Consider the following 144,179-nt stretch of genomic DNA (forward strand, 5'->3'; position numbering starts at 1 on the left):
TTTCCAAACTTTCAAGCGCTCCTTAAAGACCCATCTGTTTAAAGAGGCTTATTCGATGTACCTTAATTAATCATTGCTGTATCAAAAATGACAAAGTGTTTATATAATCCTAATGTCTCAATTGTACCCTAACCTTTTAGTTTGTAAACTCTAATCTCTAGGTCCTTCTAACCCCATTGTACTCTGTAATCCTTGTCTGTTATCCACCATTTATTCCCTGTTTGCTATAACTGCAGTAAAGCACTGCGTATCATGACAGCGCTATATAAATAAATGATGATGATGATATTCGATAATCGAAGTACTGTTCGCATATTCGATAATCAAAGTACTGTCTCTTTAAAAAAACTTTGCCTTCAATAGTTTGCCAAATTAAACCTGCCGAAGTGCTATGTGGACCTTCTAGACCATTTTTCCAAGTCTTTACACATCGATTGATCGCTGAAATCGTTCGAATCGTGTATATATATATATATATATATATATATATATATATATATATATATATATATATATATACATATATACACACAGACACAGTGATGCTTGAAATTTTGTGAGCCCTTTAAAATAAAGCCAGGCTGCATACATCTGGAAATGTTATGTTATTTGGCAGAAGAAGCAGTATTGGAGACTCCACTTACAGGTATATGATATATAGTGAATAAAGTACCCTCTCTTGTAAAATATAAGGATATTATAAGTTACCGAGGAGTTTAATGACCATTTTTATACAGGTCATGGAACTCCGAGGTGACTTCTAATTTCCTCATATTTTGCAACAGGGGGTACTTTATTTATTATAATACACAAATTTCAGTCATGTGACAGAAATGAAGTCAGAACTCACCGTTTATAACTGATGACATCAGAACTCACCGTTTATAATTTACAAGATATTCAGGGCTTTTGTGTATTATAATATAAATAATAATATAAATGATTGAAGTTCAGGGTAGCATATACCCATGTTTTACTAAGCAGTTTTATGGAAATAAAAGCTATTACAAGGATTTTGAGCGTTATTCACTTTTTAAAACACACTGGGATGATTCTGAACACAACTGTATAATAAAGCCTGACATGAGTTCATAAAACACACAAAGAACAAGCCAAAATCCTTCTGTGGACAGGTGAGACAAAACAATAGCTTTCTGGACAGCATCTCTCTTTGTTAATAGGGGGAAAAAAGAAGTCTCCAAAGAGAAAAAAAACCAACATTCTTACAGTCGAACATGACAGAGGTTCACTGATGGTGCTTGAGTCTGTGACAAGGCATCACGAAATCATATTGCCAAGGCATTAGGTGTCTAATACTGAACCCGCTGTGAGAAAGCTCAGACTCCTTCACAGATTATGGGTCTCCCGGTTGGACAATGACCCAAAGAACACTTCTGAAAGCACCAAAGCTAAAGACAAAATACCAGATTTAATCCTATCAAACACTTGTGGAAGCATCTGAAAATCACAGGTTTCCTTTTCAGATCCTGAAGCAAAAGAACTGTGGTCCATCATTAGAGAGATGTAGAAAGCTCATTCATGGCTATAGGAAACACTTTATTTCCATAATTCTTTCCAGAGGATGTTAAATAGGTAGGGTGTCGGGATAGGTTACACTCTGAATGGAAAAAACAATGTTTTATAACTTTAATAGTGACACAAGGAATTGTGGAAAGCTGGTTTTTTCAACTTCAAACTTATTTTGAAGTAGCAATTCTGTGAGTTTATTTGGTGATGAGTTTTTAGGTTTTTAGGTACAGGACCTGTTATCCAGAAACCATTTATCTACAAAGCTTCAAATTACAGAAAGCCCGTTTCCCATAGACTCCATTTTACCCAAATAATCCAGATTTTTAAAAATTATTTCCTTTTTCTCTGTAATAATAAAACAGTAGCTTGTACTTGATCCAAAATAAGATATAATTAATTCTAATTGGAAGCAAAACCAGCCTATTGGGTTTATTTAATGTTTACATGATTTTCTAGTAGATTTAAGGTATGAGGATCCAAATTATGGAAAGATCCGTTATCCAGAAAACCCCAGGTCCCGAGAAATCTAGATAACAGGTCCCATACCTGTACTGCAATATCATGTACAGTCCAGCATTTTGGATACATTTCAGAATAGCTTGCAAAACCTCACAGACACAAGGTTACTGAATCAAAAAGAGGCAACTGCTAATGAAAGTCATTAACAAAGGTAAGAGATATTTACATGTGTTTACTCACAGACTTGTTAAAACTCTTAATGTCTTTATATACATTTGTCAAATCGATAGCAGGATGAAGCAACAAATAGTATATATATCACGGTCTGTTATATGCAAGAAAAGTCTCTGAACAGCAAATATGGCGTATGTTTTATTCTATTTACAATACATTTGTTATAAATATAATACATTGTTATTGAAAAGCATATTTTTCATTATATTGAGGTGATCAACTCAATCATTAGAGTTAAATAATAATTAGGTCAATAGCTCAGTTCCGACAAGTTCTGAAATAGGAGGATTGAGATGAATCTCTCTGTTGGGCTTGAGAATCACTTAGAGAGTTTGCCGAATTGCAGACCCGGAGCTAAACGCGTCTCTAGAACAAACCTGTCAGGGGAGAGTAGAAATGACAAAACTAACGGCAAATTGAAACATAGCAGAAGTTAAAGAACAAATAAGAGCTGTTGTACTTCTAATTCTCTCTCTGTACATGTGTAAGGAATGCATCCACCGCTAAACCTTGGCAGGGTTAAAAGTAATACTCTGTATAAATAAATGACATGGGCAGCTGATTTGTCAGTTCCAAATATCTTGCATATAGAAACTGACAATATTTAATTTACTATAGATTCCTACGGAATCTCCTGCATGTTGGATATTAAAGGAGGCGTGACTTTCATCCCTTTATTCCAAGACAAGCCAGTATATCGAACATTAATCTGATTCATTCCTTCCCATTGTGGATGGAGAGAAAGGCAGTCAGACGTTGTTGATAACAATAAGCGCCGGCATTGAACTCTGCTGATTCGCTTCAAACATGGTGGCTTGGTTGGCCAGCTTTGCAAACACCCGAGGAGTTCCAAGGTTGTAAATTCCCGTGTGCAAAAAACAAGCCTTGAGGTGCAAAGTAAAGACTTGGTGGCTCTTCAGCTGCAGTTTATATTCGCTTTGCCCTAGCCAGGTAAAGGAACCGTGGGTTTCTAGTGCTTCAGGGCTGAAAAGAAATCAAACGTATATCATTTCTGATTGTGAGACTGCTCTACTAACAACAGTTATGAGTAAATGGGATGATTAAACCCACCGCATGAGATTATGTAACACTATTCCTTTACAAAGGAGCCATATTCACAGTTATAGCATTGAAATAAAAACATGTAGGGTTATTTCTCTAAGTCCCTGCAACAGTGAATATTTGGGCTTTGAAAGTAGCTCCCCATTTTCTTTTCTGCCCATTCACGCACATGCTGGGCTGCTGTCAGTTACCAAATCACAATTTACAGTATAAACACAATATAAAAGTCACAATACAAAGATAATTGTTACTTTGTTCAGATTCACAAAAATATGGCAGTTCAAAAACCAGTGTATTGTGCATCAGAGTGAAATACTCAGCCCTGTAGCATCAGTTTCTCTAACAGATGAATCTAATTTTAGACTTGATTTTCTGACGATCCCTGAGCTCAAATCTCACAGTGTCACCTTTGAAGGCCTGGATCATTACTATTCAAGGGATGCTGAACCTCACTGCTGGTACAGTTTAGTATCCTGTGCAAAAAAAACTGTATTCATAGCTATATTCATTTTTAGCTTTAGTTCTCCTATACCCGCTGTTCACCCTTAAAGGGCTAAAATGTCCTTTTTAACTTAAAGGAGAAACAAACCCTTAATGAAAAAACCCCTACCCTACATAGACCCCCTTCCTACCCCCCATCCTAGCTGCTACCCCAGGCAAATGCCCCATACTCTTTACTTACCCCTCCATGCAGATTCAGTCCAGCGGAATTCTTTGGAATGAGACCGGCGGAGCGGGGCATGCACAGTTGTAGCAATTTTCTGTTTCACGACAACTGCGCATGCACCGAAACTCATGAAAATTTCCGAAGCGCCAGTCTCATTCCGAAGATTGCTGAAGATGGCTGCCGTGAACTCCGCTGGAGGGGGTAGCAGCTAGGCTGGGGGGGAAGGTCCATATAAAGTAGGGTTTTTTTTTTTAAATTAAGGGTTTGTTTCTCCTTTAATAATGAGCCCCATGGAGGTCAACACACAGGGATGAGACATTTAACAAATTCATGAATAAAACCCTTGCTCAATTATGATTGGAGAATAGAAAAATGAAAGACATTAGGGCTCCTTTACAAATAGGTTTCTAGGTTGCCAGCTGTAAAATGTAATTTTTTTTTAAAAAAATCACTGTTTTTTTTCTACAATTCAACACCCATCACAGCACCTAGCTTTGCTACACTTAAAGGGGTTGTTCACTTTCCAAACAGCTTTTTCAGTTGACTTGTTTTTATTTTTCCTAAATTGAAGTTTAAAGTTTAATGTTCTTGTCTCTGGGGTTTCGGTCTGGCAGCTCAGTGATCCAAGTGCAGATTCTGAACTGTTATAATTTAATAAATTTAGTTGCTATATTAATTGATACATTTCTCAGCAGTATCTGTGGAATATTAGCAACTATTGTATCAATTCTAACAACTGCCTGTAATGAAACTCAAGGATTTTGCTCAGCAGGGACAGATAACTAATGTATCAATTTAGTACAGTTACAGCGTAGGCGACCCCCCTCCCAGATTGAAAAATTAGACACACAATCACAAATAGAAAGTCATTACACAAAGTCTTTATTTCTGATGAACTATCTGAAACTAGGGATGCACCGAATCCTTGGTGAAAGATTTGGCCAAACACCGAAACCGGTGTCAGGGGGCCTATCGGCTCCAAATGGGGAGTAGTCAGGACCAAGGAGGAAGCTATAGGGTTAAAGTCCAAAATCAAAGTACAAAAAGGGTTCAGGCAAAATCGTATCCAAGTCCAGGCAACAGTTCAAAAGGCAGGCAGATAAACAGCAAAGTAGATAATCAGGCAGGGTCAAAGTCCAGAGATCAGTTCAACAGGAATTATAGCACACCCAGGAATGTTCAAAACAAATGCTATACTCGGGCATTGAACCCATGACCCGGAAGGATTTTAACTTTGAATTTCGAGCCAAGCGCGTGACATCACTGGCTTCAACTGGCGCTGCCATCTTGGCTGAAGGAAGAGACCACCGGGCAGTCCTGACAACCGGATCTTAATTTGCATATGCAAATTAGGGTCAGGAAAGGAAAGAGTGGAGAAATATCTTCTTTTGTGCACGTTAAAGGGGTTGTTCACCTTTAAACTGACTTTTAGTATGATGCAGCGAGTGATATTCTGAGACATTTTGCAATTGGTTTTCATTTTTTATTATTTGTGTTTTTTGAGTTTTAGCTTTTTATTCAGCAGCTCTCCAGTTTCTGCATTCTGGTTGCTAGGGTCCAAATTAAACTAGCAACCATGCACTGATTTGAATGATACACTAGAATATGAATACTAAAGGCCTGAACAGAAAGATAAATAATAAAAAGTTGCAATAACAATACATTTGTTGCCTTACAGAGCATTTGTTTTTTAGATGGGGTCAGTGACCCCCGATTTGAAAGCTGAAAAGAGTCCGAGGAAGAAAGTGAATAATGTATAAACTATAAAAAATAAATAATGAAGACCAATGAAAAAGTTGCTTAGAATTGTTCATTCTGTATCATTCTAAAAGTTAACCTAAAAGTGACCACCCCTTTAAGCTTTGAGATGGATGCACAGCTAGAAGTGGAAATGTGTTTTGTGTCAATGGTTGTAACTTTGCATCTATGAGTGTGCACAACTTACATATAAGAGCCCCTAGAATAATCTGATTGTGATATGAGGTTTCCAACCACATAAGGATCTGAAGCACCCCCAGAAATATTATTCAAACATGTAAGTTCAGTGTCGGACTGGGATGGCAGAGACCCACTTTCCTCACTATTATACCTCCTCTCCTCACTCAACCTCTTTATTCTTCTAGTCTCTTTTCTCTACATACTATTCTCTATTCTTTCATTATTAATCCTCTTTGTTCCCATGTAGAAATAGAGGATGACCATTAAATAGGCGAAATGTTTAGCAGCACAAGGGCCCACTGATACCTGGGCCCACTGATACCTGGGCCCACTGATAACTGGGCCCATGGGAGTTTTCCTGGTATCCCAGTGGGCCAGTCTGACACTGAGTAAGTTGTCTGCTTACTCCATCATACTACTTTCTGCAAAAGCAACACGGTATTTGGAACACATGGTGTTTCTGCCCAAGAGAAAAGCTGTAAAATAAGTACAAATATGTCCTTCTCGAAACACACACACACAAACATTGCTAGAGAGGAGAGATGTTTTTATGTATTTTCCATCCTTAACATTACACTCTTATTTTATAGATGATGTCTTTATACACAAATATACGTCAGAAGTGTGACTACATACAATAAAATGTCAGAATTACACACTTACCTTCTGGCCTTATGCCTGAGGTCAACAATAACATCCACTTCAGCTTGAGAACTGTTGGAAAGCACAAGTGTCACTGGAACTAAACAAAGACTGAAAGAAAGAAATGTCAAATCAGTTTCCATACATACAAGTATCAATGTAAATGGCTAATAGGATGTATATTTCATATTTTCCTCTCCCAGGCATGCCACTGTAGCAACGTCATACCACTTTCATTGATTTACTGTTTTTTGCCGAGTCAGAAAGGCCACAGAAAGGAACTAGAAGACTAAAAACTCAAAACCACCAAAAAACGAAGACCAAATGAAAAGTTGCTTAGAGCAGGCCCATCTATAACACAAAACATATATTTATAATGTATAAAATGTTTAAGAAGTTTATTTGTTCTATACAGCTTTGGCATGTTTCCTTTCCTGAACAGTATCATCTGTGGGAACGTAAAAGGTTAGAGGGCTTATGAAATGTTCTGAATGGATAAGGTAGGGCTGTTACTGAACTAATGTGGACTACGCAGCTTTGCCTGTATGCAATGCAATGCATTGGTTCTACTGAAAATAAACATTGTGGTTCCTAACACTAAGGGGCCGATTCACTAACTTCGAGTGAAGGATCCGAAGGTAAAAACTTCAAATTTCGAAGTTTTTTTTGGGCTACTTCGACCATCAAATGGGCTATTTCGACCTTCGACTACGAATCGAAGGATTCGTAGTAAAAATTGTTCGACTATTCGACCATTCGATAGTCGAAGTACTGTCTCTTTAAATATAAACTTCGACCCCCTAGTTCGCCATCTAAAAGCTACCGAAGTCAATGTAAGCCTATGGGGAAGGTTCCCATAGGCTTGCCTAACTTTTTTTGATCGAAGGATACTCCTTCGATCGTTGGATGAAAATCCATCGAATCGTTCGATTCAAAGGATTTTATCGTTCGATCAAAGGAATTATCCTTCGATCATTCGATCGAACTATCTGCGCTAAATCCTTCGACTTCGATATTCGAAGTCGAAGGATTTTAATTCCTAGTCGAATATCGAGGGTTAATTAACCCTCGATATTCGACCCTTAATGAATCGGTCCCCTAAGGGTAGAACTCCAAGGTGCGGCTCGGGCTGACACTTCGCCATGCGACAAAACGCATGCGATGTGTCGGATGTCTTGAAGATACAGGAAGTGAAAGAAAAAATCGCAGGTAAGAACTACATTTATCCAACTGTCGGATGAAAATGCTGCGTTTTCATCCGACAGTCGGATAAATGTAGTTTTTACCTCTCAGATTACCTCTGTTGCAAATGGATAGATTTTAGGGTAGAACTCCATGGTGCAGATCGAGCCGACATGTCGCCATGCAACGTGTCGGATGTCCTGAAGATAAAGGAAGTGAAGGAGAAATCGCAGGTAAGAACTACATTTATCCGACTGTCGGATGAAACCGCAGCACAGAGTGGAGTTCTACCCTAAAATCTATCCATTTGCAGCAGAGGTAATCTGAGAAATAAATAATAAACTACTGGCCCATCATATTGTCCCATTTCCTTCAACTTTATAATGACAGTGACCATATGCCATCAGTCTGCTGCAAAGTTTTTCTAAAATAAGTTGCTCGGCTTCAGGTTTTTAAATGGACCGCCACATGTGCTGGTCCTCTTGTGGAAAAGAAGCAGGCAGTACTTGTAAGTAGGTGGGAAGTGCTATGGCACTGGCATATTATGGCTAGCGGATAAACTGGGGCATGTATTAATTGTGACCAATTGCATCAGTACTAAGGATATCATTACAGGCTCTACATTTTAGGCATTGTACCCAATGACACATAAATATCACGTGACTTATTTTGCTCTCTTCTTTCAATTTACTTGAATTTACTTCACTTGAACTTTAATTTACTTGAACTTACCTTCCACAGAATGATCACATTTAGATCAAATTCACTGCACTTCTGTATCAGCCTTACAGCCTTGTCCACTGCTGACTTTCCAGACCCTTGTGCATTTGTTAATTAGAGTCCAATTTACCTGCCTGTATGTGTTTAGTGTGTGAGAGAATTTACCAAGTCCTTGCAGATTTGAACCTAGAGCTGTAAGGCCATTGTGCTAAGCACTGCACTACTGCACTGCCCCAGTGTCAACTAGGTAAGTAATCTTCTGCTTTATGGAGAGAAGTGAGTAACAGTAAAACTTACCTTTTCTGATGGAATGGATGACTGAAAGATTCTGGGTAGTGAAGACTTGTTTTTATTAGGTTAGAAAACTGTTCTGGTGATGGTGTAACAAGTGCAGCGTTATTTTCAGACCGAGTGAATTTCAAGAGAACCATTTCTGGCTGTTCCTAGGTAGACATGCATACATAGTCAGTGTTTAGTCTGAAAACTGAATTTAGTCAGATAAAGAATTTAGAAAAATAAAGACCTTCAATTATGGACACATATCCCTAGACAACCATCATGTGCCAAACGAGTTCAGAGCTTTGCACATTTTTCTCAAGTTAATAGAGGAGACGCGCGTAAGGTACATTCCAGCTGGTAGTCACATCATTTCAAAAATAAATTTCTAAGACAGGCACGGGATCTCTTATCTGGAAATCCGATACCAAAAAAGCTCTGTAAGATAGCAATCTCCCACAGAATCCATTTTAAACAAATAATACATTTATTTTTAAAATTATTTCCTTTTTCTCTGTAGTAATAAAATAGTGCTTTGTACTTGATTACAACAAACTATCCTATTAGTATTATTTAAAGTTTAAATGTTTTTTTTTATCTTTAAGATGCAAATTACAAAAAAGTACCTAGAAAACCCTTGGACTTGTGCATTGGGATAATATGTCCCATACCTATACAGTGAGTGCATCCATGATTCAGTTACATTAAGTAGGAGAAATAACAGCCTGCCAGAAAGTAATTCCATCCTAAAGTGCAGGCTCAAGTCACATGACTGGGGCAGCTGGGAAACTGACAATATGTCTAGCCCCATGTCAGAATATAAAAAAATCTGTTTGCTCTTTTGAGAAATGGATTTCAGAGCAGAATTCTGCTGGAGCAGCACTATTAACTGATGTGTTTTGGAAAAAACATGTTTTTACATGACAGTATCCCTTTAAGGATCAAAACAATAACTGTGCAACAACACCATCTTAATCTCCTTAATAATCAGAGGTCAACTTTCACTTAACATAAAATTTCTTGTTAAAGTGCTTTGTGCAATTGTTACAATTGATTAAATCATTGCTTGCCAACAATTTAATTGGTGCCTATTAACCAATTTATTTCTAAAAAAACTATTAATTGTTAAGTATAAAGTGCCTTGAGAAAGCCAAACTAGCAAAGCGCGTTGGCAGATTTCTGCTCAGTACTTTGATTTTAAAGCTTAGATATTTTAGATATTTAATTGGGAATTGGTCAAGTGGGGTGGTGCGTATTAAATCCATCGCTCGATTCAATTCTCCCCTCGTCTTCTCCTGCACTGAAACTCTAAGGGGGCAGACGATTTGTGTTTTTTTTAGGTCTTAGCTAGTTTTCCTTACAGCTTAGGGCAAGCTAAATATCCAAGACCACAGTCCCGGTTGCCCTGTCTTCTACAGCTTTGTGGTGTCCCAGAGATTATAGGCAGCAGTTTATGGGACAACACCTCTTTACATTTCATTTTTCCTACTATCCCTCTATGAATTTGAGCTGATTGAGAAATACTTATTTAATGGTTACTAATAAATTCACTATTACTAATTATAATCGATTGGGAATTTTCATTTGATTCCTATTTATTGGCACAGCACTTTATATTAATTGATTATCAAGTCTTCTAATTAATTCCTAGCGAATTTTCACATATGCACTTTATACTTAACAATTAATTGTTTTTTTTAGAAATTAATTGATTAATAGGCACCAATTAAATTGTTGGCAAACAGTGATTTAATGAATTGTAAGAATTGCACAAAGCACTTTAACAAGAAATTTTATGTTAAGTGAAAGCTGACCTCTGATTGTTGCACAGTTATTGTGTTGATCCTTAAATTCCCGTGGTTGGTTGAATGTGGAATTAGCACTGTAGTAACATTTTAGAAACCTGTTATTGTAATTGATAGAAGTGGGGTTTCCCCTCTATTTTAATTATTTGTAGGGATGCACCGAATCCACTTTTTTGGATTCGGCCGAACCCCCGAATACTTTGCGAAAGATTCGGCCGAATACCGAACCGAATCCGAACCCTAATTTAAATATGCAAATTAGGGGTGGGAAGAGGAAACCATTTTTTACTTCCTTGTTTTGTGACCAAAGTCACGTGATTTCCCTCCCTGCCCCTAATTTACATATGCAAATTAGGATTCGGATTCGGTTCGGCCAGGCAGAAGGATTTGGCCGAATCTGAATCCTGCTTAAAAAGGCCGAATCCCGAACCGAATCCTGGATTCGGTGCATCCCTAATTATTTGGCTACACTGATTTTCTAATCAGACCTCAGCTACCATCAAGTGCTTAAAATGGAAGTTAATAATCAAGGGTATCATCCGTTTTTTCTAATACAATGCTCTGTGTAGCTGTCACTTACTGAACTTAGGGACAGACTCAAAATATACAGTACACATAGAATATAAATGTCACAATATAAGGCTGATTAGTAATTAATACAGATAATTACTACATGGCAGCACAGAAACCAGTGCAATTACCATCAGAACAACCAACCCTGTAGCATCAGCTTATATTACAGGCCAACCTCATTTTCTGCTTGATAATTTGCGGCGACCCCTAAGCTTAGCTTCTCAACAGCTGCTCAGAGTCCACTGAGCATGTGAGTGTCACAGACACTTTCCAAGATGGATCATTGCTGCTATTGAGAAGCTGAAACTTTACACAGGCGCAATAAGTTCAAGATATAAAAAATGGCATTTTTAGCCTTATTCATTTTTAGGGTTTCGTTTAAACAGTTGTCATATGTGCTATTTACCTGTTTCTGAGGGAAAGATAAAGCTTCTGCCCCAACAGTACTCAGAGACACGTGGTTCTGGCCCTCCAAGATAAGTTGTTTATTATCTTCAATGACATAAGCCTATAAAATGTATATGATGGTGAATGGCAGTCTACTAACAGTTGTTTAATCAATGTTGTATTGGTATGCCTTATCTAACGAGAAACAATAGATGCCTTTTTAATCTATTCCATCATTTACTCCATATATACAGTATATCAAATAAACGCACGTTTATACTTTATATGGGCAAGTGACCAAATGCCATCAGTCCACTCCAGAGTCTTACTAAAATAAGTTGCTCCAGACCGCCAAATGTGCTGGTCCTCTTATGGAAAAGGAGTAGGTACTTGTGAGTAGGTGGGAAGTGTTATGGCACTTGCCACCAGCATATTATGACTAGCTGACAAACTGGGGCATGTATTAATTGGAACAATGTAATTGCACCATTACTAAGGATATCATTACAGGCCCTGAATTTTATACATTTTACTCAATGACACAGGACAATTTTAACTTTGTACCATAACTATCACATGGCTTATTTTGCTCTCTTCTTTCAATTTACTTGAACTCACTTTCCACAGAATGATCAAATTTAGATCAACTTCACTGCACTTCTGTATCAGCCTTACAGCCTTGTCCACTGCTGACTTTCCAGACCCATTTGCGTTTGAAGCCTGATTTTTATCTAGAGGTCGACTTAAGCAGCTTTGGAAAAAGAAATCTGCACACGGAGTAGTTGAACTAACGATCTACAGGAGGTAAACAGAGAAATACAGATGTCTCATGAAACACTAAAAAAACAAATAAGAAAAAGCAATCAGCTGTACACAAATATTCACATGACTGTAGTCTAAAGCCGGCTGTCAGTCCACAGGACAATATATAAATGCATTATACATATATTTATTATAAGAACTGTTTTGGCAGGGTATTGGAAACTATTCAATATTAATATAAAATGTAATAATAATACTAAACTGCAGAAAAGGTATTTTTCACAAGTTTACAAAAAACATACAGAAATTGAAAGCAGCTCAATCTGAAATTGTAAATACAGGTTGCTACTAAATCAGAGCTTTGGCTATAACATTATATGTATCAACTCAATGTAGCAATAAAGCCCCTCTGGTAGAAGGGCTCACCCCATAAGTATTCTGACCTGGGTGTTGAAACCCCAGGTCCCACGCTTGTGAATTATCCAACTCGCAACGAAGGGAAAATGCACTCACCGAATAAACCGAGTGGCCTGGGTGCATCGCCCCGAACCCGTAGCAAGAGGTGTCTGTACAAATTGAAGAAATCTCAGCAAGCACTCTGGACGTCACTCATAGGATAAAAAGTAACTTTATTTCAGCTAATTAAAACATCAATCCTGATGCATTTCGTGTCGTAAGATACGATATCTTACGATACGAAACGCGCCAGGATAGATGTTACTTTTTATCCAATCCTGTCCGGAGTGCTTGCCGAGATTTCTTCAATTTGCACAAAAAAACATACACAAATACTCACACACTAAAAGGGCCAGAATTAAATAAAAAAAAGGAAGTTGGCTGTTTCCTAAGCTAGAAAAAACGGTTAGGGGCCCATTTACTTTGCTTGAGTGAAGGAATAGAATAAAAAAAACTTTGAATATCGAATGGTTTTTTTTGGCTACTTCGACCATCGACTATGACTTGGAATCGAACGATTCGAACTAAAAATTGTTCGAATATTCGATAGTCGAAGTACTGTCTCTTTTAAAAAAACTTCGACCCCCTACTAGGCTTTCTACGTTTTTTTTTGGTCGTAGAAAAATCGTTTGATCGATTAATTAAAATCCTTCGAATTCGAAGGATTTAATCGTTCGATCTAACGATTTTTCGTTCGATCGAACTTTTTGCAGTAAATCCTTCGACTTCGATATTCGAAGTCGAAGGATTTACATTCGGCAGACGAATATCGAGGGTTAATTAACCCTCGATATTCGACCATATGTAAATCTGCCCCTTAGTGTCTCATAAATTGCTAAATGCAAAAGAGAAACATAAATGTATTTTGAAGTAAAAAGATGCATCAAGAGGTTGTACTAAAGAAAAGGAATTGAGCAGGGTTTCTCCAACTGGTATTAGATCAACATAATATAAACCTATTCAGTCTTTCCAGAACCCATTTAGAACTGCGCAGTGATAATGTTGATAATATTCTATGCATGGCTTCACTTCTGTTCAGATTTAAAATTTTCCATTATCCATTACAAATATTGTCATACCTGTTCACCTCCAAAAACAATGTCACCAAATGTATATCTTTCTGTTGGTGCTGCAGAACCTGACATAAAAAAAGAAAAACAAATGAAAACAGCAATATGCCTAGCGATATTACAAGTATGGGATTTATATCTAGAAATCCATTATCAAGATAGCTCCAAAGCACGTGAATGCCATTCTAAATAGAATCTGACTGCAGATGCAGGTTCCTTTGATGAGAATCAGCAACTGTCTTAAAGGAGAAGGAAAGGCTAAAACTAAGTAAGCTTTATTAGAAAGGTTATATAAATACACCAGTAAACCCTCAAAATAATGCTGCTGTGAGTCCTCTGTCAAAAGAAACACATCATTTCTTCCCTTCTATTGTGTACTAATGGGCTTCTGTATTAGACTTCCTGTTTTCAGCTTAAACCTCCAGGGCAAGTGCTTGAGCATGCTCAGTTTGCTCCTCTCTCCCATCCCTTCTCCCACCTCCCTGCTGTAATCTGAGTCCAGAGCTATGAGTGAGCAGGGAAAGACTCAGGCAGGAAGTGATGTCACATCAAGCTAATATGGTAGCTGCTATCCTAAACAAACAGAGGGAACTTCTAGAGCTGTTGATAAAGCTTTCTACAGAATAATTATAGTGGTATAGCTTGCACTATTGTGGCAAATCTATTGGAGATAAACTCCTTCTCCTTTATTGACAACGGGCCCTACAAGCCAGTTCATGTGGAGTATATTGAATCAGTCACATTGGCATGTAGTCAAAATACTGTAAAATACTGTATTTGTTTGCCTTACCTAGAGAAGATTTGCATCTTACAGCTTTAAAACACATTTTGGTCCTCTCCCTGCTGGTTAATTTAGCATCTAGAAGGATACAAACAAAAAGAAAAGATTAAAATAATGCAACGCTCTCCATAGTTGCACTTTTAGAAATGCAGCAGCATTATATTGTTAGAGTGTGCAAGTAAGCAGAGGTGTCCACAGAAAATTTTTCGGGGAGGGGGCATGAGGGAACGCATTTTAGGACATCGTCAAGGGAAATCGTTATCCTACATGCGCTGTCCTAAGCCAGAGGAATGCGACATAGCAAGTTTTTTTACTCACCCATCCTCAAAGGCAAACGTCACGCCTCGCTCCTCCCTCCTCAGCCGTCAGCTCTTGCTCCTCACTCCTCCCTCCCCAGCCATCTGTCCTGGGTCCTCGCTTCTCCCTCAGCCATCAGCTCTTGCTCCTCACTCCTCAGGGTGCACATATTCAGCCCTGCACCATGATTATACTTACTTGTTTTTTTAACCTACTGTTTTTTTTCATGTGATGCCATTTCTTTTAGCCAATAGGCATTACTGAGGAGTAAGAGCTGATGGCTGAGGAGGGAGAAGTGAGGACCCAGGACGGATGGCTAAGATGGGGAGGAGTGAGGAGTAAGAGCTGATGGCTCAGGAGGGAGGAGTAAGAGCGGACGGCTGAGGAGGGAAGAGTGAGGACCCAGGACGGAAGTGTGACATCTGCCTTTGAGGATGGGTGAGTGAAAAAGCAGGCGACGTTGCATTCCTCTGGCATAGGAGATTGCATACAGGACAGCGATTTCGCCTGAGGATGTCCTAAAAAGCGATCCCAGGGTCTCCCCCCTCCCTCTCTCTGCTTCACACAATGAAGGCGTGTCCAGGGGGGGCAAGTGCCCTATGTGCGGGCGCCCATACAAGTAAGTGATAGTTATAATGACAGTACCAGCACAGCTCCAGCTCTTTACAACTGTACTGTGAAGTTCCAGCAGTTTGTTTAAAGAAAGTTTGTACTCACTGGTTGTCATTTCTTGCAACAGTAATTTACCTTGACCCTCTGTCCAATCTGGTCAGTAGCATATAAGATTTCCATGAAAATGGGCTCACTTGAAACTATTCCCAGAAATACTGTACATAAAAGGTGGTGTCTCCTTTGTCACAGCTAAATATTAATATTATGGTTGTGTGTGAATCCTCAACTGGCTTTTATAGGTAAAACCCAGTGAAGTGGAAGCTTATAGGTTTGTCATAAGAACTGTAACATTTGCAAAACAGTTCCTTCCTGGGAGAATGTTACATCTTATTGCCATGAGCTTCACTGGGAATACTAATGTTTCATTCTCTGTCCAGTTAATAAGCATAACTGTTCAAACCAAAGATGTATAATTATATATTAAAAAAAAACACTGCTCTCAATTTGCTCATCACTTGTGTTAGTTCACCATAAGAAAGCATGACCTGGACACATAGCTTCTTCTATCTGGTAGTTGCTGAATCACATTTAAGCACATTTAATCACATTTTACTGCACATGCACAGGTAATGGTCCATCATTGAAATCCCTTTCCCAGCACAGGTATGGGGCCCATTATCCAGAAAGCTCAGAATTATGGAAAGGTTATCTCCCATAGACTCTATTTTATCCAAATAATCCAAATTTTAAAAATGATTTCCCTATTCTCTGTAATAATAAAACAGTACCTGGTACATGATCCCAACTGAGATATAATGAATCCTTATTGGAAGCAAAACCAGCCAATTGGACTTTTTTAAATGTTTACATAATTTTCTAGTAGATTTAAGGTATGAAGATCCAAATTACAGAAAGATCTGTTATCCAGAAAATCCCAGGTCCCAAGCATTCTGGATAACAGATCCCATAACTGTATAGCCCAGTGTTTCTCGGTTGTCTCACAGATTGTGAATACTACTCTGCACCAACTATTTAATGCATTATCCAGAAAGCTCAGAATTACAGAAAGGTCGTCTCCCATAGACTCTATTTTATCCAAATTCGGCAGAATCCTTCAGCCTGGCTGAACCGATTTCTAATTTGCAAATTAGGGGCCGGGAAGGAAAAATCCCATAACATTTTGTCACAAAACAAGGAAGTAAAAAATGCTTTCCCCTTCCCACCCCCTAATTTGCATATGCAAATTAGGATTTGGGTTTCTTTCATGAAGGATTCGGGGGTTCGGCCGACTATAAAATAGTGGATTCGGTGCATTCCTACTCTTCTCTGTTATGGGATCGGCGACACACTCTGTGTAAGAGACGCAGGCTGCCGAATAAGGAATCTCAGGACTGAATCTGCACTGCACATGCTCTCTCTCTCTCTCTCTCTCCTGCTTCATTTGCATATATACATAATAACATAGCAGGTTAGGTTTAAAAAAAAGAAACATGTCCTTTAAGTTCAACCTTTTACATTTTTTTAACCTGCCTAACTGCCAGTTGATCCAGAGGAAGGCAAAAAACCCATCTGAAGCCCCTCCAATTTGCCAGAGGGGGAAAAAAAATTCCTTCCTGACTCCAAGATGGCAATTGGACCAGTCCCAGGATCAACTTGTACTAAGAGCTATCTTCCATAACCCTGTATTCCCTCACTTGCTAAAAAGTCATCCAACCCCCAGTCCTGAACTTCCTTATTTGGCAGCCAGCATCTCTTACACAGAGTGTGTCCCACGATCACTTAACAGAGAAGAGAACTGAGAGAGTTTTTGCAGAGATGATCCACAGCTTCTATGGTATGTATCTCTGAAAGGAAACATTTTAAGTAATAAAGATAAAGTACAAAAATGTTTTTTATGACATGGGCTGTTAAATTAGCTTTATTGTCCAAAACATGAACCTCCCCCTTAAAGATATTCCATTTGTTCTTATAAAGAATATATTAACCTAGCTTGTAGGTATACAGGCATTATACTTAAAAGATCATTTGATTCTACTATATTCTTGGACTTTAATGCCTTAACTGTCTTATTCTATGTGATATGTACTAATCAATAAGCATGGGGCACCTCCTACAGTAAGTTATTTAGGGTAGTGATGTTACATGAAAGGAATTATATCCTACACCAAGGACACCAAAAAAATAGAATACAGTATACAGCCAAAACTTAAGTCATTACGTATATTGAATTGGAAGCAATCAATTACTTGTTGATACTAACTCATATAAGTTGCTCAGCTGGTTTTCAGTAGAAGCTCATTTTAATACTAGGAGCACTGCACAGAAAATGACCCCAGTGACATGATGGTAAATTAGCCACTTACCCTTGTCTTCTGTTGGATCGATGGATTTCTGGAGCTTCCAGGTCTTGCTGCTACTCGATACTTGCACTACATGGAATTCTTTTACACACGCTTCACTCTAAAATTAAACAAGTCATTATTGAAATAAATGATTTTCGTTCAATTCTATTTGTATTAAATTTATTTTCTAAAATGTACGTTTTTGTAACGTAATTTATGATGTATTTTTTTAAATGTATTTGCCAGAAGTACCTCAGACCAGTCTGTGTCAACTAACAGTTGACCCACTTCTCTGTAGCAACAGTTTCAGGCCCTATTGAGGATGCTTCCTTACTTGAAATCGGCAAGAAACACATACGAATACCCTTCCACCCCAGACTAATGTTACTCACTCATGATGGTCACAGATAATTCTTCTCCAATTGCTGTGTTTGCCCGGTTTGAGGGATTGAGTAAAAGACAAGGGAACTATTTATATCTATGTTCCAGTCTACTGGCACCCCAAATCTAAGCTGAATGTCATTTTTGAGACACAGAGAGATAAAGTGTGACTAATCAAGACAAGTAAGTAATAGGAGTTTGCTGAGACCACAGATAAAAGATGTATTTAAAAAAATACTTTTATTTATTTATTTTTATTTTAGATAAAATGGTGTCTATGGCAGACAGCCATCCCATAATTCAGAGCTTTCTGGATTATGGTTTTCCAGATAATAGATCCCATACCTGTATATTGCTATATTTAACAAACAATTATTGCTTGTGTAACCATAACATAATAAATATCTGAATAAGAAGACTGAAACAGAGGGATAATTTAGTCAAGCTGTTTGGTGTCCGTGTCTTGAGATCTATTGATCACCAGCTAAAGGTCTACTACTTTTTTGGCACCCCTGTTTTTCATTCGGTTTTCATAAAGAACTGGTATACTTTACTTGATGGTTCCCATAACAAAAATAAAACAGGCACCAAAATTCTTATTGTAATCACAAAAATAGCAAAATTATGTGCTTAAAGGGGAACTCCTGCTTCCAAATCAAAATCTGATAAAGAGGCCCACATAAAATAGAAACCCCGAATATATCCATCCCAGTTATCTGTTTCTTCAAAAGGTTTGAATAAATGCAATTTTCTATGCTGCAATCCAGCAGTTTAAGTTCTTCTCTTTCTGCATCATATGAAATCCTGGCAGGGAAGGAGGGACTAAAACACTGATGTTACAAATTGTAACAACTTCTCCACATCTTACAGACAGCATGCAGGAACTACCGTACATAACCCACAATGCATTGCACTGTGATGTTCCATTCCTTATTGAAATCACGTGTGCAGAGAATTGTAGGGTTTGGAGGATGCAGGCTAAGGACAGATGGCTGTTGATACAAAGTAACAGTAGTCAGCCAGCTCAGCAAAGTAGTCAGACAGATCAATCAGCAGGAGGTTAGGCTTAGGGAACTGATCCAAACCATTAAAAATCATGAAAGGTCTGCATAGTTTTTAATTGATGTATATTGCAAAGTTGCTTAAAATTATATTTACTTTTCAAAAAGTAATGTTTGCGTGGAGTTCCCCTTTAAGTAATATGTCTTTATGATATCATGAACAAAGCTTTATTAATATGGTTTTTAAACAAAACTAAGTCTGTTATAACAATATCAATATACCACAGGGCATCCTCTAAATAAACAAAATCCTGCTTTAAACAGACTGAGGCTCAACCACTGCTACATAGTGTGCACCACGCATGAAACACGTGCCTTTCAGTTAGTAAATAGACGTATGATGTGAAAACCATACTGCATCAATACAGTTGATATTTATCAAATGCAGACAATGAAAAAATGATTAGCAAAAATGGATTTAAAGTTGGAAGTGAACATTGTAACACAGATTGAAAAATGACAGTTTGCCTGTAAGAAATACTTACTGTATTCATATTTTCCACATCCACAAATACTATCATATTGCCACCTTCATTCTCTTCATCCTCCAGGGCATTGCTTCTGAAAACGGATGCTCGAACATTCAGGGACTTACTGGTGCATATAACTGCAGTGTGCCGCAGAAGCCGATGCCTACAAAGACAAATACTCCAATCAAAACAATTTAAGATAAAAACAAAAGGTATATTAAGCAACAATTATGCGCGCCATGGCATTTCGTTCTACCATTTTAACCAAAATTATCCCTCACTTTAATAAGGAAAATAGTAAAAAAAAAAACCTCTTTCCACCACCTAACCAATTGTTGATCTCTACCCACTGACAGTGCTATATGTTTATATGTAGTTCATTGGTAATTAATTGATAGCATACAAAATTACTTGCAGAATTGAATTACTAAAGTGCTTGTGCTAAATTAATTAAGCGTTGTGCTTGAAAGTGCTATGTGCCAATTACATTTTAATTCACTAATTATGAATATGATGATCTAAACCTTGAATTATGCACCACTCAAATTAATTCATTTAAAGTGCAAGTGCTAATACTGATTGCAATCTCAGATTGCCAGTGACTTAAAGGAGAAGGAAAGGCTAAAATTAAGTAAGCTTTATCAGAAAGGTCTATATTAATACACCAGTTAACCCTCAAAGTAATGCTGCTCTGAGTCCTCTGTCAAAAGAAACACAACATTTCTTTCCTTCTATTGTGTACACATGGGCTTCTGTATCAGACTTCCTGTTTTCAGCATAAACCTCCAGGGCAGGGCTTGAGCATGCTCAGTTTGCTCCCCCCCTCCCTCCTCCCATCCCTGCTGTAATCTGAGCTCAGAGCTGTAAGTGAGCAGGGATAGACTCAGGCAGGAAGTGATGTCTCACCAAGCTAATATGGCAGCTTCTATCCTAAACAAACAGAGACAATGTGTAGAGCTGTTTACTCAGGTATTGTAAAGCATTCTGCAGAATAACTATAGCGTTCTAGCTTGCACTATTGTGGCTAATCTGTTGGCAATAAACTGTCTTGGAGCTTTCCTTCTCCTTTAAAAGTAATTAAAAATTGGTTTAAGTTAAAGTTTAAGTAGGTGCTAGAAAATGAATTAATTAAATTCGTTAAAAAATACCAAAATCTGCATTTAAGGAAAATAAGTAGGAAGATGAAAAAAGTATAGAGGTGGAGAAGTCCCAAGAAACTGCTGCCAAATCCCTCAGTGCCTTGTAGTAAAACGAGAATCTGAGAATTAAATGCGGTCAGGTAAGGTTAGGTTGTTCGATATCCACAGGTTTGTTTAAAATCAAGATTAGGAATCAATTCCGTTTTCCAAATGCTAAAAGTTCTTCCAACGAACGTTTCGCCTGGAGAATCAACTGATAGTTCTAAAATCAGACAATGCTAAAAACTTTAAATGATAAGGAAAAGAGTTTCATTTTTACACAATTTCTATTCCTACTCCCTTCTTAACTTGCCATGACTACGAGACAATGGATCAGAAACCTCCAGCCAACACTACAGTTCCCACAATTCCTTGCATACTTGTTATTATCCTTCTTTTCCTCAGGTTAAATCTTATTCAGTTGAGTTGTTTACCGATTGTTCACCATAAACAAAGACTTTTTTCTATTTCTTCTCATCATTTATTTTTTACCGGTTTACCAAAATTTAAGTTTAAAGGACATGTCAACCCAAAAAATGATTTGTAAATATAATTGCTATTGAAAGCAGCATTTGCTTAACTCCTGGTTGTTACTTTTAAACATCAGTCTCCTCCAATAAGACAGGTCTGTCTTGTGTTACATTATTTCAAAAGCCAGAGCCACCAGGGCAGAGAGTAGAAAGGGAAAGACAAACGCTGCTTTCATTATCAATATAAATACAAATAACTTAAAAACCATAGAAAATGTATAATGAATGTTTATTGCAAAATTGCTTACAACTATGTATTTTTTGGGTTGACGTCCTTTAAATTTTAATGTTCCTATCCCGGTAAATGTAAAGAGGAGGTAATGACGGAGCTCATCCAGGCAAGTAGCATCTCATGGCGGGTCACATCTCTCGTGAGATTTCGGCTACTTCTTCCCGAAGACTCCAAACAGATACTCAGATACGCAATGAGCGCTGACCGTCACATCCACACTGAAGACGCTAATATTAATAACAATTTGGCTTTATTGTGACACCCAATGTGAGAACAGTTTAACAGTGGGTGTGCAAACGTATGCGTTTCTTGCCCCTGTACTCGGCACTTCGGTATGAAACGCGTAAGTTCCTGTGTCTAGTGATTCAGTCTGACAGCTCAGTGATCCAAGAGCATCTGAGCGATTACAATTTGCTACATTTAGTTGATGCAATTAGTTGATACATTTCTCAGCAGTATCTGTGGAATATTAGCAACTATATTATCAATTCTAACAGCTGCCCTTATGAAACTCATGGTTTCAGCTCAGCAGGGACAAAGATAACAAATGTAACAGTTAAGTCGGTGACCCCCCTCAAAAAGAACTGCTTTAGAAGGTGAAAACTGAAACTTTACACTTCCATATTAGTGAGCGAATATGATTCGTTTTGCTTTGCCAAAAATTAGCAAAATGGCGACAATTTGGCGAAATGAATCAAGTCTAAGGACAACAATTATGTTTTTTTGACACGCGAGGCGGTGCAATAATTTTTTTCACCCATCAGTGTCTATGGGCGACATTTTATCTGCGGAACTTGCCTATTAATTTCGCTCATCACTAATTAATATCAGAAAAATGGTCAAAAAGTAATTGGAAAAAGTATTTCTGGTGAACATTCTGAAACCAACTGAACTGAAAAAAAGTGTTTGACTGGTGAACAGCCCCTTTAATCACAGAATGTGCAAACCACTGAGAACTGGAGTCATGGCTGGAGGACAGCGGATTCTTGATACAGTTGTGAAATAGTAAGAGTAGTCAGAGAGGAGGGAAGTTATATTGGAAATTACATCTTTAATCATGCAAAATAAACAATTTGTTTTCATTCTTTGTCTTACTGCACTACACCAGCTCTACTGTACGGAAACGTTTGCTCTGCCTCAGCTATAACAGATAACTGATGCCCAATATAGTAAGAACACCTAGTTAGTTTTTACTTTTTCCCCCCTTCCCCCCAGTATGATCACCAGCCATAGAAGAAAACAAGATCCATACCGCATTCTCGATTGCTTTTCTGTGCTTTCGTAATAAAACAAAAAGTTTATTTCATGAACTCCTTCCTGGTCAGGTCCCCGTAACCACAATGGAAGCTGGACAGATGCTCCAGGAGCAAGAACAGAGTCTGTGAGGGGAATATCAATAACATCTGACTGGTTTCCCCCACCCACTCCAAAATCTGATGGAGTAACAGAAGATGTAAGCACAGAACACCTAGAGGTAGAATCGGTGACAACAGTCTTATAAGCACTGCAGTTCATTGAGGCTGCTGGACTTAGAGGGGTCAGTGCTTCTGTATTGCTGCCAAAGGTAAAAAACTCTGGTCTTTTAGAAACGACTCTTAGTCCAGTGAGTGGACACTTGCTCACATTCACAAACTCAACATGCGCCTTCCTGATCTCTCCACAAAGCAGTCCAGTGGGGAAATTTATGAAGAACACCTATAATAAAGACAACACAAAGATAAATATGTGCACACTGATCAGGCAAACACTAGACAGATACAATAGGTTTTGCTACAGTTTTAGGCAGGCCCGGACTGACCATTTGTCTTTTCGGTCAAATGCCCGTGGGGCCGCTCTCTATTTTTTTTTAGTGGGCCGCTCGCTCCTGAGCTCTAATCTTAATTAGTAACTTACTTTCTACATCCGGCGGGCTCTAGGACCGCACCTCTATTCTCTCTCCTGCTGTGGCTGAACCCTCCCACTCCTCTCAGTTCCCGTGCTGCTGCTGCGTGTGTCCCTGCACGGTCAGCATGGACTGGAGTTTGCAGTGGAGTAACTAATGTGAGGGCTCCAGTCCTGAAGGGCCCTGCTGCCCACTTTGCCTCCCTGCTGCCACCGGTATCATTCTTTGTTCTTTTGTTTTATGTTAGGATAAAGTGTATTTTTTTTGTTTTATTCAGTTCACAGTTGGTTGGTTTAAGAGGAGAGATAGGAAAGGTAAAATTAGTATATATATATATATATATATATATATATATATATATATATATATATATATATATATATATATATATATATATATATATATATATCCAAACAGTCCGCACACTCTCAGTCTTTAAATTCCACTTAGGGTGCTGCACTTTGTTGTATGTACTGTTTTTTACTATATACAAATGGATTATTAAGAAGTGGACTGCACACATCTTTCTGGATGAATATATATATATATATTTTATTTTTTTTAAACGGAAAACTTTTTTTTCCAAAACACACAGTTACAGTTAATAGTGCTATGCCAGCAGACTTCTGCACTTAAATCCATTTATCAAAAGAGCAAACAGATTTTTTTTTATGTTTAATTTGAAATGTTACATAGGGCTAGACATATTGTCCCCAGTCATGTGACTCGTGCTCTGATAAACGTGGGTCTGCACCTGTAAGTGGACATAGGTGGGCTTTGCGCAGGTATTTTTGTGTTTTGTGAGGCGGGGTCATTTGAGACATTGCATTTAATTCGATTAATTAAAAATTACACTATAGTGTTAATGATGCTGTACTGTAGTATAGGGATATTAGAAGTCCAAGCGGTTCTGTGACCATATAAAGGCACAAGGCTGCAGAATTTTTAACATATTTTACATGAATTACACTTAAGTCAGAAAGGCAGCTCTTTATGTAAATATTGTTTTGCAGTTTTACCCCAATATATGAGTGGATGTCTACAAGACATCGTGTGTTTACATGTGGGCTGCTTTGATTTTTTTTGCCCGGGCTGCTTTTTACCCCCAGTCCAGCCCTGGTTTTAGGACTCCTTTTAAAGGAGAACTAAAGTTTAACTAAAGAAGTAGCTAGAAATGTTGTACATTATGTTTTGGGCTTCTGTACCAGCCCAAGGCAACCACAGGCCTTTAGCAGATGCTCTGTGCTCAGTGTCGGACTGGCCCACCAGGATATCAGGAAAGGAGTCAGTGAGCCCTTTTGCTTCTAACTATGTGGCCAATTTCATGGTCTTTCCTTAATTTTTCATGGGAAAAAATGCTTAATAATGGAAGAATAGACTAAGTAAATATAAAAGACTAGGAGAATAAAGAGGTCGAGTGAGGAGAGGAGGAATAATAGTTTGGAAAGTGGCCCCACGGTCTAATGTTTCTGGTGGGCCCCTGGCATTCCAGTCCGACACTGTCTGTGCTGCTGTTAGTTACTGAGCTTAGGGACCCACTCACAATATACAGTACACATAGAATATAAATATCACAATATAAGGCTTATTGGTAATTAATACGGATAATTACTACATGGCAGCAAATTAGGGGTGGGAAGGGGAAAACATTTTTACTTCCTTGTTTTGTGACAAAATTGTGACACGATTTCCCTCCCACCCCTAATTTGCGTATGCAAATTAGGATTCGGTTTGGTCAAGCAAAAAGATCCGGCCGAATCCTGCTGAAAAAGGCTGAATCCCAAACCGAATCCTGGATTTGGTGCATCCCTAGCTGTGAGGCAGTATTAACAAACTGCAAGTGTTATTTTATTAGCAGTGTGGGTATGGTAAATGTTTCAGGCCAAGCCCTTTTTCAAGTGTGACACTTCAGCAAGGGCTAGGTCCGAAACATATAGAGGCCCTTTTATCAAAGTCTGAATTTATCTCATTATTTTCTTAAAAGTACTCAGACCAAATCCGCACTTTTTCTCCCCTTATTTATCAATACATTTTCCTGAAAATTTTCTGTGCAGGAAAAAACATCATAAAAAAACTAAATAATCGTATGAATTTTTCGGATTTTCCACCTGAAAACTTTTTTTGTGATTTTTGTTTTCTGATTTTTGCCTAAAAACACCCAGTGCAAATCAAGATATCTTTGGGACTTCTCCCACGAACTTATATGCAACCTCTGCAGTTTTGAGATGCTGGATCTTTGGATTCAGAGTTTTTCCTTCCTTGGGTATAATAAAAAAAAAAATTTGTGTTTTTTTTTTTTCCACTAAAATTTTTCGGGTTTTTGGCATTCGGAGTTTAATCAATAACCCCCGTAGTGTTGATCTGTATTTTGAAATTGTTCGTTCACTCTGCGGTGGTGCCTAGACACCTGGGGGCAAATTCACTAAAGGACGAAGCGCCTAACGATATCGTTAATTCGCTAGCGTAGCGCATTTTCGTTAATTCACCGATTCACTTACGGACGCTGGCGTAAATTCGCTAGTGTTACTTCACACCCTTACACCTGGCGAATGGACGTAACTACGCAAATTCACTAAAGTGCGCATTTTTCTGAACGCTACCTTTTACGCCAGACTTCCTTCGCCACCTCAGACCAGGCGAAGTGCAATAGAGTAGATAGGGATTGCTTCCAAAAAAGTTAAAAAATTTTCGAAGTCCCAAAAAACGCTGGCGTTTTTTCTTTTTTTATGGGTGATAGGCTGAAAAAGATCGAAATTTTTTTTTGGGGCTATCCTCCTACATTTGCTAACTCATAGCACCTTAACTATACAGTGGGCACATGTGTAGGGCAAAATAAAAATTTTATTTGCTGTTTGAAGCTTTCCCAGGCTTGTGTAGTGATGCTTCATATACCTCCATTGTAACTTCAATCTGGTGCCGTATGCAAATTAAGCATCGCTAGCGTAACTTCGCTTTGCTTGGCGAATTAACGCTAGCGCAACGTCGCAACCTTACGCTTCCCCTGAGCGCAACTTCGGATTTTAGTGAATTTGCATAGCTCTGGCAAAAATACGCCTGGCGAAGTGCGGCGAAGAACTACAAATCTTAGTGAATTTGCCCCCTGGAATCTATAGCCTTAAAAAACCTTAATGAGCATGACTGAACCATAACTATTTTGGTCTTCCTTTTAGGCATAGTTTAAGGAACAGTAACGTCAAAAAATGTAAGCGTTTTAAAGTAATGAAAATATCATGTAGTGTTGCCCTGCACTGGTAAAACTGATCTGTTTGCTTCAGAAACACTACTATAATTCATATAAACAAGCTGCTATGGAGCTATGGCGGAAATTGAAAAAACGGCTATATGGCACAGGTTAACTAATGGATAACAGATAACACCATTAGAACGACATACCTTATCTGCTATCTGCTGTGTAATCTGAGCGTTTTCTCCTTTGTAAGGCTGCCCCCATTTCTACACAGCATCTTATTTATATAAACAATAGTGGTGTTTCTTAAGCAAACACAGCCGTTTTAACAGTGCAGGGCAACACTGCATTATATTTTCATTACTTTAAAACACTTTTATTTTTTGATGTTACTGTTCCTTTAAAGCACTGACCAAATAACCAGATGATGATAATGTAAAATTGGAAATAAAACAACCATTACCTCTAGTAAAGGCATTTGTGGTGCAATTATTGGATCCAACCGACGATCTGGTCCATACTGAATTGATGTCTTTTCCTCTTTTGTACCATTCAGTCGAGGACCTTGTATTTCTAATTCCTGACGCCCCCTCACTGACATTCCATTTGAAATAAACTTACCTGAAATTAAAAAGGATAGTGCTGCTCTCAGATCAGAAGTAAAAGATTATGGCTTAAGAGCATTAAGGAACCTCAAAATATGTGCAGATCCATATGATGATCACATTTCAAATAAAAAGAAACTGTGTTTATATTTTAGTGAAAATAAATCAACAATAAAAGGTTTTAATTCACAATAAATCACAATGAAAGAAACCAGGTACACTGTGGCACACCAGACGTGGAGATTTAGTGAATCAACATTTCTTTATTGGCCCCAAAAAGTAGATACATGTAAGGCAACGTTTCGGACCCCACTGGGCCCTTTCTCAAGCCTTGAGAAAGGGCCCAGTGGGGTCCGAAACGTTGCCTTACATGTATCTACTTTTTGGGGCCAATAAAGAAATGTTGATTCACTAAATCTCCACGTCTGGTGTGCCACAGTGTACCTGGTTTCTTACATATGTTCTGGATCACAGGCAGGTGATCCTTTCACTGTTTGAGCACCCTACCCAGCAAAAGGGTTATCTACAGGTCGAAGCTCTTCATACTTGTGTGGAATAAATCACAATGAGACAGGAAAAGTAATAATGAACAAACGCTGAACATAATATATACATTCTCATATCTGCAATAAAGAAAAATATTCAAATAAGAAAGACAATTTTTCATTTCTACATGGAGTTTTATTTTTAGCCACACTAAATCATTTTATCCGAAGGAATAAAACCAGGTAAAAGACAACTATTTATGACTATCATTTAATATCTATTTATATAATATATTATTTCAACAAAAGAAAAAAATTCAAGTTGACTGCTTTCTTCATATTTGCATTTATAAATAGGAGTAATATTTGACAGAGTATGTACCAGGGCCAAGGCATTCTTCATTGAAATTGTATTGTGCAATTTAGTCCTGACTATTAGATAGTACAGTTCCTTCACTGCCTATGAGGAAGACCTCAGTCAGAACAAATCAGCCTCCATGTATATTATGAAAGTAAATATGGTGGTAATACACTGTGTTAATACACTGCTCACAGGCTTATGCAAAACTTTGCCTTGAATTTACCTGCTGAAAGACTGTTTGTATTTGCTAATCCATCCACACCAGTGGAACTCTGAACTGTGCTAAGATTGTAGACAACACCGAGAATATGCAGCTCTCCAGTCTGGTTAGGAAACAGTTTTAGTCTTGCCTGTGGAATAAAAGGAGTATAATCAAACTAAATGGATTCTAGTTACAAATTTAAAAAGGAAACAAATATCAGTCAGTGCTTACTATTTTACATGACAATATTTACTACATCATATCATTTTAGATAAGAGTATCAGGTCATTGTGGTGCAGCCAGTACAGCTTAATAATAATAATAGTTAATGAATTTGGAACTGTAAATTAAGCTGATCATTAAAAAGGCGATCTCTTAGAGGGGTGGTGCGCAAACAAGTAGATTTGTCCCATTTAGTTGGGCTTTTCCACTTATGTAGCCAACAGACCAACAACTGGATTACATAGTGACCACATGCAGGTCTGTAGGGCGATGACAGCAGCCAATGTACAACACAGCCCTAAGAGATAACATAATAAAAGGCACTATCTTTGCTCAGGAGCAGTAACCCATAGCAAACAATCAGCAGGAGGCATTTAACTGTTTAGAAGCAAATATCTTGCTATGGACTATAGCTCCTTTAATTACTTAATTAGTACTTTTGATTACATATGGAGGATTGTGTATTATATTAAACCCCGAATTGAAGAGGGCCACAAGCAAAAAAAAAAAAAAAAAAGAAATTTCTAGAACTGGGGTGTTCGCCTTTGAGTTAACTTTTAGTATGAGAGTGTGAGACCATTTGCAATTGGTTTTCATTCTTTATTATTTGTGGTATTTTATTTATTTAGCTTTTTTTATTCAGCAACTTTCCAGTTTGCAATTTTGGCAATCTGCTTGCTAGGGTTCAAACCTAGCAACTATGCACTGCTTTGAATAAGAGACTGGTATATGAATAGGAGAGGGGCTGAAGAGAAAGACGAGTAATAAAAAGTAGCAATAACAATACAATTGTAGCCTTACAGAGCATTTGTTTTTTTTAGATGGGGCCAGTGACCCCCATTTGAAAGCTGGAAAGAGTCAGCAGCAGAAGGCAAATAATAAATAATAAAGACCAATTGAAAAGTGGCTTAGGTGGTTAAATTAACTTAAAGGCGAACTACCCCTATAAAGCTTTGCAAAGTATAAATAAAATAATATGAAAAATTAATCGAATTTACAGGGAAGATTTAGGTTCCCGTCAAAACAACAATAAACAATGAAAGTGTTTAGCCTATTTTATATGTAATATATAGTCACATTTTTAAATTGAACTGCAGTCAAAGAATACATGGTCTTACTCTTACTGGATTTTTAGGTGTTGATCCCCTATGCATGTACAAGACTTTTGTCTGCTTTATAGTTTTTTTTTTTATTATTATTTTCCTTCTTCTTCTGTCTCTTTCCAGCTTTATAAATGAGGGTCAGGCCCTCTCATGTTAATATTCCAGTCTCTTATTCAAAAGCCAAATAACTTAAAAACCACAAAAAATTAAAAAATTTTAAAAGTTAATTGAAAGATTAAAAGAAAAACCTTTATTTCAAATAAAAAGGCAAACAATGTTAGAAGATATTTTTACAGAAAGAATCCAAAAGTCTCTACTTACAATTTTTGTTTCTTCACTGTTAATAAAAAATTCACTTATTTCTTCTGTTCCAATTACATCATTGCTACTTACACCCTAAAAAGAAAGATTGTGTTACTTTTATCTTAAAGGACTTGAAAACAACTGAATATGTTATATAATGCAAGATGAGTTTCCGGGTCCAATGACCCTAATGTAATTAGCAAAAAAACCCAATACACAGTATATATTTTCAGCACGCACCTGAAAATGTATTTCTGGCATTCTCTTACATCTTTAAACTACCATGTAACTACGATTTGTGCCACGTCTGTTCCAGTCAGCAATAGGCATTTGTTGGGAGTTTAATAAATTAAATAAATGTCATGGTAAATCATTAATTGTTCTAGGTATCTGTTGTGAAATCTGGACCAGTTTAATATAAGGTGCTCCGTATTGCGGAGAGACTGCTACATGGAGAACTGTCTAATCCGATGCAATAATAGGATTACAGAACTTTATATTCAACCATTCAAGATCTAAGGGAGCAAAACTGACTAATTAAGTCATATTTCAGTACCTAGAGGTTATGCTTTTCCTTTATGAAATCTATTTCTATAGAATCTGGTCTGCAGAATGTATACTGTACAAAAATATCACTCCTGTTATTGTTCAGTATAAAAATAAAAACTGGGTAAACAGGTAGGCTGTGTAGGCAAAATGTAATCTATAAAGGCTGGACTGACTGGATGTCAAATATAATAGCCAGAACAACACTTCTATTTATCCCGTTTTTATTTTTTAAACTAAACTGTTCCTTTAACTGTACAAGGATCATCTCTTGAGCCTAATATTGAAAGCACTAGAACAGGGATCCCCAACCTTTTTCACCTGTGAGCCACATTCAAATGTGAGAAGGTTTGGGGAGCAACATAAGCATGAAAATAGTTCCTGAGGATGAGAACGAAGGGCTGTGATTTGGTAGCCCCTATGTGGACTGGCATACAGAAAGCTCTATTTGGCAATACAACTGTTTTTATGCAACCAAAAGTTTCCTCCAAGTCTGGAATTCAAAAATAATCACCTACTTTAAAGCCACTGGGAGCAACATCCAAGGGGTTGGGGAGCAACATGTTGAGCTACTGGTTGGGGATCACTGCACTAGAACAATCATCAGACTTATCTCTATAATGTTCTATTCCTTTGAGGGCTATGAAATCCTTTAAGACCATTGGGATTTTTTTTTTGTTACCAGTGACATCGCTGAAAACTGATTGCGGTTGATCAAACAAGTGCCTATTAGCCTAAAGTGGAGATGGATCATGCTTTAATTTTTAGTGATCAAAAAAATGGAGTGGTTCTTTGTTTTTGACTATACAATTTCCTGAAAATGTACATGCTACTAGTATATAATTGCCTAAAATACTATGGAAGTATTTTGGAAAAGTTTCATTAAGTTCAAATTCTGTGAAAACACATGTAATCTATCTTTTCAGTGAATAATAGCTCCCAGGAAAATGACAATTCTCATACAATGTTTTCAAGAGCTCAGTTATAATGCAAATTGCTGATCCACACATATAAATGTAACCATCAATGAGAAGAAAGCAAAATGAAGTACAACCTTTGGGACCAAATCTCTTTCATTGCTTATTGCTTCTTTCACTTCTCCATTGTGCTTTTCACTAAAGTCTTTTGGTTGAAATTTCCACAGCAAAGACAAATCTGTCAACAAAAGTGGAACCTTCAATGGATTCTTGAAAGACACCTCTACCGTTATCGGCTCTGTTAAAACAAAAGTAAGTCAACTTTCCATTTAACTTTCCTCATGGAAATAGTAAAATATACTTGGGGCACAGTGCATGCAAAGAAAATTCCTTCTCAATATAGTTTCATTTAAACTGGTAGCTGTGGTATATCTTGCTTTTGATACAAGAAAAACCACACACCCTTTGGTCAGAAAACGTGTGCTTACACTAGTAGAGTCTTTAAAAAATGTGTCCTGTAGTGTTGTCTGCAAAACCAATCACCAATAAAAACATTTGTATCTTTAGATATCATAAAAGTTACCTTCAACTACTGAGAGAGGAAATTTTGAGTTATCTGAATTGCTGCTTAAACAATATTGTGTTGTTTGAAAATTCAATGGTAGGACTCCTCTGTTTGCTACAGCTGCAACTTGCTCCTCCAGCTCCCTCCATTGCTGAGATGATTCTGCATCATATTCTTGATCAAGACTCACATGTGTTGCTGCTTGCTTTTCCCCTGGAAATTAAGACATTAGAACATGTCGTTATTGACCCCAACTACAGAAATCTGGTAAACACAGCAAAACCTAAATATTACATACACTGATTTTAAGTTTTCCCATGTTTTACACATTTTTTGCTTGGTATTCACACAAATATATAATGCATACCATATTTATCTGTTTACATTTTGCCCAATTTAACATAATTATTTTCTGGTCCCCTGAAAAACATAAAATGGTGGTTCAACTGTATAGCCTTTTTTCAGTGTGAACTGGGAGTACTGGTGTAGAATTAATATTATCAAATATAATTTATTTCAGCTTTGTACAAAATAAGAGGATATGGCTTTCCTATTTTTCTGTTATATAGGTTTAGATACAGTATCCTCGCTAAAACCAGATCACATTCTTATTAATATTGATTATGAGATTATGTAAGGCTGCTTACTGAAGAAATAAAATCTTTTTTTCCAAATTGATATAAATATATTTATTTAATCGAAGCACATCAAAATCAAAAGTACTTCCAGTACCAACATGGACCATGAAAAAAATAAATACTGTGTGATGTGTTAAGACTAAACATTACATGGCAACTGTGTGTTTTTCCAGTTAAAGAAACTTAAAGGTGTTTAATAATACATCTACACATCTTCCACAAGTTTACATTCAAAATAACATGGAAGTCTTTCCCCTGAAACAGTTTTCAATTTATACAATATGATTTCAGTCAAAATTAAGTATTGCTTACCGTATATACTCGAGTATAAGCAGAGTTTTTCAGCCCCCAAAATATGCTGAAAAACTCTACCTCGGCTTATACTCGGGTCAAGCGCAAAAACGGTCGCCGGCGTCTAAGAATAGTCGCTGGCGTCCAAGAATAGTCACCGGCGTCCAAGAATAGTCTCCAAGAATAGTCGCCGGCATCCAAGAATGGTCGTCGGTGTCCAAAAACGAGACGCCGGCACCTCCAATGGGAGCAGAAACCCTAAATTTTTTGAATGAAACTTACCAGAAGCTGCTGCATTTCTCACCCTAGGCTTATACTCGAGTCAATAAGCTTTCCCAGTTTTTGGAGGTAAAATTAGGTACCTCGGCTTATACTCGGGATGGCTTATACTCAAGTATATACGGTAAATGTTGGTTAAAAATGTTATTTATTTATTATAAAAGTACTCAAGAACATCAAAACAAAGGAGAAAATAGAGTATCGTGTCACCAGTACAAAGTACACAACGGAAAGCATTCCAGTCATATTGGGTTCCAAACTATGTCAAAAATGTTTTCTTTTTGAGTACCTCTTGCTTCATAGGTCCGTTTAATGAAGGGAATCAGCTGGTTAAACATGGAATTTAAATATCACGAAAAGAAAATTATAATATAAGGGGGTGGGGCCAGATTGGCCATTTTCCTTTTATACGTGGAACACACAAATTACAGTATAATTAATATTCTTTTTAAATTCAACCTCTAAGTAGGTATTAAAAGCTACCATACTGTAGTAAATTTTAATTTTATGCAGACTGTACGCATATACAAATTGCTATCTATAAAAGAGCAGTGGCACCATACCCTGTGGGGCGCACTCCTTTACTTTCACATTATGAAAAGTGTTCCCTCCCAACATGTATTTCAGCTTTAGTTCTTACAGTCAACATTTTTTGTCATGTGAAAAACAATTCTCCTGCGTTGCCAACAACATTTTCAGATCACTAACCTTCAGCTGGCCGTCGGTCATGCCCAAAAAAGACTCGAGTGGATGAACTATTAATATATGGTAAAGGAAGCTGCGGTAAAGGGCTCTCTGGTGACTGTTGACATACATTCTAAATTGGAAAAGAAGCAAATAACAATAAATAATCCATGGCTGATTTACCTGGATTACAGTAAAATAAAGTAGCAATTACATGTAACAAAAAGGTCTGATACCTTGTAAACAAATAAATACTCTCGAAGAAATGCTCCTTGCTGTGATGCAGGCTGCTTGCTGTCATTTATTAGAATATGCCTAAAGGCAGAGACCGCATTATCAAGCTGACGAAGGGTGAATGATTGACGACCAATAGTAAAATTAATATGATCCTCTGCCAGGGACCATCCCTTCCCTTTGTATACCTGCATTGCCTGGCAGTAACAGCGCAACGCATGCTTTTTCTGAAATGCAAAATTGGATTTTCAAGGTTACAAAATTGTTACCCAAAGTTAAAACACAAATGCTATGACAAGAGTATATTAAAGTTCTCCCTCTTACACTTAGTAAATGATGTGCTTATTTTGAACAGAGAAATCACTTGGGTACACATTGCAAATGAATTCCATGGCCTTCATTCTAACGGTATGTAGCAAGCTTACTTACATCTGACCTTAAATACATCTCTACAGCACACTGAATAGCTAGCTCCACAGTCACATGATGTTTGTTTCAATATATTGGAAGTAGGTGAAGCAACGCACACCCTTAACCCATACTCTGCTGGACAATGTAGGAGGGTACGGCCACCTCCAATAATACAGTAGAAATAGGAAACATTGGCACTCAAGGCAAAAGAACTGCAGGGTTACCCCTTGATGTTTTTTAGTTGCAATGTTTCAGGGGAAGCCCCTTGCATGTTCGCACTAATAAACATGAAGGGGTAACCCTGCAGTTCTTTTGCCTTGAGTGCCAGTGTTTCCTATTTTGTTTCTATGTATACCATTAGAGTTCTGAAAACTAGACCAGAACTTTTTTAAGCCAGGAACTCAGGATTCAGCTGAATCCGGTTCCATGCATCCCTAAAGCAAGGTAATACATGTATGAGACTTGTTATCCAGAAGACTCAGGGCTTGGGGCTTTGTGGATATCAGATATTTCCGTAATTTGTATCTTCATATCTTAAGTCTACTAGAAAATCATGTAAATATTAAATACAATCAATAGTCTGGTTCTGTTGGCAATAAAGAATAATTACATATTAGTTTGGATCAAAAACAAGGTATTGTTTGGTTAATTTCATTAAACTCATGAAGTTAGACAAAAGTGTAACTTACCTGCCCTGCTTTACTAAACCGATGGCCAGCTAGAATCATGTGGAAAGCAAACTTCCTCACCATTGGGCTCTTCATATTAATAAAACAATGCGCTGCCTGTTCTAAAAGTAGCGCACTTCGTAGATCTGAATCCTAGATGACAGAAGATGAAAAAAGAATACTTTACCAAAGGAAAAAAAAAAAACACAGGAACACATTCATCATTGACAGAGCTCCACAATTCTGATGTATATTGATAAAATTAGTTAATTTGACTTTTAAAAAAAGTTTTTCTGGTAATGGATGGTTGGGGTAAAATGGGCTGGCAACAGCATTGGCACAATCACATTTTATAAACAGAGTTTATAATTACTCAGGATAACAAGTAAAATCACCTACCTCACTTGTCAGTCTTATCAAAAGGGCAGCAGCTTCTGAATATTTGCTTTGACTTTTTAAAATTTCAGCACTCAGCAGCACACACCTTTCTGCCAAAATAATATTTCTAGGATCGAGAACATACAGATTATACAGTGATAAATCATAACTAATAATATAATATCTTTTTAATTGAGAGTTCTATCTTCAAATCCAAATTTGACATAACATGTATATAATATCTAGCATATAATGTCCATAACTGGCCATTTTTCTTTTACAAAACTGTTCACACTGCTCAGTTAAGTTGCCAAAATGCTTTGAGGAATAGCAATATTTAAGACATTACACACATCTCTGAACCACAGGGCAAGCCCACTTTGGTTTCAACCTGAGCCCATTTGCTATAACAATTTCAGAGACACAAAGCTACATATAGCAGGTAACTCATGAACAGAAGCTATGGAACACACAGCAATAGAGGAGTAACTGAGCTTTTATCCATTTATTATTTACTTTACACAATACCTCTTACACAAGATTCTCTTTCCCAAGATTCTTGCCACAAATTTTGATTTTGAGAAGTTGTGAATGGGTAAATCATAATTGTGTAAAGTTTGAAAGATCATGGAAAACTTGCATTTTTCTATTAATTTCAAGCAAGTTGCCTAATCATAAAAGGTAGAACATTTCGTAAAATAACTTGACCATCACTTAGCTCCAATGGTGAATACACACTTCTTTGGAATCTCCACACACATGGTGTGGCTTTAAATGTTTGACCATGATTATTGCGAAACTGGCTACATAATTTCCCTGTCTATTACAGTGGAACCTCAATTTTACATCCCCTGATTTTAAGTTTTCCCTCATTTTACACTGTTTTGTGATCACACCTACATTTTATGTAAATACAGTTCCCTGATTTTACATTTTCCGGGATTTTCCACCATTTTTTTCTGGTCCCCTGAAAAACGTAAAATGGGGGTTCCACTGTACTTTTATTTTCATGCACTAGGATATCTTCTAGATACTCAATTTCTACCTAGTATATTTGGTATTTTCGTCATTTACAGGTCTGTCAAAATAATGTTATTTCAAGGCATTTATGATAAATCCATGAAATATAATTTCAAGGAATTATAACAAATATTATTTACAATTACATCCAGCTGCCATGTAATTACAGAGAGAACCTTTCTTTAAACATTTTTTGCAAAAATATCAGTCTATCCAGATACCACTTAATGTACATGAGAAAGATTAAGAGATATTTAAAAAAATATGATGTCTTTTACAGTCACGGATATGGCTTGCTTACTTACTTGCAAATATCTCTGTATGTCTGGATAGCAGTATCCATATAATGAGCAGGATATGGTCTGGGAGCACCAGGTTGAAGAAAAGCAGATACTGCTGCCATTTCCTTAAAAAAAAAAAAAAAAACATGGATTATATATTTAAAAGGACAAGTGGGAAGGTTCATCTGCTGGTATACTTTATATTACATGCACACTTGTAATTAAAAACTGAAGATACGGTAGAAATGTGGGTCAGGGTTTTAAGGCAGCAGGAGAAAACCGCATTCGCCAGGCTCATGTGGGGGGCCATTATGATTTTTTCCTGGGCTAGTCCAACCCGGAGTTCACATAAGTTAGACCTTCACCAAACTATAAGACTGGCCAACTCAGCAGTTTTTGGAAAATCTTCTGGTTGCCTCAAATTTAAAAGGAGATACAAACAAAATAGGGTTAGAAGTCGCACACCCAAATTAATAATAGCAAGGTGCAAATCTATCTGAGGCTGCCCATTAATGTCTCCAGATTGCCCGCTCTATTCAAAACTCCCAAATGAGTCAATCACATTAAGTCAGAACCGCATGAACTTAAAATCTCGCTCCAGTCCATTGCTGAAAGGTTCCTGGAGAGAAGATATACTTAGGATATTGTTGAACAGGCAATCATTAAGGTAAACGAGAATATGGAGAGGCAGAACACAAACCGTGATAAAAAGGTATTTGTCACAAAATATACAACTATCATTTTATTAAACATATTGAACACTGGAATCACATTCAGGCCTATGCTGTTATAGGAGAATGCCAGGGTAGTCCTATGTTTGTTACAAACAGGGAAGAAATTTAAAAGACATAATGGTCAAAGCAAATAACAGTCCGCACTATATAGTCCCACACTTTCTAAGTAATCCCCAGCTGGGTAACTACCAGGGCCGGAACTAGGGGTAGGCAGAAGAGGCAGCTGCCTAGGGCACAATAATAGGGGGCTGCTGGCCAGCTACCTCTAAAATTGTCTTCTGTCTGCCCCTATTCCGCACCTCTCGGTTACTTCCCTTCCTTCCCAATACCCTCCCCTCCATCGCTGTCCCTCCCTCCCCGTCACACGGGAGGGAGGGTGGAACTTGCCAGCCTGGTTGGCTAGGGTGTCTGGCCCTGGTAACTACTAAGGATCCAGGATTCGGTTCGGGATTTGCCCTTTTCAGCAGGATTCAGTCAAATCAAATGTAAATTAGGGAAGGTAAAGGAAATCGCTTGACTTTTCAAAACACTGACCCTAATTTGCACTGCAAGTCAAGCAGTTTTCAGCCAAATCTTTCATGAAGGATTCGGCCGAATCCAAAATAGTGGATTCGGTGCATCCTTAGTAACTATGGCCCACTTAAGGTATAAAACCTTCATGAATAGAAAATTTGTTCTACCTTTTTTAAACTTATCAAACTTGTATTTTTCCCCCTGATGAAGACCACTTTGTGGTTGAAACGTGTAGGGCTGATCACTGTACTATGAATTTTTTATTTCAATAAATTGTGTAGTTGAGCCTGCTGGCCAACCAGATGAATAGAAAGGGAACTGGCAATATGGAGCATAATAACTGACCACAATGTGTCAGCAAATTAATAAAGTATTTCAACTGTGCTGTTTTGAGGAATAGTCACATTAAACACAATGTAAACATTTTGTAAAGATTGGGAAATTAATAATTGTAACTTTGCAGAATTATGTCCTGTTGAAGTGCCAGGCAACAAAGCTCCTTAATTTTATATGAAAAATAATTTATTTTTGTGGCTTGAAGTCTAATAGAAGTACAAATAGATTAAATCGATATTATCGAAATAAAGGTGTACAGTGGAGCTGCTGATGCTAATTTGGCTGTATAAAATATATCGACATTAAAAATCATAAAGGTTTATACACCTATACCGCAATGGGAAAATAAAGTTCACAATAAACAAGCAGCCTTAAAACAGTGATTAATTCCTTACCAGTGCCCCTGCTGCATAAAGCATTGCCTGGTCACTTAAGAAGTCTTTCTTTGCTGTATGGTAGCAGCTGTATGCCAGATCATAATGCTGCACTAAGAAACACAAGTCTGCCATTTTCCTAATCTGGAGCTCAGGCGCCTCTGGTGGATATCTATATAAAAATATATAATCGGATAAATGAAAGTATGAAGCAAGTTTATGTTCAAAAGTAATTAACACATTATTGCAAGTGATGAAGCAAAGCATAACAAATGTAAGCAAGCCTTACATCTTTTTTCCACAGTCTTTTTAGCTGTACATTTACTGCTACATTTTTGGAAATATGCATGGGACATTGATGGCTTTTCTGGTGCTTATGATGGTTGGCCACTTTGTATTTGTTCTCATTTGTTAAATCAGTAATTTGGATTTATCTTTAATCCTTTTGGTCCTGTACATTAAGATTGGTAATCAAGATCCCTCAAGTCCATTCACCCTATAACTTACAGCTTGCAAGCATCAAAGTAGGTCTGTTTCAGTTATGGGTTGAGTGTGTGAATACAACACACAATTGGAGGCCTAGAAGTATTCCATGAATCAATAATCTTTACAGATGGGGCTACAAGTGTCTTCTTTAGTGAGCCTTTTTGTAATTATGTCCTCATATAACTAGGTAATCATTTATAAATATATTACCACGTCAGGAATTTTTAAAAAAACGCATCTTGCCAAAACAACATAATTTCACTGGTGCACCATGCTGCCATTATGCTGCTGCGTGTATATATTGTAGTGTTTAGGTTATATATTCTGGTGTTTGTTTTAATACACTGGTTATAGTATGTTGGAACTGCACAAGGCCACACACACTTTACCCTACAAAGGGAGGGTCTATCCTGTACAGATTGGATTTTAATGCAATAAGGCGAGTGTGGGATCCAAACGATAAAAAAAGAAAGCTCAAGGAAAAAGTAACCCACAGATTTGTTTTAGCCCTCAAATGCACAAACATTTCTTTACAGTCAATATGACAATAATAGTTTATACAGGTATGCTTGGGACATAAGGTTTTCTAGATAATGGATGTTTCGTAATTTATATCTTCATACCTTAAGTCTACTAGAAAACCATTTATACATCAAATAAACCTGGTTTTGCTTCAAATAAAGATCAATTGTATCTTAGTTTGGATCAAGTACAATGTGCGGTTTTATTATTACAGAGAAAAAGGAAATCATTTTTGAAAATTTGAATTATTTGGATAAAATGGAGTCTATGGGAGACGGCCTTTCCGTAATTCGGAGCTTTCTGGATAAGGGGTTTCCGGACGACAGATCCTATACCTGTATAGCTTGTGTAAATTTAGTTTAGTATTCTGCCTATAAATAAACAAGATTCCATTGTGAAAAGTGCAATGCATAAAAAGAGGATGTTCATTTATACTCTTTTAACATAAACATTTATTTCATAACTATTACTTCTGTATTCCAGTGCAGTCATGCACAGTTAGGATAGTGTGAGTTTCAGATGGGCATGCATAATAGCACTTAAACTTGCACCTCACTCTTTCTGGCTAAATGAGGTCAACCTCATAATTATAGTAAAGGAGAAATGAATTTGCTAGTGATCAGAGGAGCATTCCATGATCTGATAAGTTATAATGCAATGCTTTAAAAAAATATTTTTAAAAGCTTACAGCTGTCCAGAGGTATTCTTTAATTCATTAATACTTTTCTCTGGTACCTTGCTACCACTGAACCATTTTTTGGTTGCAGACAATAACGATCGGCTCAGTCCTTTTCTGGATATTAGCTAAAAAGAAGATACATACATTATTAAGCCACTCATAATTGTAGATCCCACTAATATGGGTAAAAAATGTGAAGACAAGAAATGCACTGTGATTATAATATGTATAGTTTAGTTTGTATACATTGTGTATGATTTAATTTGCAAGGCTGTACTACAGACTATATTGCAGAGCATCTATTCTAACTAATCTTTGCTCTATGAAAATTCATGACAATTCTGCTAAAAACACATCTTACTGCTTGGCAAGATATAGTTCATGCATATCCTACATAAAGTCATATGAAAATGTTTGGGAACCCCTCTCAGAATAATTTAAATATACATTTATAATTTGAAGCAGTATTCAGTTGTATGAAAATCAAACGTGAAAAACTGGCTGTGCAAAAATTTGGGTACCCGTGTAATTTTGCTAATTTGAATGCATGTAACTGCTCAATACTGATTACTGGCAACACCAAATTGGTTGGATTAGCTTGTTAAGCCTTCAACTTCATAGGCAGGTGTGTCCATAATGAGAATGGGTATTTAAAGTGGCCAATTGCAAGTTGTGCTTCTGTTTGACCCTCCTCTGAAGAGTAACAGTATGGGATCCTCAAAACAACTCTCAAAAGATCTGAAAACAATGACTGTTCAGTATCATGGTTTAGGGGAAGCCTACAAAAAGCTATCTCAGAGGTAAGGAATGAAATCAGGAAATGGAAGGCCACAGGAACAGTTGCTGTAAAACCCAGGTCTGGCAGGCCAAGAAAAATACAGGAGCGGCATATGCGGAGGATTGTGAGAATGGTTACAGACAATCCAAAGATCACCTCCAAAGACCTGCAAGAACATCTTGCTGCAGATGGTGAATCTGTACATCGTTCTACAATTCAGCACAATTTGCACAAAGAACATCTGTATGGCAGGGTGATAACAATATTTTTTATAGTATTTAACTGACCTGGTCGTTCAGTTGTCGAATTGTCTTCTCTACATGGGGCAAGAGCCCTCGAAATGTGAACTCTTGTATGAACTGCCTAATACGGTCATGGTCAGTAAGAGTCAAAGATGTACCATGAGGGGTACCAGCACCTGATTTCTTTGTATCATTCACTGATCCAAGAATTCTGCTGTTATCAAGTCCATCCAAACTTCCACTGCAGTCATTCATGTGATCAAGCTGAAGTCGGTGAACTTGAAAGTTATTCGATAAAACATCTGCCAAAAAGAGAGCATATTTTACTCTTGCAACATTTATACAATCTTCCCATACAAGTATCCTTTATTTATTGCAAACAAACCAGCTGGACAGGGCTCTATGATACTACAGTATGTAGAACCCTTTCAAATCATTTTAAATTTTCCAGGGAACTGTGTAAAATTGGAGTAAATTCCAGGGGGAAAAAACTGCGTGGGACTGGGAAAAAAAAGTAAAATCTGCAGATGTTAATTCACTGTATGGAATTTTAAATTATAATGAAGCTGTTTCACAGAGATGCAATGATATGGGGGTTTGGAATAAGTGGATAAATCTAATAGATATATTGAGAAAGTCTCTTCACTGAAAATAAATTAAGATGAAATAATCCAACTGGAAAATTAAATTGTGCAATTGCCAGTGAGTTGCTGTCGGTGCAATTTCCAATTTAGTGGTAAGGTAGAAAAATGCTCATAACTGCCTAACCAGTAAGTAACATAAGTAGAAACTAGTTGGACCCTTCTAGTTCACTTGGGTAAGGAGATGCTGCATTTCTGAGTGATAATTGCCTGAAGCACAGGCAGAATGCAGATGATGACCATTTAGGTCAATAGAAGGACAAATACAAGGGGCTTTCTCAAATAACTAAAGGTAACCATACAGAGTGTCTTGCTGTCTATGTGATTTACATCTTGATGGGCAAGTGGCTAAATGCTAATAAGTATGCCAACACTTGTGCAGATGCAGAAATAAGCTGTGGATATGAACTGTGGATATGAACCCTCAGTAAGGACAGCGCGTTGTTACCCAGTGCTAATCACTGCATAAAGCGAGAAGCCTTAGAGGTGAGCACTTTTTATATCATTAACATGATAAGAACCAATATTTGCTACATTCATGTATTTATAACGGTGCTTCTGAGCATGCCCATTATACTGCAACATGAAAAAATGCAAGTAGATGCTGAGATATTAGATTTTCGGTGATCTATAGCATGTTTACGCTAATGCTCCTTATAGGACAGCAAAATTCTGTGCAGTGAGCGCTAGATGACCTACAGGATGGTGTTATGGGATAAGAAGTCAGAATAGATGTAGAGGACAAAGAACCTTCACAGTAAAATGATTTTACTTAATTGATACATGAATAAGCAAAAGATAGATATAAAGCCAGAGAGATAGTGGTCCCTAATATGGTAGAAATATGATAAGGGCTGCAATTTCATGATTATAATTTGGGAGAGTTCAGAGTTAAATATCTAAGAGACGTTTTGCAGCATTCCAGTGTTGCAAGACCCAGATTTACTTTCATAAGCTAACCTTTCATAGAGTTCTCCAATCCATCCACAGAGATCACATGTTCTGCATTCTTATTTGGTGCACTGCTATATAAACCAGCTTCATTAGGATCCTGAGAAGAAAATAATACATGTTTTACTTTGCTCCAGGCAAAGAAAAGTTAAATTGTAATTATTCAAATTAAATGATGGTACAGTTCCCAAAAAACAAACAAACAGGTTACATAATTCAAGCTAGGCAAAAGTTTTGTTTGCATAGGCAAAGGCAATATCAACTGGAAAAACAGCATTACAGGTAATGACTAGTAATTAAACATTGTACATTTTGGGGGAATTTTATATGCCCCTTGGCAAAAGTGCACTGTACTACTGCAGGCCAGCCATGTTCTTACCACCTAACCTGCTGGGGGTGCCACTCCCTTACTTGCGCATCTGAATGACATGCAAATTAGGTGGTGAGAGCATGGACACACTGGTGCCCCCTCATGAATACAGCGCTGCTGACTATAGGCAACACTGAATTCATTGGGCAGCTGCAGGTCTCTGTGTTTCTGAGCACGGAGACCTGCAGCTGCATTTTTGTAGAAAGAACACGTGCAGTAGAGTGCAAAAAAATGGCCGGCCGTACCTATTTCTTGCTTTCTGCACACTGCTTTCCTGCTTGTATATGGCTCTATTTATCCAATCAGAAATAAACTATGAACTCCTTGGTGGCAGGTGGAGCAACAATCCACAGGATTTGGTTTGCACTTGTTATTGTCCACATAACACACCTGATTCTGAATACAATTCTTCTGGAGATACTGGCTCCATGGATCTGGAATCTGTTCATCTGTTGCTCTGTTGGACGTTCGAGAGTTTATCTTTAACAAATAGCATCCCTGAGATCCATATCTTTGTATCATTTCCTCATAAATTGAATCAGCCCTTTATAGATAAAATAAAAGGTGTCAATAAAATAAGCAGTGAAACGTATAAGGTTGTTGAATTATAAATGGGACTAAGATTCTTTTTCTTTGACCCATGCCCATCCGCCTTCCCCCGCAAAAGAATATAACGGAAAGACTATTTAATTTCAGAAAGAACGCTGTCAGTTGTATTGAGCAGAAGATTGAAGATCGCACTTTTGTCCTCCTATATTACAACACAGGTTGAGAAAATACCTAGTGAGCCACTGCCGAACTTATTGGACATTACCTATTACTCGGTTATAACTTATTCAGCTTGAACTGTGGTGTATTTATGATCAATGGAAATGTTTACAGTTACATAAACTAAATATACACAGCAACAGTTTTGCCTTCAAGATCTCCTCTATTGTGCTTGTTTGCTAGCAAGAGGTACACAAAAAATACTCAAATAAAAATGGTGTATAACAAAGGGTTATTTAAAAACAACCTTCCCATGTGCCAGTAGTTAAAATGGCTACTGGGCATGTAGTCGCATATAACTGTTCAAATTGATGTGAATTTGTTTTTTTTTATTTGAATATACTCACTGGGAGGTTATTTAAGAAAAAATATTGAATGTTTTATATTTAATCAAATGGTTCCAACCCGAGAATTCGAATTGTATTCGATTTGATTCGTACAAATCGATTTTTCTCCCGAAAAAAAACCTTGAATGCAGGAAGGCTATTACCATCTCCAAATGGCTCAATGGACCTCTGTCATTAACTTGTACATGAACTCGGCATGTTTTAGGCGGCGAATATTCAAATTAGGTCTGTTTCCATGGTCGAGGTGTGATAAATCTCACATTCTAATTTACATGCAAATAGGGGGATTTAAATTCAAATGTGTGAATTTTGACACTTGAAAAATCGAATTTACTATTCGACCATTGATAAATCTGCCCCATAGTCTGACTAAACCATGTTTATTACTGTCTTAGCAGGCATATATGTGAAGACAGAAATAATATCTGAAATTAAGGTGACAGCAAGTTAGCTGCACAAGTTTGTCTTACAGAAGAGAAATGGAATATATGTACAGGTTTTGGTTTTTCTTGTAATAGGTTGATTAGTTCAATGGCCATCATAAGGCTACACTGTATGACAATTTAATATTTAATAATTTCCATTTGTTTCAGTCCAGTGTACCAAGTTTTATAAAAATGTAAAAAAAAAAAAAAAAAATATTTGTACTTACTTTTGCTCATCCACAGTGCTGACATCATGCATCAGCACATAATATTTCAGTGTGTTGGGTGTAAACCATTTTGGATATGAATAGTCAGTGCTGTGCTGAATCCGGTGTTGCTCTTGTGACAACTTAAGGAACTGTTCCAAAGGCTCCGGTTCATGTGAGGAAACTATTAACATGCCTGAGAAAGCTTGTTCAGGTTAATAAGCCAAAGAGATGAAATGTTAACATTTATCTATGCATTCACAGTGTGTAACCCTTTCCAACAGTTTTTCAATTTCATACTTGAAGAGCATAGTATGTTAGCAAAAAGACACTGTATGACACTTTGTACATCTCACAACTACAATGTGAGGAACCCTGACTGATAAAACAATATTTAAAAGGATTAATTTATTTTTTTTTACACAATACACATAAGCCATGAATATCCTGTATATTACATCCTTATAATACACAAGAGCCATGAAAATCTTGTAAATTATATGACTATAAACAGTGAGTTCTGATGTCATCAGTTATAATCGGTGAGTTCTGATGTCATTTCTGTCACATGACTCACTGAAACTTGTGTATTATAATAAATAAATTACCCCCAGTTGCAAAATATGAGGATATTACAAGTTACCTTGGAGTTCCATGACCTGTATGGCCTTCAGCCTCGTTTTTTATATGGTTATATGGTTTTTATATGGTTGCCTCATAAGGAAACTTCGGCTGACTTCGGAAAATGAAGCGCCGCAAGTGCAATGCCGCAGGCGTTTTTTCATTATAGCAGGTGGAAGACAGGGGGAAGCAGTTCGGGGAGATTAGGCGCCCCAAAGAAGAGGCTATAAATCGCCGGGTGACTAAATTACCAGGTTTGACTTTACTCTAATCCCCTGCATTGTTCACACTTGTAATCCCCCTGCATTGTTCACACTTGTGACACCTCTATTGTTCACGCCCCTAAAGGCCTGTACTGTTCACACCTAAAACCCAGACTGAAACTACCCACACTGCTCCCTGTGTGTGCCATACTCTGCCTGTGTGTGCTCTGCCGATGGAACATAACCGCCTGGTATTTGTTCTGGGGTTTTGTTATCATTTGAAAATAATTGTTAGGGGCCCCTATGGTGATAAATCATGTGCTGGGGGAGCTGTGTTAACCACAGTGGACAGTGGCGGAACTACCGGGGGAGCAACGGGTGCAATTGTACCAGGGCCCACACCCCCTTGCGAGGCCGCCGGCAGTTCATGCTAGCGGGAAAAAAAAGTTTCCGGAGGGGGTGGACAGGCTTGGCTGCACGATCTGCACCCAGGCCCGCCACCCCATAGTTACGTTACTGGCAGGGGAGGAGGAGGCATATGGATTTAAGGTTATGTCTTAATATGACTTTACATTTTTCACATATGAGTGATAAGTGATAACCCTGCAGTCAGCACCAACTATTTGGTCTTTTTGGTGTGTTACCACAATTAATGTGGATATGGTCTTGTGGTAACATGGGTGTAGATTATAACGTTTGCTTAGATTTTCACCAGCAGGCCACACCATACTGAGCATGTGAAATGTTACTGGCACATAAAAGCCAGATGGGATTCTCCTGTGGATAACTTCGGAGGTATGGATCATTACTTTTATGGTGCCACTGAAGTTCTGGGCTGGTACTTTATAACATGCTAGATCAGAGCTACAAAAGAAAAGTCATCAATTTGCAGATGTTTGAGGTAAAACCTTTACAGTGTCAGTAAAAACAACGGGCTGCAACTATAATGTAATGTGTTCCCTACATTTTCCCAAATTAGATGATAAACTGAGAAAAATGGCTCAGTGGGACATAAATACCAACCACAGCTAGCCTTGAATCCATTAGTACAGGTATGGGATCCATTATCCAAAAATTTCCAAATTACAGAAAGGCCATCTCCCATAGATTCCATTTTAATCAAATAATTCAGGTTTTTTAAAAAGGATTTCCTTTTTCTCTGTAGTAATAAATCAGTACCTTGTACTCGATCCAAACTAAGATATATCCAAACCTTATTGGAAGCAGAACCAACTCATTGGGTTTTATTGATATTTACATGATTTTCTAGTAGACTTAAGGTATGAAGATTACAAATTACAAAAAGATCCATTATCCAGAAAACACCAGGTCCCGTGCATTCTGAATAACAGGTCCCATACTATAGATATATTTCAAGAACATCCATTTTACCTAATTTGACATATTTTACAGAGCTTAGCATATTATTGTACTTTGTGCAAAGAATACCATACCTCGCATAAGTTTTACTACCTTATCGGGATATCAATTGCCAGTTATTCTATTGAAAAAAAATCTGAAAACTAAAAATGCTTCGATACAAATGTCTTGAAGGTTGGACCCATAGCAATGCCCTAACACAAATTAAATAAAGGCTATTTATGAAATAACATGAGTTGAAGGAAAAATTTAATTTCCAGGTATCCATTATTGATATTACTGATCAAGCACACACTTTATTATATTGCATTATGAAGGATACAGGCCAAGTAGTGGTTTAAGAACTCATGGTCAGAAGCTGGCATGCACTGAAAGAAAGTTTCCCGGTAAGACTCAAACCAAGCTGTAGTTGCTGTAAGGCATGTAAAGAGAAATAAAATGATTAGAATTAGCACAATTAAACCAAAGATGCACACAAATCACAGTGCTACTCTGAATCACTGTTATATGGAGTATTAAAGTAGGCCGGCATCTATGAATTCCTTTAAAAAAATTTTAGAAAACCAGAAATAAAAATCTTACGATTACTAAAAGTAATGTTTTGTAAAGTTGTTAATGGGCAACTACACCTTTGTTTTTATTTTATGTTTTGTGTTCACCTTGTAGGTAAACGTAAACGGATTATTTTTCCTCTGATTTGATTCCAGCTATCTTATATAAAGGTGTTACTGACATTTCAGCCCTAGCTTGTGTCAGGTTTGCAGTTCTCAAGTCTCTTTACAACATCCTATATTTCTCCCAAGTGTTATTATTAAAGAAGCTTTAGTGTGACAGTGCACAAAGTCAGCTTAGAAAGATATTTTTATTGCATATATACAACAGAATTAACACTAATAATTCTGCAAAACATTTTTATGGAATAGTAGCCCTTTAAGTAATTCTGCAAGTTAAAGCCTGAATATAGACAAATATGGGAGAGAGGACTGTACTATATAAAGGGGCAGTTCGATTTTAAATCTAGTACAATGGACATATCCAAAAAAACATTTCATCTGGTTTTTGTTTTTCTAAATTATTATTTGGTCTGCAACAGAAAATGTTAACTTGTCAGGGTCTCTGACCCCTCCACTAAAAATAAATAAAGCATTGCCAGTAAGGTTTCAATTATATTTTTATGTTTATTGGTTATCTGTCTAGTCAGGTCTTTCTTATTTCCAAACTGCTGCATGGTTGTTAGGGTAGGGGCACAATGGGCGATTCGGGGAGATTTAGTCGACCTAGCGACTAATCGCCTCTTCTTTGCCGCAACCAATCTCCCTGAACGCTTTCCCTCTATCTTGCACCAGCTATAGTAAAAAGTCACCTACGGCATGGCACACGCGGCGCTTCGTATTCAGAAGTCGAATGAAGTTTCCTCGTGAGGCAACTTCAGAATACGAAGTGCCGCGTGTGCCATGCCGCAGGCGATTTTTCATTATAGCCGGCGCAAGACAGAGGGAGGGCGTCAGGGAGATTGATCGCCTCAAAGACGAGACGATTAGTCACCAGGCAATTAAATCTCCCTGAATCGCCCAGAGTGCCCCTTCTAAGCCTAACAACAGCACAATTTAAATATTTTCAAAAAAAAAATCTTATACGGGTACAAAATATTAAAAATGAAGACCAACTGCAAATGGCATTAGAATACTGCTGTCTACAATATGCTAAAAGTTCATTTTAAGGCAAAGCCATTTCAACATTAAAACTACAACACCTGCTATATAAACACTATACATGAGCAAACAGTGGAGACATTTTCATGCTACAAAGAATATTGTATGACGACGTTCAAAGTATTGTTTAAGTGAAAAAAAAAATATTATACATTTTTTAAAATTTCAGTTGTTTTTAAAAATGTAAGTGTCATGAGTTGATTAAACTGAATTGTATATGTTTAGTTGACTTAGAAACACTGCAATCTCTTTCGTATTCTACAAGCTCTCTTTGGTCTGACAGTGTTGCTAAGCATTTCTTTATGGGGGAAACGTCATAATGACTTTCTTTACCTGTTGCCTCCAGTGTTCATTATTATTAGTTAAGGTGCCAACATATTTTATAGCACTGTACAGTAAATGGGTGTACACATTGAACATACAAGATTACATACAAAAACAACCAATAACAGGTGGAGAGGTCCCTGTGTACAATCTACATAGAACAGAGGTTGAGGCACAAGGGGGGCAGATATATCAAAATGTGAGATTAAACCCACCACAGAAAAACACACCCGTGTTCTATTCATTCCTGTGACATTTTTAGAATCGTATTTATCACTGGAGCTCACCATTTGATAAATAGGCTTTCAAAAATCCCATAGAATGAATAGAAAGAGGGTGAGTTTCATTGTGGTGAGTTCTAAATTCACACTTTTATAAATCTGCAGCAAGGTGTGGAGACTGGCTACACAGCAGATACTTCTAGAACTAAAGCAAGGTTACAGTCACATTTCTATAAAGTGATAACAGTATTTTCAACTAAGAGTAGCCTGAAAACTTTCCAGCAAAATTTGAAAGTAACAAACTTAAGCGCTCTGGTCTAGTGCTTTAGAACTTTTAGCGGCTACACTGTCTTCTATACTTGATTTTCATATGGTGGGGACTTAATTAGTCTCTTTGTCAACTGTACTTATCCTCCCTTGCAACATGTTAGCTAGTACAGTGTTAGCATTTTTTTTTGTATACAGACATACATGATTCCACAGATTAAAAGGAAACTATGATATAGTCTGACCCGGACTCGTTGGAACCATTTTCCAACTGCCCTTAGGCTCACAGAGTCATTCAAACCCTTCCTCATCTAATGTAAAGTCCTGGATTCTAGAAGGTCAAGTAACCTCTGTTTTTCACAGAATCTATGGAAAGTGTGTGTGTGTGTGGGGGGGGGGGGGTTTGGAGACTTCCATAGTGGAAACAGTGCAAGGCCAGAGTGGACAGAACCTGAAGTTGAGATGAGGATGATTGTGCTGTATCTCAAGTTGCATGGGGCTGCAGTCTGTGGATAGAGGTATGATAAACCTATGAAATGCAGCAAACTAACCAAGTAATATTTTAGTTGAAAATGTGGCAAGGAGAAAATGCAATAAATACAGCAATTGTGAAAACAGATCATCTCCAGAATAGATAGTTCAAAATATAGCACTATTCATACCAATTCCAATTTACTGTTTAACAAAATAGCGGGAAGGAAGCTTTAGGGCAGTGACACACCAGGAGATTACTCGCTATTGATAAATCGCTGCTTCTCTGGGCAACTAATCTCCTGCACTCCCTAGTAAAAAGCTTTCCCATAGGCAATGTGTGAATCGCTGGTGGTAAAACCAATGTGTTTTTTCATTTTAGCCGGCACAGAGTAAGGGAAGGCGTTTGGGGAGATTGGTCGCCGCAAAAACGAGGCGATTAGTCGCCAGGCGACCAAATCTCTCCAAAACACCCAGTGTGGCCTGACCCTAAAACCATAAAACTGGGTAAATAGATATGCTGTGTAAAATAACACACTTCCTGCTTTCAGGTCTCTCACTTTCCACTGATTGGTTACCAGGTAGTAACCATTCATTTAAACACACAGCTTTGTTGCCCTGTGTGAACTGGCAAACTGGACTCCCCCTAAACTATAATATTATTATTGTTCTAAGTAACCAATCATTGACTTGAGGAGGGGCCACATGGGTCATAACAGTTTGCTTTTGAATCTGAGCTGAATGCTGAGGATCACTCACTGAACAGTTATGTTCCATGTGGCCCCCCCTTAAAGTCGCTGACTCAGAGTTAGAGAGCTGAAAAGCAGGGTTATATTATGTTATATTAGACATCCAGTCACTCCAGCCTTTATACATTACATTTTTGGCTATCTAATTATATTAGAAACATTTATTTACCCCGTTTTTATTTTTTACATTGAACTGTTCCCTTAAAAGTATGGTCCTGAGCTATATACAATTTTCCTTCTACATGAAGCAGCAAAGGCACTAGATTGTTTTACTGTCAATATTCTTATCGAATTAGTACATTACACATGTGATGTTCCGTTCTTAAAAATTTTACAGTGTGTATAGGTAGGTCCCACATTACCTGGAAACCTCTGAAATAATGAAATGCCATTTTCTTTTTAAATAGGGATGTTCAACTATAACTTATCATTTAGGATGTTACCCGATCCCTAAATAATGCCGCCTACTAATGTGAATGAATGTGCAGAGGCAGGTATGGTCGGGACTTTCATCACTGGCAGGTGAAAGCTATAGAGTCAGTTATAATGCTGAAACTTGTTGCTGAGGAGATAACAAAGGGCTACATAATGCACATGATAAACACCAAAATATAACAGAGATGTCAAATGTTTTTGTTTTTTTTTATAAAGGCTCTTTCTATACCTTTCATGATGTAAATTCGGGGTAGTATGTTAAACACTATACAACACAAAATAGTATTGAATAAACTTTTAAATAGACTCTTATAGGAAATAAGTAAATAACATGTTTAATAATAAATGAGTTCCAAGCTACTTCCAAGGCGTCTTTCTCAGAGGTGACCTCTACAGAGGGGAGAGAGTGAGAGATAAAGAATATATATTTGCCACCAAGAGATGTATTTCTTGTTTGAGGAATATTTAGGGCAGGGGCACACAGGCAGATAGGGGGAGATTTAGTCGCATAGCGACCAATCGCCTCTTCCTCGTGAGGCAACTTCGGGCGACTTTGGAAATCGAAGAGCCGCGAGTGCATTGGCGATGTCGTTTTCTCATTATAGCAGGCGGAAGTCAGGGGGAAAGCAGTTCGGGGATATTGTCCCCCCCACAGAAGAGGCAATTAGTCACCAGGCGACTAAATCTCCCCGAATCTGTACGTGTGCCCCTGCCCTTAGACTGTCACTTACTATTTTAACAGAGTTCAATAAAGTATTTAGATGAGTAGTGTAATTAAACTAGCTGGGTAAATCAAAACAGTAAATTAAAAAAAAAGTGAGGAAAAAAAAAGCAAGTAATATGATTTCAAGGAACAAAACTACAACAACCTAAAACTGCTTGGCATGTAAAATAACTATATAAGTGCATATACAGTAAGAGAGGAGAAGTTGCGAAGATGCACACAGCAACTCTGGGGTTACTTAGGGGGCTATTTATTGAAGATAGAATTTCGAAGTTATGTGAATTTAATAAAGTCTAATAAAGTCGAATGTATTTACAACTTGAATGGGAGGTTATTTAAGAAAAAACTCGGACAGCTAACATTTGAATAGGAATGACCTGAAAATCCAAATCGAATTTGAATTGAAAATAAAAAAACAAAAAATGTCAGGAAGGCTTTTAACATCTTGAAATGGTTCAACAGACCTCTGCCATTGACTTCTACATGAATTTGTCAGGTTTTAGGTGGCGAAGTATCAAACTAGAACGGTTTCCAGAGTCGAGTTGTGATAAATCTCACATTCAAATTAGAGTTGGTGGTTTAAAATTCAAATTTGTTGAGTTTTGACCCAAAAAAATTTTTAAAATCAAATTTACCAATTTACCATTTGAACCTTAGTAAATCTGCCCCTTAATGTTGATATAATATCAAGTGGGAAGAGCATCAAAGGGTCAGATTGGTTCCTATTTGCTCCTTTAAAGATAACCTGCATATAGACAAAATGCAGAAGATGAAGAAAGTTCTCTGTGCAGGAGTGAAATGTTGCAGATGTTAACTAAGGATCCACTGATTTATCCTTGACATGACCTAAATACACTTACCAACTCCATAGGAATGCAATAAAAAACATATATGGGTTAATTCTAAATTACTTTATACACAAACCAGGCCAAGCAAATAAACACACCCATGCACACACCAACAGATTTTTTGTAAACCCTAAATTAGGGGTGTCCAAAAGGAAGATAGGGATCCACCAGTAGACCTTTAGCTGAGGATCAGCAGATCAACAAACAAACTGCTTGTCTAAATCACCCTCCTATTTCATTCAGATAATTATTATGTTAAGGTTACATAAAAATAGCTTTTTCTTAAATATAGTAATATAAATTCATTATAATAGGATTGTCAGAATGCTAACAATCCTATTATGGATGGAGATCATAATGGGCAAACATCGCTAAAAGTAGACCTTGCATTAGTATAGTATGCTAAGAAAAGGCACACTGGCACACAAGCTGTGAATGCAGGTGAACACCTTGCAAAGTTTTATTACCGGAAGTGCAACGTTTCGGGGCAAGCCCCTTTGTCAAGCATGCTTGACAAAGGGGCTTGCCCCGAAACGTTGCACTTCCGGTAATAAAACTTTGCAAGGTGTTCACCTGCATTCACAGCTTGTGTGCCAGTGTGCCTTTTCTTAGTATCAGATTTGAGGTTGCCGGTTACCTCTATCACTGTGCACCAAGGAAATTGGAATTATCTACACAGACAGGTGTGCGTGAGCAATTACTACTTTGTATTAGTATAGTATGGGCACTCCTGCCCTAAATCATGTTTATAATAATTACTTTAGTGCCAAAACATGAGGTATGGTCTATATTTGGGGGGGGGGGGTGCGTGTATTGCTTTTGAATATGGAGAAAATCCATTAAAATCAAGACAAATACAAAATGGCCCATGTTTCTTACATACAATTCTTTTTATTTTTCCTTTAGCTGCTGACTTTGATATTTAATTACTGTTTAGCTTACATATGAAAGTTCTGATTGGCTACATTGTAGCAAGGCAAATGAGCACAGTAAAAAAAAAAAAACCTTAAAATAAGCCAGTCAGGAATGCCTAAAAAATAAACATTATATGATTATCATCTAACGTTGAGTCCTAGGGAAATCAAGGATCAGTCATCCAATTTTCTACCCCTCCTTGGTTTACACATACAAACCTTAAAGGAGACATATAGGATAAATGAAAAAACCCTAATTTTGTAGGCAATTATAAGTAATATATGGTGTTGCTTCATTTCCCGATCAGGTCCTGCTAGCTGCTGATTGGTTCCTGTCCTACAGTGCAGTGAGCTGAGAGCCGTCGGCTCCCCCTGCACATCCTGGGAATTCAGGGAGCAGGAAGTGGAAGAGAAGGGAGGGATTATTAGGGTTTCTGCAGAAATATTCAATAAATCAGCCAGAAGTACTACATTTTTTAAGCACACTTGAGAAAGGGCAACTACAGCCCGAAACATGTTGTGTACAGCAGCTTAAATAAATATTAATCACAAGCAGTTAATCTGCGTTTGAGTGCTCTCCTCTTTCCCACTGAAAGTCTAATTTTTTAAGCACAATTCTTCTATATCTAAATGATTATAATGCACTGGTACATTCTTATTTTTTACACAAAATGTCTCCTTTAAAGCAGGTATGTAAATCCATGATTATGTACAATGCGGACAGAATACCATGTTTGCTGCATATTGCTTTCTAATGCGCAGAACAACCTGTTCTAAATTTGATGTACATCTCATACAGAGTAATACAGGAGCAGTCCGACATACTTTACCATAAAACTATCCAGCTTACCTACCCATCTAAAGGACAAGAAAAGTAAAAAATCCAATTTGTTAGACAGCCAGCAGGGACCAAAATCACGAACATTTTACAATGGACAGTGCACCTCTTCTTTTTATGTACCTTATTCTTTGTACCACGTGTATGGCTAATGTTATGTCTCATTGTTAACTATAGCTTGTTATTATTTTTGGTGTCTTTTAATAACATTTTTTTTCTCTTTGAAAACTTACAAAGTGGATAATAAACTGAAAATGTATACTTTAATTAGCAGAAAAATACATACCACTTATGTTCAGGTCATAATCTCCAGCAGTGATGACATTTGGTGCTAAACCCTCTGCAGGCTGGCTAGCTGAGACAACATCGTTTAAAATTTTCCTGATTCCTGCTTGCTGTGGTGACTGAGTAACAATGCTGTTGACTGCAATCTTCAGGTTCTTTATCACATGAAGCTGGTTGCTGGGATCTCTCATATGAACTGAAAAACAATGACATTAGAATCAACAATTGATTAAAAACTAAAATAAATAAGTCAAAGTAGATCATTATACTGTACAAAAGGCTAGTGGTACACATGGCGGATTCTCTGCTGGCCCATCCAAGTGGCCACTCATTAAAGGGGAACTATCACAAAAATGAAAATTTTATATAAGCTTCAGCATGTAAACATTTAAAAATTCTGTACCTTTTTTGTTATAATCAAGTTTATCTTCACTATTGCTCTCTCAGAATGTGTTTCTCTTCATTCTCTCTTCATGCAGCAGTTGGGTGTCAGATAATCATTGACAGTTAGATCCAATATATCTTATAGGGGGGCTCCTTTTGCCTAGAAGATGTATTAGAGCTCACTCTATTAAAATCACCAGATATCATGCCTCTCTACACGCAGGATTTGTGCAAAAGGCAGTTATTTTGTTAGATTTTGTTTGTACTGGAATCAGTTATGTGAGTGAGCTCTAATAGATCTGCTAAGAAATGAGGCCCCCCCTATAAGATATTGGATGTAACTGTCAATGAATATCTGACACCCAACTGCTGCATGAAGTCAGAATGAAGAGAAACAGATGCTGAGAGAGGGATAGTGAACATACACTTGATTGTTTCAGAAATTATGCAGAATATTTAATTTTATATATTTAATACCAGCTGAGAATCCAGCATGTACCATAAGACCTGGGGGAGAACAAAAAAGCAGTGAAGACTTAGGGGTATATTTATCAAAGAGTGAAGTTAGAGATCTCCACAGTCCGCAGAGTGAAATACCGCCTATCTCTATTCATTTCTATGGGATTTTTAAAGGCATATTTATCAATGGGTTATAGTGAAAGTTCACCATTTGATAAATGCGCCTTTAAAAATCCCATAGAAATGGATGCAGAGAGGCAGTATTTCACTCTGCGCACTGTGGAGATCTCTAACTGCACTCTTTGATAAATATACCCCTAAGTGTTCACTGCTTTTTTGTTTATTTTAGAGATTACAATTTGGACAACTGCTGGAATTCAATAGATTCTCCTTTGACAAACAGGACCCATCACATTGTAAAGACTTTTTCCACAAGCACTGCATTAATGCAGTCAAAAATATTTCTCAGAACAGTACTGTGCAGAATAAGTCATGATCTGTGATGATATTTATAAAAGTGATCAGTTTTTTCACAGTGCACGGTTCAGTGTGCATTATTTGAATAATGGCAGTACACAAACTCAACAAACTTCATGCAAAGGAAGGGTGGACATGATAACACATGAATAAAAAGACACCTTTTGACCATTCTTATGAATTCAAAATCGTCTACTAAAATTATACACAAAGTCTTGGAACTGAAAATAAGACATGTTTAAAGAAAATGTAAAGACAGTCCTAAAACAGCTAACTGAAGTGGAAACTTGCCACTGCAAGCTCTACTACAAGTAAAGCTAAAACTGTATTTTATGCATAGAATTAAGTAGCTTCTACTATTGCCCAGAAATATAGACTTATGTACTATAGAAAATATCAACATTAAAGCCACACACATGTAGCAGCAAGCCTTGCATAGGATAAGCCTTATTTATACACACATATACTTAAAAATACTCAGGTCACAAACATATTTGTAGACTGTGGCATGTTAATAGCTTACCATGAGTTAAGAAAATGAAATAACACAAAGAATACAATTAAACCTTGTGATCTCGCTCTTCTCCTGTTATTGTGTGTGAGTGATAGAAGGTTATCAATACACCTAAAAATTCTACAAGGGGAGGTGCAGGCTAACAGAGAATGGGAGCCAACCCCACAACTACTGGCACCTGGAGATGGAGAGAAAAATGACTCCCAAATAACCTCACTCTCCTTTATCAAAAGAGTAACCCATTTTTGGGGTCCTCAATCCTACACTTGGTAGAAATAGGAATGCATCTAAATACCCCAAAGAAAAGTTGTGAGGAAACGAACTTAGAAACAAGCAAGTATAGTGTTTGCCAGGACAGGAGTTCTAGAACTCAGTGAGGGTCATTTATCAACACTTGGCAAATTTGCCCATGGGCAGTAACCCATGGCAACCAGATTGCCGCATTCATTATTCTACTTGCAGTGGTCTTAAAAAAGCTAATCACTGATTGGTTGCTAAAGGTAACTGTCCACGGTCAAATATGCCCAATGTTGATAAATGAGCCCCAATGATAGATACTGCTTGGTCATTCATTATGACATAAAAGTGTGATAGATCTGCACAGGGATAAGACCAAGTGCAACACAGAGAAAACACATGAGGGTAAGAAAGCCCTGTTTTTGAGAAACTACAACAAATTGTGGTGCGCACAAAGAAAAACACAACATTTTGTATTAATTCTGACCTGAGCGCACAGTTTTTAAGAACTGTGCACACAAGTTTAAACCGTGTGCGCAAAATAATTTTTTTTGCCCACACAGTCAAGAAGGAATTAGAGGGAACATTGATCCCAACACCTGTCTGTCAAAATCTCATTAAAGCGACACGGACACGTTCCTATAAAAATCATAGGAACGTGTCCATATCAAGGAGGTGCTGCACGCTGAATATTTTCTTCTAAAAGCCCCGCAAACCTTTGTTAAGCCGACCCTCCGACACTGCTAACGGATCTTCTGCATTGTTTCAGTGACGCTGGGCTGAAAACAGGACTTCAGCCTATGGAAGGATCACTCCGCCCGCAGCCATGCGTCACTGAAGCAATGCAGAATATCCGTTAGCAGTGTCAGAGGGTCGACTTAACAAAGGTTTGCGGGCGTTTTAGATGAAAATATTTTGTGTGCAGCACCTCCTTGATATGGACACGTTTCTATGATTTTTATAGGAACGTGTCAGTATCGCTTTCATAAGTTATTAATAGGAAGTTGTTCCTCCATCAGTGTTGGGTCGATGGGTTGATTGCCACTGCGATCTCAGCAAACTGCTTCTGCATGACCTTCACTTTTGGACATTGTGGCATAATGGTGCTGAATCAGGAAAGGGTCTTCTCTAAACTACTGCCATAAAGTGCAATAACTGTCCAGAATGTCCTTGTACACACAGTGGTACTGGCCCAGATAATGACAAACAGCCGCAGACCACATAAAACTGGAGAACACCACGCTCAACCTTGTCCACTAGATTTACAAATGGGGATCTATTACTCCAGAGAACCTAATTCAACTGGTACATGGTTCAGTGGCAGCAACCTTTACACAGCTCTGTCTGCTGTTTAGCTGCTTCTTGCTACAATTTGAAATTAATTTTGGGGATATCACACATGAAACGGCACAGCAACAATATGAACTGAAATAATAAGTCCCTGAGCAAATCATGTTGTCTGCATTTTGCAGTTAAATCTAAACCTCTCAACCACATGCACTGCTTAGATTGCTTTGTGCTGAATCAGCACCAATTGCACCAGTAGTACTAGGTACAGCTCTGCACAGGTTCTTCACCTGGGAGTAAGGAAAGACAGCTAGAGGCTAGCACAGGGAAAACAATCGTGACAACAGAGGCCACAGTATTATTTACTATTGGTAATAGAAGCCTTGTCCACTTAGAAACACAAAACAAAATCACCCTTAAAGCACCGATTTTAAGATATACCGTACACATGGCTTCAACCAATAAACAAAATTATTTCTTTCAAAGGAGAACTAAACCCTAAAGTTTAAAAACCCCCACCCACCTACCTTACATAGACCCCCCTCCCTCCTCCCCCCAGACTGTGTTACCCCAGGCAAAACGTTTTACTTACTCGGTGCAGATTCAGGCAACGGAGTTCCCGGGCGCCAACTTCAGCCACTTTGGTCTCATTCCAAAGATTTCCGAAGAGAAGAAGATGGCGCCCGTGTACTCCGATGCCTGAATCTGTACCGAGGGGTAAAGCAAAACGTTAGGGGCATTTGCCCGGGGTAACACTTAGACTGGGGGGTCTATGTAGGGTAGGGGTAAGGGTTTTTTTAATGTTAGGGATGAATTCTCCTTTAAACATATTCTATTACCTGTCCAACATTGCTAGCCACATGTATGATGCTGAAGATCCTGCATTATTCATTCGCCATGGTAATACAGTTGCAGTTATGTAATCAGGCTTCAATAATTTTAAACCAGGGGCAAATAGCTATATTTGAATACAGTGCTCCATTGTATAAAAACCACTAGAATAAATTGCAATTGGTCTTGTTTCTAAAATTTTGATTTTTCGTCAGCAGCTCTGCAATTTGGAATTTCAACAGCTATCTAGTTACCAATTTACACTAGCAACCAAGCAGCAGTTGGAATAAGACACTAGAAAATAACTAGGTAGAAGGCTTGGACAGAAACTGCAGGGGTCATTTGCCCCCATTTGAAAGCTGGAAAGAGGCAGAAGAGCTAGGAAAATAACTTGAAAACAATGACAAGATATCCTAAAATATATTTTGAATAAACAGTAAATGTGCCATTCAAGGGACCCTAGACATAGAAGGAGCAATTGAGACCTAATTTCAATGCAAAAATTAAACAGCGCTCTAGGAATACAGCCCCTCCAACTGTTGTTAAACTACAGTTCTCAGCACCCCGAAGCCCTGAGCTGTCAGTGGGATGTGAGGGGTTGCATATCAAAAAAAGTTCTGAGACAATTTGACATATTTCTAACGAAGAGGCCCCTGACATGATAGTGTTCCACCACCAATTCTCTCTCTATCCAGCCAACAATAAAGCAAAACCTATAATTGTTCAGCAGTTCATATGGCCCTGCTGCAGCTTGTGCATAGAATGCTAGCTTTTGTGGTACAACAAGGACTAGAAATTCCATGCAGTGACCCCTTAGTCCCCATTGTATGAGATTTGTATGCAAATTAGAGACATGCAAGAGGGAGCAGCCCCTTAGTAGACTTTTCTGTAAGCAGCAGCTATATCAGTGTGGGAGACTAGGGCCAGTGTGGGAGACTAGGGCCAGTGTGAGAGACTAGGGTCAGAAGACTAGGGTCAGTGTGAGAGACTAGTGTCAGAAGACTAGTGTCAGTGTGAGAGACTAGTGTCAGAAGACTAGTGTCAGTGTGAGAGACTAGTGTCAGAAGACTAGTGTCAGTGTGAGAGACTAGTGTCAGAAGACTAGTGTCAGTGTGAGAGACTAGTGTCAGAAGACTAGTGTCAGTGTGAGAGACTAGTGTCAGAAGACTAGTGTCAGAAGACTAGTGTCAGAAGACTAGGGTCAGTGTGGGAGACGTAAGTGACATTGGGATGCCGGGGACTGTCACTCACCCTCCGAGCTCAGCCTGCAGAAGGGTCGCACCAGCTCACAGAAAGAGAGTTGATTTTTCTGCGCCAAGTTCTCCGCCTCCTCGCTGCAAAGTGCGGCCACCTGAGGAACGAAGGAATCCTGCAGAAACTCATGTACGGAGAGCAGACACTGCGCCATCCCAGGCCCGAGCACCGGCAAAGGTTCCCTTCTTCCTGTCACTCGTCTGTAGCCAACACGCTGGAGCTCCGGATCACGGTACAATAGGCGCACAGAGCAGCATGACAAGCACAGGAGCTGTACGGAATATGTAGGAAATGTATGAGCTTCTCTGTCCTGTGCTTGGAGCTGCTCACTCTGGGGCTGCTGCTGCTTCTTCTTCTTCCTCTATGACAAACTCCGCCCGGTCCCATCAGCTGGTGCGGGACGGTCATGTGACTTCCGCGTCTGTCATTGCGAGAGAGGGGGCGCGGGCACGGCACGGACTCGCGCACTGATTTGTGACTTGTACTGATCCTGGACAGTTTGCCAAAGTTCCCATAGCAATGAAGCGGGGAATATTAGTGAAGAGGGCGAGACAGATTTGTGGCTACATTTTGGGACAATGAGGGTGTTACATTGTGTGCAGTAGCAATAGTCTTTCATTGGGCGCCGTGCTATTGGTTGCTAGGGCTCTCTGCCCAGGATACCTCCCTGGTAACCCATGGGCCAATACTAGGGTCCCTAGGAGTGGCACCTCACCCCTTTAAAACCGAATACATATGGAATCCACAGGCTGCATGGCTAATTAGCAATTCATTTAGATGCATGGCTGCACATAAATCAGTTCAGTCTGCAGCATGCATCTAAATTGATGGCTAATTCGCTATGGAGGCTGTGGATTCCATACGTGGCCAGCTTTAAAGAGGTAAAGTGTCAACCCTAACGGTCCCCCATGTTTCTCATAGATGGTGTTTGGTTGTATGGCAGCTCCATCAAAGTTAAAAAAAAAGCAAAGAATGAAAGGCCAGTCGAAGTGCTGTATTGTTGGGCCATGCTTGGGTGGGACTTTAAGAATGGGCATGGCTGGTGCAGATTACAAGAGTGGCATTTTGGGAAGATGTGGGCGTATATTGGGTGCAGCGGCAATGTTCCTTCATTTTTGGTTATTGGTTTGGAGGGTGTGACTTTGCTTGCGGTGACAATGTTCTTTCATTATTGCACCATGCTACTGGTGGGCAGAGAGTTCCACCCTGTGTACCTATGTGACTGCTGGCCTAATACTTTGTTCCCCTATACTTCATTGTTTTAAACAACATGGTCATTTTCCCATTTTGCATAAACAATGTTTGTTTGTATGGCAACTCCAGCTATAAAGCAATATCTATGGGTGCAGGCCCTTAAAAGCTGCCAAGGGGTCACATTGGTGGGACATATTTGGCTTTACTGGAGTAGTTATAAAGGACAGAGCAGTATGGGGGGATGGGCTATCGGTGTTACAGCTAGGGTTACCACCTGGCCGGTATTTTACCAGCCAGGCCAGTAAAATGATGGTTGATCCCAACGTTATTAATAGGGAAAAAAGATAAATATATAGGAAGGTCAGTATTTTTTCCAGAAAAGGTAGCAACCCTAGCTACAGCTGTAGGGGTCTCTGTCATTGCTGGAGACCCCACATGTTTTCTTATATCACAGGGACCCCATATGATCTTGTACTGGGGATAGCTCTTGCTGGTAGCCCTGATGATGACAAGGGGGTACTTATTGCAAGAGTCTCCTCTCCTAGAAGGAAAAGCAACATGTAAGTCCCTTATTGAACACACACAGCAGGGTTGCCAGGTTGGCGGTTTTCCAGCCAAATTGGGCTACTAATTGAAAGCCCAGGCAGGTTTTGAAAGTACAAACTAGACAAGGTACGGATTTGGGCTACTTTTTGGGCCTTTGGCTGGTTTGTTCTTGGAAACCAGCCAAAGTTTTTTTCTTGCCCTAATGTGCCAAGCCTGCCTCTCCCAGTGCATGTTGGGTAATGTAGTTTTTATTTAACAATTTGCCAACTTGAATGTAAGACGACAAATACCCAGCATGCAATGGGACTGACTTGCATAGATTTCGGGAGTTACCAGATTGTAGGCTCTGTACCCCAGTCTCTTATCCCTCTTAAAGGGATACTGTCATGGGAAAATTAGTTTTTCAAAACGCATGAGTTAATAGTGCTACTCCAGCAGAATTCTGCACTGAAATCCATTTCTCAAAAGAGAGATTTTTTTATATTCAATTTTGAAATCTGACATGGGGCTAGACATATTGTCTGTTTCCCAGCTGCCTCCAGTCATGTGACTTGTGCCTGCACTTAAGGATGGAACTACTTTCTGGCAGGCTGTTATCTCTCCTACTTAATGTAACTGAATCAGTCTCAGTCGGGCTTTTACTATTGAGTGCTGTTCTTAGATCTTCCAGGGAGCTGTTATCTTGTGTAAAGCTCCCCATAGACGCCACGATTCTTCTTGCCGAACGATCGATTTTAGGGAAGTCCGACCAATCCTTCGAAATTATCGTGTGGTTAGTGGGATTCGAACGATCGTACATTTTGCGATTTTTCGGCCGACATCTGTCAGGAAATTGATCGGCCAGGTCAAAAAATCTTTGTCAGTCCCAGTGCAATCTATCTATGTTTGCAGGGCCAAGCAGGCAGCTCCCCTTTGTTTTCCTGGCAAATTGGTCTTTTTAGTTGATGGTAAATTCATACGATCGTACGATCGATCCGAGAAAATTGTGGTCTCACACAGGCCCGGACTGGCAATCTGTGGGTTCTGGCAAATGCCAGAGGGGTTGCTATGAAGTGCCATAGAAAGTCACTATTTAGTGGGCTGGTGGGGGCTGTTTGGGCCCCTGTGTGGGCTGATCGGGCCTCTGTGTAACTGAAATGCCTGGGCCTATTTTTATTCTCAGTCCGGACCTGGTCTCACGATGAGGATCTGATCTTTTAAAAATCTCAACATCTATGGCCAGCTTTAGGGAGCTGCTATCTGGTTACCTTCCCATTGTTCTGTTGTTAGGCTGCTGGGGAGGGGAAAGGGAGGGGGGTGATATCACTCCAACTTGCAGTACTGCAGTAAAGAGTGACTGAAGTTTATCAGAGCACAAGTCACATGACTGGGGGCAGCTTGGAAACTGTCAATATGTCTAGCCCCATGTCAGATTTCAAAATTGGATATTTAAAAATCTGTTTTTGAAATGGATTTCAGTGCAGAATTCTGCTGGAGCAGCACTATTAACTGATGCGTTTTGAAAAAAAACATATTTTCCCATGACAGTATCCCTTTAAGCATTTTCGCATTCCCCCTCCCCGCGACTTTCCTCCATTTCAGACAATTTGGGGGCAAAAATCTTGTAGAGGTTTATTTGTTTTACCAATAGTTATTGAAATGGTGTGTATGTATTAGGGCCTTATGGGGCCCCCCCTCTGTCGGTACGTCCCTGGTGAATCTGTCCCATTTGGCTTCATGGAAAAATTTGAGAAACAGTGAAAATTTGAGAAAGCCATATTTTCAAATGTATTCATTTATTTTTTAGTCTTTTTTTTTCACTGAGCATATTGTGCTATTTTGGGGCTACTTTTGAAGCTCCTCTTGGCTAGTTTTGGGGCTGGTTTTGTAGTTGACTTGGGCTGGTTTTGACCCGGCAACCCAGACACAGACAGTAGAATGTTGCCCAGTCGCTGCTCGTGCTTCTCAGTGTCAGACAGCTACACGCGCTTCTTTGCACAGATGGAGGGGGAGGACACTGATTCCGTTGGGGTCCGCCTGCTTCTCGAGTTTCCAGCCCTCCTGTTTACTTACTGTTTTGTGCATTAGGCACATGCGGCTCCGCAACAAAAGATTCCGTCGCTCATTGGTTAGCGCTTGTCGTGGAGTTGGAAGCCGAGCCTGGAAGCTCGTGGCATGCGACTGCAGCTGGTCATTTCATGAACTATTCTCTCCCTACTGGCACCGAGGGACTTTCTGCTGCCACTTTCCCGACCCAGCCCGGCTTAAACTCCCTCGGTATAGATGGGCTCCATCCTCAGCAGCGAAGCCAACAGAGAAGCCAAGTCACGGTCTCTGAGCGAACAAGACCCCAACTTCGACTGCGCCGTGTGCCTGGAAGTGCTGAACCGACCGATGAGGACGCGCTGTGGGCATGTGTGAGTGTCACTGAGTGGCTTATTGTCTCGTCATTGCGCTGTTTAGCACTATGGCTATTGCCACTGATATTAGTTGTGTGGCCAGTGTAGTAGCAGCCCAGGCTTGTTGTGTTCGCTAGTAAATAAGCCAGTGAATATGTTGTGTCTCTCTGTACATCCTGCAGCCTTTGTTCCTCCTCCAGCCCAGGGTTGTGCTACCAACGGTCGAGCAGCTCAGGGGAAAAAGACAAAAGTAAAAAGGACTGTTTATATCTTGTAACAGTTGTCAATCACTTTCACTGTAATCATTAGGCTCCTACTGCTGCTGCTGTTCTACCTCAACTCCCCGCACTCCCATCAACTGAGCCTGGAGATCCCTCATTTATGAATTAAGTCCTAATTTGTCTCTGACCCTGTTTAATCAGCTCTCAGAGAAATGGACCTGGTCTGGGCTACAGGGTGTCTGCTACTGACATGGATTTAAGTGTCTGTCCCACATTGTTTGTTTCTCTATAAGTGAAATGACCGCGGTGTGCCTGCTGATACTCAAAAGAGCTTTCTTAACCAGGGGCCATCCTACACAATTTGCTGCCCGAGGCAACCTTCATTTTTGCCGCCCCCCACGGCACTCACCTTCAGCGCCAGATGGGGGTCGGCGGAGGGTCCACGTCACTAGTGCAGAGAGCGCAATTTCGCTCTCTGCACTAGAAGAGCCGAATTCCCAGGTTTAAAACCGGAAATTCAGCTCTTAGTTACCAGGAGCGGCAAACCAGGGGGGCACTGCCACCTGAGGCGAGTGCTTCAACTTGCCTCATTGGCCCCTGTTCTTAACCCATAGGGGTAGATTTACTAAAGAGCGAAGTGGCTAATGCTATTGACTTTTCACCAGCGTTGCCACCCGCAGGGATATCGCCATCAGTTTCGGACTGGGATGCCATGGGCCCACCAGAAAACCATAGACAGTGGGCCCACTTTCCAAACTATTATTCCTCCTCTCTCAACCTCTTTATTCTGCTAGTCTTTTATATCTACTTACTATATTTTTCCATTATTAAGCATTTTCCCCCCATAAAGGAATAGGTAAGGACCATGAAATATGCTAAATGGTTAGAAGCAAGAGGTCCCACTGATACCTGGGCCCACCGGGGGATTTCCTGGTATCCCCGTGGGCCAGTCCGACACTGATCACCAATTTACTAACAGGCACAGACGACAATTCACTAGCGAAACAGATCACTAGCGAATTTTCGCTAGGCAGAAATGAGTGCTAGCGCATCTTCGATTTGAACTGCTCGCACTGCCGAAGTAACGCTAGAAAAAAGTCACCAGCATTCGGCGCCCAGTACGAAACTCCACATATTAGTGAATTGGTGCAGTCTGAGGGTATTTGCCCCTTGTTGCGATGGGTGTGAAACGGACACTGGTGAAAATTCTGCCCCATAGAGTCTGGTTGGCATCAGATATATTGTATTTTGTCCTAACTGGGTCTGAGCCATCTATGGTAATTTGTAACGAACTTGAAGTTATTCATCCAGCCTTTCTGTGTGATGCACAGTGACATCAGCATGAAAAAGAGAGTTTAAAGACAGTCTTTCATCAAAGAACAGTTTGGGATTTGCTCTGACAAAAGTGAGTGCAACTATTGATCCCCCTAATGTCCCCAGAGTTTGGGTGAGCATGGTCACATGGTGAATCTGTATTCTATTGGGCTGCAAGTATTAGGAAATACAGCAGGCTGTCCCATTGTTCTGTCCAGAGCAGATTGGCAGTTTATCCCATTTGTGTGTATATATAGCCACAGGCAAATAATTGTCGGTCCAGCTCTGCCGCTTGTCAAACTTGATCCTTATGGACACCATGACAAATGTTTTTTTAATATCAAATTGACAGTGTTATAAAATAGTGAGAAAACTATAGGGTTCATCTACAAACACAAGTGTACTGTACAAAGTGGAGCATTTGAAGTAAATGGCCTTACCTTATACTTAAAGACATGTTTTTCCCATAATTCTAGTGTAATTGCGGGCCCACTCTGAGTTTTGTCAGCTTCAGTTGCTTCCCAGCATCAAAATAGATGCAGTTGTGCTGTTGATGCATTTTTGTGTCTGCTGTGGGGACCCTGGAGTAACCGTAAAGGTCAGGGTGGCAGTTGCGCCAGGCTTACCCAGCATAAATAGGCACAGTTTTACACCATTCATCAGAATAGGCAGGATGGACTCACTGACAACAAAGTAGAAGTGTTTGGTTGCAAGTACCTTCATGGATTGCATCAATATGTGCTCTGTGTGATGTCTTTTTTAGAGCACCTGGATTTGAGTGTAAATGTAGTTGGATGTAGTTTTCAGTATGTTCAACCAATTACACTTTGTAGGGGTAACTAGGCCAAGTTCTGCTCAGCAATGCAAAGCATCCGTGTCTATAAGCAGGTCAGTATTTTGCAGTATAACAAGTAGTGCTTTATTGTGTCAAAACTGTCATCCGTACAGAGTGTTGTTCCCCACTGTAACAAATTGCCATTAAATAAGGATAGAATACATAATGTAAAAATAATGTTGGCAGTTTTGTTTCATTTGTAAGTTGTGTAAAGCTGCTCACTCAGCCCCTGAACGATTTGATTGTATCCCCATGTCTGATCAATACCTGGCCAAAAAACAGCCAGGTGTCCATCAAGCAGGTATGAAAACCCCTTTTGGGGCCATATAGGTGCAAAGAAGTATCAGATTCTTGGCTCCAGGGCCAATTGCTGACTGCCAGATTTGGCCCCATGCTTGGATGGTGCCTAAATGATGCAAAAAGGTCACCAAATGAGTGGATTTTCAAAGGTGTAACCCCATATGTCATAGAGAACATGCAGAATAGTCACCCTCGTACGATAGCTGTTATTTCACTGACAGGACAGGGTTAAAAGTTTCATTTGGCTCAAACAAAGGAGAATATTAGTACACTTAATCTGATGATAAGAATGATAGTGGCAAATGATAATGTTATTGTCTGACTGGCTCCATGGATGATGTTGCTCTCTTGGATGTTTTTCATTGTATGAACAGATTTAGTCACTTTTGTTGCCCTGACCCTAGGATATACTCATACTTCTGTATTATAATGTAACCAAAGCTTTACAAATGTAAAACAAGTTTCTTAAAATCATCCCATTCACCATTGTTGTAGCACATATAACAAGTGTGTGTAACTTGCCCTTAAACAAGTTACTCTAAGGACGTTGTGACTGTGATCTGATTAGTCAGGCTGAATCGTGTGATTGACTGGTTGAGTTCCTCATGAAAGTAATAATGCAGCATGCAGCAGTCTGACAGGTCATTATTAGTCATGAATGTGACCTGATCAAATTGAATCCCCAATTCGGTCCGAATGAATGTGGATTGAAAGCAGCTTCAATAGAGTCTTTTATGTTCTTTCAGCTTTAGGGCACTGTCACGTGGCCACTGTCACTATTTTACGGCAATTAAACTGTCACCTCCAATGTGACTAATAGCCACCTACTTGTGCCACAAAGGGGATATGTTTTAAACAGCTTCACTGCCAATAGGAACAGAGATCCAAAGTTTGGGAATGTTTTGTGACTCTTTTAAACTTTTTTGTTGTTTGTTTTTTCATTGCAGAGGCAGCAGATAGGTACAAAATAAGCACACAAAGATTTGCAAACTGTTGCCCCATTTTTCTTCCGCGAATGCCATTAATTACCTGTCCCCCCCCACAATGTCATGCCCAGCATTGGCAGGCCTATCAATGAAACATGGGTGCCATATACATAAAAATGAAAGCAATCATTCATATATTGTACAAAAATTAACAATTTTTTGTTAATTAATGATTTTTTGTTAATTTTTGTGCCCCTGATGAAGACCCTTAAGGTTTTGTGTATTTTTTTCTGTTAGATTTTTTTCTTTTTTGTAATAAATTAATTTTGGCTTTTTCAAATCGGGTGTGCTATCCATTCCTTGCAGCAGTTACATATTACATGGAGACCCTTATGGGGAGTCACCTATGGATTAGCACCCTGTAATTTAATTTAAAAGGGTGTGCGCCTTCTTTCTTTATTTTTGAAATTTGCGTAGTTACGTCCGTTGCGCAAATTTGCCAGGCATAAGAGTGCGAAGCAACACTAGCGAATTACGCCAGCGTCCGTTAGTGAATCAGCGAATTTTCGAAAATGCGCTACGCTGGCGCATTCACGCTAGCGTTAGGCGCTTCGTCGTTTAGTGAATTTGCCCAAGATGGGACAATGAAAATAGTACATACATTATTATTGCCTAAAACAATTACACCTAGGGGATAACTGTGCTTGTAAAGCCCAGTCAATGCATGTTCTCTTGGGTGTGGATAAAGCATTGTAAACACAAATGACATTCTGCAACTAATTCAAACATTTATGGACTCACCAAGCAATATCCAGCATTTTGCCTTTGTCTATAATTTGACTTACTTATAAATAGGGGAGACTTTCCCTTTACCGTAACTTTGCTTTGCTTGACGAATTAACACTAGCGCAAATTCGCTACCTTTCGCCTCCCTGAGCTCAACTTTGGATTTTAGTGAATTAGCAGCGCCCTGGCGGAACTTCGCCTGGCGCAGTGTGGCGAAGGCGCCCTAGCATATTTTCGCCGCTTAGTGAATTTGCCCCTATGTATGTAAACACTTTAGGCGGAGGATAGAATTCCTGTTCATCTGTCGATCTTCATTATTATGCAGTTCAGATGGATACAAGTGAGCAGTCAGTTCTACATATTTCCCTTGTACTTATCAGTGGCTACACTGCATGTTGTGTGGAAATGATGTCACTGAACAATAACACAACTCATATCCTGACATGAACAATAGGGAAGAACACTGGGATGAAGGATAAAGCCAGAAAGGGATGTCACGGGATCATTACTCACTGCTTTGTGTGCTATTTATGTATCTGATATGGTATTATAGGGATAAAAAGTTTCCCAGTCCCCGTTTGTGAACACAGACCCTAATAAATTAACTTTTTATAATGCAAACTTAATGGAAATGCATTTCTAAGTAAATTAAGTTAATTTTTAATTTATATATATATACCTTCTTTGGGCTCTTTTCCATCCATGTTTTTTCCTTCCTTTGGTTTCTGGGGATTGGTGGTAATACAATACATGTTTCCTTTTTCTGCTGCAGCAATGATATATTTCCTGTTTTACATTTTTCTCTTCCTCACTCTGACACAAATGATAAAATGAGCTGTGTGTGCAGGTGTAACAGGTGCATGTGTGTAATTGTAATATTTATATGCAGATTGTATGCAAAAACACAAACATAGGGAGAGAATAGCACTGGTGCGGTAACCTGTAACAGGCAATGATTTTCTAAAGTTTAAGTCCTGAACTACATGAGCGCTTTTGTAAGATGGTGTCAGATTGCGAAAATGCATCCTACAAGTCTGATGTTGTTGTGTGGGTTAAAATACAATGGGACTGATAGAAAAATCGGATGCGTAAACTACATGTAAAATCTTCCATCCGACATGACACAACTGCACGACACGATGTGAACGCTGCATGCTGCGTCTTCATCCCACAAGATAAAAAAAAACGGATGGTGTTGGAAAGACTTTTTTTCCTCATTAAAATATATTGACTGTCGGGTGTAAACGCATGGACGAAAGACTCCATTCGACTTATCTGATCCGACTTTACATTCTAGCCTAGGGGCATCAGATTTTGTAGCTTGTTGCTTGATGTTGCGCAGCGTTGCACAGCATAGAGTGGTGTTGCATGGAGGATCAGATAAAATCTGAGCCACAAAATCTGATAAAAAAGCTTGTGTAGTTCTACCCTAAAGGTGGCCATACACGGGCCGATAAAAGCTGCCGACAGACCGTGTCGGTAGCTTATTGGCCCGTGTATGGGGCCCCCCGACGGGCTTCACCGATCGAGATCTGGCCGAAAGTCGGCCAGATCTCGATCGGATGGGACAGAAAATCCCGTCGGATCGCGGCCGCATTTATTCGTTGATGCGGCCCCGCGATCCGACCGCCCATTTGGGCATCATTAGGATCTCAAGGTGGGCATATCGGAGGGAGATCCACTCGTTTGGCGACATCGGCAAACAGGCGGATCTCTCCATGTATGGCCACCTTTAGTCTAAGGGCTGAACTCCATTGACGAATCTCATTGGATGCGACTAATCACATGACATAAGTCGCAAGGCTCCAAATATTATGGGAGTGATAGAAAAATTGCAGGTGCAAACTACACACAACGCGACTATCGGTTGAAGTGCTCAACCTTTTCGCATCCAACAGTCATGTTAGATACATGTAGTTTGTACCTATGATTTTTCTATCACTCCCATAACATTTGGCGCCTGCGACTTATCGCATGCGTTGTGTCGCATGCGACAGATCCGACGGAATCTGTGGTATTTTGGTTTAATGCTGTGGTATAAAACTAAATTTGATAAAATGCTAATTTTCAACTTGATTTTAACATCATGCAAATTGCTGATGACAAGATGTCAATTTTATTTTTTTCCTCTAAAACTTGCATACTTACATTTATCAGTTAGCCAATAATCAGCATCACGTTACCACAACAAAATAAAACCCTCTCTGAACTTGTTAATGACTTCTCATTTAAGTTTTAAAAATATAATAAATCTAACAGATTGTAATTTCAGTGAAATATAATCCACAGATAAATTACCAAGCATCTAAACAAGTGAAATAACTGTTATACATTAAGGGGGTTATTTATCAAAATCCGAAAAGTTCTCACTATTTTCTGAAAACTACTCCGACCAAATCCACACAGATTTTTCCCCCTATTTATTAATACATTTTCAAGAATTTTTCTTGTGCAGGAAAAGTCACTATAAAATCGTTAAAAATTTTAAAAAAAAATTCTGAGTTTGCTCTCAAAACCTATGATTGTTTTGTAAAATTTACCAAAAAGGGAAGCTATGGACAGGGTACAAGTCAGAACAGAACAGGAAGCAGGAACCGGCAAGGCAAGGACAGGTCAAAGTCAAGGCAGAATTAGGTTAAATGCCAGGGTTAAAGCAGGACTGGAGCAGAACCGGGAGGGAAAGGCAAGGCATGTTCAGAACAAGGTAAGGAGGAAAGGTTCAAGGTAAGGCAAGGCAAGACAAGGAAAGGAAAGGAGACTAGGGATGAAACCTTTAGCTAGGGATGATGCCACACTGCTAGTATAGGAACCAATGCTCAGGCAAGGAGTGTTTGGAGGGTTGGCCTTAAATAGGGCAGAGTCAGCCCTGATTGGCTGACTGCAAACCAATCAGGCTGCTTCTGGGCTAGGGCTGCAAAAGGCAGGTAACATATAGTGAGCAACCCTACAGGCTGCTCACCTGGTCCAGTGATTAAAGCATCGAGCCAAAAACCCAAAGGTCCCTGGCTTAAATCCCAGCAGAGCCTGACAGCCCACAACTTTACTGCATGGTTTAAAATCATCAAAACAAAGAGAACAAATACATATGATATGTGCCCCTAAGTGAGTGTCTGCTGAAATAGCTGTGGATGCTGGAAGGTCGGCTCTCCCAGAGACCATTTACTTGTCACTGGGAAATGCAGCCTAAAGCTCCCCATAGACGCGCCGATTCTTCTTGCCGAACGACCGATTTTAGGGAAGCCCGACCAATCCTTCGAAATTATCGTGTGGTATTCGAACGATCGTACATCTTATGATTTTTTGGCCAGGTCAAAAAATCTTTGTCCCAGTGCAATCTATCTATGTTTGCAGGGCCAAGCAGACAGCTCCCCTTTGTTTTCCTGGCAAATTGGTCTTTTTAGTTGATGGTAAATTCCTACAATCGTACGATCGTTCTGAGAAGATCGTGGTCTCACGATCAGGATCTGATCTTTTAAAAATCTGAACATCTATGGCCAGCTATAGATTAGTGATGGAATTGGTGACAGCAGATGACAGAATACATTTGTGTCAATTGCATTGATCCAAAATGTGCCAAGACACCTGGGTGGCTTTTTTTGCTCTAAGTCATTATCACATTAAGAAAAATAATTCAGGGAAATAAATATATATTTACTGCTTCCATCAAGGAAAAACAAAATATGAATGGTAGCTTTCATACTCTTTTGCCTTGAAGGAAGCATTCTTAGAAGATAAAATTAGCAAAACCAGCCTATTAAAATGGCACAAGGCATCTCTGCTGAAACAAGCAACATTGCATCTACCCATATGTGCTGGATAGCTGCTAGTAGAGATGTTCTGTGCTTGCAATACTTATATTATACATATTTTTATAAGGTAAAACTCAAAACATAAACTTTATTTCCAAGGCAAAACATCAAGCCCTGTTCTACATAATCCTATACTTTGCATCGCTTTGTTATCACCTTTCCAAGTAGAAAGTGCTATGGATTTGCTTGCGACTGTTTGCTTTTCCCAGCCCTGTATTTGCTTTCCCCATCCCAGTGTCTGTCTGCAGAAGTTGCGATGATGAAAGAACTACTTATTTGAAGTGTGACCTGTCACTAGGAAGAATCGACTTTTCTTGCTCATTTGCTAAAGGAGTACATAACAATCCTGTACTACTGGTTAACCTTTATAGTAGTTCATTCTTCAATGAGATCTCAAATCTAATCACTATCTTAGCTTAATGTTAGCTTATCTAGGTGTAGTTAAAAAGATGTTAAGATGCTAATTTATTGATTTGGAATGCAATAACAACTGCTTTGGCTGGCCTATGTTGCTGAGTAAGGCCAATAGCACATGGGGCAGGTTAACTATTGCTGTATCAGCTTGTCACTTCCCATGGTAATCTGTAGCTCACCTTTTAAACACTTTCTGCACCCTGCAGTCTGGCACAGCTCTGTCCTTACTGCCTGCCTTGACACACAAATTAGGGGACAGGTAGGGAGTGAGGGGAGACGCCTATGTGACATTCGCTTTACGCCCCTCATAAATAAATCACTGCCAATCTTTGGCAGCAGTTTACTCAGGGGAAGCACGGGTTTTTTTTGTTGATACCATGCTCACTATAAACTATGTATCAAATGGGTTGCTGGGAGGGGGACAGTGAAGAATAACTTTATTTCAGAAACAATAGAGAAAGTTTAATTGATGATATTTATATTTTGATTTTCATGAGATTAAATTTATATTCATTTTGCCCTACCCTAAAACCATCCACAGTTCAATCAAAGTTGATTTGTTTGATTGTAGAAAAATACATCCATCCCACTTATAGCCACAGTCTAATCAGTCACTTTCTGGCAGAATAAATGGCTGTGAATATCCATCTTTATTTCAAGTAACCACAAAAGTACGGAGTTCAGCTGAAGTCAAGTGAAATAAGGTCAGAAAGGTTCGATGTTATGATCATATTCTCTTAAACAACAAGGTGTGATAAGGCAGATAGTGAATTTCATAGGAAGAAAATATAATGGTAAAGGGGTAGTGTACATTTAGGTCTCCACTTTAAAATATGGGGACTAGGAATGTTCAGGCATCAAAACAAAGTTTCTGATTAAGTAAACCAGGGGTGTCCAAACTTTTTGCAACGAGGGCCAGATTTAGTGAGGTGAAAATGTGTGAGGGCCGAACATTCAGCCTGACATTCATTCCAATGTAGCTAGCTTGTGATCAGGATCATTCACTCCTGGAGATGGACATGTATATGGCATTTAAGAAGTGAAGAAGTGGAGTCTGTTTGGACTTATTCTCCGTGCCTCATTTAAACAAGAAATTGCGTAGCCGTAGCAGTAATATTTGGGCACAAAATGGTCTATATTGCTGCCTGTGTGCTGAAGGTATTAGCAATAGACACGTAACGGCACATAGTGACGCACCGCTCTTGCATACGTCTTTAGTTCACTGTATTGGCACGTCAGTACGTCTATTGATACCTTCAGCCCTAAAAAAGTATGCGAGAGCAGCACGTCAGTACGTTCGAGTACATGTCTATTGCTAACACCTTCAGCACACAGGCAGCAGTATAGACCAGTTGGCAGATCATTTCACTAATGTTCCTGATTGCACTGTGCTGGGGGGCCACATATTATTAATTTCATGATGGAGGCTGAGGGCCGGTGTAAATTTGAAAACGGGCCGCAATTGCCCTGCGGGCCTGACTTTGGACATGCCTGAAGTAAGCAATAAATGCAATTAAAGGTTTAAACTATTTTAAAGGGGTAATTAAACCATCAGTGCACAGTTAGTAGATAACAAATTTTGACATGAAAAACACTAATAAAGATCATTTCAACAGCTGACTGTTTTTGCTTTTGCTTATCCAAATGCTTTTCACAAAGGCACTTGCACTTGAGTGCTTACACTTTACATAAAAAAAAAACAGTTAGTTCTGCTTTGTTGAATAAGGTGCATAGTACAAGTAAACATCAGGCATGTCCTAGAAATAAAAGGATAGTTTCGACTTTAACTAGGGTTAGCAGATGACTTGAAAATGAGTCTATTAAATGCATGTTGCAGGACTGCATTCAGTGCAGCCCTTCTAGCTGGATTTTATGGACCTGTCCCTACATTTTTATATGATCTGGTAATCCTACCTTTATATTAAATTTAGTATGATGCAGAACCTGATATAAACAATTTGCAATTGGTCTTAATTCTTCTTTTTGCTATTTAGCTTTTTGATCAGTAGCTTTGGCATTTCAGCAGCTATCTGGTTGCTAGGGTCCAACATACCCTAGAAACCAGGAAGCGGTTTGAATGAGAGACTGGAAGATAAACAGAAGAGAGCCTGGATAGAAATATAACTAATAAAAAGTAACACTAATATTACAATTGCAGTGCTGTCAACCAACCCCATGTCATGATGGAGATAATGATCCACTCCAGGCCTTTTTGAGACCTTATTTTATGTTATCATTTAGTGCAAAGGGGAATTCAGGTCTAATAAAACCAGTACTGGATAATTATACCCTAAATAACATATGTTTTTTTGGCTGCTGGGGCCAGTGAAAGCTGTAAAGAAGCAGCTAAATTGTTAAAAAAATCTATAAAAAATTAAGACCAATTGAAAAGCAGCTAAGACTAGGCCATTGTATAACATTTTAAAGATAAATTGCCCCTTTAACAACTGCCCAGAAGATATGTTACGTGCAAGACTCTCTTCATGTGTTGCATCTACACCTATGCGTGTGACTTACAACTGATGAACTGTGTGTTAATGACTCTTTTGTCACTGTGTTCTGGATATAATCTGATGCAAGAACAGTACAAATGCATCGTGAGCCTGATTAACAACATGGACACAAATTTGTATTTTTTTTTGCGCTCCATTATTCTTCACTAACACCTAGTAGAAAATGTTATTTACTCCTACAGGCTTCTTAGAGAAATACATGTCCCAAACCACTGGAGGATCATGTTATTTATAAATCTTATTTTCATTACTTAGGTTTTGCCAAACTTGCATTAAAGCTAGCCTCCGGAATAATACGTACACCTGCCCTTACTGCCGCACTCACCTGTCATCAGAAGGAACCCTGGCTGTGGATATAATGAAGAAGATGAAAACAGTATTTCAGAATTGTGAAGAATGTGAGGAGAAGGTAAGAAAACATAACATAGTAGTGTGCAATGTGCCATTCCTGCTGGGCTCATTAATATTCATATTTATCTGTATTTTCAGTTTTGTTGATATTCTATGTATTTATTTATTTATTTGTTTGTTTTAGGTGTGCCTGAGTGATATGAGGGCTCATTTAAACATGTGCGAGCAATACATAACAAAATATGGTCGCCTTGAGGAACTTGGAAGAACTACTTGCAGGTTTGAAAATCATTTGTTCCTTTTCTTCCGAGTAATGTCACGCAGCAGGATCAGCGACAGTCCATTTGCTAGTCTATAGTTAACATAACAACTGTAGTTAAAAGCTAAAACACCAAACTGATCACAGTCCCTAATCTGATCAGTATGTGCAAATACAGGTGCATTCCTGTGCACACACACCTGCCACTGGGAATTAGCCCTCTATTCTCACTTAGGCTGATAATATATATATATATGCTAATCCCCAATTACTACCTAATGACCTTTGGGACTTGGGAGGTCCAAGTTAGGAATATGTTAGCATGATAGCACAATTATGGCATGTGCAGACAAACAGCAGACACATTTTATTTCTTTACAGCTAACACTGAATATATATATATATATATATATATATATGTTTTAAAGAAAGATGATAAAATGTAGGATCTGTGTGCATTTAATCGAGAAGGAAACATTGATAATAAAAAGACAGTATGTATAACTTTAAAAAGGTTGCTAAATGTTGTGGTCTAAGAAAATGGATTAAATAAATGCATTTGAAACTCTGCTTTGTTAAAGTGGACCTGTCACCCAGACACAAAAGGCTGTATAATAAAAGTCCTTTTCAAATTAAACATGACACCCAATTTCTATTCTTTATTAAAGCATTTGTAGCTGCTGTAAGCTCATTTAAAAATCTCAGCTGTCAATCAAATATTGTCTGCCTCTGCTCTATGCCTTAGGCATAGAGGCGGGGCAGACAATTACTTTCACTTTACATTCAGCACTTCCTAGATGTCACTGCTCTCCACACATTCTCCCATTTAATTCACTGTTTAATTCACTGTGCATTCTGGTGCACAAACAAGATTATTGGAGATGATGCAAGGCTTGCCTTAATAACAGTGTCCAGAAAATGGCTCCTGCCTGCTATAATTATGAATTTCCAGACTGGAGGAAACAAGATAATTTATATAGTGTATTTAAAGCTTATTGACTAATGTGATAAAATAGGATTTGGGTGACGGGTCTCCTTTAAGGGAGTTATTATGACTCATATTTGTTTGGTAGTGTCACATGGGATAATTTTGTCATTTTAGACTGCAGCTTTTACCTGCTCAAGCAAAGAGCAAACAATAATAATTGCTTTAAATACTGCACACGAGCGCACACCTTAGAGGGAACATTGTCTACAACTAAATACTAGAATCTCAATTCTGATGTCCAGCCAGCCATTATGACCGACTGCCTCCTAGCTTAGCAGCAAGTGTTCATTCACTGGTCTCGCTCTCCTGCTTGTGGTCTACTAGCCATTAAGAATTAGCCCTAGTGCTGCATTTTGGTCTGGGGCCATCCTAGGTGCATGTTAAGTACAGACGTTTATCTGTGCATGGGCCATCCAGTTACTCCATATCCCCCCTTCCTCCACTGACAGATTTAGTCAGGATGTATCCGGTGCCAGTAGGGAGGGTTTTTTTCCAGAAAAAAATTATTTACCATATAGGCACCTGAAAGCCACCCAAGCACAGGCCCTGTATTATAAATCAAGCCCTGATTAGCTGTATGTTTCTAGGGACTTTTATGTGTCACACAATTGCAATTTATACAATTCTCATAGGTGGCTAATAGCAACAGTTTAGGCACCACTTCACAATATGCCTAAACTGTTGTATTTCAGGAACACACAACACAAAGAAGACCTTAAAAATTCTATTTCTCTTAAAATTCTCTTTCTTTTACCAAGATACTACTTGTTGCTGGTCAATAAAGACATCGAAAACAAATAAAATTTGATTTAATATTTTATTATTGAAAATATGGCTGTAAATCCCAGCTAGGTTTGCACCCGTTGAAAGCAGAAGCATCATGATATCTCCTATTCGGACTTCAGCAAATAATCCGCTGTAATTATTCCGTGGACAATTACCACCCCCTAAAGAAAGGATGAAAGAAATTACTTTGCACTATATTTACTTCTGCTTCACCTTAATGCATCTCACCGACATGTCACATTCACCTCTTCCATCAGAAGAATCTGTTTCTAGACTCATTAAGGGCTCTTACAAACTGGCGGTTTTTCCTGCGCTCCCCTGCGATTTCTTCCGTTCAGCCGCAGGGGAGTGCAGGAGTAGACGCAATCAATTATTGTGAAGGGGGCTGTACTCACACAGACGCATGTAATCCCCAAACCCAGGTGGGACGCAACATGTTGTATTTCACCTGCGTTCGGCGCATGCATGCGTCTGTGTGAGTACAGCCCCATTCACAATAATTGAGTTTGTCTACTCTGCGCTCCCCTGCGGCTGAAGGGAAGAAATCGCAACGCAGGGGAGCGTATGAAAAATCACCCATGTGTGAGAGCCCTAAGAGCCTTAATGCACACTAGCTTGTTGGGAGTGGTACAGTTGCATGAAAATGATTGGAAGAGGTTCTGTTTTTAATCATAACTGTTTCTTTGGGCTACAAATGCTAAGCCTTCACTGTAGGCTATTGTTACAACTGTTAAATCTTCATTAGGCACAACAATCATTTAAACATAGCTGAGCAAGCAATGGCTGTATTTTTTCTCCAGATTTTTGCTAGTGGGCACTAAAGGTGTCAGCATGGGGTTGATGCGTGCCCTACTTTAGCCACAAACTTACCATTTGGATTATCAAAGGTGAAAATAGCAGTGCTCTGACATTTCCTTCATGCAGTAACGCCATGATGGATCTTAAAAACGAGAAGCTAGAAAAATCTCAGTTTTGCTATCACACCTGTGACACTATTTCATAAAGAATCATATCCTGTTCATTTCTGTTTTTAGAGAAGAAATGTTTGCATGCCCGTTTTGTCAGCTGGAATTCGACGAAGATGGCCTTGTGCAACATTGCTTTACCTACCACAGCACAGAAAACAGACTGGTGGCAAGTACCGTTATATTCATTCTATAATATTCTTTTTAACTTTCCCCAACAGGGGTGCGAACGTCCTAGAGGAGATACTGAAGTACAATTATCTATTATTAGTTAACTGTTAAGTCAAGTAGACCTCATTTATGAGCCACTACATTTTGTGCATGGATATGTATAGGAAAATTCATCGGGATTGGTTATAATGAATGTAGTTTCGTTATATTTTAGGTGTGTCCAATTTGTCGCCTGATGCCTGGAGGAGACTCAAGTTATACAATGAGCTTTTTGAAGCATCTTCATGCGAGACACTCCATATACTATGAGAATTACATAGTAAGAGCACAAATAATCTCTTTATTTCAATATTTTAAAGGACTACAATACTGACAACAGCTTTAGAAATAGGGTTGCCACCTGACTGGTATATTACTAGGCTTAGCCAGTAAACTGCCAGCCAGGGTCTGTGCCTATATTACAAATGTACCTGCAATTTACTTGCCAAGTCTGTCTCCGACCAACCCTAGCCCACCTCCAGTCCCCTCTTCAGCTCATTCTCTAGCTGACCCTACTCACTACATTCACTTAGTGGTGGCCCCCTAATGTCATGCCTCCATCTCATCTCAGTGCCTGCATCACAACTCTGCCCCTGATGTCATGGACCTGACCCCACCCTGGCCTGCATAAAAAACAGCCAAAAGGTGGCAAACCTATTTAGGACCAGTAGATATCCTTTTATACTGAAGTAAAAGCGACATGCTTAAAAGGGTGGTTCACCTTTAAGCGTTTACCTTTAGTATGTTTACCAACTTTTCAATTGGCCTTCATTTTTATAGTTTTTAATTATTTGCCTTCTTCTTCTGACTGTTTCCTTTAGACCCATTTGGCAGCTTATCTGCCAGTTTATGGGGCTTCTGATAGGTCTCTCCGATCAATATCTGGCCAAGATATCGATCAGGGAGGTTTGATTTCTCTGGCAATCGAGGACCACATCAGCAAGTTGATGCGTCGTCATCCAGTCGGTGACCCATTCTTTTCATTGTAATCCAATCGCCCGGTGCCGTTGATGGGCATATCGGGGAAAGATCCACTCATTTGGCGACCACTGCAAAAGGGCAGATCTTATCATCAAGCATCATTTTTGATTTGAGGGAATGCTCAGTACAGTTTGTAGCACATGAATACCCTCTTCATTTCTGTTTTTGTTTGTTTTAGGATATCAACATTGTGGAAGAAGCACTTATTGAAAGAGTTCTTGACCTTTCACTGATACATTACATGAGGCATACAAACAGATCCTGATCTCAGCGGAGTAAACTTGAACAAGACTCAGTGGGTTCATATGCTGAATGAAGGAACCGATGATGAACTTTTTGGCCTACTAACAAAGTTTGTTTATTTATAAGCATTAGACAAATGAGGGTTAGCTCAAGTGACGGGCACTGGAACCTGACATTAAATAACATAGTTAGTGAGGACTTTGAATATTTGGTAGGCCATAGCTTTATTGTGGTATGTGTGTTTTCTTGGCTTTATTTTATTTAAGTATCCTTAATATTTTTATCATTTAGTTAATTCAAATATTCTACTGTCCCCAAATGTTGTTCCTTCACTGGCCTACTGTACAGGCCTGTAAATTGCACGAATCAGCCATGTTGGATCAGAGCTTCACGATCGACCTCTGGAATGTCTTTGTCTTGTTGGTTCTGAAAACCAAGAAGCCAGTGAAAGGAGTGAATCAGGTATTCTGAGCACTAAAAGATAAAAAAAAAAAAAAAAACAGCATATTTTTTAGAGACAAAAAGAAGCAAAGAAAAAGATAAGTAAAGTAGCACTGTTTATTGTAAAAGTATTGATAAGTAAGCAGGACGAAGGTGTGTTAGCTAAGCATATAGCTATTTATCAGAAATCTGGGTTGATTGTGCTCTCTATATTGTCATTTAACAATGAGTGCTATATGACAGTGAGTAAGCACATACAATACAATGGCACTTGGAGTTTTATCACTTCTCAGGGAGAAATGTGCCAACTACTCCGTGGCAAAATACCTTTCAACTGACAGGGAACTCTTCTGCCTATGGAACACACCTGTGGCGCCATCGAGAAAACATATTACTCAACTGTCACCTCATTGCAAATGATTTTCTACAACTCATTCATGAATGATATATACATGGTTGCAAATAATGGACAATTCACTTCCATTCATATTTTTAGCCTGTGCCACTCATGCAGGCTAGCATCAGGTTAAATGCTAGAATGCCAGGATGCAAGCAGATCTAAATATATGTTTAGCGTATTGCTTGATGTGGTTGGTTTTTGGTTATGTGGTAGGAAATACTCTCAGCTCTATAGCTCTGTATTGTGATGGTCTTCCAGACCCTAAAGAAGAATTGTACTTCCCTTGATTTTGAGTTTTTGTTTAGTTTGCCTCATGCAGTGAGACTGTTGCACAGAGGTAACTGAACATTTGTCACTTAGTTCAGTACTGGGAATGATCCTGCTGTAAGGTGCAGATTTATCAAAAATCAAATGGGATTTTTTTCCCACGATTCAAATTTGTTTTGCATCTAAACTCACACATTCCAGTTATATTTTCTGTGAGCAAACAATAAAAAAAAATCTAAAATTTGAATGTTGAAATTCGTTTTTATCCAAAAACTCAATTAATTCAAGTTTTCGAGGGCATACATTTGATCGATTCGAGATTTTTTGGGACATGAAATTTGGATTTTTCCCTAAACATGCAGACATTCAAAATTTGAGTTTATCCGTGGTAGAAAACCCCTCACATAACAAGTTTGATTCTTGATAAATATTCCCCTAAGTGTAATTGACTTCAACATAGCTCTTAACATGGCTGCAGTAATCCTGACCCCATAGCACTTTCATAGAAACCATGATACCAATAAAACTCTTTTTATGTGTAAATATGGCGATAAAGATATTTACTACATACACAGGCAATTATTCATATGTCCAAGGTCCAATTAGTTTCTGTGTGTACGCTTTCTGTTGAAGCCAATGCAAAAAAAGTTAGAGATCTTTGTTTCCTATGTACCTGTACACACACACACACACACATGTAGAGCTGTGGAGAGCAGAATGCATGCATTAGTCATTAGTGTTACCCACTTGCTGCATCTAATACATGTATCATCATCATCATCATTTATTTATATAGCGCTGTCAAGATACGCAGTGCTTTACTGCAGTTATAGCAAACAGGGAATAAATGGTGGATAACAGACAAGGATTACAGAGTACAATAGGGTTTACAAACTAAAAGGTTAGGGTACAATTGAGACATTAGGATTATATAAACACTGTCATTTTTGATACAGCAATGATTAATTAAGGTACATCGAATAGGCCTCTTTAAACAGATGGGTCTTTAAGGAGCGCTTGAAAGTTTGGAAGGAAGGAGAAAGTCTGACAGCTTGTGGCAGAGAGTTCCAGAGAAAAGCAGAAGCCCGAGAGAAGTCTTGTAGACGAGAATGGGCAGAAGTGACCAGAGGAGAAGTGAGGCGAAGATCAGAAGCAGAGCGTAGGTTTCGTGAAGGAGAGTATTTGGAGATTAGAGATGAAATATAGGGAGGGGTTTCATTATTAAGGGCCTTGAATGTGAGTGTAAGTAATTTGAATTTGATTCTAGAAGAGATTGGGAGCCAGTGAAGGGACATACATATGGGAGCAGCTGATGTTGAGCGGCGAGCTAGATGAATGAGTCTAGCGGCCGCGTTTAGAACAGATTGGAGTTGTGAAAGGTGACTTGTTGGAATACCTGTGAGGAGTAAGTTGCAGTAATCAAGGCGGGAGATGATGAGAGACTGAATCAGTGTTTTAGTTGATTCTGAACTGAGATATGGTCGTATTCGAGCAATGTTGCGCAGTTGAATACGGCAAGATTTTGCAAGTGTTTGAATGTGTGGTGAAAAAGACAGATGAGAGTCTAAGATAACTCCTAGGCAACGTGCCTGCGTGGTGGAATGAAAGGTGGTGTTGTTTACGGTGAGTGATATCTGAGGGACAGGGGAAGATCTTGGAGGAAATATAATGAGTTCTGTTTTAGAAAGGTTCAGTTTCAGGTGGCGCTGTGACATCCAGGAGGAGACAGCAGAGAGACAGTCTGTGACTTGGGAAAGGACAGAATTAGAAAGATCAGGAGTAGACAAGTAGAGTTGGGTGTCATCAGCATAAAGGTGATACTGAAGTCCAAATGACTGGATGAGTTTTCCTAGTGAAGTTGTATAGAGCGAGAACAGCAGGGGGCCAAGAACAGAGCCTTGAGGAACTCCAACAGAGAGTGGGAAAGTAGTAGAAGTAGAGTTAGAGAAGGAAACTTTAAAGGAACGGTCAGACAGATAAGATGTAAACCATGAAAGAGCAGTGTCCCGAATGCCAGCTGAGTATAGAATGTCAAGGAGGAGTGTGTGGTCAACTGTGTCAAAGGCTGCAGAGAGATCTAGAAGGATTAGAGTGGAATAATGGCCTTTAGACTTTGCCAATAGAAGATCATTGGTTACTTTGGTGAGGGCAGTTTCAGTCGAGTGTGATGGGCGGAAGCCAGATTGCAAGGGGTCGAGGAGGGAGTTGTGAGTGAGATGCTGGATCAGGCGTTTGTAAACAAGCCTTTCTAGTAATTTGGATGCGAATGGAAGAAGGGAGACCGGTCGATAGTTAGTGGGAGAGCTGGGATCAAGGGAAGGTTTTTTGAGGATAGGAGTGATTAGTGCTTGTTTGTATAATGATGGAAAGGTACCAGTAGAGAGTGAAAGATTGAATAGGTGGGTAAGTGCAGGAGAGAGTGTATCAGAGATTGGGTGGAGAAGGCGAGAGGGTATGGGGTCAAGGGAGCAGGTGGTGGGTTTTGAGCTGGCTAGAAGTTTGCTGACTTCATCTAGAGTTGCAGGGGTGAAGGAGTGCAAAGTAGATGTGAGTGGACTGCACGTTGGTCTGAGATTGTTGTCGGACGGTATGCTCAGCCTAATGAGATCGATTTTTTCATTAAAGAAATGAGCAAGGTCTTGGGCAGTAACATTAATAGGTGGAGGAGGTGGAGGGGGGCATAGGAGTGAGTTAAATGTGGCAAACAGCTGCTGTGGTTTGGAGGACATAGTAGATATTAGATAAGAGAAGTATTGTTCTTTGGCTAATGATAGAGCTCGGTTATAGCAGGAGAGCATGAATTTGAAGTGGATGAAATCAGGATCAGTTCGTGACTTTCTCCACCGTCGCTCAGCTGATCTACTACATCTTCTGAGGTACCGTGTTACACTAGTGTGCCAGGGTTGGGGTTTAGCTGGCCGGCTGTGACGGGTGGTAGAAGGTGCAAGGGAGTCAAGAGCTGTTGAAAGGGCATCGTTGTAGAGAGAAGCTGCCATATTGGGACAGGAGAGGGTATTAATATGAGATATGGATTGTGCTGATACTGTTGATAATTGTATGACTGCATGTACACTGTGTAGGTGAGGCATGGTCAGGCATCACCAAGAAACTTGCTGTATTTGAATATCTCCAGAAATCTCTCCAGATATTTATCTCCAATGTCAGTAAACATGCCCTTAGGGCAGGTCTGCTTTCAGGGAACTGCAGCACCCCCCCCCCCCCCCCCAAGATGTGTCACTGAGCAACTAGTCCACTAACTCAAAGAAAGATAAATGAAGAAAATTTTCATAAAAGGAACATTAAATTTACAGAAGCCTCACTCTAGGTCAGCAAATATGGCATTTCTACACCCTCTCACATTTATGGTCAGGGCACACGCTCACATTCGGGGAGATTAGTCGCCCAGCTACAAATCCCCTCTTCTTCGGAGGGACTAATCTCCCCAAACTGCTTCCCGCTGGCTAGACTATAAATCGGCACTCGGATTGTTTGATTTTCTGAAGTTGCCCGAGGAAACTTATCAGAAAACCTTTGCTTGAGGTGGAACTGGAGTTAATTGGATTGGAAATGTGTGTTATTTTTTGGTGTAAAAAAACCTTTGACTCCACTTTCATATGGGGATAACTCAGCCTTTGTGAATTCTCCTTGCTTTTTAAACAGAAGTGCTAAAAATACATTTACACAATGCTTGGCTTCTGCTATATATTGATCATTCCCATGTATTCATGTCCAAAAACAATGATTTCTTTGTGTACAGGTATGGGACCTGTTATCCAGAATGCTCGGGGCCTGGGGTTTTCTGGATAATGGATCTGTTCATAATTTAGAACTTCATATCTTAAAGGGGTTGTTCACCTTCAAACAACTAGTTGTTTTCAGATCGATCACCAGAAATAACGACTTTTTCCAATTACTTTCTATTTTCTATGTGTCACCGTTTTTATTAATATTGAAGTGTAAAGTGTCATTTTTCACCTTCTAAAGCAGCTCTGGAGGGGGGTCACCGACCCTGTAAACTGTTCTAAGTTGATACATTTAGTTGATACATTTCAGAATTACTGAGCCGCCAGACTGAAACACCAGAGACAGGGACATTAAACTTTAGGGCAGAGGCACACGGTCAAATTTGGGGATATTAGTTGCCTGGTGACAAATCTCCTCTTCTTCGGGCGACTAATCTCCACAAATTCACTTCCCCTGCCTTCCCGCCTGCTAGAATGTAAATCGCCGGCAGGGTGGCACTGGGAGTGCTTCATTTTCCGAAGTCGTCCGAAGTTTCAGGGCGACTTCGGAAAACAAATCACTGAAAAAATTGGATTATTTGATTATAATGGAGTCAATGGGAGACGGCCTTTCCTTAATTCGGAGCTTTTTGGATAATGGGTTTTCAGATAACGGATCCCATACTATTTAGGACCTTATAGGGCTGCACAGAGAGGACATTTGCCCTGGCCAGAATATATTCTTGATAAAAGTACACAATACACTTATTGCAGGGAAATGATGTCTGTGCCAATTCAACTTTGCTTCGAGGACACTTGAGTAATAATTCAGCAAGTGCAGGAAGTCTACAGGTTAGGCCTTTACAATTTAAATAGATGTTTTGTTCCAATTAGGAACCTCCACATTGCATTGTCCTGGTCCCCTGTTCACTAACTCTGCCTCTAATTTATACAGTATGACTATGTTAATAAAATATGTGTTTGGATAATGGCTAGTGGTTTTTCTAATAACTATTAAAATATTACCCTTGAATTTAGTTTTCTTAATATTTTTTTGTATTGTACTTGAATATTTTTACAGTGGGAATTCCATATTCTAAACATGTTTTGACACAATAAAAAAAGCGTTTGATTTAGATGTTGTAGCTTTTGTCTTTAAACAACCATGCTATTTTATTTTGTGAGGGATGCACATTACTAGACACCTACAACAAGTGCAGTTACACTGGGACTCTGGTGATGTTCAGCCTATTCTTATCTACTGTGGGGAGATTATTTCCAGAGTATGAACAACCATAGAAGGGGGATCAAGCCAAGCTTTTCCTTCACTTCTTACAGCAACTTGGGAGGAGTATTCAATGCTGAGCAGCCCTTTCAATCCACAAGTACCAGCCGTGACTTATATAACAGCAGCTTGGTGCTATTTGCATTTACCTCCAAAGTATAGTCCTCATCTGAACAATGAATTTTACTTGGGCTGAAGTTGGTTGGGATAAAAGTCATAAGAGCCTAGTGTTTGTTATTGATATCTCATGTTCTACACAACAGTATACATTCACCTGGCCATCCTCAGCTTGCAAAACTGGGTGGGATGAGAAATACATGACCCCCTTGCTCTGATACACATGAATAGCCGCAGCTTAGTTCTAACATCCATCAGAATCCTTAAAGGGGACATACATTGCTCCCAAAATGTAAAGTACAAGGAATTGCTGAATTCACTGGGTATGCCAATATTTTAAGTGCTTCCAATGCAATGCAATTGCTAATGCTCCTTTTAGGAAAAAATTACACTGGTGTGTAGAAGAAAATAGCGGAGCTTTTCCTAGGCGTCCCTAGCACAGACAGACACTCATCCAGTAGAATAGAATCCAAAGATTTTACTTTAATGTACAGGTAGAAGGAATAAATGAATAACTATATTAAATAAAATTGCTTTCTTTGCCAAAAAAACATGTGTATGCAAAATAAACGTGTATGCACGTGATTGCTATAAATTAAAAATACTGCTAACAGACAGTAATATGAATCCTTTATACTATAAAATAATTGTATAAAATGTTGGTCTTTATCTAAATCCTTATGTAAATATCAATTAACTTGTATGTATATATTTTATATATATATATATATATATACACACACACACACATATATATATGAGCACCGTAGAAAGCAAAAATATGGAAAAAAAAACTTTATTAATCCTTGCTTACATCAATGCATTTCGACCCACTGAGGATTGTGTGTACATTTGTAGTACTTCACTGTGCTGACGAAGATCCTCAGCGGGTCAAAACACGTTGATGTGAGCATGGATCAATAAAGACTGGTTTTTGTTTTTCTATTATTGCGCTTTCTACGTTGCTCGTATTTTTCTCTTAGTTAGCACCGGCTAATGCTGTTAATTTAATGAGTGTCGATACCTAGACTGTATATATATATGTGTATACATGTATGTATACAGTAAATATATATATATATATATATATATATATATATATATATATATATATAGACTTAGGACGAACACAAACATATCACAAAAGCCAAGAAAAAACTGTCAGATATACCTCCTTGTAAGTATTTTACCATTAAATCCATATATGCCCAGTAGGTGGTGCTGTGGATTAGAAAGAAGATTATACCAGCACAGAAAAGAGGTTTGGGGCAACGATATGCATTAAACGCATACTGTACATTATTTCTCAAGGCCTCGTGTATGTATTGGTGTGTTTACTGCCATATCTCTGTGCTGGTACAAACCATGATATGAGTAATGAACAAACATTCAGAATCTTCTCTGGCTTTTGTCCCTCTATAAAAAAACATAACAGAATAAACGCAATGCAAAATCTGCTTTGTTGCTGAAATATAATACATGGACTAAGGGATTGATAAGTCTGATAAGGAACCAAATTTAGACTGCAAGCTCCTCAGGTCAGAGATCTCCATTCAGAAGTGTCATGAATTCTCAGCAGTTTCTTATTCTTTCTTAGTATTTATGGAAACCCTGAATACAATATACCCCCCCGGTTAATCATTATGTGCACTGCTGTGTTGCTATAACATGAAATACATCAGAACCCCCATTTTACTTTTTTCAGGGAACCAGAAGAAAATGGTGTAAAATCCAGGAAAATGTAAAATCAGGGAAATATATTCTGCATAATATATATAGGGAGGACTACAAAACAACAATGTAAAATGAGGGAAAATTTAAAATCGGGATATAAAATGGGGGTTCTACTGTATATGGCACCTTTTATGTTAGCACTGCTGTCCACTGCTGTAAATTATACTCTTATCACTATGTGGCAGATGCAGCCTCTTGACACCTTTGTACAACTGGTGGCTATACCTTTATTACAGGTTACCTTTAATAATGCACACTGTGCTGTTGCCCTATAACCAGTACTGTATTGCCCTAAGGCAATCAGCCCATTGTCAAATATTCATATAGGGTGGCCAGCTGATTGGTGCCCTTGACACTTGATAGCAATGTGCAGCCTACACGCAGATCATAGATAACTAGACATTAAGCCCGTTAAATTAACGGGCGCTAGACGGTCCGTGGGGCACATGCGCAGTAGCGCAATCCCACGGACACAGGGACTGGACGCAGAGACACTTCAACTTTATTATATAGGACAGTGATCCCCAACCAGTAGCTCGTGAGCAACAGGTTGCTCTCCAACCCCTTGGATGTTGCTCCCAGTGGCCTCAAAGTAGGCGATTATTTTTGAATTCCTGGCATGGAAGTAAGTTTTAATTGCATAAAAACTAAGTATATTGCCAAGTAGAGCCTCCTGTAGGCTGCCAGTCCACATAGGAGCTACCACATAGCCAATCACAGCCCTTATGTGGCACCCCAAGGGACTTTTTTATGCTTGTGTTGCTCCCCAACTCTTTTTACATTTGAATGTGGCTTGTGGGTAAAAAAGGTTGGGGATCCCTGATATAGGATGTCAGTAGCATAAGTACATCTGCCATAGCTCTCTTGCATTGTGATTTTTATAACCTAGTCATGTTTTTGGCATCATTTTTAGCCACATATTTTGGCCACTAGCACTCAAGCATAGGCCCAGGGCTATATCTTTAGTATCTCAGAATATGCATGGCTGACACCCAGTAGTAGGGTTGCCACCAGCCCGGTATTTTACCGGTCTGGCCGGTAAAAATAATGCTTGATGCCAATGTTATTAATAGAAATCAAGAATATATGAAGGCCGGTATTTTTTCCACAAAAGATGGCAACCCTACCCAGTGGGTTTTATAGACTGTTTTTGGATCAATGTGCATCTTGTGCAGAGGTAATATTCTCTTTAGGGTGCAGTCCTTTCCCCATTCTAATTATAGTCATAGTAGTATTCTCAGTAAAAGAATATTTAAATCAATCAATAAATGGAATACAATTACATGACACTGGAGGGATGTCAGCTCAATGTACACTGTATATTTTCTGTGTCACTCTAACTCCAACTTTGCTGCACAATTTCCAGCATCCACTGTAAAAATGTCATTTTAAAGTAACAACAGCTTTGCACAGCTGGTAGAAGCTTTGCATATTCTCAGGTAACAGGCCCTCCAAAATGTTCCTTTAAACCTGCACATGTTTAGAAAACACACACTGCTGGGCCATAACTGAATGCCTGCAGATGGGCATTAGGAACATTTCCCAAACATTCCATTTTAAATAGATATGCATTATGATGTATGTATGTATGTATGGAATTCTGCAGGAAAAATGCTGCAAGTTTGTAAATGAGTACTTTGTTCTTTTTAACATTCCCCTATGTATATGCACCCTTAGGGTTAGGCTAATGCCACAAAGATCTGCTGCCTTTCACTGCCTTTAGTGTGCACACAGTGGATTTGGTTCTGCAATGAAATTAACTCTGTGTGTACACTAATAGACTGACCCCATGCCTGTCAGTACACACACACATAGGTTGTGGAATGGAAAAATATGCCAGTTGGGAAAATGACCCTTGTGCCAGATAACTATGCTGAAATCTTTGCAGTCATACATTATTTGTAACCCTTGTAATGTTCTCCATTATATTAGTATTTCTACTGAAAAATACACTGCAGGGCTGTGCTCAAGTCTCTGCAGCCCCATGTTAGACGATGCCTTGTGTAGATACACTGAGACTAATTTCCACTGATCAGAATGCAAGTGATTTCACATGGTATAAATTTAAGCAGGCGCCTCTCGTCCTGTTAATGGGTCACTTTTCTAGCTTGTTTCTACTTAACTATTCCCATAAAACCTTATCCTTGGTGAGAGTGTTGGATACAAAACTCAAGCACTTTTGCTTATGGCTGAAGCGATGTCATGTTCTTCTGAAATAACGGAAGAGTTTTTGTGTCCAGTTTGTCAAGAAATACTACAAACCCCAGTGAGAACGCAGTCCTGTCGGCACGTGTGAGTACTTTGTGATGCACAGAGAGGGGTTGCACCAACACAGTCTTTGTAGAGGATTTGTTGGCTTGTTATATAGTTAAGTGTGTTTGTCAAATTGACTACAGGTATGGGTTATCCAGCTTGGGGCCTGGGGTTTTTCCTGATAAGTGATCTTTCTGTAATTAAGATCTTCATACCTTAAGTCTAGAAATCATGTAAACATTAAATAAATCCAATAGGCTGGTATAACTTCCAATAAGGATTAATTTATATCTTAGTTTGGATCATGTACAAGCTACTGTTTTATTATTATTACAGAGAAAAGGGGAAAAATAGAATAACATTGAGTCTATGTAAGATGGCCTTTCTATTCAGAGCTTTCTGGATAAAAGATTTGCGGATAATGGATCCCATTTCTGGATAACAGGTTTCCCGATAATGGATATGATTCTTATTGGAAGCAAAACCAGCCTATTGTGTTTAATGTTTAAATTATTTTTAGTAGACTTAAGGTATGAAGAACCAAATTATGGAAAGATCCCTTATCCAGAAAACCCCAGGTTCCAAGCACTCTGTCGTGTGTGTATACACACCCCCCCCCCCCTACCTTGGAACCTGGGGTTTTCTATATATATTTATGCAAATTGCATTACCACTTCCATGCTGTATAAGAAAATAGGCTACTTCATGTGATTTTATTTGCATAGCAAGTTTTAGTTACTGTCAGTACCAACAGTGTAACCAGTTCTGTTAAAGGAGAACTAAACCCTAAAAATTAATATGGTTAAAAATTCCATATTTTACATACTGAACTTATTGCACTAGCTTAAAATTGCAGAAATGATCCAGGACGTCACCACCTTGGAAAGTGTCTGCGACACTCGCATGCTCAGTGGGCTCTGAGCAGCTGTTGAGAAGCTAAACTTAGGGGTCGTCGCAAATTTTCAAGCAGAAAATGAGATTTGTCTGTAATATAAGCTGATGCTACAAGACTGATTATTAAATTCTGATGCTAATTGCACTAGTTTCTGAGCTGACAATTATCTGTATTAATAACTAATCAGCCTTGTATTGTGACATTTCTATTCTATGTGTACTGTATATTGTGAGTGGGTCCCTAAGCTCAGTACGTGACCGCAGCACAGAGCATGTGCAATGAATCAGCAGAAAATAAGATGGGGAACTACTGGGGCATCTTTGGGGGTAGAGATCTTCCCTTCTAGAGGGCTGTGGTTGCCTTAGGCTGGTACAGAAGCCCAAAAGGTAATGTACAACATTTCTAGCTACTTCTTTAGTTATGCTTTAGTTCTCCTTTAAATCTATTGCTGGTAAAATTAAAAATGCATCTTTCCAAGTTAATTTGATCTCCTTTATTAAATGTAGACAACTTTTCAGTTTTTGCAGGAAATGTTTTATGTTGGCAATGAAGTCAGGGGGTGCATATTGTCCCCTTTGTCGTGGACCAGTGAACAAAAGTGAAAGATCTGCTCCTGTAAGAGCAACTGATATTGACCTAGAGATGAGAATGCTTTCGGGAGGCTGTATGTATTGCGGGAAAATGGTAAGTATTTCTATAGAAGTTAAAACATTTTTTTTATTTTTTTATAATACAGTCTTTATATACATTTTACCAACTTTTACACTGCTTATAATCTGAAAATCAGATCAGTTTATAGAGTAAGAAGGTGTCATCCTCCTCATCATTCATGGCACGCTATTACTGTAGGAGATCTACCCACTCTGTACCCCTGCTGAACCTTTTCACCAGTAAGAAGCCATTTCCAGAAATGTGTTGTGCTATAAACGAAATCTTAGATGGCTGACACAACTGGATGGCATATAAGACCAAGACCCTGCAAGGACTACAGTGCCAGGAGAAAGAGAAAAGGGGCTGTTATGGCTACAATAATGAAGCTTTTTTTTTTTTTTTTTTTTTTTTCTACAATCCGCACATATTCAAATAGTCCCAGAAGGGGTTGCATAATTCTGTCTTTTATCAGTGAAGCTTTGATTTCTCCAGCTAAATCACTGTCCTCATGTAGTGCAGAAGTCCCCAACCACTAGCTGGTGAGCAACATGTTGCTCTCCAACCCCTTGGGTGTTGCTCCCAGTGGCCTCAAAGAAGGAGCTTGTATTTGAATTCTAGACTTAGAGGCAAGTTTTGGTTGCATAAAAACCAGGTGCACTGCCAAACAGAGCCTCAATGGAGGTTGACAATCCGCATAGGGGCTACCAAGCACTTATTTGGCAACCCAAGAACATTTTTCATGCTAGAGTTGCTCCCCAACTCCTTTTACTTCTGAATGTTGCTCACAGGTTCAAAAGGTTGGGGATCCCTGTTGTAGTGTGATTACAGACATAGGGTGTACAATCTCAACAAGAAACCATAACCCACAGCAGGGCACCATGGGTTCTTATTATGCGAGTAGTGAAATTTCTTGTGAATGTCAAGCATGGTGGTATAGGGTACAGATATCCTGTTACATATGGTGTTTGACTTAATATAAAATAAACTAGCGTGCCTGCTCTAGACTTGTTCTGCATTTGATTTAGGTCATGTGAAAAATGGACTTACGTGGCACTACACTTGCACATATTAGGGAAAAAAACTTAATTTAGTTAATTACTGAACTAGTGTAACTGCAAGGGGACAGATAATAGATGGGGTTATAGCACTAAAGGTGGCCATACATGCACCAATATTTCCATACAAAAGATCTTTCAGATAATTTGTACATGTATGGTGGGGGACAAGGTGACCGATATTGGTTAAAAACCTGGGATATCTGGCAGGACTAAAAATTTTGATCGGTCACCTTTGAAGGTGCCGGAACATCGTAACATTAAGGCTGAATCGCAGAGCTAAAGAATTGGGTTTTGTTTTTACCTGCATATCTGCCAAATTCAGCTCTTAGCTTTAGTAGAGCGGACAAAAGATCTTTCATACGGCTAATGGTCGTGGGAAAGATTCTAATTGTATATTTGGCCACCTTTAAAAGGTTGCAAAACATCCCCTGTTGTTTCAGGCACATGTTGAAACGCATTGAAGGAAGAGGAGTTAAAAAAAAAAAAAAAAAAAAAAAAAGCAGCACTAATATTTATTAGCCCCTTATCTGAATGGACTAATACTGGTATCACTAAGAACTAATCTGAGAGTGAGGAGAAGCAGGCGGAATACACTTTGGAATGTTGACATCACTTCTGGTAAGACGTGTACATTCAGGCAAGGAATTATGTGCCAAAGGGTATTGAATGGAAAAATTAGCTCACAAAGAGGCATCAGAATTGTGAGAAGTCTGTCCCTTTGGGGATCAAAGCCTGGTCTGTGAGATCTGAGTAGCTTAGGCTGCTTATCCTTGGTGATATAAGCGATTGGAAATCTGCAGCCTGTGATTCACTACAATAAACTGTGGGGTATATACACAACATAATGTCATATAGGAAGTTTTATCTTATATTGGTAGTAATTAGGTATTGACTCAATTATCTGATTAGGGGATAAAGAACTTTAGTTTTATGGACAATGTTATTGAGAAACAAATAAAGTGCTGCTTATTTGATGTTTTTTTTTTTTTTTTTATGTATAATTTACACTTGCCTATTTTAATGTGAAAAATGTATGATTTTGGAAACTAAATGGGGAGATTGAAAGTACTCCATGGTTCTTGTGACATAGCCTACCAGTATATAACCCCTCCTCCTTTTTGTTGCGACTGTTTTGTTGGGATTTGTTGAAGTCCATCATGCAGGTAGTTTATCTGTACACTGGTAAGCTAATACATACGTAATCTTCATACATGGAGCAGATTTAGTTTCCCAGTCTGCCTTTTTCAGCTAAGGAAATCCATAAACCATAGTTTTTCGTGATTTAATACAAAAGGCAAAACCTTTGTTCCCCTACTGGCCCTTGAAATATTGATATATTCTCTATTTTGTTTTGGTTTTTTGTAAATGTTGGCTTCATTTTAAGTTGACCTTCAAATGTTTAATTTTCAGATGAAACTGCATTACATGAAGCTCCATTACAAATCCTGTAGAAAGTACCAGGAGGAATATGGATTATCACCTAAAAATGTCACTATACAGACTGGCCAAAATTCAACCAAATGGTGAAAAATGTATTTTCAGTATACATTTGTATTTAAGATATATTTTCTGTGGTTCCTGGTTTACATTGGGTTGGCATATTATTTATGGTCCCAGTATTTATTTCTTATTCTATTATCATAAGTATCATGTACAGTATTTTTAATTGTCCAGGACCTTAAAAGCAGCCAGGTTGTGATCCTATATTTGCATGCAACATTGATGACAAGCCGCCTTTGGGGTGTTTTTCTTTTTGGTATTTCAGAAATCCATCATAAAATAATTAGCATGTATACATTAAGGGGGTTATTTATTAAAGTCTGCCAAAAACTTGAAAAATTCAAGGTTTTTTTTTTTTTTGTTTTTTTTTTAACTATAAATCTGAATTTTTAGTAGGGAAAAAAACTTCAATATTTATTATACCCTAAGAATGGAAAAAGTCAGAATCCGAAAATTCGACATCTCAGACCTGCTGAAGTTGTTTATAAGTCAATGGGAGAATTCCATATCCTATTTGAAAGTTTCTGTGGTCTGCTCTGGAATTAGCCTGAAAACCATCTATTTTGGACTTTACGGGCAAAAAATCGGTGGAAAACACCCGCGTTCTCCCCAATCAGATTAAATCATGCTTTTTTAATAATAAATAAGGTAACATTGTGGATTCTAGTTTGGTTTGATTCCAAATGCGAGCTAAAGATGCTTTTGGGCATTATTCAACCAGTTGAAAAAAAAGTCTTTCTGAATGATGGTTAAGTTCTTTTTCTACTTCAGGTATGGGACCCTTTATACAGAAAGTTCTGGACCTGGGTTTTTACGGATAACTTATCTTTCTGTAATTTGGATCTTCATACCTCGTCTACTAGAAAATCATGTAAACATTAAATAAGCCCAATAGGCTGGTTCTGCTTCCAGCAAGGAATAATTATATCTTAGTTGGGATCAAGTACAAGCTACTGTTTTATTATTACAGAGAAAAAGGAAATAATTTTTAAAAATTATAATGGAGTCGATGGGAGACGGCCTTTCCGTAATTCGGAACGTTATGGATAACTGGTTTCTGGATAACAGATCCCATACCTGTACTATAAACTAATGGCAGGTTTAGTCCTGATAACTTAAGGATGAATTTGTGTCGATTTCCAACTTTTATATAAAAATGTTTCTGTTGCAGCCAGGAGCCAAAATACAAGTGCCCTTTGTGTTCTGAACATAATTTAAATCAAAGGAGCCTACTGGAGCACTGTAACAATGTGCATTACTATGAAGAGGTGGAAATGGTAACCTACTGGTTTTGTTTTTTTTTTGTTTGTTTTTGTTTTTGCTCAGGCTCGAGTTTTAATTCTGCATTTTATAGAGTTGTAAAAGTTTAAAAGCCAGTGTGTGAAAAATTGGGATGGTGCCACAAAGTGTGAGAGAGTGACAATAAAGTGCAAATGGTGGGAATATATGTTTTGCCTATAGTTTTAATTAGGAAATATTTTTTTTTTTCTGTGTAAACCAACCTCTCCCTTCCCCAGTTGGAAGTCCTTGGTAGGCTTTGTGATAAGGAGCAGCACAGTCTACACAGAGCTGCTCGATGGACTGCTGCTTTTTTTTTTTATTGTACTCCTATGAACAGGAAGTAGATTGTGACCGTTTTGTGAAAGACACTTTTGTATAAAGTACCTAAAGGGATGGTTCACCTTCAAGTTAAACTTTTTTGTATGTTATAGAATGGCTAATTCCATGCAACATTGCAACTGGTTTATATCATTTCTCAATGCATGGTTGCTAGGGTAATTTTGATCCTAGCAACCAGATTGCTGAAAAAAAACTAAATAACCAGAAATAATAAATGAAAACCAATTGTCTCAGAATATCGCTCTCTACGTCATACAAACAAAAATTAATTTGAAGGTGAACAACCCCTTTAGTAGAAACAATAGGCATGTATTTGTAGCACAGGCCCTGTTCATTGAATGCCTATTGTACTGTCCCTGTAAATTAAATTTGAGAAGGCTTTAGATAGTGGGGGGTTTACTTTGTTTTGTTAATGTGCATGGTGATTGCTTATTTGATTCCTGCATGTAAGTGTCCTTTTTGCACTTTTTCATCTTCCACACTTATTATTGTTCAGCTGGTACTTCGTTTTCCAAAGTCGTCCGAAGTTTCCTTGTGAGGCAACTTCGGAAAATGAAGCGGTCAGAGTGCCATCCCGCTGTCAATTTAGATTCTAGCTGGTGGGGAGGCAGTTTGGGGAGATTAGTCGCCTGAAGAGGCTATTTGTCACCGGGCGACTAATCTCCCCGAATCTTCTTGTCTGTCTCTGCCCTAAAAGATATAAACTGGACCAAGGCTAATTGTTATGTCCACCAAATATTTCTCATTGTCCCCAAGTGGGAACACCTTCTGAAACATTTATCATTACAGACATTAAAAGAACCTCCTCTAGCTCTACCTCTATTGCTCTGCTTAATTCATAAACCGAATGAATAAACTACTTTAATCCATTAGATAAATAGAGTTCTCTGTACTTTGACTGGTTTGCCCCTATCTTTCAAGGCACTTAAGAATGACAAAAGAGAATAACTTTGACCTAAGATAAGTGGTCACAATGTACAACCTCAGCTATTTCTTGGAGGAGAGGTGCCTAGTTCATTATTCTGGGCAACATAGATTAGTCTCTAAGGGCTTTAACACACTGGTAGATTCGGGGAGGTTTAGTCGCCTTGCGACTAATCGCCTCTTCTTTCTTTGTGACAATCCCCCCGAACTGCCTTCCCCCTGCTAAAATGAAAAATCACCTGCGGCAATGCACTCGCGGTACTTCAATTTCAGAAGTTGCCTCACGAGAAATCGGAATCGAAGCTCTGCGAGTGCATTGCCGCGGGCCATTTTTCATTTTAGCAGGGGGAAGGCAGTTCGGGGAGATTGTCGCCCCGAAGAAGAGGTGATTAGTTGCCAGACGACTAAATCTCCCCAAATCTGTCCGTGCTAAAGCCCTAAGGGGCAGATTTACCAAAGAGCGAAGTGGCTAACTCTAGCGACAATTCGCTAGCATTACTGCCCGCAGGGACATCGCCGATTTACTACGGGCGCAGGCGCTAATTCCCTAGCGAAAGACGGGTGCTAGCGGTAATTCACACTCTATTGCCAGGCGACAAATCACTCTGGCGAATAGACGTTACTCCGCAAATTCACTAAAGTGCGGATTTTACTGAACATTACCTCTTTCGAGAGAGTTGCTTTCACCACCTCAGACCAGACTAAGTGCATTAAAGTAACTAGATCTTCTTCAATTTTCTGTCACTTACATTATACTGTGAGCCGAAAATGCATCAATGTCCAAAAAAGCTGGCAACTTTGCCCTTTTTTGAGCCTGATTGCCTGCAAAAAAAACTTGAACTTTTTTTTGGGTAACCGGTTTCTGCCCAAACATTTTGCAAACATATGGAACATTAAATTTACAGTGGGCACATGTGTAGGGCATTAGAATAACACTATTGTCTTTATTAAGGTTTCCTGGACGTGTTTTAAAAAGAGTTAAATGTTGGTGCCTATACATAGACAAAGACATCCATACAACTTTAAATTTCCCACTCTGAGCGCAAAATCCCTAGTGAAGTTTCGCTAGGCAGAAATGAATGATGGCGCATCTTCAAGATCTATGCTTTCATTGCCAAAGTAACGAGCCAAAAGTTGCCAGCGTTCAGCCCACGACGAAACGCTGCATTTTAGTGAAGTGTTGTGCTGTGTTTTGTTTTTTTAAAGCCTGATGGTTCAATAAATGGAACCCTGCTTGTCTCTCCACTTGACTATTAACTGTTTGATAGTTAGCTAACACCCAAAGCTAAATATGACCGGACATTTCTTTATTCATTCTACATGCCAGGTTTGCCCTATCTGTGCCACTTTACCCTGGGGAGATCCTATTCAAACTACTGGGAATGTTATTGCCCATTTAAATGCCAGACATCAGTTCAACTATCTAGAGTTTATGGTAAGTACAAGTTTGTAAGCAGTGTGTATGTTCCTGGGTTCACAAAGTCACATACAGAGAAAGTTTGGCACAACAAAGAGACTTTTTTGTGCTAGCAGATTGCACAGTTGTTAATTTTCAAAGGGAAGCACCCTGCAGTTGTTTGAGAGTAGTGAGTTCCGGTTCTGGATAAAATTGGTATTTTCTTTTACCCCCCTTTGTTGTGCCAAACAACAACTTTTTGTTGTCATTTCATAGACAGGCTAGTGGGGCAAAGCAAGAATGTACTATAGACTTACCCTTTCGACTAAAAAGAAATATACAGATACAACATTCACTCATCCAAAAATTAGGGAGGCACTGTTGGTTTCTTTTTAAAATCCTTGAGCTTCTTGGATGTATGAAGGCAAAGCCCTAAACATCGTGCAACATGGTTCCCTCCATGTCTCATGGATTCTATAAAATATTAGTGGTTATTGGGGGCAAAGGTGCACGGCCCTCTTTTGTATAGGTTTTAAAGGGGCAGTTGTTATATTTACACCTTAACTAATATGCCCTCATATCTTGTATAAATGCATAGAAAAATTTGTCTCATTTTTGATGTGGTCTATACGGTTATTCCCAGCAATGCAAACAGTGTGTACAGTGCAGAGTTGATCTGCATTTTTTTTACACATTTGAGTAACATATTTGGAACTTTTAAATTGTATGTGTCTTTTACACTGGCTGCACATTTTCCCACTGCAATATGTGCTTTGTATAGTATTTCATAGTAATTAACTATTATTTTGAAGTCTTGTCATTTGATTTAATTTTGGAAGATGTGAACATTTCTTCTTTCACATATACAGAGAATCAATCCATATCAGTCAGTTGTATGTATTTTTATTTTTTTTTTATTTATTTTTTTTGCCTTAGTTATGACTGCTTTCCTTCTCGGTAGTCCCTTGTACATTTTTGCTTGTATAAAACTCCTATAGCTAGTGTCTCCTTATATTCTCTCTGTCACCAAATCACCTTTAATTCTCCACCAGTAACTTATTGCTGTCTTCTTACCACCTCTTCTCAATCATGACCATAAGGTTCTCCCTGGACTGCACCTATTTATGGAATTTTGCTTCTCTGGTCAGTTAGATATTGTTTCAGACACACCATGCACTAATGATATTGTATTGATTGGATGTCTTACTACAATGGAGGTTTAACTTCTATGTAATTTAAACTTTTTTTATCCCTCTTATTGCTTGTTCCTTTAGAATATTAACATTGATGAAGAGGCGCAGTTTCAAATCGCCGTTGCAAATTCGTACAAAATTTCAAGGTGATTCAAGCAGAAAGAATGCATCTTGTAACAGTGATTACAGACAGACTTTCTCGTTTCCTTTTTGTTTTTTAAATATCACAATTTGTAATGTATTTAAAATAAAAATGTATCAAAAAATGTGCAAGTGTCACCATCTTACCTGAATTTCCAAGTCTATAGGGCAGACTTGTCCCTACACTAAAATACAAATGTTTTACCCTACTGCGTTGCACATTCCCAAGTCCTGACCTTGAAATAACAGCAAATGGCAGGTAAAATGGCTGTGATGGAAAGTTTATCTGCAGATGAGCACCAGTCCATGGAAAATACATAGAAAGCCCCCAGCGAATGCAGTTGCAGTCCCTTTTAAGAGAAAATAAAGTGTTGTTTACAAAAGTAATCAATACATAATTGTAATATATTGTAGGACCACCTTTAGCAGCAATAACCAGCATCATTTCAAGATGCATGTACCGGCAGATTTGATCAGATAATTCAGTTTAAGGTGGGCTGATCTGGGGTAGACTTGAGGTGAGTAGGTTTGCCACCTTTTCTGGGAAAAAAATTCCGGCCTTCCTATATATGATCTTTTTTCCCTATTGACAACATTGGGATCAACCATAATTTTTACCAGCCAGGCCAGGTGGCAACCCTAGCTGTTAAGTCTAATGTAGCCAGAGTTATCAGTCTAAGGTCTACCACCTCAAGTTATTAACACACAGACAAAACTGGCATTCAGAGTAGGTTTGCCACCTTTTCTGGGAAAACTTAAGCTCCCCCCCCAAAAAAAACCATAAACATTTTACTGAAACTATGTAGCGGTTTAACTAAAAATGATGCATAGTTTTATCACTCTGCACTCTTATTAGGGGAAGAAATGACCATCGTGTACCTGGTGCTTTGCACACCTGAACTTGGCACTATTTACAGTTCTGGAACGGCTCTACATAAGGTGTCTGTTCGTCACCAAATGATGTTTGTTCAAAAATTAGTAATCTTTAGAATGCGTTTCTGGTGCATATATACACACGAGCGCACATTTGCTCACTGGGAATTCTGAAACCGCATTAGTGCAAAATCTTCTCTATCCTGATAAAATGGTACAGCAAAGTGAGCTGCATTATGTTTAGTATATATACTTTTTTCTTTCTTCAGGTATAATTAATAGGGATAGGCAAATGTGAATTAGGGATGGGAAGGGGGAAAACATTTTTTACTTGCTTGTTTTGTGACAAAAAGTCACGCGATTTCCCTCTCCGCCCCTAATTTGCATATGCAAATTAGGATTCAGATTCAGTTCACCTGGACAGAAGGATTCGGCCAAATCCGGCTGAAAAAGGACGAGTCCCGAACCAAATCCTGGATTCGGTGCATCCATAATAATTAATTTTGCCTTCCTCTTGGCCCTAGGCTACCACCCAGCCAACATGCTATTGTGTGATAATACCACTGCTGCAACACCAGTCAGTGATTGGCTCTTGTATCACCATGCATTAATGCCTTTACGAGCCAACCACTACATTGCAGTGGAGGGGTAACTTTTTTTTAAATTCTCATTATGCGGACAAAGTCTTGCAGATTTAGAAGCATTTCCCTCAAATAAAAAAATGGCTTAAAAACACGTAATGGTAAAAAAAATAGGCAATAGTATATTATAAGGCTTTTTTTTTATTTTTTTTATTAATACCCTTAGTTACAGTTCAAAATATAGGCTTGCAGTAGTGGATTTATTACAACTTCTAATAGCATTGGTTCCCTATGAAAATGGTTACATTAAAAAGGACACTATAGCAGATACTGGTTTCTAGGTAATACCCATACAAACAAAAAATAGTTATGTTGATTTAATATTCTTTATCTTTTTATAAAACTTTAGCTTTTTATCTACAATAATAATTACATGATAATCTTAAAACAACAATATTTTATAAAAACCCTACTAAACCATATTTTTTATTTCAAAGAGGGTGTTTAATACAGAAACACGGGGAGGCCCATTTATCAAAGGTTGAATAAATCCGTCAAGGGTTGGATGAATTTGACCCAATATCAACAAATTCTTCAGGATAATGTTCAAGCATCAGTCACAAAGTTGAAGTTACGCAGGGATTGGATATTCCAACAAGACAATGACCGTAAACACACTTGGAAATCTACAAAGGCATTTATGCAGAGGGAGAAGTACAATATTCTGGAATGGCCGTCACAGTCCCCCGACTTGAATATCATCGAAAATCTGTGGGATGATTTGAAGCAGGCTGTCCATGCTCGGCAACCATCAAATTTAACTGAACTGGAGAGTTTTTGTATGGATGAATGGTAAAAAATACCGCCAACCAGAATCCAGACACTCATCAAAGGCTATAGGAGGCGTCTAGAGGCTGTTACATTTGCAAAAGGAGGATCAACTAAGTATTGATGTAATATCTCTGTTGGGTTGCCCAAATTTATGCACCTGTCTAATTTTGTTATGATGCATATTGCATATTTTATGTTAATCCAATAAACTTTGTCACTGCTCAAATATTACTGTTTCCATAAGGCATGTTATATATTAAAAGGAAGTTGCTACTTTGAAAGCTCAGCCAATGATAAACAAAACTCCAAAGAATTAAGAGGGGTTCCCAAACTTTTTCATATGACTGTATTTTTTGAATACTTGGTACACTCTGGTACAGCTTTACTTTATAGGTACTTTTTCATCCATGGATAGAATAATCTTAGTACTTGATGTTGAAGGTCTGGTATTTCTGGGAGGAGTACTTGCCATATACAGTAAATTACAAAAATTTAGATTTTTGTTTCTCTAAATCGCTCCACCGCATTGACAAACCATTCAGCAATTTATTTTGCCAGCCTACTTGCTGGTCAGTTGGCACAAGTGTTGTCTCTGACTGCAGACAGATGGGACGATACATCTGAGACATGGCAGGCAGGCATACTGTACCCCATGGGTAAGAGTCAATCATCATCAGAAATTATCTGTTTGCAGTGCAGTTTGTAATTTCTTCAACATACTTTTTACCCTGGGCTGGTACTCCTTCTTTGTATAAAAGTTCTTCTGTTCTCTAATTAGACCCATTATCTACATACCTAATGAATGATATTAGTGTAAAGTTGCTCTTGCAGCAACCCATAGTTCCAATATTGCTCCCACTATTCTAGCTGTAATATGCACATCCGTTGAGTGGTTGCTGCTGGTTACTCTATTGGACAGCCTGTGGGTCATAAATTACACACTGTCTATAGGAGCAAAGTACAAATAGTATAAGGTGTTAGAATTTCATAGTCCGCAACACAATCTGCAGCAGCTGCCGATTCAGCATGAAGCCAATCGTTTTACCTCTGATTCTTTTTTGCCTACATATAGTAATAGGAGTTGTGAGTATAATTTAAAATATTTTATAAGCAATAGGTTAACTAAGAGGAAACTAGGACTTCAAGGGAACATATATTTAAAAGTATTCTGTGACCAGCAGGTCAGAGATTTTTTTTGTGCTTATAAATTCAGATATTTCGGTTTAACTTGTTTTGTTAGCAATATCTCAAAGCATGTAAAGTGGAAACCTAGAAGTTACAATCAGCTTGATTTTTGATAAAACATATTAGTCACTGTTTTTACAACACCAAAATATGTAATGCCATGGTGTAATTTAAACATAAATGATATAAATGATATTTATTTACCAAACTTAAACTATTAAAACAAATAGTTTAACAAAAAACAAAAAAGAATTGCTCGTAGCAGAAAGGCATGGGTTGCATTATGCCACAAACGTACTAGGTAAACCTAGTCTTTATGTGATTGTCGTGACCAGAGTCATACTGGGCTGGCGGAACATCGGGAAAAACCTGTTGGGACCCAGCGCTCGTGGACCCCGCCAACTTCTGTTTCCCCTCCCAATCATGGCCTGATTGGAGATTTAAAAGGAATGTGTATTAGAGGGAGGGGAGGCATGGGGCATCTTGTATTTCTTCCACAACCTCAAGGTCACTTTAACACTGGGACAGCAAACCGGGGAGGGTGTGGGGCCTGTGGTCCTGGACCCCCCCGATATTCCCCTTCAGCACAAAAAAAATGGAGATAAGGGAAAGAAAAATAGAGAATAGTAGCATAAGAAATGAAGGGGTGGGTAGAATATAAGAAAGAAAGTGATATAATGAGTATGCATCATCCATATGAGTTATGTTAAGAATAAAATGAACAGAAAATGGTATGAGATTAGTTTATGTACACAGAAGATCACAGAAAAAAATGTTTTGTTAATGTTATACACTTGCCAACACTAGTGTATCCAGCATGTGGTTTAATTATTAGAACATTGACTGTCTGAGGTTTTCGTGAGGACACAGAGTCTATGGAGAAAACCCACACAGTATCATAAGACAACGTTAAGTAATAACTAACTCATAAAACTCAAAACTCACTACAGAATATACATTAGAGTTAAATCCCAAAAATGTACATGGAACAAATACTGTTTTGTTTGTGCTGCATTTACTGTACCAGCCCAGAGATTTATCAGCCCTATAAAGGCAGGGGCACACGAAGCCACCGGGGGAGATTAGTCGCCCAGCGACAAAACGCTTCTTCTTCAGGCGACTAATCTCCCCGAACTGCCTCCGCGCCGGCTAAATCGGGGTGGCACTCAGAGCACTTACTTTTCCGAAGTCACCTCGAACTTGCCTCATCAGTAATCTTCGGGCGACTTCAGAAAACGAAGCACTCCGAGTGCCATCCCACTGGCGATTTAGATTCTAGCCGGCGGGAAGGCTTTTTGGGGAGATTAGTCGGCCGAATAAGAGGAGATTTGTCGCCGGGTGACTAAATCTCCCCGAATCTTAGCGTGAGCCCTTACCCTAACCAAAATATTTTCCCCAGGAGCTCCCCATCTCTGATTTTTGCTGTTAACAAGATAAGCTTACAGGTTGTCAGAAATAGTAAAAACATTAGAAGTGGGTATGATACAGGGCTGATTATTAAAGGGGTTGTTCACCTTCCAAACAATTTTTTTAGTTCAGTTGTTTTCAGATTGTTCCCCCACAATAAAAAGATTTTTCTCAATCGATTTCCATCTTTTGCTTTTGTTCCACAATTTAAGTTTAAAGTTTAATGTCCCTGTGTCTGATATCAGCAGCTCAGTAATTCAGGTGAAGATTCCTAAATGTTACAATTTGCTGCATTAGTTAATACATTGCTTGGCAGCATCTGTGGAATAGCGGCTATTGTATTAGTTATAACAGCTGCTTTTAACAAAATGGTCACAAATAGAAAAATAGAAAGTAATTGGGAAAAGTCCTTATTTCTGGTGATGTGCAATTTCAAAAAACGGTCCGCACACACCAATGTTGCAGTCGGGGATTGTGCCCCTTTTATTAATGCCACCAACAATCAACGTTTCGGGGGGAACACAGCCTCCCTTCTTCAGGAAGAAGGGAGGCTGTGTTCCCCCCGAAACGTTGATTGTTGGTGGCATTAATAAAAGGGGCACAATCCCCGACTGCAACATTGGTGTGTGCGGACCGTTTTTTGAAATTGCACAGCAGTAAGGAGACCGGGCTTGGTCAACGGAGAACCAGCACCACCACGCAGAATAGTGGAAGGAGGTGTGCGGTAATACAATATTTCATTGCACTTATTTCTGGTGAACAATCTGCAACTCGAATGAACTGAAAATAGTGTTTGAATTAAAGAACAAACCCTTAATTTAATTTAATGAAATGCAGTTTCACTGTTGCCATGTAACGTAAGCCTGAATTAATTACTAATCATCCTGTTTTGATTTGTGTATATATAAAGTCTATTGTAAGTCTGTGTGCAGTGAACCAACAGAAAGAATATGGGGAGCTACTGGGGGCATCTCTGGATGCACAGATTTTCATGGATGAAGTATATGGTGGCCTTGGGCTGGTACAGAAACATATGAGGAGCCATTTACCACTACTGAAGAAAATTTCATCTTATTCTGATAAAATAAAATGCCTTTATTTAATACATATGACAAGATCTGGATTACAAGTGATGTTTCAGGCTGCCATCAGATTAAAGTTTTCTTCAGTATTGGAATGGACTGTGGCCATTAATTTTACGCGCACCAGATACTGTTGACCAAAGGGTAATTGGAGCTGATCCTGCCAATCTTGTGGGCCATTTACTAATGACAGGACAGGTATAAAGTTTAAAAAAACAAATGCAATACATTATGTTTTCCTGCACTTTGCACCACGCCTGTGCTTTCTACATGGATATGAAGATGGGGAGGCACATAGTTGTCCCCTCTCACTTTCCCTGCTTGATCCCTAATTTGTGCATCATTTAGATATGCAAGTTAGAGTGCACCCACACATGCATAGTACATAGTACATAGTACAAGCCTTATATGAAATGCTTGCGCTGACAATAACAAAACTTCACCACCGTTCGGCTGCAAAGACGCAACTTCGCATTTTAGTGAATTGGCGTAGTGGTAGGGAATTTGTGCCTGGCTAAGTGTGGTGAAAATTCACTTTCCCCATTGACTCTATACAGTGTAGTACAGGGTTATCCCAAATATCTGTCTCTGTTACACCCACCTGTTTCAGAATACCTTTTAAAGTTTAATCAAAACCTCTTCTAAATCATCTGTTTCTGGGTGATATACAGAGTTACAGATTTGTTTTATTTTAAACCATTTGGACAGTTCTTTGATCAGTGGGGATTTCAGTTCGAACACATGAATCCGCTGTTGAGTGACTTCTAGCTGAGGCGTTTCTAAGGCTTAGGCTAATGCCACAAAGATCTGCTGCCTTTCACTGTCTTTAGCACACAGTGGATTTGGTGAGAAACACACCTTAACCTTTCTGTGTGTACACTAATAGACTGACCCCATGCCTGTGAGTACACACACACATACAAGGTTGAAGAATGGAGAAATATGCCAGTTGGGAAAAAGACCCCTGTGCCAGATAACTATGCTGAAATCTCTGAATTCATACATTATCTTTATCTCTTGTACATTCCCCTTTATAAAGGTATACACTCTATACACTCTAGAACTGCTAAAATATCTGCAGGGCTGTGCTCAAGCCTCCTGTAGGCTGTCAGTCCACACGTGGGCTACTAATAGTCAATCAAAGCCCATAACTGGCACCCCCAGGAACTTTTTGCATGCTTGTGTTATTATTATTATATGTGGAATGGGCCATATTGCCAAAAGTATCTTGCCTATTCAACATCTAATATTCAAACCGAGGATATTATATCACACTAGACATTAAGCCCGTTAAATTAATGGGCGATAGAACGGGCCGCCAGAGACGGTCCGTGGGGCACATGCGCAGTAGCGCAATCCCATGGACACAGGGACTGGACGCAGAGACACTTCAACTTTTATATATTATATAATTATAATTATATATATTACTATTATATAGGATTGGTCCTTTTCTTTGCTGCTATAGCTGCCTGTTCACTTCTGGCAAGGCTTGCTTCTAGATTTTGGAACATAGTTGGTGGAATTTGCTTTTATTCAGCCAACTGGAGCATTAGTAAGGTTGGGCACTGATGTTGGGGACCAGGGTATCAGGACTGGTTTGTATTCAACATTCCAATCAGGGCTGGGTCAGGCTAGCCGGGTGCCCCAAGGCAACCCTGTCCACGTACACGCAAACGTGCGCAAACAGGCACACATTTGTTTTGTAGTTGGATTACGGAAATTGTTCAGTGGGACTGAAACGTCGGTTTTACATACAAATATAATAATAACTTGATCACGAAAAAAACCTAGAGTTGCTGAGATCCCCTTACCGTGCACATGAGATGGAGTGCTGTTATATATATATATATATATATATATATATATATATATATATATATATATATTGTTTTTGCAAATTGTTAAATTATTGAAGGTGTGATTGTTCTTGAAATGTGTTTTACTTGTTATATCCCAGTATTGTATCCCAGTTAAATCAGCATTGTGTATTCATATTTAGTTTTCATTTTTTTTTCAGCCTCTTCAAGATAATGCAGGTATGTAGATATATTGATATATACTTACATTGTTCTGACTTATGAATGCTTTTTCTGCTATAGGCCCAGATTTAAAGAGCAATTATTGTGAAAATGTAATATATACTTTCTATATACTAAAAATAAAAACAATTGTTGATTCTGATGATTCTGTACTGTTTCTAAAATAAAAATAAGTGACTTCAAAATCCCCCTCTCATCTGTCTGTCGCTTTGTGTTAGTCGGCTATTCTGAAACACAGTTAGCTCTGATAGGGCGAAAGGGCAACAGTCAAGATTTGGACTTTTTTTTAATCAAAAATAAGAATTTGTCATGACATTGGCATTGCACTAAAAGTTGAGCACAACAAGTTTCAGTCGAATTAATAGTGCATTGGTGATTTGAACATTCAAGAGCACAAGGACAAGGGACATTTATCCAGGTTTAGATTTTTTAACTATCATTATAAAGATGAAGCAACCATTTTTGCATCTTATTGTCTATACCATCTCCTTCATGCTAATACCCTACATACAGTACATTGTTTTTTTATGGTGTTAATATTCAAGTGAATTTTGTCACATTACTCTCACAACAGCATATTTACAATTTATAGAAAATATGGGGAAATAAGCCTGACATATTAAGCGAACTTTAGAGGAGTTAGATGAGTAGAAAATTGTCACTTATGTTCATCCTGATGCCTCTGCTACATCATTTGAGCATGAGCACAAACTTTCCATTACAGACACCAGTTGGGGGAGTACGTCTGGTTAGCACAATCCTGGTTATTTCTGACTTGGATAATGAATAAAGCAAATGATATGCCTGTGCACGAGGGTACATTTTGAAATACTTCTACTTATGCTAAAAAAGTTAATTATTTGTAGCCAACCAATAAAAAACTAGACAGCTTTATAGGGCACCCAGTCAAGCACTGTGTTTGATTTGTTAGGAATTTAATACATACAGTATGTCTGTTAGGGAAGACACATCTCAATAAATTTGACTTTATTAATTATAAGTGTATGGGAGACGGCCTTTCCGTAATTCAGAGCTTTCTGGATAACGGGTTTCGGAATAAAAGATCCCATTCAGGCTAAGCCCCACCACCACTGCTCCATGCCCCACCCCTTGAGGCCACTGTATTATAAAATGAGTAAAATTTTAACATTCTTAATGTTTTTTTTTAATAGAAATTGATGTAGATGGAGGAAGAAACTTGGACATTTTTGACATCAATCTAGGTATGTTGATTGTTATCACAGAATTATAACGTCCTTAATTTTATTTTACATATTCTTAAAAGCACTTTTTTATTCATTATAGGTGCAGGCCTGGATCTGTTTGAGGGAGACATCATACTGGCTGATGTAAGTTCAAATTACCCAAGTATTCTTATAAATCAGTTGGCCATAAAGGGAAATAATGAAACAGTACCAAATATATTATATAGATAAATGTAATAACTTTTAATACTGAAATACTTTTATAAAACAGGGCATACTGTACTTCCATACACAGCAAAAAGTTGGCAGCACTAATTGCTATAACAATACTGTTTATTTATACACAATAACTAGTCTGGAGTATAATTGAAAACAGAACTTCAGCCTACAGAATAACAGATCCAAGCTAAAAGTAGTTCCTGGGCTTTTCTAGCATCAAATGCCTGCACAAAATTGATTAGAGCACTTGTACAGAAGTACTAGGAACATGTAAGGACTCAATCAGATTTGTAAACAGCAGCAAAGCACCCTCAATTTTAAGTCCATTTTTAGTGCTTTATATTTGCACTCTTAAAGGGCACCTGTTACCCAGAAATAAAAAGCTGTATAATAAAAGTCATTTTCAAATTTAACATGAAAACCAAATGTGTTTTTAATTAATACAGCCATACCTGCTATAAAGGAATTTAGAAATCTCAGCTGTCAATCATATATTGCCTGCTCCTCCTCTATGCCTCGCATATGGAGGCGGGGCAGACAATTACTTTCACTTCCTATTCTGTAGTTCCTAGATGTCTGCACTCCTCACATTCCCTCTCCCTCCTCACCATCTATAATTGTGTAGCCTGTGCATGGATTTGTGCATCAGGTTCCCCATTCTGACACATAATTAAAATTTGGGGATGATGCAAAGCTTGCCTTAATAATAGCGTTCACAAAATGGCTTCTGCCCACTTGCTGTGTTTGTGAATTAAAAGACTGAAGGGAACAAGATAAAATAATGTATACATTGTAAGAAAAATTAAGTAAGTAAAAAATGTTGCTCAACTAACATGATAGAATAAAATAAATAAATTCAAATATTTCTTAGGGCGACATGTTCACCCTAAATGAACTGTGTGAACCAGCAAGACATCTATGTATCCAAATTTAACCAACATCCAGACACCAGAATTAATTGTACATGGAGACTGACTGAGAAATAAAGGATTGATGCATGAAAATGTGAATTTTAATAATCTACTAGAAATGTTTTCAGTATTTCTTATCACACTATACAGAAGGCTTGCTGGAAATGTTACTCTAAGGGGCAGATTTATCAAAGGTGGAATTTTGAAGAAATGGGAGTTTTTTTGAACTCCCATAACTTCGAAATTTAAATTAAAAAAGACCAATCGAAATTTATCAAAAAATAAAAAAAGTTTTTTTTTTTGGCCGAATAGGTCAATTTTCGATCGAATTCGAATCATATGAATCTAAGTAACAGCGCATTTGATCGAATTAGATTCAAAGTTTTTCCAAAAAAACTTTTGATTTTTCAAAGTCCACCAATTGGGTCCAAATAGGTTCTAGTAGATCCCCCATAGGCTAAAACAGCAATTCGTCAGATTTTAGACTGCGAAAGGTAGAAGTCGAATTTTTAAAGAGACAGTACATGATAAATTTCGATATTCGAATCTTCAAACTTTTTTTCAAATTCGAATCGAATTTGGACTATTCCCTAGTCAAAGTACACAAAAATTAGCTCAAAATTGTAATTTTTTTAATTCGAATTCTCACTTCTAACTTTGATAAATCTGCCCCTAACTGATTGTATCATTCCATTAAGAAAAATATAATAAAAAAGATCAGATGGGCAGCCTAAATTGTAATATTTATTAAAGTAGGAGAATCAAAGCAGAACAGAAAAGAATGAGATCACAAAATATCACTATGCACACACCTTTATTTGATGTTAAGCAATTATTAATCTCTTCACACAGACACACCAAAGGAACTCAATCATTGGAGATCAATATAGGTGGCCAATACCTGTTCCATATTTTTTAGAGGACAGCTTAGGTAAGTCTATAAAATGTAACATTTCTATGAATAGCATATAATAAAAGAATAATATATATATTATTTATACCAGTCACTCACAGCCACAATCTGTGCTCACTTCCATACTAGTTTGCTCAATAGTCAACTTCCAAGTACAAAAAAACGATTATGCCGAAAATTCTCAGAGACTGCCTGCAGGTCCACAATATCAGTTGAAATCAATCTGCAGAAAGAAGAAGGTTGAAGACCATGTACATAAGGCCATATTTACCATATAGGCACTCAAGGGTCTATGCCTAGGTTGGCAGCTTTAAAGGAGAATTCATCCCTAAACTTAAAAAAAACCCTACCCCCCTCACTCCTCCCCGCAGCTTAAGTGTTACACCGGGCAAATGCCCCTAACGTTTTACTTACCCCTCGGTGCAGATTCAGGCATCAGAGTTCACGGGCGCCATCTTCAGCTGCTTCAGTAGTCTTCATAATGAGACCAGAACTTTTGCAATTTTCGTGAGTTTTGGCGCATGTGCAGTTGTCACGAGACAGGAAAACTCCTCCAACACGCCGGTCTCATTCCAAAGATTTCCAAAGAGAATAAGATGGCGCCCGTGAACTCAGATTCCTGCATCTGCACCGAGGGGTAAATAAAATATTTGGGGCATTTGCCCGGGGTAACACTTAGGCTGGGGGGGAGGAGGGGGGGTCAATGTAAGGTAGGGGGTAAGGGTTTTTTAAATTTAGGGTTGAATTTTCCTTTATGGTAAAAAGATATCCCTCCCTAAAAAGAAATTCTCCCTCCCACCGCCACCATACTTGTCTACTAAATCTGGTGGCGGCAGAAGAGGGGGGATAAGGGGGGTACCTGGAGAGTCATGGAGTGACGTGGTGCATGGTTGGAAGTGATGCAATTTGCATATGGATTACCTCACTTCCTACCACGCATGCGCACTACATCACTTCCTGCGCATGCATATCAGGGTTTGGGGGTGGGTGTGCTGTGTTTTGGTGCCAATGTCTGCACAGAACCAAAATACAATGCCGCATGCACAGTATATGTTATAGGAACTTCCTTATGCAGTGATGTAGTCTGATATATGGGGCTAAGATAGCTGAAGCAGTTAGCACTATATATATAGAAATCAGTGAAGAGCCGTTACTGCTCGTGATCTATTGTATAATTTGCCTGGGTGCTGTCAGCAAAAAAGCATCATCAATATCCAGGAAAAAAAGCAAGCACTCACAGGTCTTATCAGTCTAGTAAAAGTGTTTTATTTAGCAAAAAGAAGCTGACGTTTCGGCTAGCACTCTAGCCTTTCTCAAAGTATAGCACTAAGATTATGGGGGTCATTTTCATTTCCCCAGGATGCAAAAGCAGAGATATAGACCACAATACCTACCACAGTTCATACCACTCCCTAACTTGCACACCTGAATGGGGGCGGAAAGGACAGAGACTTGTGGCAATTCTGTAAGGCTAGGAGGCAAAGCAAAGTGCATAAAATTGTCACATTGTGTCAGCTTTTTGCACTCTGCCTAGGAGACCCTTTATGATTTTTCTTTTACACAGAGATCATTTAAACAATTATTCTCCTATTACTATGGATCTTAGACCAGAAAGTTTATTAGGTTATGCCTTATATAAGCCATTAATATTTGACCCTAGCAACTATTAGTTTGACCTGCCTCCTCGCTATTCAAACTGTCATTTGTATGGTTTTTATTTATATACTGTATATATATTTATTTTGTTTTAGAAATCAACGCAAAAGCACTAGTTCTAGAAGCTTTTGAACGTTATCGACTGAAAACGTGTATTGATTTTAAACCATGGGAAGGTGAACCTAATTATATCTCTGTCTTTAAAGACAGCGGGTAGGTAAAGTTTTGTTCATAATTCATTACAGATGTCATCGCTAAGCTAAGAATCCAATTTGTTTCCATGTATTAATATTTCTTTTGGAACCATGTTCGTAAAAAAGAGCATTCAACTTCTTCTTCTAACAAATGCAGCGTGATAAGGCCTTCACGTATAATGCAGTGATAAAGGAATTCTGTTTTGTCATTAAAGGAGAAGGAAGGCTCGAAGATGGTTTATTGCCAACAGATAAGCCACAATAGTGCTAGCTAGAACACTATATTTATTCTGCAGAATGTTTTACCATACCTGAGTAAACAGCTCAAGACACTGTCTCTGTTTGTTTAGGATAGCAGCTGCCATATAAGCTTGGTGTGACATCACTTCCTGCCTGAGTCTCTCCCTGCTCACAGCTCTGAGCTCAGATTACAGCAGGGAGGGGGAGGGAGGGAGAGAGGAGCAAACTGAGCATGCTCAAGCCCTGCCCTGGAGGTTTATGCTGAAAACAGGAAGTCTGATACAGAAGCCCATGTGTACATAATAAAAGGAAAGAAATGCTGTGTTTCTTTTGACAGAGGACTCCGAGCAGCATTACTTTGCGGGTTTACTGGTATATTTATATAGACCTTTCTGATAAAGCTTACTTAATTTTAGCTTTTCCTTCTCCTTTAATGGTATTGCCTTGCCTAGGCAATAAGTGGCCTAAATTGTGCCACGTTCCTGTGTCTTAGTTCTTCATTTTGTTAATATGAAGGCTGGCTTGGTAGGTACAGCTGGATCACTTTTTTACATGATACCTTCACATACACTTAAAAAATACTTTACTCTCTTCAGCTGCTATTCTTATATTGGAAATTTACGGCGAGGAAAGCAACAACTGTCATTGGGAACCAACTGTGATCGCATAGCCACAATTCAACACGAGTTCCTCCATGCTCTGGGATTTTGGCATGAACAGTCCCGCGCTGACAGGGATGACTATGTCACCATTGTGTGGGACAGGATTCTGCCAGGTAATATCTGTATCATTAAATCACGTGTGATCATCTCTGCATTAACAAGAACAAATGCAAGATTGAAAAGTTATTTCTAATAATATTTGCAATAGCATTCAACTGGGAAATATAGGTAGTAACATACAGTGGTATGAAAAACTATTTGCCCCCTTCCTGATTTCTTATTCTTTTGCATGTTTGTCACACAAAATGTTTCTGATCATCAAACACATTAAACTATTAGTCAAAGATAACACAAGTAAACACAAAATGCAGTTTTTAAATGAGGGTTTTTATTATTTAGGGAGAAAAGAAATCCAAATCTACATTTTCATGTGGGAAAAAGTAATTGCCCCCTGAACCTAATAACTGGTTGGGCCACCCTTAGCAGCAATAACTGCAATCAGGCGTTTGCGATAACTTGCAACGAGTCTTTTACAGCGCTCTGGAGGAATTTTGGCCCACTCATCTTTGCAGAATTGTTGTAATTCAGCTTTATTTGAGGGTTTTCTAGCATGAACCGCCTTTTTAAGGTCATGCCACAACATCTCAATAGGATTCAGGTCAGGACTTTGACTAGGCCACTCCAAAGTCTTCATTTTGTTTTTCTTCAGCCATTCAGAGGTGGATTTGCTGGTGTGTTTTGGATCATTGTCCTGCTGCAGCACCCAAGATCACTTCAGCTTGAACAGATGGCCGGACATTCTCCTTCAGGATTTTTTGGTAGACAGTAGAATTCATGGTTCCATCTATCACAGCAAGTCTTCCAGGTCCTGAAGCAGCAAAACAACCCCAGACCATCACACTACCACCACCATATTTTACTGTTGGTATGATGTTCTTTTTCTGAAATGCTGTGTTACTTTTACGCCAGATGTAACGGGACGCGCACCTTCCAAAAAGTTCAACTTTTGTCTCGTCGGTCCACAAGGTATTTTCCCAAAAGTCTTGGCAATCATTGAGATGTTTTTTAGCAAAATTGAGACGAGCCTTAATGTTCTTTTTGCTTAAAAGTGGTTTGCGCCTTGGAAATCTGCCATGCAGGCCGTTTTTGCCCAGTCTCTTTCTTATGGTGGAGTCGTGAACACTGACCTTAATTGAGGCAAGTGAGGCCTGCAGTTCTTTAGATGTTGTCCTGGGGTCTTTTGTGGCCTCTCGGATGAGTTGTCTCTGCCCTCTTGGGGTAATTTTGGTCGGCCGGCCACTCCTGGGAAGGTTCACCACTGTTCCATGTTTTTGCCATTTGTGGATAATGGCTCTCACTGTGGTTCGCTGGAGTCCCAAAGCTTTAGAAATGCCTTTATAACCTGAAATTGAACTCAGGTGTGATAAACCACAGTTAAGTTATTTTTTAACAAGGGGGGCAATCACTTTTTCACACAGGCCCATGTAGATTTGCAGTTTTTTTTCTCCCTTAATAACGTAAACCTTCATTTAAAAACTGCATTTTGTGTTCAATTGTTATCTTTGACTAATAGTTAACGGTTTTTTATGAGCAGAAACATTTAAGTGTGACAAACATGCAAAAGAATAAGAAATCAGGAAGGGGGCAAATAGTTTTTCATACCACTGTATGTCCACCTGGGATCTTATGCCCAACTCTGTCTCTTGAGTGCTTCTTTAGACATTATATCTGACTAGACATTAAGCCCGTTAAATTAACGGGTGCTAGAACATATGTAGTCAAACATTTATAAAAACAGAATTGTTCTAGTCTAAAAAAAATTCGCCAGAGACGGTCCGTGGGGCACATGTGCAGAAACGCAATCCCACGGACACAGGGACTGGACGCAGAGACACTTCAACTTTAATTCGCCAGAGACGGTCCGTGGGGCACATGCGTAGTAGCGCAATCCCACGGACACAGGGACTGGACGCAGAGACACTTCAACTTTATTATATAGGATTAAAGGAGAACTAAAGCTTAACTAAAAAAGTGGGCTAGAAATATTGTACATTATGTTTTGGGCTTCTGTATCAGCCCAAGGTAACCACAGTCCTTTAGCAGTAAAGATCTGTGTCTCCAAAGATGCCCCAGTAGCTTCCCATCTTCTTTTCTACTGATCATCTTATATTACAGGCCTTCCTCATTTTCTGTGTAATTCACGGAAGGAATAGCTTGAACTTGAATGTCGCTTTAAAAGTTCATATTGTATTCATCCATTAAAATAGGCACTTTATCACATAAAGGAACTATAGCTGAACGCTTTTCATGGCTATCCAGCCACTTTCTCAACCTCATATTCTGCTTGATAATTTGTGACGACCCCTAAGCTTAGCTTCTTAACAGCTGCTCAGAGCCCACTGAGCATGTGAGTGTCGCAGACACTTTCCAAGATGGTGACCCCCTATGACAAGTTTGAAGTCCTGGATCATTGCTGCTATTGAAAAGCTGACACTTTAGGCTGGTGCAATAAGTTCAGTATATAAAATATGGCATTTTTAGCCTTGTTAAATGTTAGGGTTTAGTTCTCATTTAATGCCTAAAGAAGATGGTTCCGCACACCTGTAAATCTAAAAGTTTTATTCGTCCATATGTAAAACAGGCATGTTACAGAACGTAGCTTGACGTGTTTCAGTGGTGTGCACCCTTAATTATAAGCCTAAGGCCTGCAACAAAAAACACCATATCAACAAAATTTTGAGGGGAAAACAAATTTTTTAAATCATAATCTGAGTAATTTGGATTGTTCCTTAAAGGGGAAGGAAACCTAGTTGGCGCAAACCCCCCACCCCCCTCCCGTTTGTTGCCCACCCTCCCTCCTCCCCCCTGGCCTACCCGTCCCGCTGGGCAAATGCCCCTAACTTGTTACTTACCCTTCTGCGCAGGTCCAGTCCAGGGAGTTCACAGACGACATCTTCTTCCACGCGATCTTCTTCCTGCTTTGAATGGCGCATGCGCAGTAGGATCATTTCGCCAGTACGATCTACTGCGCATGCGCGTGACTTTTGGTGGATGCGCAGTAGATCCGTACCGGCGAAATGCTCCTACTGCGCATGCGCCAAAACACCGCTCACAGCAGGAAGAAGATCGCGTGGAAGAAGATGACGCCGGTGAACTCCCTGGACTGGACCTGCGCAGAAGGGTAAGTAACAAGTTAGGGGCATTTGCCCAGCGGGACGGGTAGGCCAGGGGGGAGGAGGGAGGGTGGGCAACAAACTGGGTTTGCGCCGACTAGGTTTCCTTCCCCTTTAAGTGTCTCTTCCATCATATCTGTGGACAGTGTTGATGGCAATGACTTGCATGAAATAATAATGTTTTTCATTAAACAGTAGTATTAATTTATTCATTTTATACATTTAGGGGCAGATTTATCAAGGGTCGGATTTCAAATTAATTTTTTTTTTAAACTCCCATAAATGAACTCGAAAATGCGACCGATTGAAAATTTATTTAAAAAAATCTAATTTTCAAAACTCGGGTGAATTAGATTGACACCCGAAAATTCAAATCGAATTCGATTTGAGTTTTCAAAATTCGATTCGATATATTTATTTCTCTGAAAAAAACTTGACTGTCAGGAAGGCAACAAACAACTCCAAATTGATCCCTGGACCTCTCCCATTGACTACAACAGCAATTCCGCAAGTTTTAGGTGGTTAATAGTCGAATTCGAGTTCTTAAAGGGCCAGAGTATGATAAATCTTGAAAATCTAATTCGAATTTTTAAAAAAACTCAAATCGAATTTTAACAATTCCCTAGTTGAATTTGACAGTTTTTCAAGATTCAAATTTTCAATTCGACCCTTTATAAATCTGCCCGTTCGTGATTATAGATCTATAAAAATGCAAAGGAATTGTACACTTATATTTTATTTCTATACTAAAGAGGTTGATATCAAAAATGTACCCAAGGACATAGGATGGTATTATCATGGGTAACAAAAAAAAGTGTCTTAAAGAACCACATCATCATACAGCATTTTCCTGTTCCTTCCACATGATAGTGGCCATATAATGGGATTATTCCACTGACGGGTGGAAATTTGTAAGCATGAATAAAAATTCCTGTCCTTTTTATTCAGCCTGTCATGCTCACCCCAACTGCACAGAGCCTGCACTGTATTCTCCCTGACTGAAGAAGCCTTCTGTTATTATAAAACCAATACCATTAGCTCAGACAGCATATGCACAATAAGCTCACTTGACAGCACCAGCATGGCAGTTTTGGTCTGGGCATATGTTTTTGTAAGTAGACATCCCTTGTGGTAATTTCAAAGATCCATTTTTTTTGAGATTCATTAAATCATTAAAAATATAATTTTTTCAGAATGGCAGTCCCAAGATAAAATGGTTGTTCCTTTCAGAAAGAAAAGTAAAATGGATCCTTTTGTGGAGTAAGATACCAAAGCTTGGACAGAGGCTCTAAATCAGTGGTCCCCAACCAGTAGCTCGTGAGCAACATGTTGCTCTCCAGCCCCTTGGATGTTGCTCCCAGTGGCCTCAAAGCAGGTACTAATTTTTGAGTTCCTAGCTTGGAGGCAAGTTTTGGTTGTATAAAAACCAGGTGCACTGTCAAACAGAACCTCAATGTAGGGTGACAATCCACATAGGGGCTACTAAATGGCCAATCACACCACTTATTTGGCACCCCAACAAAATTTTTCATGCTAGTGTTGCTCCCCAACTCCTTTTACTTCTGAATGTTGCTCACGGGTTCAAAAGGTTGGGGATCCCTGCTCTAAATTATGGAGATATAATCTCCTTAAAAATTTCCAAAAACTTGCTCATCTAATGAAATCTTTATGGAGGCTTCTATGGATGCTGTCAAGCTTAGATCAATTTAACTTTTATTATGATGTAGGAGTTGATATTCTGAGACAATTCTGGTTTAGACTCTGGTCAGATGACACTGTCTAAGTACAATTTATGCTATGTTCCCTCGATCAGATTATTTTAAGAGCTTGCGTAGGCAAATAGACTTTGAGTCTTTAAGGACAATGGGAAACAAGAAGATTAGACGCCCACAATAAAGTTCCTTTTCTGCAGGTGACTAATATCCTACAAATACTACACATCAGAGATATGTAAATCTCTGGTAGTAAAACATATGTGGCGCTTTGTTTTTGCAAAGCCGCCCAATGTTGTCTCATGAGGGAAGAGAAGACACCCTTAAAGGAGAAATAAAGCTTAAAGGGGTTGTTGACCTTTGAGCTAACTTCTAGTATGATGTAGAGAGTGATATTCTGAGACAATTTGCAATTGGTTTTCATTAATTATTATTAGTGGTTTTTGAGTTATCTAGCTTTTTATTCTGAAGCTCTCCAGTTTGCAATGTCAGCAAACTGGTCTATATTATTATCAAACATGCATTGATTTGAATGAGAATATGGAATATTAATATGGGAGGGTCTGAATAGAAAGATGAGCAATTAAAAGTAGCAATAATGAAGCCTTATAGAGCATTTGTTTTTAAATGGGGTCAGTGAAAGCTGGATAGAGTCAGAAGAAGACAAATAATTAAAAAAAACATACAAAATAAATAATAAAGACCAATTGAAAACTTGCTTAGAATTGGCCATTCTATAACATGCTAAAAGTAAACTTAAAGGTGAACCACCCTTTAAAGGAATTAGTCAGTATAAAGATAAAGACTAGATAGATAGGGTGCGAAATAAAAAATGTTTCTAATATAGTTAGTGTAAAGGCTGGAGTTACTGGATGTCTAACATAATGGCCAGAACACTACTTCCTGCTTTGCAGCTCTCTTGGTTTCCACTGATTGGTTTCCAGGCAGTAACCAATCAGTGACTTGAGGGGGGGCCACATGGGTCATAACTGTTGCTTTTTGCAATTGCAAACTCACTGAACGGTTATGTCCCATGTGGCCCCCCTTCAAATCGCTGATGAACTCAGAGTTTGAGAGCTGAAAAGCAGGAAGTAGTGTTCTGGCTATTATGGTAGACATTCATTCAATTCAGCCTTTATACATTACATTTTGGCTAACTAACTATATTAGAAACTTTTTTTATTTTGCACAGCCCATCTATTTATCCAGTTTTTAATTTTACAATGAACTGTTCCTTTAAGTTCTACTGCATTTACGTGTTACGAGCAATTTTAATGTATCTCAATGAGTGCTATTCCCTGATTTTTTGTTGTCCTAATGTTCCCAAAAAAAGTCTGCCTCTCCTCTATAACTGGTTGTGTCTAGGCTTGCCACCTGTCTAAGGTCTTGATCTGAACACTTCAGTTTTTCCAAGGCCTGTTCGGGTCTCAACCTTCTGTTCGGTTTTCAGCCTTGTGAAATCCAAACACTAATCAGGCCAATAAATTAAAAACATTTAAATACTCCCCTCAACATTGCTTAGTTATTATCAATTGCAGTTAATTTCTTATTATTACAGAAACATAAAAAAGAAGGAAATAATTTGTTTTTCTACATTTGCATTGTTATATTTCTGGATAACTGATATCTTTATAATAGATCCCATACCTGTAATTAAAGGATTGGGTTTACTCATCAGGCAGAATATAGATAGTAGTGATGACTCACGGGGCCCGCGGGTCGGGTGGTTTTAGTTTGCGACCTTACGTTGCCGGCTTCCAACTTCCAGCTTCTGTTTTTGTGCCTGCCCTGCCCCTTTTGTGATGTCATCGGTTGATGCGGGTCCATAAATGGAAGGCGAATATCAGGTGTGGGCGGGCAGGTTTGGGTGCAAGTTGAGTTTTGCTCAACCCATGCATCACTAATAGATAGACATAAGGTTGCCGCTTGTGTGCCACCTGTTTGACATGCATATATGTATATATATAAATATATATATATATATATATATATATATATATATATATATATATATATATATATATATACACTATAATGCTTTGTCATTAGTCATTAACTCAGTAAATATTGCATTTGATAATAAAACAGACTTCTGCACTCATATTATTTGTGTACTTGAAGAATAAATTGCTTTAACACATTGATTTGACATTTTCCCAGGTTTTACACAATTTTTTCCTGGTTCCCTGAAAAACTTTAAACAAGGGTTCTACTGTATTATTTTCCTATGTGTACAGAATAAAAAGTGACACTTCTTATATGTTTTTACAGGGAGGGAGCACAACTTTAATGTGTATGACGATACAGAATCAGACTCCTTAAATGTGCCATATGACTACACTTCTGTCATGCACTATAGCAAAACAGCCTTCCAAAATGGGACAGAACCAACCATTGTCACTAAGATTGCTGCTTTCAGTGATGTGATTGGGCAGCGTATGGATTTCAGCGACTATGATCTTGAGAAACTGAATCGATTATACAACTGCTGTGAGTTTTAGGCTTGCTAGTCCCGCTACCTCCACTTGTTGCCAAAACTGGTCAAGACTACTTTAAGTTGTAAAGTGCAAACACATAGCATAGCATTATTCAGATGACCAATTCCTTCACCCTGCTTCTGTTCAGCTTTAACTGTTGAAATCAGTTATTTGCCCTCGCTAACAGACACAGGATAGGAAAGGAATTAAAAAGACCCAACATATTTTCCAAAAACATTTTTTCATGCAGTTCCCCCAAAGAGCATTGTCTTTGCCTGCTTGTAGCTGATGAATCTCAGAAAACCGGCCAACGTCTTACTGTAAAGGTGAATGCACCATTGCATCATGAACTTTTCCCTAAAAACAAGATTTCTGCAGAATCTGGTTTTAAATTCTGTAAAACATATACCTTCAATGTGCAGAAAAAAACATGCAAATTAAAGCTTTTCGCTACTTCATTACACAAGCAATAGGGTCATAAAATAATGTTTTGGTTTTTTTTGCCTTTTAATCATCAAGCTTCCAGCATTAGCTTTATGGACACGTGTACCTTTGAGTACAATAATATCTGTGGCATGATACAAGGTACAGCAGATAATACAGACTGGAATCATGTTCTTCACAGCGCTACTGGGCCCAGTAGTGATCATACGCACCTTGGGAACTGCAAAGGTAGGAGATTACTTATCTTTTAATGTGGTTTATTGCCACTGAGGTATGTAATGTATGTTCATCTTTTGAAACACTTTATTCAAACAACATAACATAAGGTTACAACACAGAAGACAGCAGGAAAATTATTTTGCAAAGGAAGCACTTTGATCCCAATAAAACAATTCAAATATCCGAGTACCAATTTTTCTGCAGTGTTTATTTTGATTTATTGCAACATCATTTATATTCCTCTGAACCCAGTGGAGAGGACAAAGTAGCTAGTTAACAGTAGATTTTCTCCTTCAAGGAGAATTCAACCATTTTCAAAAAAAAAAAAACCCTACCCCCCAGCCCACGTAGACCCCCCTCCCTCCTCCCCTCCAGCATAGCTGCTCCCCGGGGAATTGCCCCTACCTTTATACTCTATACGCAGAGTCAGGCATCGGAGTTCCACGCAGCCATTTTTCCAGAACTTCATGTCTTTTTCCAGCACTTCAATTTCTGAGAGTTTCAGCGCATGCGCAGTTGTCACGAACCAGAAAATTGCTCCAACTGCGCATGCGCCACTTCGCTGGTCTCCCACTCAGCTTACCGAAGACCCAGAAGATGGCTGTGTGGAATTCAGATGCCTGAATCTGTGCCGAGGGGTGAGTATAAAGTTAGGAGCATTTCCCCGGGGTTCAGCTATGCTGGGGGGGAGGACGGAGGGGGGTCTACGTGGGGTGGGGGGTAGGGTTTTTTTTTGAAAACGGTTGAATTCTCCTTTAACATGGTGGCCCCAACAACATTCCCAGATCCCAGGGTGGATGGGCGAAAGGGTGGCCCAGAGGGGGAGAGAGAGAGAGAGAGAGAGAGAGAGAGAGAGAGAGAGAGAGAGAGAGAGAGAGAGAGAGAGGGTGTGAGGGAGGGAGGATTGGTGAGTTGGCGATAGGGTGGCCCAGAGGGAGAGAGAGAAGGGGTAAGAGAGGGATAATGGGTGGGTGGGCGAAAGGGTGGCACAGAGAGAGAGAGGAGTGAGGGAGGGAGGATGGGTGGGTGGGCGAAAGGGTGGCCCAGAGGGAGAGAAGGAGTGAGGGAGGGAGGATGGGTGGGGGAAAGGTGGCCCAGAGGGCGGGAGAGAGAAGGAGGGAGAGAGGTAGGATGGGCGGACAGGCGGGCGAGAGCACCTCTCAAGTTCTTTTGCAGTATATTTGCTTTTGTTTTCTCAGAAGCATGGTTCCGTTCCATTTGTAAGGTTATTATTATTATATTTCACATTGTTTTTTTAAACAGACAGTGGTTATTACATGCACTTCAGCACCAGTACAGGCAATGCTGGGGAAAAGGCACAGCTGGAAAGTAGACTTTTCTATCCAAAGAGGGAATTTCAATGTCTGGAGTTCTTCTATTACTACAATGGTAATGAGAATGATGCACTGAATATTTGGATCAGAGAATATACAGAAACCTCTCCCAATGGCACTCTGACATTCATCACCAGCATTAAGGGTAAGCAATGTAAATTCATTTATTTATATGTACACATATTTCTACTGCAGACAAACCGGTGATGTTGCCCATAATAACTTAACCAGGAATACCTATACTTAAATAATGAGAGGTCTACTTTTAGTGATGTTGTCCCATTATGATCTACATCCATAAAAGCATTGTTGGCATTCTGTTCCATGGAAAATATTACTTAAAAATGGATTTATGGGAAAATGTATATTGTTATTTCACAAAAAAACTGTTTCTTATGTAACCTTAACATAATACATTTCTGAATAAAAATAATGAAATAGGAGGGTGATTTAGACAAGCTGGTTGTTGACAGAGCCAGCTAAAGGTCTACTGGTTGATCTTGATCTACCTTTTGAGCACCCTTGAACTAAGCAGATCTTTGCAGATATTCACATGTGAAAGTGACTGTTCAAACCTGTCAAAATCATGTAAAAGTCAATGGCAGATGGTCCTTTTTTATGCCTTTGTGGTTCTCAAAAGTATTTGGCTGTTTGTTCTGCTTTTCGTTCACTAATCTGAATTATTTGAGTTATACAGGCAACAACTGAGCTTGAAAAAGTTTTGAATTGAAGCTCGATGTTTCAATATATTTTTTCGAGAAAAACTATTAATAAATAAAGGTGTTTTTCTAAATAACCCCCTAAATATATCAATTATGTTAAAGTTGACAAAGTGGCATTGTTATCTTTTCCAGGAAATCCTGCAGAATATTGGCAGCTCCATCATGTTTCTTTAAATGTAAAGAACAAATTTCGTGTTGTGTTTGAAGGGGTTAAAGGAAATGGACCGAGCAATGGAGGGTTTGCCATAGATGACATTAACTTGTCAGAAGCTCTTTGTCCTCAATATATTTGGCACATCAGAAATTTTACACAGTCCATAAAAGATAATGTAACAATTTACAGTCCCCCAATTTATTCCAAGGATGGTTATGCATATCAAGTACAAGTCCTACACAATGGTCCAGCTGACAAGCCATATGATCTTGGAATATATTTCCACCTGATATCAGGAGCTAATGACGATAAACTGCAATGGCCATGTTCTTTAAGACAGGCAAAAATGGAGCTTATGGATCAGAATCCAGATATCCGAAAGCGTATGTCAAATATGAGAAGCATCACGACAGATCCTACGCAAGAGACAAGTAAGTTATACAGGTATAGGATCCGTTATCAGGAAACCCGTTATCCAGAAAGTTATGAATTACAGAATGAATATCTCCCATAGGCTCCATTATAATGAAATAATCCACATTTTTAAAAATGATTTCCTTTTTCTCTGTAATAATAAAACAGTAGCTTGTACTTAATCACAACTAAGATATAATTAATCCTTATTGAAAGCAAAACCAGACTATTGTGTTTATTTAATGTTTACATGATTTTCTAGTAGTATGAAGATCCAAATTACAGAAAGATCCATTATCCAGAAAACCCCAGGTCCCAAGCATTCTGGATAACAGGTCCTATACCTGTACCTTAATATCTAGCAGAAAATACATTCTGTGGTCCCCATTTGAGCTTTAATATTTGGCATGTGCCTGATTTTACAAAATTCTGATGTTAGAAATGAAGATTAGCACATAAAGACACAAAACATTTTGTAAACAAATACAACATGGATAATACAACAGCAGTTGCTGTAGTAGGGTCACTCATATCAGTTGTATGTAGATAATCGGATTCACTGACAAGTGTTTATTCTAGGCAATGGTGTCTTATTCTGGGACAGACCAGCAAATGTTGGAGTTATTGCTACTTTCCCTAATGGAACCCAATTCTTCCGTGGACCTGGATATGGAACCTCTGCATTCATTAGCCATGACAGACTTCACAGCAGAGACTTTTTAAAGGGAGGTGATGCTTATTTACTGCTGTCTGTAGAGGGTAAGTTCAACCTTATTTAATAGTTTCCTTGCAGGGTTGTAGGTCATGAATAGGCTTTTGCTACTGACATTTGTCCAGTGTCGGACTGGCCCACCGGGATACCAGGAAAAGTCCCGGTGGGCCCAGGTATCAGTGGCCCTCATGCTGCTAAACATGTGGCCTATTTCATGGTCATTACCTATTTCTATGAGAAAAACAGACTAAACAGATGGAATAATGGATTATAGTATGTAAAGAAAAGAGACTAGGAGAATAAAGGTTAAGTGAGGAAATCAAGAATAATAGTACTGAGAGTGGCCCCTGGTTTAAGGTTTTTGGGTGGGCCCCTGGTGTCCCAGTCCGACACTGCATTAGTCCAAGTACAGACCAAGAAAATAATTTCTAATTATTAGAGAATAGAATGTTGCCTGTAAGAACAATTTTCTTAGGCTACATATAGATGAGAAACTTCTTGATGCTTCTCCTTGAGATTTTCTGTTCAAATGCACCTGGACGTGGAGATTCCAGCAAGAATCAGTAACTGCCATACACTACTGATAAACAGCATGGTTGTTTTGTTTGCAGTGAAAAATATGCTACTTTAAGGAAGCACATTAATAAACCTACTAAATACCCCCAAAAAAGTACAATATAATAACATTTATTCCAGAATTATTAAGCATTCCCCAACAGTTTGAGTGTCTCTTTAGATCAAGGACAAATCCAGAAGTTCTGAAATTTTTTTTTAACCATTTGGATTTCTTATTACTGAACGAATTTCATGCCATGTGGAAAATCTTTGTATATATGTAAAAAAACAGGTTCATGCAATGGTGTAACTAGCAGTCATCAGGCCCATTCGAATCAATGGGGATTGTCGCACGGGAAAAAACAATTGTTTCTCTTGCACATCCCCAGTGTTTCTGAACCAATGTGGGTGTGGTTGGGCAGCATTCTACCCTCTTAAAAGCCTGCCGCCCTAGGCCCAGGCCTTGGTAGCCTTTCCACAAATCCGGCCTGCCAACTTGCCTCAGAGAGGGTAAAATTCCTTCCTGACGCCAAGATGGCAATCGGACTAGTCCCTGGATCAACTTGTACTATGAGCTATCTCCCATAACCCTGTATTCCCTCACTTGCTAAAAAGCCATCCAACCCCTTCTTAAATCTATCTAATGTATCAGCCTGTACAACTGATTCAGGGAGAGAATTCCACATCTTCACACCTCTCACTGTAAAAACCCCTTCTGAATATTTAGGCGGAACCTCTTTTCTTCTAATCGGAATTGGTGACCTTGTGTCAGCTGGAAAGACCTACTGGTAAATAAAGCATTAGAGAGATTACTAAGTTACTATTATCTTTATGTGAAATTGTTTATTTAGTGGTGCTTCATGGGAAAGTATATAAAAACGGATGGTGTTTTTTTTTGTTTTCCCCTATTTTTAACCAGATGTTTCACATCTAAATGCAACTCAGCCAACTCCTGTTCCCACCACCACCACAAAGCCCCCAATAACAAGTATTCCTAACCCAACAAAACCGGGTCCAGATGTTCCTAAGGAATGTGAAAGTTTAGTGTGTAAAAATGATGGTGTCTGCGTCCTTGAGAATAAGAAGGCGGTGTGCAGGTAATGCTGCAATTAATGCTAATTAGACTATGTTAAACTTACAGATTTACAAGTGACACTGGGTCACCCTCTCTCATTTTATCTTGTTTTTTACGCATATAACTAATTTTTAACGAGATATGGGTTTTAGTGGCACAAAAAGAAAAGTGAGTTATCTCACAGATCAACACAGGCATGTCCCTTTCAACTGGATCTGTAGCTTTTTTTCATCAGCATCAGGCAAATACTAAAGGTGGTCAAACACTGTACAAACGAGCAAATCTGTCCTCTGACATCCATCTTGATTGGGCGATATTGTGGTAATGCAATAACCCTAGGGCCAAACGATCACATTACAATGAAGGGGATACGAAAAGTCAGTCCGACAGAAAAATCAAGCCTGTCCGATTTAAATCTGGCTGATTTTTGACCAGATATCGATTGGGAAGGCCTGTCGGAGGGCCCCATACATGGACAGATAGGCTGCCGAATCAGTCTAAAGGACACAAATCTGCAGCTTAAATCTGCCCATGTATGGCCAACTTTAAGGGAGTGACCTGCTTTATGTAGGTCGTGCCACATACAAAAATCCATTATACTTGTTTCCTGAATAAGGTGTCTTTCTGTCGATCTCCATACCTTAAGTCTACTAAAATTATTTAAAAAAATAGGGGAAGATATTTATTTATCAAAATGTGAGATTTATTAAAATATGAGATTAGAGTTAACTCATCCACATATTAATTCCTATGGGATGTTGAGTGTATTTATCAAATTATAAACCCTTTTACCCACTGATAAATACACTTCTAAACATCCTATAGGAATAAATAGAAATGAGTTTTTTTAGGGTCAAATAAAATATATTGTTTTATTATTACAAACAATCAAATTTAATCAAATAATTCTTATTTTAAAAATGAAGTCTATGGGAGGTGGCCTTCCTATAATTTGTAGCTTTCTTAATAATGGGATCCCGGATAACAGATCCCAGGTCAACAGGGGTCATAAGGAACAGGACCTAATAAATTTCTAGATATACACGGCCTCTATAATATCACAGCTCAAATCTTTGTGCAATGGTTTGCCATTTGTCTAAAATTTGGCTACAGCTTCTGCTACAACAGATATTATTTGTGTGAATTAATGCACATGCAGTTGTGAATTATTAGAGATTATTGCTGCATACAATCTGCCAGGACCAACAACCAACAGTTTTATTGTTGCAAGTAAGCCTACCTGGAGAGAGATAGAGAGCGAGAGATAGAGAGCGAGAGAGAGTCTTATTTAAGGTCTAAAATGTCGACCTGTACAGTGTTTTTAACTAATTTAATAAAAGCAATTTCAGCATTTTTTGTGGAAATCCGGTGTGTATCAGTATGTAGAAATGAGTGCATCTTTATCTATTATGTTAGTCGCTTCTGAACAGTACAAATGACAGCTGTTGTAACACTGTCAGCACAAACTGCAATATACCAAATACCCTACAGACTTACTGTGGGTTCTTCTGTTTGCTTAGGTGCAAGGTTTCTAAAGACTGGTGGTATGTTGGAGAGAAGTGTGAAAGAAAAGTCTCAAGCCAAGACACACTGGTCATAGCAGTCTCCTCTTCAGTGACAATATTTGCAGTTATGCTGATAGTCACACTCACAAGTGTATTTTGCTTGAAAAAGAAACACAAGAAGCAACTAGCAAACTCTGGAAAAGCTGAAACCACTGGAAATGTAAGTATGCACCTACAGTGTAAATAAGAACAAAATGCAATGCTGGAAACAAGTGTCAGTCAGCTTTTTCATATGTATAGTTGCCCTGTGTGATGAGCAGGTCTGGACTGAGAATTAAAATAGGCCCTGGCATTTCAGGTACACAGAGGCCCAATCAGCTCACGCAGAAGCCCAAACAGCCCCCACCAGCCCACTAAATACTGACTTTCTATAGCAGCCCCTCTGGCATTTGCCAGAACCCACAGATTGCCAGTCCAGGCCTGGTGATGAGGTACAATATTACATAGCTGCCCATGTTAGTCAACAGGCTGAGCTGAATAACCTGTAGGGAGACTACAGAGGGTTGGAAGATGTAAGTGAGCCCCCATAATGAAGGGCATGTTTATACAAGAGAACCATTACAGGAGCTAGATAAAGTTCTTTATATGATATTCTTTTGTAAGACATAACCTTGACAGCCACCATTGTAGATTGACAAGACCATCAAGAGTTTCAACGGAAGCAGCAATAATATGTATTTCTTCTTTCAGGCATATGCATTCTAAAGGCATGAGGTTTTAGTGCAACCATCAAGGAAGAACTACTGAATAATGTACTGGCATTACAACAGCAACTTTCTCACTGCCCGTGGAAAAGGATCATTTGGAAATCAAGTTAATTGTATTGGGTGTGTATAAGTGGTATATCAACACTCAATATGGGCTGTAACAGGCATTTAATAACTTCAGAGTCTCCCAGCTGTTTAACAAATGAGTGGACTCCAGTTTTACCAGATGGATATCCCCAGGCCATGAAAAGTATAATATTAAACAGATAAAGCCATTCAAAAAGTTTCTTGCAGTTATTATAAGAACAGATAGTTATTAGCTACTGGACTAACACAAAAGCAAAGTGGAACTTGGAAACAAACTAAACAAACAGATTATAAGGGTACGGCCATACTGGGAGTTTTGGGGAGATTTGGTCGACTAATCGCCTCGTCTTTGCGGTGACCAATCTCCCCAAACGCCTTCCCTCACTCTGCGCTGGCTTAAAATGAAAAATCGCCGGCACTAATCACATGCGGCGAGTAGTTTTCCGAAGTCACCCAAAGTTTCCTCGTGAGGAATAGACAGTCTTTAAAGGGGCTGTTCACCTTTGAGATAACCTTTAGTAACATGTGGAGAGTGATATTCTGAGATAATTTGCAATTTGTTTTAATTCTTTCTTATTGAAGGTTTTCGCGTTTTTTAGATTTTTATTCAGCAGCTCTTCCATTTGCATTTTAAGCAATCTGGTAACTAGGGCCCACATTACCCTAGCAACCATGCATTGATTTGAATAAGAGACTGGAATATGAATAGGAGAGAGTCTGAATAGAAGGACCATTAACAAAAAGTAACCATAACAATACATTTGTAGCCTTATAGAGCATTTGTTTTTTTAGAAGGGGACAGCGACGCCCATTTGAAAGCTGCAAAGAAAGAAAGACAAATAACTATAAAACTATAAAAAATAAATAATGAAAATAAATTGAAAAGTTGCTTAGAATTGGCCGTTCTATAACATAATAAAAGTTACTTTAAAGGTGAACCACCCCTTTAACAAATAACATGTTCAAACACTGTAGATATTTGTTTCTAAGTGTAGTTGGTGCCAAAATACTGTGGAACAAAAGTCAGTGACTGGCTGTATAATCTGTTTTGAGGATATTTGTTCCAGATCCTCAGATAAAGATTTGTGCTCTTGTTGTTGCTGAAAGGATCATAAAAATGCCACACAAATGTAACTGCCAGTTGAAGACTGTTTGCTCTGAGTTTATTTAGTATACACAGTCATTAAATAGCACTTAAAATATATAAACTGTTTTTAGTGATCTATTTGTATCTATATAATTTAGTAGATAAATAGATTAGGGAAACCACATCAGCTGACACCATGACTTGATTGTCATTCTGCATATTGTCCGATGATTCCTTTACTTCACTCAGTTCAAAAGGCTCTGGAATTCCCTTGTTAATGAGCTCCAGCAGCTCTAATTGTAACTGATTGTGACCGAGTGCTCTTAAAGGTTTTCAGGAGTGCAGCTTTAAACTCTTTTGGTTCTTAAAGGGATACTGTCATGGGGAAAATGTTCTTTTCAAAATGAATCAGTTAATAGTGCTGCTCCAGCAGAATTCTGCACTGAAATGCATTTCTCAAAAGAGCAAACAGATTTTTTTATATTTAATTTTGAAATCTGACATGGGGCTTGACATATTTTCAGTTTCCCAGCTGCCCTGGTCATGTGACTTATGCTCTGATAAACTTCAGTAGTACTGCAAATTGGAGTTATATCACCCTTCCCCCCCCCCCAAGCAGCCTAACAACAGAATAATGGGAAGGTAACCAGACAGCAGCTCCCTAACACAAGATAACAGCTGCCTGGTAGATCTAATAGCAGCACTCAATGGTAAAATTCAGGTCTCACTGCGACACATTCAGTTACATTGAGTAGGAGAAACAACAGCCTACCAGAAATCAGTTCCATCCTAAAGTGCTGGTTTATTCTGAAAGCACATGACCAGGCAAAATGACCTGAGATGGCTGCCTACATACCAATATTACAACTAAAAAAAATACACTTGCTGGTTCAGGAATGACATTTTATATTGTACAGTGAATTATTTGCAGTGTAAACAATGCAATTTAGAAATAAAAACCACATCATAAAAATCATGACAGAATCCCTTTAAAGTAAACAGTTAAAGAATGTATTACACAGACATAAAAAAATACATTTTTGCCACAACTTCCAGCTCCCTCTCTGGTACAGAGATCTGATTTCCAAAGATCTGTAGATGATTCAGCCACATGGCATGCCCAATTGGACGACTGCTGCACTGTTTTCCTGGTGACCATCAATAATCATGAAATGATCAATAATGATACATTTTTTTGGTAGTAGTGATCTGTAACATTTGGCTCTGTTAATGCAAATCCCAATTCTGTGGTTGCAATTTTGTGGTGCTCTATCTGGGAAGCAATTTCATACCATCCCCGATAATATAATAGTTATTAGATGGCACTCACACAGCAAAATGTGCTCACTGTTTTTGATTTGATTGAAATCTCCACACAACGTTTCTCAAGAGCACTTGAGAAAGGGGGTAGACCCCGGAAACGTTGTGTGGAGATCTCAATAAATCAAAAACAGTAAGCACCTTTTGCTGTGTGACTGCCGTCTGATTACTATTATATTATCATGAACTGTAACATTTGTCAGGGAGGTAACTTTGTGCAGTAACGTTGGTCAGATTAAAAACAATGACCTTTGAATTTTATCTTATCTTATCACCAGCCAAATTAATGGTCTCCTGGAAAATTCCCTGAAAATGTTTGCACTGCAGTCAATAATAAGCAATTCAGTGATTCACAGAATTTTGATTGGCAGTATAAAAAGCACCGTAATATTGCATGTTTACAGTATATCAATAACCCTGTAACAATGTAGCAGAAGGCAGCTAATTAGCAGAGTCAGTGGGGTTCAAGCCAAATTTATTCGTGAAGAATGTAGTCAAGACAAAAACAAAGCTGTACAGGGATTGGACCTGTTATCCAGAATGCTCGGGACCTGGGGTTTTCCGGATAAAGGATCTGTAATTTGGATCTTCATACATTAAAATCTTCATTACAAAAAATTTGATTTTCAAAAGTCCACCAAATGACTCCAAATTGGTTGACGGAGGTCCCCCATAGGCTTAATCACCAATTTGGCAGGTTTTAGATGCCAAATAGTCTAATTCGAATTCTTAAAGAGACAGTACATGATACATTTTGAAATTCGAATCTCGATTTTTTTTTTTTACTCAAATCAAATTTGGACTATTCCCTAGTCGAATTACACTAAAAATAAACTTGAAGTTAGAATTTAAAAATTCTAATTTTCAATTCGACCCTTGATAAATCTGCCCCTTAAGTCTACTAGAAAATCATGTAAACATTAAATAACCCAATAGGCTGGCTTTGCTTCCAATAAGGATTAATTATATCTTAGTTGGGATTAAGTACACTGTACTGTTTTATTATTACAGAGAAAAAGGAAATCATTTTAAAAAATTTGTATTATTTCGATAAAATTAAGTCTATGGGAAATGGCCTTTCCGTAATTCAGAGCTTTCCGGATAACAGGTTTCTGGATAATGGATCCTATAACTGTACTTGTTTTGACTCAAACAGCGCTTGAAATCTTGACTGTCTGCTTTTTTCTGTTGAGGTCTCAAACTCTGAGAAAGGGCTTCAAACAAGCACATACCTGTATTATATTATTATATTAAAGGGCTCTATATTATCATTATAATAAAGGGCTCTGTTTATTTTAAAGCAAAAAAAAACAGGGTACCCACAGGTGTCATTGAGCTGGATCAGACTATAGAAGCCTCCATTTGCTTCCCTTTTTTAAAAAATAATGTAGTTATTGGATAGGTTCAAAGTACTGATAAGTTCAAAGAATTCAGAGGCACCTGAAAATCAAGCAATTTTAGTTTCAGATATAAAATGGCAAGAACAAGGACTATCCTGGGAAAAAAAACCAGATATTATATACAGTATTATTTGATTGTGATTTTAGGGTGGTCTCAATTTCTTTTCAATATTATCAAATCAAGTGTAATTCTAAGCAACAGATATACATTCAATTGTTTTACTTATTTGAAATGTAATTGCTATTGAAAGCATTATGTCTGGTTGTTTATATTACCTATACCCCTGCCTCTGGGTAACATATCTGAAGAACTGACTTCTGATACATTATTTCAAGAATCAGAACCAGGAGCAGAAGGGGATAGACAAATGCATTTAAAAAAACACAGGCTGATTCTGTTGACTGTGGAAACCTGAAGACGAGAATCAGCCGTACACTGGCATCAGACTTTCAATACCTGCACTCTGAAACACTGTCTGTCTGTCTGTGTGCAGGTGATTTTGGAACTAAAATGCATGAGAAGGCATTTCACCCAGAGTGGCATTTCCCTTGCAGATTACCTTTAAAACAAACAAATCTTCTTATTTAAAATTACATTTTTTTTCATTACTTGAGTGAGGGTGTTTGATTACCAATGATCTGTTTTTCTTTATGCAAAATGTGCTTTCTGATTTGTAGTATGCCAGGGTGAACTATACACAGAAGTTGCAAGGGGTACGTTATGTTGTAAAGTCAGTGTTGCCTTGGATCAGAACCACTTTAAGTGATTTATATGCAATAATGCAGCCCCTACTGTCAAATGTGTAAGGCTATTATGAATTTAAGATGCCAAAATTTTTAGCAGGGAAAAATCATATCAGTTTTTATGTAGCTGAAACTGCTGGTGTTTGTGTATAGCTGCTCCCTTTGGCTGAGGAACTAATACCTTTTGTGTTTGTTTACTATGACACCATACAAGGTGCAAGGTACAAGTGTAAAAAAATCAGGCACAAAGGAAGGGCTCCTATTTGTGTCTGTGCAAAATGTTTTGTGTGTCTTGTAGCAATGTTTGCATGTGGCAACAAATTTCCCGATGTGGCATTGCTCTCCAATGTATCCCCTGTGAGGGTTTCCTATGCAAAGTACAGAAATCTTCTGCATGGTGCATCCAATAAATGTGAACTTGGCCACAGAATAGCTGCTCGGAGCAAGATGGATCACTGTGTATGAAAGTAGACTGCACTGCACCTAATCTCAATGAAATCATACTTCTCCCAGTCCATTGGAGTTTTATATTGGTCATAATGTTGGGGCAAAAACATTACCCATCAGCACCCTCGCATCTAATTTGCTTTGCAATAGCAAACATTAAAGCTTCACCTGCTGGTACAGGGAGATATAAGCGTTTTGCCATATGACTCTGTGCTAAAAAGTCATCATTGTCAAATATAATCTGTATTTTTCTCCACTCACGTACAAAATTTTTGCAGTATGATTTCATTGGGATAAGGTGCATGCATAATACTGGCTAATACAAGGCACCAAGATAATAAACATGTTTGCATATTCATATCCCTACAAACCGATTAATTGCACAGTTGCAATACAAGAAAGAGCCTTTCGATAGGACTATATCTTACAGAAGTACATTTACCTTTTTGAAATAGACAAACTGAACCAGCTCACGTGCTGTTTCAGCATCCTGGCACTTAATAGTTTTGCTCATTCTGACCTTTGTGTGAACAGTAGCCAATCTGATCATGGTTTCCAGTAACTGACATAATCTAAATAAACATCACATATTACTGATTTCTTCCAGAAAAATACAGGAATATTGAGTATTCAGATTATCAAGCCTCAGGCTAGTGAAATATATTGGTAGCAAATAAACCAGAAATGATCAGGTTTGTTGCTATTTAGACTCAAAAGTTGGTCTGTTTCCTCTTCCAAAGACTCAACCTTTGAGTTTTCATGAAAGCAAGAGAGGAACAATCTGCTAGATAAGGTTACTTTTTAACTTTTTCCCATAACAGGTTAGTGACAACACTATTAAGCCACAATCTTTTAAATATCCAAGAGTTAATATAAAAAAAATCACGCGGAAGAGAATGTAAATCACAATGGCTGTCACTTCTACAGATACTACACTAATGAGTAAGGATAAAAGACGCTTCTATCAGCATCAAATTGACTGCATTTCTGTCATGTTATGAAACGTCACTGCAGAATAAGTAACATACATAGTAAGTTAGGTTGAAAAAAAGACACTTCTATCAAGTTCAACCTTTTGAGTTTATATATAACCTGCCCAATTGCTATATTATCCAGAGGAAGGCAAAAAACCTTTGTCTCAGGGGGGGAAAATGCCTTCCTGACTCCAAGATGGCAATCGGACCAGTCCTTGGATCAACTTGTACTATCTAGAGCTATCTTCCATAACCCTGTATTCCCTCACTTGCTAAAAAGCCATCCAACCCCTTCTTAAAGCTATCTAATGTATCAGCCTGTACCACTGGTTTAGGGAGAGAATTTCACATCTTCACAGCTCTAATTGTGAAAAACCCCTTCCATATATTTCGATACAACATCCTCTCTTCTAATCAGAATGGGTGCCCTTGTGTCATATGGGAGTTATTTTGGAGATTTATAATAACAAATTGGTCACCATAGACAGGCAGCTTTTCTTGCATTCTATTCATCTAATGTGTAGAATATCATTATTTATCTGATCATGGTTCTGGATCGTTGCATATTCCTGAGATATGAAGTCAGCGGCCTCGGGAGTCAACTCAAGACTGGTTTAATCAGCTTAGCAACATAGATATATTTCCGAATAAACTGCATGCTCACAATTTTTGACTTGCTAAGGAAAGGGAAAAACATATGCGACCATTAGTCTGAATTTATAAAACAATATAGTTGAATAATAGTTTGTACTCTACATTGCTCTGTGACATAAATTCAATACATGTGGTTAAGGAAGCAACTTGGCATCATAGCGACTGTACCTGCCCAATATGTGTGAAAATGTACAGCCTCCCTGAATGAGAATTTCATCTCATTTCTCTGAAATCATACTATCCACTATCTAAACCTCTATGCAGGATGAGTATGTGTGACTTTACGTGTGTCTGGTCTAAGTGTAGGGTGGCAACAAAACTATCAGCAGCCAAACAGCATAAAATACTGATGAAAATCTGTAGCAAAGTAGTTTCTCACTTCTGAAGTGGCAGAGTTTTTCCTGCAGTTGAATTGTAGTCAGAGCAGATAAGTAGCACAACATCTAAAAATGTTGTGGTCACACTCATCCTTACTAACGTTCTACATGGCCCATGGAGTAAATTATCATGTTTCTCATAAATCTGCAGCTCTTGATCTGTAACATCTGAGGCGTTTGGATCATCTAGCAAAGATCTCTGCATCCAAGAGGCAATGCTAGAATAAAATATTAAATATGGTCTTATATTTCCGATGCAGAAAAAAAAAGCAATAAAGTTAAAAAGAAACAAAGTTGTAGACATGGAATTTAGCTTTTCATTATACATATATATGTGAGAGACTCTTTGGGGCAGATTTATCAAGGGTAGAAGTAAATTCGAGGGAATTTTCGAAGTTAAAAAATTCGAAATTCAAAGTAATTTTTTTTAATACTTCGACCATCAAATAGGATACTACGACTTCGAATTTACTTCGACTTCGATTCAAAGTAAAAATCATTCGACTATTCGACCATTCGATAATCAAAGTACTGTCTCATTAAAAAACCTTTGACTTCAATACTTCGCCAACTTAAACCTGCCGAAGTGCTATGTTAGCCTGTGGGGACCTTCCAGAGCAATTTTCTACGTTTTTTATAGTCGAAGGAAAATCGTACCATCTTTTAAAAACGGATTAATGATTCCCTTACTGGCAGTAATTTGGCTGCTTTGTCAGAATGTTAAGGCGAGCGGGAGGCACTCTAGTGATGAGCCAAGTTTTTTGCCCATAAACTCCAATGGGTGAAAAAAATTGTTGGGCGACAAAAAACTTTTGACACACCGCATCAAGCAACAAACAATTTAATGCCCATAGACTTCAATGTATTTTGCAGAATTTTTGCCGTTTCACAATTCTTTGGCTAAGTGAAATCGGTCAGATTCTCCCATCACTACATTCAACAAATCCCCATCTTGTGGATAGTTGGGTAACTAGATGTTACTGGGCCCCACAACAAATTAATTTTAGGGCCCCAAATATATCCAAAGGCTATCCTGTTCTTCCAATAGATATTGAAATTGTTGATTATTTGGGCCTCATGGGGCCCCTATACCTCCTGGGCCCCCTGCAACTGCAGGGTCTGATTCAGTAACGTAACTAGGTGTGGTGGGCCCGGGTGAGGGGCGTGCAGCTTGGCAAACCCCCTCCGTGCCAATTTTTTCCACATCTGCAAGCCGATTACAGCTGGCTGCAGCAGGGCGTGATCTGCCGGGGGGGCCTCCGGGGGTGCGGACCCTGGTCCAATCGCACCCCCTGCTCTCCGGTAGTTACGCCACTGATACCTCTGTAATTACGCCCCTGGTTGTGGACAAGCAGCCCGGTTACTGTTTTTACATCCTACCTTGCTTCTGGGAAATTATTTTTAGCACTCACTCACCACTCATTTGTAACATAGTATGGCACTGCAGCATACATATGTCAATATGCATCGTTTCTGAAATAATCAAGTTTATCTTCAATATTCCTCTCTCAGCATCTGTTTCTCTTTATTCTCTCTTCATGCAGGAGTTGGTTGTAGCATATTCATTGACAATTAGATCCAATATATCTTATAGGGGGGCTCCTTTTCCCTAGAAGATGTATTAGAGCTCAATCTAGTAAAATCACCAGACATCATGTCTCTCTACATGCAGAATTTGTGCAAAAGGCAGTTATTTTGTTAGATTTTGTTAATACTGGAATCATTTATTTGAGTGAGCTCTAATTCATCTACTAGGAAATGAAGCCCCCTATAAGATATATTGGATCTAACTGTCAATCAATATCTGACACCCAACTGCTGCAAGAAGATAGAGTGAAGAGAAACAGATGCTGAGAGAGGAATAGTGAAGATAAACTTGATTATTTCAGAAACAGTACAGAATTTATAATTGATTGTATTAGTTTCTTATTTCAGTATGCTGAGGCCTATATTACATTTTCATTTTCGCGATAGTTCCCCTTTAATAGTAAACTATTTTGTTTTATTAAGGACAAGGAAACTAAAATTCTAATTCCATGCCAGCACTCTTCTGCACCAGGCTAGGAAACTTTCAACCTTGCAGCCTCATTTTTCCAGGGATCTCCTGCACTAGGCATATGAAATGGAGTAATATTTCAGACTTTACTATATTACGCGCATGTATGTTTAAATAAAAATATAAAAACAGAAAATCAGGTGCCACTGACAGGGACACCTGAGTAGTGAGGGGTCAGCAGCAGCTGTCAGTAGTGCAATGGGTCTGAAGATGCTGCTTTGTCCCTCCAGAACTCAGAGGATGGGCCGGACAGTTTAAAGATATTGGCCACTACCTGCCAGCTAAGAGTTGGGCCTAATTTAGAGATGGGAGTGGGAATGTTTCCGTTTCAAGGTTGAAGTGTGCCAACCAAATTACTGCTCACACAGAAGGTGGTGTATCTGTTCTCTTTTACAGAGAAGCTACACATGCAGTTCAGATCAGCACTCTGCTACCTTTTACTATGAAAACACTAAACCAATTGTATGCTAAATATTCTTTGGAATTATCTGCAATTGTATACGGAGGGGCACTTTTATCAAGGGTCAAATATCAAGGGTTGCCATATTAGCTTGGTGTGACATCATTTCCTGACTGAGTCTCTCCGTGCTCAATTATAGCTCTGGGCTCAAATTACATCAGAGAGGGGAGGAGGAGAGGAGCAAACTGAGCATGCTCATGCTATACCCTGGAGATTTAAGCTGAAAGTAGGAAGTCTGATACAGAAGCCCATGTGTACACAGTAGATGAAAGAAATGTAGTGTTTCTTTTGACAGAAGACTTATAGCAGCTCATAAGGATTACTGGAGTATTTACATAGACCCCATATACCTTTCTGATAAGGCTTACTTAGTTTTAATTATTCCTTCTCCTTTAAAGAAAAACATGCCCTTTTAAAAATAAGCCCATTTAGCTCAGCTTAGGTAAAAATGTGCATAAAACTATTGAAAAGAAACTGCATGCAAGGGTCATTTCCCCAGAACTCCCTGTTCTATGTTGGAGTAATGAATTGTGGAATTTAGAGTCCATGTGCATTGCAGACAATATGTGAAGCACCCACCATGGTCAAGGGACAAGATAATGAAAGGATCTAATTGCTGAGCATAAGGGAACAGTCTGAGTGATATAGGTTCAAAAGAAGCTAGCACACACAGGACTTATGGAGAAAAAAATAAAAACCTTTTTTTCTCCATAAGTCCTGAGTGTGCTAGCTTCTTTTGAGCCATTGTAAATACTAATACATAGCTCTGCACCCAGGCACCTTATACCAGTATACGTGCCGGCATTTCCAGTTCTATATATATCTATATATCAATATACACAAAACTGGAGCACTCATCTAAATAATGGCAATCGCCTGGGTGCAGTATTCAAAGAATTATGTAGACCAAATGTTGTACAAAAAACCGCACTACCAGGTCTTTTCAAGGTGCAAAAAAGGAAAAATATTTATTTCGACGTTTCGGCTTCTATACTAAAGCCTTTCTCAAGAGAAAGGCTTTAGTATAGAAGCCGAAACGTCGAAATAAATATTTTTCCTTTTTTGCACCTTGAAAAGACCTGGTAGTGCGGTTTTTTGTACAACATTTGGTCTATATATATATATATATATATATATCGTAAACGACTTCCAAGGAATCCGTGGAGTGCACGCCTATATTGGAACAGTGGTGTAACGTGGGTTCAGGGGGCAGCACCCGGACCATCACCGCTCTCCGTTCGTGGTCCGGGTGCTGTGCCCTGAACCAGCTGCTTGGGGAAACACGTTACACCACTGTTCCAATATAGGCAAGCACTCCACGGATTCCTTGGAAGTCGTTTACAATCAAAAGAGAGAAAGTATAAATACACCCCGCACGTTTCGTGTGTATCCACGCCTAGCCATAGTTGGACTACGTGTGGATACACATGAAATGAGTAGGGTGTTTGCATTCTTTCTGTGAAATAAAGCTCTTTTGATCTCAAACCGCTTCCGAGGAATCCGTGGAGTGCGCACCAGACTGCCCACATAGTTCACCTGTTCACACCTTATGCAAATTGTTGATGGGGTATCAGCACTTTGCCACTGTATGTAGTACATCTTAGACTGGTCCTGAAAGCTTTCCCTGTTTCCTGCTCTGTTGTGCCTGCTCTATGCTCCCTCCTGTGTGCCATACTCTGCCTACCCTATGCTCCTTGGGTGTACCATACTCTGCCTGTGTGTGTGCCATGCTCTGCCTTTCCTATGCTCCCTGTGTGTGCCATACTCTGCCTGTGTGTGCCATACTCTGCCTTTCCTATGCTCCCTGTGTGTGCCCTGCTCTGCCTGTGGAACATAAGCCTGGCAGGGGTTTGTTAGAATTTGAAAATTGTTGTTAGGTGCCCCTAAGCTGTTTGATCAGGTGCTGGGGGTGGGGGTGTTGTCTTATCCACAGGGGAGGATGAGGCATATGGATTTAAGTGTATGTTTTCATATGACAACTTTTTTCACATATGAGTGATAAGTAATATCCCTACAGTGAGCATCAACCATTTGATTTTTGGTGTGCTACCACCATTAATGTGGACATGGTCTTGTGGTAAAATGGATGTGCTTTAAAGTAGGTGTGGTTTAAAAAACAGGGAGTGGCTAACACTGGCTTCCATCAGCCCTCCACCATGTAGGCCAGAAAAATTCCGGCCCTCGGTACCATAGAAGTTGGACATTACTGATGTATTACATTTACCTGATTTTACATTTTCCCATTTTTTTCTGGACCCCTCAACAATTTAAAGTGACATTGTACTGTACTATTGCAGTCATGTCAACCACATATAAACAAATATAGTTTTATATATAAATAACACTGCTATAGATGGTTGCCTATTAGGAGCGGAAACAAGATGAATGATATTTACATTTGGTCACAATCCCTTCCACACAAACCAAAGAGCCCAGGAGACCGGCTTTTAGGGTACGGGGAGAAACATGCTTGCTGCCTTCAAATCCAGCGCTGAACAATGGAAGCCACCAAATCTTTTCATGCCCGCTAAAAAGCAATTAGGGTTGCCACCTTTTCTGAAAGGTTTTACCGGCCGGTGGGGGCGGGAACAAAAGGGGCAGTCCGTGCTGCAAAAAGGGGTGGAGCCACATTACGAGATGGCCAGAAGGCCAATAAAAGGTAAGTTCTGAGTGAATTGGGGGTGGGCCAGGGCTTTTTTAAAGGGTATTACAAACTACTTTGCTGGCAAATTTGTAATACAGGCCCCCGGCCTTGGCAGGTGTTTTACCAGCTAGGCCTGTAAAATACTGGCCGGGTGGCAACCTAAAAGCAATTGTTTCTCCAAATATATTATTCAGCAACTTGAAAATCATCAGCCAATAATTGCTATTAGTGCAGCATAAACAATATAAAACGGCACATTTAAAACTTCAAATTTTAGAAATACAAACAGCAACTCGCAACAAGACAATTGCTTTCCTCTCAATAGTTTGTATAGATAGGTCACAGGACTACATTTCCCAGCATGCAGCAGTGCTCAGGACTGGGCTGGCGCTTGGCTGTGTATCCAATCATTAAAAAGGGCGCAAAATGTTTGTGGAGAGCCAGCCCTCTCTGCCTACTGTATAAAGGGCAGTGTTATGGGAGAGCAAGGGAGTGGTTTACTGATCCAGGAGAAGGCTGCTATCCCAGCTTTAGACTAGGCAAATAAGGTGCAGGGGGGAAGTTGTCTGGTTGTTTAATGAGAAAATCACAGGCTGGAATCAGCAGAGGCCCCGGTGATTACAGCAGCTGGAGAACATATCTATCTACAGCTTCCCTGCTCAGATCTGCTCCACAGAGTGATCCAGTTATTTAAGAGCACAGACTGTAAGTGACCTGATCTATTTGGGGTCAGTGTTCTCATTGGGACATAAGGGTAATTGCTCCTGCTTATATTTTTTGCTAGGCTGCTCCTTACCTGGAGTGCCCTAAGCGAATACCCCTTAATAAGCAAAGCAAATACCCCAGCCCTTATTGAACTGCCAGCCTTATACTCCTAACTGGCTATGTAAAAAGACAGCACCAATAAGCACTCACTAGAAGCAACTTTATAAGGGCCTCAACCTTGCCAAATGGTACACACTCCTTTATTATAAACCGGTGTTCTGTACTGTTTATGGCTATAAACACTGTTTGTTTTTTGACCTGCAGATAGGACAATTTTTTTTTCGCAATTTACTTGGGATGTAGTGTGAATTTCCATTAGATTCCAAACTCTATACAGTTCTTATGCTAATCTAAGGCTGCTCTAGTATGCTTTTTTTTAGAGGGTTAGATTGAATTAAACTAGCCCCCCCGTGAAAAAATGCAGGCCCTAATTCTCCATCCCCACCCCATACATGTAATCCCAAGCCACTTTACTAAATCCTTACCAAGTACCCCTCTCTCCTCTAGGCCTCCCTCTAGTCATGAGTTGTGCTCCCCCTATAGTTATGCCACTGCTTTTATTTTGGAAATATTGTCCTCCAGAAATTAGACTGCAAGGTACATACCCCCCAGGTTACATGACATGGACTGTTGGGGAAAATTCTCATTTCAACAACCATTTTATTTTGCCATTTACCCTTGGTCTTTGGCAACATTCAGCTCCCAACCAATATTTTGTTTGGCTATTGCTATGACTTTCTTTGGTGGGAGCAAAATCTGTATATGAATGGGGTAGCTACTGTAATTGCATAATTACCTTTTTAATTATGTACAATCAACAAATGGAATAACCCACAAGTGAATGCTTTTATGTATAGTCTGGAAAATACAATTTTGCTATATTGTGCAATACAGCTGTACCACCTGCATCAATGAAACAAACAAACCTAACGCTACTCCATTATATTACACAAATTCTGTAAATAATTTGCATATGAAAATTTGGATTTGGTTTGGTATTCGGCCGAATCTTACACAAAGGGTTCGGCCGAATCCAAAATAGTGGATTCAGTGCATCCCTACTCTCAACATTTAAAGGAGAAGTAAAGTCAAAAATCAAATAAAGCTCTAACTGCTGACCATGAAATAAAAGTATCCTTACCAGTAAGCATTCCCTCATTCGTTTTTCTACTAAGGTTTGTGCTGTCATCGTTTTTGAAGAAAGCTCAAAGCTGTATATGGAAGCATTCCCTGCCTGCAGTCCAAAAACGAGTCCTATTAGGGCACACGCATGCGCAATCATTCACAGCAGTGCCCTGCACATGCGTATGAGTATATTGTGGCTTTCCTTTGAAGAGCTGACGTTGCAGGCACGTGATTTAGCCTTTCCTCATTCCTGACCTCTGCCCCCGCCTGCTTTCACTCAACCGCCAATCGCGATGCTTCTTCCCTGTTGAAGCTTACATGCTCCTGCGCTCACTCCGGTTTTAATTTACAGCTTGGCAGTGAGCACAGGAGCTGAGCAACGGAGGTCAGCTCAATATTCTCAGCTAAATATTCCCAGCGTTTTGGTCTGTCTGACAGAGGTC

General features: G+C 38.8%; 4 protein-coding genes and 1 long non-coding RNA gene across 6 annotated transcripts in view; 4 read left to right on the top strand and 1 right to left on the bottom strand.

The window, feature by feature from the left end:
• Positions 1 to 2,348: 2,348 nt before the first annotated feature.
• trappc8.S (trafficking protein particle complex subunit 8 S homeolog) lies at positions 2,349 to 61,042 on the bottom strand. The gene is given in 29 exon segments (NM_001091720.1): positions 2,349 to 3,207; positions 6,554 to 6,643; positions 8,732 to 8,877; positions 11,495 to 11,596; positions 12,094 to 12,270; positions 13,773 to 13,831; positions 14,554 to 14,622; positions 17,817 to 17,913; positions 19,723 to 19,870; positions 22,900 to 23,342; positions 27,180 to 27,337; positions 28,391 to 28,517; positions 30,016 to 30,090; positions 31,598 to 31,758; positions 32,044 to 32,238; positions 33,942 to 34,050; positions 34,154 to 34,378; positions 35,252 to 35,383; positions 35,630 to 35,735; positions 36,934 to 37,034; positions 38,888 to 39,038; positions 40,563 to 40,678; positions 41,619 to 41,875; positions 43,175 to 43,265; positions 43,926 to 44,079; positions 45,303 to 45,477; positions 47,808 to 47,897; positions 55,275 to 55,469; positions 60,714 to 61,042. Coding segments are annotated over 29 exon segments (4,341 nt in total). The 5' UTR covers positions 60,871 to 61,042; the 3' UTR covers positions 2,349 to 2,972.
• Positions 61,043 to 64,456: 3,414 nt separating this feature from the next.
• Positions 64,457 to 82,607, top strand: rnf125.S (ring finger protein 125, E3 ubiquitin protein ligase S homeolog). 2 transcript variants are annotated; one of them, XM_018223686.2, is made up of 6 exons: positions 64,464 to 64,852; positions 76,208 to 76,361; positions 76,488 to 76,582; positions 79,371 to 79,470; positions 79,687 to 79,791; positions 80,671 to 82,607. In XM_018223686.2, exons 1-6 carry the CDS (start codon positions 64,719 to 64,721, stop codon positions 80,755 to 80,757), a joined length of 675 nt encoding a protein of 224 aa, XP_018079175.1. In that variant the 5' UTR covers positions 64,464 to 64,718; the 3' UTR covers positions 80,758 to 82,607. The 2 variants fall into 2 exon arrangements, with proteins under 2 accessions (XP_041423794.1, XP_018079175.1); XM_041567860.1 differs by lacking the exon at positions 79,687 to 79,791 and having other exon boundaries at positions 64,457 to 64,852.
• An 8,249-nt stretch (positions 82,608 to 90,856) lies between these two features.
• rnf138.S (ring finger protein 138 S homeolog) lies at positions 90,857 to 100,449 on the top strand (the record flags this gene model as incomplete). The annotated part of the gene is given in 6 exon segments (NM_001096505.1): positions 90,857 to 90,993; positions 92,368 to 92,533; positions 94,969 to 95,081; positions 96,230 to 96,335; positions 98,930 to 99,037; positions 100,273 to 100,449. Coding segments are annotated over 6 exon segments (669 nt in total). The 3' UTR covers positions 100,342 to 100,449.
• Positions 100,450 to 103,608: 3,159 nt separating this feature from the next.
• Positions 103,609 to 129,871, top strand: mep1b.S (meprin A subunit beta S homeolog). Its single transcript, XM_018223687.2, has 15 exons — positions 103,609 to 103,700; positions 108,312 to 108,330; positions 109,506 to 109,556; positions 109,639 to 109,682; positions 111,521 to 111,599; positions 113,333 to 113,450; positions 114,268 to 114,446; positions 121,490 to 121,708; positions 122,215 to 122,367; positions 123,622 to 123,837; positions 124,547 to 124,999; positions 125,562 to 125,741; positions 127,169 to 127,346; positions 128,845 to 129,049; positions 129,580 to 129,871. Exons 1-15 carry the CDS (start codon positions 103,644 to 103,646, stop codon positions 129,592 to 129,594), a joined length of 2,166 nt encoding a protein of 721 aa, XP_018079176.1. The 5' UTR covers positions 103,609 to 103,643; the 3' UTR covers positions 129,595 to 129,871.
• Positions 129,872 to 141,850: 11,979 nt separating this feature from the next.
• The window catches only part of LOC121395155, a 5,722-nt gene continuing 3,393 nt past the window's right edge, over positions 141,851 to 144,179 (top strand). Inside the window, exon 1 of the long non-coding RNA XR_005962294.1 lies at positions 141,851 to 142,551. This is a non-coding gene — a long non-coding RNA (uncharacterized LOC121395155). The remainder of the gene's footprint in view (positions 142,552 to 144,179) is intronic.

This window comes from Xenopus laevis, chromosome 6S (assembly GCF_017654675.1).
Source record: "Xenopus laevis strain J_2021 chromosome 6S, Xenopus_laevis_v10.1, whole genome shotgun sequence".
Taxonomy (NCBI): Eukaryota; Metazoa; Chordata; class Amphibia; order Anura; family Pipidae; genus Xenopus; species Xenopus laevis.

Coding starts and splice junctions, on each gene's coding strand:
- rnf125.S (XM_018223686.2), top strand. CDS start 64,719: ATGGGCTCCATCCTCAGCAGCGAAGCCAACAGAGAAGCCAAGTCACGG. Junction 76,583..79,370: donor CTTGGAAGAACTACTTGCAG/GTTTGAAAATCA, acceptor TTCTGTTTTTAG/AGAAGAAATGTTTGCATGCC. Junction 79,471..79,686: donor GCACAGAAAACAGACTGGTG/GCAAGTACCGTT, acceptor GTTATATTTTAG/GTGTGTCCAATTTGTCGCCT.
- mep1b.S (XM_018223687.2), top strand. CDS start 103,644: ATGAAGCCAATCGTTTTACCTCTGATTCTTTTTTGCCTACATATAGTA. Junction 122,368..123,621: donor GCACCTTGGGAACTGCAAAG/GTAGGAGATTAC, acceptor TTTTTTAAACAG/ACAGTGGTTATTACATGCAC. Junction 127,347..128,844: donor AATAAGAAGGCGGTGTGCAG/GTAATGCTGCAA, acceptor CTGTTTGCTTAG/GTGCAAGGTTTCTAAAGACT.